The sequence below is a fragment of the Staurois parvus genome, unplaced genomic scaffold (genome assembly GCF_062004578.1).
Source record: "Staurois parvus isolate SC_StPar_1 unplaced genomic scaffold, SC_StPar_1.0 ptg002123l, whole genome shotgun sequence".
In the NCBI taxonomy this organism is placed as follows: Eukaryota; Metazoa; Chordata; class Amphibia; order Anura; family Ranidae; genus Staurois; species Staurois parvus.
This window is the reverse complement of record NW_028319919.1, coordinates 1-144,179: the sequence shown is the minus strand read 5'-3', so window position 1 is coordinate 144,179 and position 144,179 is coordinate 1. Positions and strand designations below refer to the sequence as shown.

Genomic DNA, 144,179 nt, shown 5'->3' with positions numbered 1-144,179 from the left:
CCCGCCGCCCGCCCTCTCCCAGTACATCCCGCCGCCCGCCCTCTCCCAGTACATCCCGCCGCCCGCCCTCTCCCAGTACATCCCATCGCCCGCCCTCTCCCAGTACATCCTGCCGCCCGCCCTCTCCCAGTACATCCTGCCGCCCGCCCTCTCCCAGTACATCCCATCGCCCGCCCTCTCCCAGTACATCCCATCGCCCGCCCTCTCCCAGTACATCCTGCCGCCCGCCCTGTCCCAGTACATCCTGCCGCCCGCCCTCTCCCAGTACATCCCGTCGCCCACCCGCTCCCAGTACATCCCGCCGCCCGCCCTCTCCCAGTACATCCCATCGCCCGCCCTCTCCCAGTACATCCCGCCGCCCACCCGCTCGCACTACATTTCCAGACAGCGGAAACCCCCCCCCCCCAAAGATGATATGTTTTCTGAAAGCAGAGGCCCTGGAGAATAATAGAATTAGAGTTTGGGTTGAGATTAACATTTTATTTATTATCTTATTATTTAATTATTTTTGTATTTATTTTTAATTATATTAAAAAATTTTTTGTAGGGTTAGGGTGTTGTTAATAATAATAATAATAATAATATATATATATATATATATACAGGAGATGGTCAGACACTGCAGACATGGTACAGGAGATGGTCAGAGACTGCGGATATACTACAGGAGATGGTCAGAGACTGCAGACATGGTACAGGAGATGGTCAGAGACTGCAGATATACTACAGGAGATGGTCAGAGACTGCGGACATGATACAGGAGATGGTCAGAGACTGCAGACATGATACAGGAGATGGTCAGAGACTGCAGACATGATACAGGAGATGGTCAGAGACTGCAGACATGATACAGGAGATGGTCAGAGACTGCAGACATGATACAGGAGATGGTCAGAGACTGCAGACATGATACAGGAGATGGTCAGAGACTGCAGACATGATACAGGAGATGGTCAGAGACTGCAGACCTAGTACAGGAGATGGTCAGAGACTGCAGACATGATACAGGAGATGGTCAGAGACTGCAGACATGATACAGGAGATGGTCAGAGACTGCAGACATGATACAGGAGATGGTCAGAGACTGCAGACATGATACAGGAGATGGTCAGAGACTGCAGACATGATACAGGAGATGGTCAGAGACTGCAGACATGATACAGGAGATGGTCAGAGACTGCAGTTATGATACATGAGATGATCAGAGACTGCAGACATGATACAGGAAGATGGTCAGAGACTGCAGACATGATACAGGAGATGGTCAGAGACTGCAGACATGATACAGGAAGATGGTCAGAGACTGCAGACATGATACAGGAAGATGGTCAGAGACTGCTAGCATGATACAGGAGATGGTCAGAGACTGCAGACATGGTACAGGAGATGGTCAGAGACTGCAGATATACTACAGGAGATGGTCAGAGATTGCGGACATGATACAGGAGATGGTCAGAGACTGCAGACATGATACAGGAGATGGTCAGAGACTGCAGACCTAGTACAGGAGATGGTCAGAGACTGCAGACATGATACAGGAGATGGTCAGAGACTGCAGACCTAGTACAGGAATTGGTCAGAGACTGCAGACATGATACAGGAGTTGGTCAAAGACTGCAGACATGATACAGGAGATGGTCAGAGACTGCAGACATGATACAGGAGATGGTCAGAGACTGCAGACATGATACAGGAGATGGTCAGAGACTGCAGACATGATACAGGAGATGGTCAGAGACTGCAGACATGATACAGGAGATGGTCAGAGACTGCAGACATGATACAGGAGATGGTCAGAGACTGCAGACATGATACAGGAGATGGTCAGAGACACCCCATTGTCGCCCTCTATATATATATATATATATATATATATACACAGCGATGGAGGATGATACAGATTCATGATTTTGTTCTTTGTTTCGGGTTGCGGGGTCACTATTAAGCCTTCGTTTTTCTTCTCTCAGCCTCAAGATGGCGTCAGACCTGGGCAGTAGCCTGACCTCCATAGACTGGCTCCCGCAGCTGACCATCCAGGCCGCCATGAAGGGGTCCCAGCAAGGCACCGGAGGGCGGAAAGGACCCGGGTCCCCCACCGACTCCAACGCCATGCTGACCAAGGAGGAAGCAGCCGCCCACCGCGACGGAAAACCGCCTTATAGTTACGCCAATCTCATCCAGTATGCCATAAACTCCGCCCCCGCCAGGCGAATGACCCTCAGCGAGATCTACCGCTGGATTTGTGACAACTTCCCGTATTACCGCAACGCCGGGGTGGGATGGAAGGTAAGTCTGCCATGAATAGACCACTGACCCCCAATGTAAGGGACATTCTTCCCACTGACCCCCAATGTAAGGGGCATTCTTCCCACTGACCCCCAATGTAAGGGACATTCTTCCCACTGACCACCAATGTAAGAGACATTCTTCCCACTGATCACCAATGTAAGGGACATTCTTCCCACTGACCCCCAATGTAAGGGACATTCTTCCCACTGACCACCAATGTAAGGGACATTCTTCCCACTGATGACCAATGTAAGGGACATTCTTCCCACTGATCACCAATGTAAGGGACATTCTTCCCACTGATCACCAATGTAAGGGACATTCTTCCCACTGATCACCAATGTAAGGGACATTCTTCTCACTGATCACCAATGTAAGGGACATTCTTCCCACTGACCTCCAATGTAAGGGACATTCTTCCCACTGACCACCAATGTAAGGGACATTCTTCCCACTGACCCCCAATGTAAGGGACATTCTTCCCACTGATCACCAATGTAAGGGACATTCTTCCCACTGATCACCAATGTAAGGGACATTCTTCCCACTGATCACCAATGTAAGGGACATTCTTCTCACTGATCACCAATGTAAGGGACATTCTTCCCACTGACCTCCAATGTAAGGGACATTCTTCCCACTGATCACCAATGTAAGGGACATTCTTCCCACTGATCACCAATGTAAGGGACATTCTTCCCACTGATCACCAATGTAAGGAACATTCTTCTCACTGATCACCAATGTAAGGGACATTCTTCCCACTGACCTCCAATGTAAGGGACATTCTTCCCACTGACCACCAATGTAAGGGACATTCTTCCCACTGACCCCCAATGTAAGGGACATTCTTCCCACTGATCACCAATGTAAGGGACATTCTTCCCACTGATCACCAATGTAAGGGACATTCTTCCCACTGATCACCAATGTAAGGGACATTCTTCTCACTGATCACCAATGTAAGGGACATTCTTCCCACTGACCTCCAATGTAAGGGACATTCTTCCCACTGATCACCAATGTAAGGGACATTCTTCCCACTGATCACCAATGTAAGGGACATTCTTCCCACTGATCACCAATGTAAGGGACATTCTTCTCACTGATCACCAATGTAAGGGACATTCTTCCCACTGACCTCCAATGTAAGGGACATTCTTCCCACTGATCACCAATGTAAGGGACATTCTTCCCACTGATCACCAATGTAAGGGACATTCTTCTCACTGATCACCAATGTAAGGGACATTCTTCCCACTGACCACCAATGTAAGGAACATTCTTCCCAATTTTTCTTTATTAAAAGTCTTGCAATCAATAAACATAAAATATTATACAGAATATAAAAAAATTATATATATTTACAGCAAAACGAAAATAAACATAGCAAAATCTGCTGTCAGACAAAAGCAAACGTCTCAGAAATGAACATGACATAATTGGGGAAATAAATCGTACTACCACTCACATCACTACACCAGACATCAAACCTGTGAGGTCAAGAAACCACCCCGCCCCCCTTATGCATGCAGCCCTTCTTCAAAAAAGATCTTAATCAACAAAAACTACGGGAGTGAAAAGAACAGTATAAGGAAAGAGCCCCTCACCCAGAGATGGACAGTTCACCAAAGGCAGGTCTGATATTCCTCCACGCCCTTATCCAGACTGCCCGAGGCTCCCTGCCCTTCTCAAGACCCCGAATCTTCCCAACCTCACCCAGAATATCGTGCACCACCACCTCTACAGGGAGGACTTTCTTCCGGATGGTAATCTGACACCGTGCGTTCCATGTGAAGTAACGGACAACTATACTAACTAGAAAAAGTGTATCCAAATCAAAGTCCCAGCGAGCTGGGAATGCCCCGTACACCCACTCTGCATAACTCATGTGATAGAGAAAGGGGATGCCCAGAACCCTCCCCACCCTTTTATACACCTCTATGTTAAAGGGACACAGGAGCAGAAAGTGGTCCATAGACTCCACTTTACCAACACACTCTGCTCTAGGACAATCCCGATCATCCACAGGGCGGTGCTTCAGGTTCCCTCTCACATAGAGCCTTCCATGGAAAGCGAGCCAGGCTTGATCCCTAAACTTCAAAGGGATTCTCTCCAAGTTAATTAAACGCAATCCCTCCCTCATTACGGAGCCTGGGCAATCCTTTAAGGCCAGTGACACACTGAAAGCAAAAGCCAAAATCCTCTCCCCCAGAAGCTTCCTGGGAAGGGACCTGATATCTTCCACTGTCACCTGCCACTGCCGAAGTATTTTCAGACACGGGGCAACATAAGCCGGGAGTTTGCCATGTCGGACTCTCAGACTTTTCACTGGGCCGCCATCTTCCCAGCAATGCAGAAAAGGCCTAAACCAAGACTGAAAAATACCCACCCATCCCGGCGGGGTCTGTGCTAACATATTACCAAGATTGTACTTTAAAAAGAGCAAAGAAAAGAAAACTATCGGGTTGACCATTCCTAGGCCACCCTCCCGCCTGGACAGGTAAGTTACATTGCGTTTGATCAGGTTCAGCCTATTTCCCCATAACAGTTGGAAAAAACAGCTGTAGACCCGTGCATAGAGAGATACCGGCAAGATACAGACGAAGCTGACATATAAAAAGATCGGGATCAGGTAAGTTTTGATCAAGTCAACCCTCTCTCTCAAGGAAAGCCTCCATCTCTTCCAGCTTGCTACTTTGGCATTGGCAACTACCAACCTGCTTTCCCAGTTTCGATGACCATAGTCACCAGGACCAAATTTGATGCCCAAAATTTTAATTTCCTGCTGGGGCTCTGGGAAGGCATCCGGAAGTTCGAAGCTTTCACCCTCCTCGCCCATCCAGAAAACTTCACTCTTTTCATGGTTGACTTTAGAGCCAGAAGCCTCCGTGTACTGCTCTATCACAGAGACCACCTCCTGCGCCTCCTCAGTCCCAGAGATAATAACAGACACATCATCAGCATAGGCGACGACCTTCAAAGGTGGCACACCAGCAATGCCCAGAGGCACCCCGCACAACGATGCGCCCTCTAGCCTTCTTACAAAGGGGTCGATTGCGAAAGCATATAGCAGGGGGCTCAAAGGACATCCCTGGCGCACACCAGAGCCGACCTCAAAAGGCCGCCCAACCCAACCATTAACAAGTGGGAAGCTCTCAGCCCCTTTATATAATGTCTTCAGCCAATCTATAAACCTCCCCTGCAGGCCGTATCTACCAAGCAGCAACCACAGATATTCATGATTCACTCGATCAAAAGCTTTCGCCTGATCCAATGCCAGCAAGTACTTTCTCCATCCAGCAGCCCTGCATCGTTCCAAAGCCTCCCGGATAGCCAAAACTGCTGAAAAGGTACTTCTACCTTGGACCGAACAGTGCTGATGGCTGGACAACAAATCGCCTGCTACTGACGACAAGCGCCAAAAAAGAATCTTTGCCAAGATCTTTCTATCAACATTGAGAAGACTGATGGGGCGCCAGTTCTCAATCATTGAGGGGTCTTTACCTTTTGACAGAAGAATCACAGCGGATTGCCTCATCGAGGGAGGGAGCGAACCCTCTTCTAGACAGCTATTAAAAACCTCCGCTAAAAAGGGAGCCAGAATGGACTTAAAACACTTGCAAAATTCAGCTGTCAATCCATCTGGCCCAGGCGATTTTTTGGTAGCCAGCTTGTCTATAGCCTGAACTACCTCATCCGCTGAAATTGGTTCTGTCAAATTCATCAAAAGCAATGCACCATTTCCCAATCCTGGAGTAGAATCCAGAAAGCTTTCCATCCTGTCCCGGCTAAGGTCCTTTCTTCCCAGGAGGTCTGCATAATACGACCCAAAGATCTCCAAGATCCCTGATCTGGACTTTATCAGGGAACCCGTACGGTCTTTCAGGCCAATGACCATCTTAACTGCTATGCCTTGCTTACAGTTCTGGTAAGGATCAGGTGAGTGATATTTCCCATAATCCCTCTCCAGAACCAAGGAGGCATGCCGGTCGTATTGACACTTCCTAAGAAGAAGCTTCACTTCAGAGATCTCCCCTGGATCTCCTCCATACGAGACAAGACGATCAAGCTTCCTCCGCAAATGCTGGTAGGCAATATACATACCAAGCTGCTTCTTCTTACTTATGGCCTTGAAAAGTCCAATCGCCCTTTGTTTCACAAGGTCCCACCACTCTGACTTACTGCTGCAAAAGTCCAGAATAGAAACCTGTGCCTGAAAAAAATCCTCAAAGGATTGTCTTACCTCTACATCTTCCAGGAGAGCCGAATTCAGTTTCCAGACACCCCTTCCCCTGGGTGGAGAGTCCGAGGCATTCAGAGTCACAGACAGCATACAGTGGTCAGAGAACTCCACCGCCTTCAACTCAGGAGCTGAGAAAGCAGAGTTCTCCTTTAAAAAAAACCTGTCTATCCTGCTCTGACTATTCCCTCTCTGAAATGTGAACCCCGTGCTGCCAGGGCAGTGCTTAATGTGCACATCTACCAGGCCTGCCTGTCTAACCAAATCTCTGAGAAAAACGCTATCATAACCCAGCCTGTCTATGGAGCCTCTCCTGTCTTCAGGCCTAATTATGGTGTTAAAGTCACCTCCAAAGACAACCTGCTGGGACGTAAAAAGGAAGGGCTTGATCTTTGTGAGGAGGCATTTCCTGCCCCATTTTGACTGGGGTCCATAGATATTGATCAGGCGCAGGTCCTGCCCCCTAACAGAGACGTCTAAGACCATGCATCTCCCCATTTCTACCTCAATCACCCGCCGGCACGTTACCATATCGGTTTTAAAAAGGACCGCAACTCCGCTGCAAGGTTCAGCCGCAAGAGACCAAAAGGAGGGACCACATCTCCACTCCCTTTTTGCTAGATAGACATCGGCCAATGTATTGAGCCAGGTCTCTTGCAAAAATAAAATCTCAGCATCAAACTCGCTGAGCAAAAATAAGGCCGTATCACGAGCTCTTGCAGATTTAATGCTGGCGACATTAATGGTCGCCACCTTTAACAGAGTGGGAACTGCCATCAGGATGATTGGGGTAGTCGTTTCTTAACCTCTACCACACTCTCATCACCCGAAACAGCTCTCTTCAGAGTACGTGACTCCCCCTCATAGATGATAAAGAAATGGATATATCCGATACCATCTCATCACCTGACAAAACTGAAAAAGTATTGCCAAGAGGGACCCCTCCTGGATCTGATTCTGAGGAAGAGAGGACAGCTCTTCTCATCCTCCTCTTCTTCTTCTTCCTCTTCTCCTTCACCCTCTCCCACCCCTCATCAGCCGAATCCCCCCCAGCAGGAGGTGAGACATGGGACATGGATACCCCTCCCTGAGCCCCATCGGCTCCACCCCCATCCGGCACCCCCACAACCTCCTGACCACGTTTGCGCTGTCGGGGGACAGGTACCGGAGGTGGAGTAGGCCGAGAGGGAAGATCAGCTAAACCCGCCCCCCCAGCAGCTTCCGCCAGTCTGGAGGATCTACGTACTGTAGGATTAGGGACAGGAGGGACAGACTCAGGGGTGACATTACTGGGGGAAACACAATCTGACACAACAGAGGACACAACAGACACAGGAGGTACAACTACAGTTTCCTCCCCGGCATCAGCTGCCTCATCCTCTTTATCCAGCCTCTGCAGCTCAGCCTCCAGTCCTGGCAGGTTGTGTAGTGCCTCTGGGCACAGACTGTATGGATGACCCATCTGCTGGCACAAATTACACCGAATCTCGGTGCATTCTTTGGCCAAATGGCCAAAATCCTGGCACAGTGAGCACTTCTTGATGGTGCAGGACGATGCAAAATGGCCTTTCTCTCCGCATTTGTTACAAACTTTAGGCTGACCTTGATAGAAAATGGTCAGCCTATCTCTCCCCAGAAAGGCTGAGCAGGGAAGATGCTGAACCACATTGCCCAGCACCCTCAATTGCACTGACACCGTCCAGGCCCCTGTCCATATCCTATGCTCATCCAGGACCTTCCGCAGTGGGGTGAGGACCTCACCATGTCGGCGTAGCCAAACTACCAAATCAGCCTCTGGTATGGATTCATTCCGGACCAGGATTGTCACCGATTTTATCAAAGGCTGTCTGGAAACCACCTTTGCCACCAAACCTCTCCACTGCTGAAGGCTCCTGCACCTCCAATATCTCTCCCAAAACAGGTCCAGGCCTTCAGGTTTTACAAATGACAAATCGTATTCATAGCTGCCTACTGGGCAGATCAATGCAAACACATCACAGGCTTTAAACCCCATCTCTAGAATCAACTCCGCCACCCTCCCCCTTACTGGTGGGTTCCCTTCCCCCTCCCACTTCAACTGTACCACATTCCTTCTCCTGACCCCACCAACCATCCCACCACCAAACCTCCCCAAATTGTGACCATTAGCATTCCCAACACTACCCCCACCCCCCTTGGTGCGACTCCCCAAAACAGAGGCATAGCTCCCCCCAATCCTCCCAGCAGCAGAAATATTTGTGTGTCTGGGAGCATCTGGTGCAACTCTGGCAGATACCGATTGCACAGATCCGGGATTGGATGGTGTATCCTCTTTCTGCTCAGCAGGCGAGAAATGTCATTTTTACCTCTGTCAGCAATGTTAACCCCTTCACCTCCACCCACCACCAACACCTCCATTGCTTTACCAGTCTCAACAGTCATAGACTTCACAGCAATGTCCACACTCACTGCTGCAACCATAGAAGCTCCATCAATCATCTCTCCTTCCAAGAAAGGACACTCAGCCCAGGACTGGATTGGATTCTCAGACACAGCAACAAGTGAGACATCCATACTTGCTGTTTTCTCTCCACATGGTGCAGTGTGCTGCTCCCCTCCCCCACCAGCATCAATCAGGTCTGGAGCACCTGGGAGCTCAGGTGAAACAGTCTCTCTGCAGGTGGCAGCCATCTTGCCTGTAGAGGGACTACTGGTCTCAGCAGGAACAGCAATTTCCATCTGTGAGGTGCTTGGTGCAGGTTCATCCACATTCCCCTGATGGTATGGAGACCTCTCTGACAGGGATTTTCCCTCCAGGTTGGATGAGGATTCCTCCACAGCAGGCTGCTTGCAGAGCTCCTCATCAGCAGTAGTCACCACAGCAGGTGGGGCAGACATGCTGGGAGCAGCCATCTTGGTGTATTGGGATCTCTCCACCAGTCTTGGCTTTGCTGCTCTGTATCTCCTCTGTCCATCTTCAGGGACTTCTGCAGGGTCATCAGTGAAGGCAAACTTGTCTGCTCTCAGGGGTGACTCCATGTGCTGAATGAACTTCAGGGTTCCATATTCACCCTCAACCCCCTGGCTGGTTGCCACTGGTGATTCCACAGCCTGACATGGGGGGAGAGACGCTGATGTAGATGGAACTGGGTCATCCATTACCTGAGGCTGCTGATCCACAGAGCTCACTGATGTCTGGCTGGCAAATCTCCTCTCATGTTCAAATTTTTCTTTAAATGCACCACTTCTGGCTTTCAACTTTTCTAATAATAAAGATTGTTTCTTTACTTTATCCTCCATGTGCTGGAGCGCTGGCTTCATACCCAATCTGTTCTTGCTCCAGGCCTGGCAGTATTTGGCTCTGAAGGTTTTGTGTTCAGATTTCAAAACATTGAGTTTCTCCTCAGCTCTTCCAATAGTCACAAATCTATCAACAATCTTCTGTCTGAAGACATCGACATCCTCACCAGGGCTGGGACCCACAGTCAGGTCCTCCACCTCCTCCTCTTCACTAGGCCCGGTCTCATCAGGGGAATCCCTCCCAGGGCCTCCCCCTGGATCAGGCATGGTTCCTGGGCCAAGCTAGCAGGCAAGGCCCAGGCTTGAAAATGCTGGTTCTCAGGGAGAGCTCCTTCAGTGTGTCCTCCTCCTTCTCCCACTGACCCCCAATGTAAGGGACATTCTTCCCACTGACCCCCAATGTAAGGGACATTCTTCCCACTGACCACCAATGTAAGAGATATTCTTCCCACTGACCCCCAATGTAAGGGACATTCTTCCCACTGACCACCAATGTAAGAGATATTCTTCCCACTGACCACCAATGTAAGGGACATTCTTCCCACTGACCACCAATGTAAGAGATATTCTTCCCACTGACCACCAATGTAAGGGACATTCTTCCCACTGACCACCAATGTAAGGGGCATTCTTCCCACTGACCACCAATGTAAGGGACATTCTTCCCACTGACCACCAATGTAAGGGGCATTCTTCCCACTGACCACCAATGTAAGGGACATTCTCCCCACTGACCACCAATGTAAGGGACATTCTTCCCACTGACCCCCAATGTAAGGGACATTCTTCCCACTGACCCCCAATGTAAGGGACATTCTTCCCCCTGACCCCCAATGTAAGGGACATTCTTCCCACTGACCACCAATGTTAGGGACATTCTTCTCACTGACCACCAATGTAAGGGACATTCTTCCCACTGATCACCAATGTAAGGGACATTCTTCCCACTGACCCCCGATGTAAGGGGCATTCTTCCCACTGACCACCAATGTAAGGGACATTCTTCCCACTGACCACCAATGTAAGGGACATTCTTCCCACTGACCCCCAATGTAAGGGACATTCTTCCCACTGATCACCAATGTAAGGGACATTCTTCCCACTGATCACCAATGTAAGGGACATTCTTCCCACTGACCACCAATGTAAGGGACATTCTTCCCACTGACCACCAATGTAAGGGACATTCTTCCCACTGATCACCAATAAGGCGATGAGAACTGAACAGAGATTCTACCTGTCTTATCAATTGACATAAAGATAAACAGTAGCTGTGTGGATCCTGACCGTATGGTGGAGATCTTTCCCCGGCTTGGACCAGCTCTTTGACGTCAGCCACCAGCGGACTTTAACCCACTGTGTGCTGTAAATGGGTCACAGGAGTGAAGAACGAAGTGCATCTGCAGGAGAAGTACAGCCAAAAAAGACTTTGACTGTACTTCTTCTTTAATAAAAAAAATAGATCTGTATCCTTCATCAGACCTTTATTCTCCATTCATATAAAAGACAACCTGAAAAAACTGCAACAAACCATGCAGTTGTATATCCACATACACTATATTGCCAAAAGTAGTGTCCCCGCCCTCCCAGTCATGTGATTCAGGTGTTCCAATCCCCTCCCAATCATGTGATTCAGGTGTTCCAATCCCCTCCATATCATGTGATTCAGGTGTTCCAATCCCCTCCCAATCATGTGATTCAGGTGTTCCAATCCCCTCCATATCATGTGATTCAGGTGTTCCAATCCCCTCCATGGACACAGGTGTATACAATCATCCCCTAGGCATGCAGACGGCTTCTACAAACATTGGTGAAAGAATGGGTCGCTCTCAGGAGCTCAGTGACTCCAAGCGTGGTCCCGTGATACAGTTGCAAGAAAAAGTATGTGAACCCCTTGGGATTACGTGGAGTTTTGCATGAATTGGGCATAAAATGTGCTCTGAACATCATCTAAGTCACAACAATAGAAGAACACAGTCTGCTGAACATAATACTACACAAACATTAGATGTTGCCATGGTTTAATTGCACATAACATGTAAACATTCACAGTGCAGGGAGGAAAAAGTATGTGAACCTTTGGACTTAATAACTGGTTGACCCTCCTTTGGCAACAATAACCTCAACCAAACGTTTCCTGTAGTTGCAGATCAGACCTGCACAACGATCTGGAGTCATTTTGGACCACTCCTCTTCACAAAACTGTTTCAGTGTAGCAATATTCTTGGGATGTCTGGTGTGAATCGCCCTCTTAAGGTCATGCCACAGCATTTCAATCGGGTTGAGGTCAGGACTCTGACTGGGCCACTCCAGAAGGCGTATTCTGTGCTGTTGCAGCCATTGTTTTGTTGAATGACTTGTATGCTTTGGGTCATTGTCCTGTTGCATCACCCATCCTCTGCGGAGCTTCAGTTGGCGGACAGATGGTTGTACGTTTTCCTGCAAAATGTCTTTATAAACTCTGGAATTCATTTTCCCATCAATGACAACAATCCGTCCAGGCCCTGAGGCAGCAAAGCAGCCCCAAACCATGATGCTCCCTCCGCCATGTTTCACAGTGGGGATGAGGTTTTGATGTTGGTGTGCTGTGCCTTTTTTTCTCCACACATAGTGTTGTGTGTTCTTCCCAAACAACTCAGTCTTGGTTTCATCTGTCCACAGTATATTTTGCCAGTAGTGCTGTGGAACATCCAGGGGCTCTTTTGCAAACTTCAAACGTGCTGCAATATTCTTTTTGGACAGCAATGGCTTCCTCCGTGGTGTCCTCCCATGTACTCCATTCTTGTTTCATGTTTTCCTTATTGTAGATGTGTCAACAAAAATGTTAGCATGTGTCAGAGATTTCTGTAGGTCTTTAGCTGACACTCTGGGATTCTTCTTTACCTCATGCAGCATTCTGCGCTGTGCTCTTGCAGTCATTTTTACAGGACGACCACGCCTAGGGAGAGTAGCAACATTCCTAAACTTTCTCCATTTGTAGACAGTCTGTCTTACCGTGGACACATGAACATCAAGGCTTTTGGAGATACTTTTGTAACCCTTTCCAGCTTCATGCAAGTCAACAATTCTTGATCATAGGTCTTCTGAGAGCTCTTTCCTGCGAGGCATGGTTCACATCAGACAGTGCTTCTTGAAACCAGTAAACCCAAAACAGGTGTGTGTTTTTTAAGGGCAGGACAGCTGTCAGCAACACATCCAATATCATCACACTGATTGGAGTCAAGGTTGGCTCACTCTTGGCTCCAATTAGCTCTGGGAGAAGTCATTAAGCTAGGGCCTCACATACTTTTTCCTCCCTGCACTGTGAATGTTTACGTTTTATGTGCAATTAAACCACGGCAACATCTAATGTTTGTGTAGTATTATGTTCAGTAGACTGTGTTCTTCTATTGTTGTGACTTAGATGACGTTCAGAGCACATTTTATGCCCAATTCATGCAAAACTCCACATAATCCCAAGGGGTTCACATACTTTTTCTTGCAACTGTAGGTGGTCACCTATGCAATAAGTCCATCCGTGACATTTCCTGGCTACTAAATATTCCACGCTCAACTGTTAGTGGGATTATAACAAAGTGGAAGCAACTGGGAGCAACAGCCACTCAGCCACCAAGTGGTAGGCCACGTCACATGACAGGGTGGGGTCAACGCATGCTGAAGCGCACAGTGCGCTTTTGTTCTCTCATTGTGTTACCTGTATAAAAGACACCTGTCCACAGGAGCAATCAAACCATCAGATTCCAAACTCTCCACCATGGCAAAGACCAAAGAGCTGTCCAAGGATGTCAGGGACAAGATGGCAGACCTACACAAGGCTGGACTGGGCTACCAAACTATGGCCAAGCAGCTTGGTGAGAAGGTGACAACAGTTGGTGCAATCATTCACAAATGGAAGAAACACAAAACAAGTGTCGGTCTCCCTAGCTCTGGTGCACCATGCAAGATCTCACCTCGTGGAGTGTCAATGATCATGAGAACAGTGAGGAATCATCCCAGAACTACACGTGAGGATCTTGTCAATGATCTCCAGACACCTGGGACCACAGTCACCAAGAAAACAATTGGTAACACACTACGCCGACAAGGAATGAAATCCTGCAGTGCCCACAAGGTCCCTCTGCTCAAGAAAGCCCATGTCCAGGCCCGTCTGAAGTCTGCTACTGAACATCTGAATGATGCAGAGGAGGACTGGTGGGAAGTGTTGTGGTCAGATGAGACCAAAATCCAGCTCTTTGGCATCAACTCAACTCGCTGTGTTTGGAGGAGGAGGAATGCTGCCTATGACCCCAAGAACACCATCCCAACTGTGAAACATGGTGGTGGAAACATTCTGCTTTGGGGGTGTTTTTCTGCTAAGGGGACAGGACAACTGCACCGCATCAAAGGGACGGTGGACGGGGCAATGTACCCTCAAATCTTGGGTGAGAACCTTCTTTTCTCAGCCAGGGCATTGACAATGGGTGGTGGATGGGTGTTCCAGCATGACAATGACCCAAAACACACGGCCAAGGCAACAAAGGAGCTGCTCAAGAAGAAGCACATTATGGTCCTGGAGTGGCCTAGCCAGTCTCCAGACCTTCATCCGACTGAAAATCTGTGGAGGGAGCTGAAAGTTCGAGTTGCCAAACGTCAGCCACCAAACCTTAATGACATGGAGAGGATCTGCCAAGAGGAGTGGGCCAAATTCCCTCCTGAGATGTGTGCGAACCTGGGGGCCAACTCCAGGAAACGTCTGACCTCTGTGATTCCCAACAAGGGATTTGCCACCAAGTACTAAGTCATGTTTTGTGAAGGAGACCAAAATTTTATTTCCTTCACTGTGTGTGTATATAGGGCCGTGGATAAGGGGGTAACATCAGTTCTCCTGTACGGGGCGCAAGCATACAGGGGGGCCCAGGCAGCTAGGTGAATCAGATGTGGGCCGGGAGGGTGATCGGCACTGTGGGGGGTAATTACTAGAAGCAATCCCCTGTATGTCTCTCTCTGCAGCAGATGAGAGCTGACTTTTTCTCCTCTCCCTCCCCCTGGCTTTCAGCTGATGCAGAAAGAGCCATACAGGGGATTGTTTCTAGTAATTGCTCCCCGCCTTACCCATCACCCTCCCGGTGCACCATGCATGTCCCCCTGCTGCCCAGCCCCCCCTGTGTGCCTCCACCCCCGCAGTGCTGCCGGCTTCCCTCCTCACATTTACCAGCCCCTTCCTTTCCTGAATGATCAGAATAAGTGATCGGTATGCATCACTCACTGTGTTCATTCATAACTGAAGCATAGTAAACTTTGTTTTCTTTGGGGGGCCCTGTCTGGTTGGCCGTATGGGGCCCCGTGGTTTCTAACAGCAGCCCTGTGTGTGTATATATATGTATGTGTGTATATATATATATATATACATACAGGTGAAACTCAAAAAATTAGAATATGGTGCATTCATTCATTTATTTCAGTGCAGCAACTTAAAAGGTGATACTAATATATGAGACTCATTACATGCAAAGCAAGATAGTTCCAGCCGTGATTTGTCATCATTGTGATGATTATGGCTTACAGCTCATGAAAACCCCAAATCCACAATCTCAGAAAATGAGAATATTGTGAAAAGGTGGAATAATCTCGGCTCAAAGTGTCCCACTCTAATCAGCTCATTCAGCCATAACACCTGCAAAAGGTTCCTGAGCCTTTAAATGGTCTCTCAGTCTGGTTCAGTAGGAATCACAATCATGGGAAAGACTGCTGACCTGACACCATCACTGACACCCTCCATAAGGAGGGAAAGCCTCAAAAGGGAATTGCAGAAGAAGTTGGATGTTCCCAAAGTGCTGTATCAAAGCACATTAATAGAAAGTTATGTGGAAGGGAAAAGTGTGGAAGAAAAAGGTGCACAAGCAGCAGGGATGACCGCAGCCTGGAGAGGATTGTCAGGAAAAGGCCATTCAAAAGTGTTGGGGACTTTCACAAGGAGTGGACTGAGGCTGGAGTCAGTGCATCAAGAGCCACCACACACAGACGGATCCTGGACATGGGCTTCAAATGTCGTATTCCTCTTGTCAAGCCGCTCCTGAACAACAAACAACATCAGAAGCGTCTTACCTGGGCTAAAGAAAAACAGACCTGGTCTGCTGCTCAGTGGTCCAAAGTCCTCTTTTCTGATGAGAGCAACTTTTGTATCTCATTTGGAAACCAAGGACTCCGAGTATGGAGGAAGAATGGAGAGGCACAAGGACCCCAAGTATGGAAGAAGAATGGAGAGGCCCAAGGACCCCGAGTATGGAGGAAGAATGGAGAGGCCCAAGGACCCCGAGTATGGAGGAAGAATGGAGAGGCCCAAGGACCCCGAGTATGGAAGAAGAATGGAGAGGCCCAAGGACCCCAAGTATGGAAGAAGAATGGAGAAGCCCAAGGACCCCGAGTATGGAGGAAGAATGGAGAGGCCCAAGGACCCCGAGTATGGAGGAAGAATGGAGAGGCACAAGGACCCCGAGTATGGAGGAAGAATGGAGAGGCCCAAGGACCCCAAGTATGCAGGAAGAATGGAGAGGCCCAAGGACCCAGAGTATGGAAGAAGAATGGAGAGGCCCAAGGACCCTGAGTATGCAGGAAGAATGAAGAGGCCCAAGGACCCCGAGTATGCAGGAAGAATGGAGAGGCCCAAGGACCCCGAGTATGGAGGAAGAATGGAGAGGCCCAAGGACCCCGAGTATGGAGGAAGAATGGAGAGGCCCAAGGACCCCGAGTATGGAGGAGGAATGGAGAGGCCCAAGGACCCCGAGTATGGAGGAAGAATGGAGAGGCACAAGGACCCCGAGTATGGAGGAAGAATGGAGAGGCCCAAGGACCCCGAGTATGGAGGAAGAATGGAGAGGCCCAAGGACCCCGAGTATGGAAGAAGAATGGAGAGGCCCAAGGACCCCGAGTATGGAAGAAGAATGGAGAGGCCCAAGGACCCCGAGTATGGAGGAAGAATGGAGAGGCACAAGGACCCCGAGTATGGAGGAAGAATGGAGAGGCCCAAGGACCCCGAGTATGCAGGAAGAATGGAGAGGCCCAAGGACCCCGAGTATGGAAGAAGAATGGAGAGGCCCAAGGACCCTGAGTATGCAGGAAGAATGGAGAGGCCCAAGGACCCCGAGTATGGAGGAAGAATGGAGAGGCACAAGAACCCCGAGTATGGAGGAAGAATGGAGAAGCACAAGAACCCCGAGTATGGAGGAAGAATGGAGAGGCACACACTGCAAGATGCTTGAAGTCCAGGGTGAAGTTTCCACAGTCTGTGTTGATTTGGGGAGCCATGTCATCTGCTGGTGTTGGTCCACTGTGCTTCATTAAGTCCAGGGTCACCGCAGCCGTCTACCAGGAGATTTTGGAGCACTTCATGTTTCCTTCCGCAGACGAGCTTTATGGGGATGCTGACATCATTTTCCAGCAGGACGTGGCTCCGCCCACACTGCCAAAAGCACCAAAACCTGGTTCAATGACCGTGGGATTACTGTGCTTGATTGGCCAGCAAACTCGCCTGACCTGAACCCCATAGAGAATCTATGGGGCATTGCCAAGAGAAAGATGAGAGACATGAGACCGAACAATGCAGAAGAGCTGAAGGCCGCTATTGAAGCATCCTGGTCTTCCATAACACCTCAGCAGTGCCACAGGCTGATAGCTTCCATGCCACGCCACATTGAGGCAGTAATTGCTGCAAAAGGGGCCCAAACCAAGTACTGAGTACATATGCAGCTTCTACTTTTCAGAGGTCCGATATTGTTCTATGTACAATCCGTGTTTTATTGATTGCATGGAATATTCTCATTTTCTGAGATTGTGGATTTGGGGTTTTCATGAGCTGTAAGCCATAATCATCACAATGATGACAAATCACGGCTGGAACTATCTTGCTTTGCATGGAATGAGTCTATCTCCCCTTCCCCCTCCTGTGTACTTACCTATGTTTAATCTGCTTTGGTTCGGTCACGTGATCCAACAGCTCTTCTGTGTCATTGAGCAGCTGCTGCAGGGGAGAGGAGGGAGCACCGACAACGGCTCGGCCTGGGAGCCTATGGGTGATGTCACACAGCCATTGTTGAGCGCTCCCTTACACAGAGCTGATCATGGGACTGGACTGGATTGAAAAGAGATAAGTACACGGATCTTTTGGTTTTTTTTTATCATGTTAGGGGGGGGATTTTTTTTTCTGTGGTCGTTCGGGTTTTCTTCCACTTTAAATACACTTTGCGTTATATTTTTTCTTGCTTTCATGAGTGGTATAAGAAACCGTCTGAGAATCCATTCAGGTACAGATCTGGGTGAAGATTTTAGGGCCCTTCCAATGAACTTAGTTGACTCATCCAATGTTCTGATGATTTTTTTTCTCTTCATATGAATGTTTGAATGGAAATCTACCCGCGTGTGACCAGCTCCGGTTATCGGCGAGCCTCTTCCTGCGCCACACGTGATCCCTTAGTGTAGCGATAGGCAACCTCGGCACTCCAGGTGAGGTGACACTACAAATCCCATCGGTCCTCCAGGACTCATACTTGTGGCTGTCAGCCCTGCAGTGCCTCCTGGGACTTGTAGTTCCACCCGGAGCTTTGAGGTTGCCTACCTCTACTGGGGATCAGTCTACGCCATGGTGGCCATTGTGAAAAGTGATACTGATTGTCAATATTTTGTGTCTTCCAGAACTCGATCCGCCACAACCTGTCTCTGAACAAGTGTTTCCGGAAAGTGCCGCGCCCCAGGGACGACCCAGGAAAGGTCAGCATGAATTCCAGACAGTGGGGGGATTGGAGGGCCAGCGTCCTGTCCATGGTACCTACCTGCCCATAGACCAGGAGGGTTCACTGGAAGGAAAGTATTCACATCAGAGGAGATTTTTTTTTCTGCACTATAGTAAAAAAAAGAAATCTTTGTCATTTCCATCCCCGCCCACCTTATGTTCCCCAGAGCACTGGCTCTCTCGATCCTCATTGGCTCAGAGACAGCAGTGGGAGTCATTGGCTCCTGCTGCTGTCAGTCACAGCCAGTGAGGAGGGGGCAGGGTGGAGCCAAGCTCTGTGTGTCTATGAACACGTAAAATCAGTTAGGGAGTGAACATGCGCTCAGCGGGGGGGAGCCAAGATCGCCAGCAAGGGACCCCTGAAAAGCAGGGGTGCAAATCCATTACAGAGCAGGTAAGTAGAACATGTTTGTAAAGCTATATTTTTAATTTTTAAATCACAATCACTTTAACATTGCATGCGCCCAGGAAACCGCGACAATCTTCGCGACAAATCATGGGCCTAGATCACGCCGGCGTGTGCAGCAATATGTAGCGTGCAGCACAACTGATAAATACACACGGAGGCAGGCATTTACTTTCATATGTTCATATCTGAGGGGGTGCTCAAAAAATAAAAACTTTTTTTTGGGGGGGGGGGGTTGGATGCTTGGGTCATTTTTTACACGTTAACATTTTTTTTGTAACTAAACCCTTTTTTTTTCTTCACGTAGGGGACAAAAAAAGGCCCGTTTGATGCATTTTTGGTGACAGGTTCCCTTCATCGAGACTTTAGGGGGTCTAAAGGACCGCTGATGTCTCTCCTACCCCCCAGTGGAACGCAGATCACACTATTAGTTTCTTCCCACCCAGTTAGTGACACCACGACCCAGAAGGGACTTTTTACATGTAGCTTCCAGGTCATTCGTGGCAAGGGGAGATCAGGGAACAGACGTTCACCGATCTTCCCTCCATCCATCCCCTGATGGGCATGCGGAGCCCAGGAAGCATGGTGGGGGGGCGTGCATGGGTGGGGGGGGGAAGTGGTCTGGCAGTTAGCTTGTCACATTTACACACACTCCTGGGGGCTGCAGCTGCCAGGAGCGTGTATACTCCCCCTCCCCCCACCCATATCTGTATTTATCCATTCCAGGTTCTCTAAAAGAGCCCTCCCCAGCAAATCACATTTGCTTTTCCTTCGCTCCTCCATATTCAGCATCAGGGGGGGACAATTAACTTTTTTATTTTGACATATGGAGTAGCATGTGACAGCAGTGGACCAATCAGCTCTGTTGCGAAGCTGTCCACAGGCCCCATGTAAGCTCACGTAGGGGGTCCTCCGGGTGGCTGATTTGATTGGGGTTGGGGGAGGGGGGGGAGGAAGGAGGGTAATGTGCTGCTGGGAGAGGGAATTAAAGTGGAATGTGAGTGCTCAAAGCACAGGTTCACTTCGCACCAGGGGCGGACTGACAACACATGGGGCCCCCGGGAAATAGGGGATCATGGGGCCCCTGTGTCCTTGCCCATATTCAAAAAAGCCTATGAAAAAGGTACCAGGGGTATCTCACGGGGGCCCCCTGCTGACCCCGGGCCCTCGGGCAGTGCCCGAGTTTCCAAATGCTCAGTCCGCCCCTGCTTCGCACTGTGTACATACTTCTCTAAACGGATCCACTTCAAATACCCTCTTCCCGCCGTAGAGGAGGTTCATAAAGGAGCTTTGAGGGATCCCAGAAATAGGAAGTAAATGGGAAAAGGAATCAGGAAAGTCTTAACTGATGCAAATTCTGCCCTGTGTCTCCCAGGGATCCTATTGGATGATTGACAGCTGTCCAAAAGAAGACGTAGCCCTGCCCCGGAGGAAGAGGCCACATCCCGATGACGAGGTGATTGCAGCTGTGTTACACCCCCATCATTTTAGCTCCACCCACCAGGGCCAGGAAAAGGTCATCCAGTGCCCAGAGCAAAGATGCCAAACTGAAACCCTCCTCTACTGATTCATGATGTGCAAGCTTAGGGGATCCTACACCCAGCAGTCACTCGCTTGTCAAAATAACTGCCACTGCTCCTAAGAGCCTTGTAAAGGAAGGAAGGCACCCCCATCCCTATAGCAAACCATGGCGCCCAGGGCAGCCGCCCCTCCCACCCACCCCTTGTTTGGGTCCTGCCACCCACACACATTTCTATAGGAAGAAAAAAAGGAATGGAGTGAATAATCTGGAAGCAGTCAGTCTCCTGATCTTGTAGAAGGCCTCTTAGCCAGGACCTCCCACCTTTAGGAGTGATGGTCCCTGTCACTCAAGTGGTGTTTCCAATAGGTATTTATGGAAGGAGTTGGAGGAGGTGTTGGCTGGTAGAGGGCAAGACGTACGGCACAGAGAATGTGAGCTCACTGTCCCCTTTGCAGGAAAGTTGGAATACTGCCGATCCCCTAGATCACAGGTGTCAAACTGGTGGCCCTCCAGCTGTTGCCAAACTACAAGTCCCATGAGGCATTGCAAGATTGACAGTTAGAAGCACGGTTCCCAAAGACAGAAGCATGATGGGACTTGGAGTTTTGCAACAGCTGGAGGGACCACCAGTTTGACACCCCTGCCCTAGACAGAGATGAGGCTGAGACGGAGACCATTGATTGAACTTGTGTTCTAGTTGGGGGCAAGCGGTGGACTAGTAGAGGAGGGATCCACTTGTTTGATGGGGGTAGGGACAGCCAATACTGGGGGGGAATTTATTTATTAACACCTGGTTTGGTTAGGAATGAGTGGTGCCCTAGTAGAGGGGGATCCATTTGTTTGATGGGGGTAGGGACAGCCAATACTGGGGGGTGTTTAGCCACTAACACTGGTTCTAGCTGGGAACGAGTGGTGGTCTAGTGGAGGAGGATCTACATGCTTGATGGGGGTAGGGAGAGCCAGCACTAGGGGGGAGTTTAGCCACTAACACTAGTTGGGAGTGAGTGAGGCTTACTGGAGCGGATCTACATGCTTGGGGGTGCTGGGGACAGCCAATAATAGGGGGCGTTTAATAATTAAAACCAGTTTTGGTTGTGAACGAGTGGTGGCCTAGTGGAGGAGGATCCAGTTGCTTGACAGGGTAGGGACAGGCAGTACTGTGGGTAGTTTAGCCGCGAACACAGGTTCTAGCTGGGAAAGAGTGGTGGCCTAGTGGAGGAGGATCTACATGTTTGGGTGTGATAATAAAATCCAATACAAGGAAGAACCATTAACATTGGTTTTGTCTGGGAATGATGGGTGGCCTAGTGGAGGAGGATCCAGTTGCTTGACAGGGGTAGGGACAGCCAGTACTGGGAGAAGTTTATCCACTTACAGTGGTTCTATCTGGGGATGGGAGGCCTAGTGGAGGAGGATCTACATGCTTTGGGGTGATAAGGGCAGCCAATACTGGGGGGGAGTTTATTAATTAACACTGTTTTGGTTGGGAACGAGTGGTGGTCTAGTGGAGGAGGATCCAGTTGCTTGATGGGGGCAGGGATAGCCAGTACTGGGTGGAATTCAGCCACCAACAGTGGTTCTAGCTGTGAATGAGTGGTGGCCTAGTGGAGGAAGATCTACATGTTTGGGTGTGATAATAAAAGCCAATACTAGGAAGAATTTATTCATTAATACCGGTTTTGGTTGGGAACGAGTGGTGGTCCAGTGGAGGAGGATCCAGTTGCTTGATGGGGGCAGGGACAGCCAGTACTGGGTGGAATTCAGCCACTAACACTGGTTCTAGCTGTGAATGAGTGGTGGCTTAGTGGAGGAGGACCTACATGTTTTGGGGTGATAAGGACAGCCAATATTAGGGGGAGTTTATTAGTTAACACCGGTTTTGGTTGGGAACAAGTGGTGGTCTAGTGGAGGAGGATCCAGTTGCTTGATGGGGGTAGGGACAGCCAGTACTGGGGGGAGTTCAGCCACAAACACAGGTTCTAGCTGGGAAAGAGTAGTGGCCTAGTGGAGGAGGATCTACATGTTTGGGTGTGATAATAAAAGCCAATACAAGGAAGAACCATTAACATTGGTTTTGGCTGGGAATGAGTGGTGGCCTAGTGGAGGAGGATCCAGTTGCTTGACAGGGGTGGGAACAGCCAGTACTGGGAGAAGTTTAGCCACTTACAGTTGTTCTAGCTGGGAATGGGTGGCCTAGTGGAGGAGGATCTACATGCTTTGGGGTGATAAGGACAGCCAATACTGGGGGGGGGGAGTTTATTAATTAACACTGGTTTTGGTTGGCAGTGGTGGTCAAGTGGAGGAGGATCCAGTTTCTTGATGGGGGCAGGGATAGCCAGTACTGGGTGGAATTCAGCCACCAACAGTGGTTCTAGCTGTGAATGAGTGGTGGCCTAGTGGAGGAGGATCTACATGTTTGGGTGTGATAATAAAAGGCAATACAAGGAAGAATTTATTCATTAACACCGGGTTTGGTTGGGAACGAGTGGTGGTCTAGTGGAGGAGGATCCATTTGCTTGAAAGGGGTAGGAACAGCCAGTACTGGGAGAAGTTTAGCCACTAACAGTGGTTCTATCTGGGAATGGGTGGCCTAGTGGAGGAGGACCTACATGCTTGGTGATAAGGACAGCCAATACTGGGGGGGGGGAGTTTATTAATTAACACTGGTTTTGGTTGGCAGTGGTGGTCAAGTGGAGGAGGATCCAGTTGCTTGATGGGGGCAGGGATAGCCAGTACTGGGTGGAATTCAGCCACCAACAGTGGTTCTATCTGGGAATGGGTGGCCTAGTGGAGGAGGATCTACATGCTTTGGGGTGATAAGGGCAGCCAATACTGGGGGGGGGGGGAGTTTATTAATTAACGCCGGTTTTGGTTGGGAACGAGTGGTGGTCTAGTGGAGGAGGATCCAGTTGCTTGATGGGGGTAGGGACAGCCAGTACTGGGGGGAGTTCAGCCACTAACACTGGTTCTAGCTGGGAATGAGTGGCCTAGTGGAGGAGGATCCTACATGCTTGGTGATAAGGACAGCCAATACTGGGGGGGGGGGTTTATTCACTAACACCGGGTTTGGTTGTGAATGAGTGGTGGCCTAGTGGAGGAGGATCCATTTGCTTGAAAGGGGTAGGAACAGCCAGTACTGGGAGAAGTTTAGCCACTAACAGTGGTTCTATCTGGGAATGGGTGGCCTAGTGGAGGAGGATCTACATGCTTGGTGATAAGGACAGCCAATACTGGGGGGGGGGGAGTTTATTAATTAACACTGGTTTTGGTTGGCAGTGGTGGTCAAGTGGAGGAGGATCCAGTTTCTTGATGGGGGCAGGGATAGCCAGTACTGGGTGGAATTCAGCCACCAACAGTGGTTCTATCTGGGAATGGGTGGCCTAGTGGAGGAGGATCTACATGTTTGGGTGTGATAATAAAAACCAATACTAGGAAGAATTTATTCATTAACAAAAAAATCGCATTGAAATCGCAGGGAGTCATGTGATCTGGTACGGGTGTCATCGATAAACTAATGGCACCCCGAAACAGGTTGCAAAACGCAGTGTGTTTGCCAGAATCGGATGCGATGCGATTCAGGTGTTGCAGAAAAAAAGGGTCCGGCGCCATTTTGGGTGCGTTGCGATTTGAGACATACATAACGATTGGCTCATCGCACCTCGCAGACACTGCGTGCGATCTGCACAGGAATGCGGTGCGATTCACATGTGATGTCCCACACGTGTGAGCCCAGGACTATGAGGTCAGGGACTGCTGGCGGGCATTGTGTGGACCGAGGTCGCCCCCATATTGCTCTCCTGTCATAGAAGATCATAGTGTCCGGTTGTAATGGAGATCTCTGTGTGTCATCTGCAGCTCTCCCAGGATTCCACCGAACAGGAAGTCAATAAGAGCCCCCTGAGCAACACCAGCGACGTGTCTGTGTCCACCGAGAACGCACAGGGACACCACATGGAGAACAATTCCCCCCTCCCCAGCTACAGCCAGGTGAGTGAACGCGAGAACAGGTGAGAAAGTAACACTAATGCGGTCACCACTTCTAATGCGGGCCATAGACGGTTCGTTTATCGGCCGATATTTGCACCGTTAGTGGGGCAATGGCATCGGCCGATTTTCGAGGTTCCTCCTCATTTCTTTTATCGGTAATGCTGGAAAATTTGTGAAAAACGCCCGATTTTCGCAATCGTCGGCAGCAGAATGACCGATGTTTCGTTTTTCGGACGAAAAATCAGCCGATAAACGAACCGTCTGTGTCCTGCGTTAGCGCTGAAAATCTGCGACACGTATTTTTGTTTTCCGGTTTTGGGAAGCCTTAGGCACCGCTCCCACTTGTGCGCCTCCAGAGTCGCAGGATTTGGAGTGCGACTTTGATGCGACTCGGGACGCATCAAAGTAGGGCCGGAAAGTCACATACAGAAAAAACAAGACCAAAAAGTTAGAGAACCCCATGGGACTTTGAAGGCAGGGAGGTATCAAACATACAATATGTTAACCCCTCCCCCTCCAGAGGATTTTCCCATCCCCCCTCCCCCTCCAGAGGATTTCCCCCCTTCCTGACCAAGCCATTTTTTTGCGTTATGGCGTTTTTGTTTTTACACTTCTTCAGTTACTTCCTGGTTTCTATGCCTAGGCAAATTATGTCATACATCCCAGGAGTCTTTGGGGGAGGGGGGGGGGTTCTCAGCTAAGCACACCCTTCTGCCTGCATGCTTGAGCTAAGGGAAGATGGATTCCAAGAAGTAAACGCTACATGAATCATCTGCCCTTACATAACCACTTTCCCTCCAGAGGATTCCCCCCATCCCCTCCCCCTGCAAAGGATTCCCCCCCTCCTCCTTTGGTGGATTCCGCCCCCCCTCAGGCCATTTTTTGTGTTATGGCGATTTTGTTTTAACATTTCTTCAGTTACTTCCTGGTTTCTATGCCTAGGCAAATGATGTTATACATCCCAGGAGTCTAAATGCTACATGAGTCATCTGCCCTTACATAACCACTTTCCCTCCAGAGGATTCCCCCCCCCCCTCCCCCTGCAGAGGAAACCTCCACCCCCCTCCTCCCCCTGCAGAGTATTCCCCCCCCCCTTCCTGACCAGGCCAGTTTTTGCGATACAGCGCTGCGTTACTTTAACTGACAATTGCGCGGTCATGCAACGCTGCACCCGAATGAAATTTACATCCTTTTATTTCCACAAATTGAGCTTTCTATCGGTGGCATTTGATCACCTGTGCGTTTTTATTTTTTGCGCTAAAAAAACAAAGAAAAAACTAAAATTTTGAGAAAAAAAAAACAATATTTCAGACTTTTTGCTATTAAACACATCCAGTAAAAAAATGTCAAAAATCAAATTTCGTCATTTTAGGCCAAAATGTTTTCTGCTCCACGTCTTTGCTAAAAAACAAATCCCAAAACATGTAAATTAATTGGTTTTACGTGAAAGTTATGGCATTTACAAATGGCGGTATAGATACTGGGATTTTTCTTTTTACTAGTAATGGCGGCGATCAGCAACTTATAGAGGGACTGCGGCGGGCATTCTGACACGGGGGGGGGGGGGGGGGGAACTGACTTGCTGTCACTGACATCCCCAGTGACACCAATACAGTGATCAGTGCTAATAAAAAGCAGTGACACTGTACTAATGGCACTGGGCAAGAAGGGGTTAACATCCGGGGCGATCAAAGGGTTAACTGTGTGCTGTTTTACTATGAGGCTGTGTGTGTGTGCTTTACTGTAACCATGCTGCTTTGTATGGCTGTGCTATGCAGAGCTATACAAAGCAGTGTGCAGGAGCTGACGGGAGAGATCTGTATTGTTTACAAACAGTTCTCCCTGTCGGAGATGCTCGGCAATCACTGGGCGCCAGCGAGTATTCACCGGCCGGAACCCAGTGATTGACAGCTGTGGCCAAGAATGGCGGCGCGGGCAGTGCTCACGCACGCCCTATAAATATGTATATTATATATATATATATATATATATATATAAATTATTATTATATATATGTGATTTTGCGCACCCCTGCCACCCTGTAGCAGTATTACCGCTATGGGGCGGAGACAGGGGCTGACTGACCATTTGGAAACTCGGGCACTGCCCGAGGGCCCGGGGTCAATAGGGGGCCCCATGAGATGCCCCTGGTACCTTTTTCATAGGCTTTTTGGAGTTTGGGCAAGGACACAGGGGCCCCATGATCCCCTATTGCCTGGGGGCCCCATGAGTTGTCAGTCTGCCTCTGGGCGGAGCTAAAGCTGTTAAAAGACCAATTGTCAGTCTTTATAACAACAACAGCCACATGGCCGGTATAAAATGATAAAACAAAGGTGTGGTCCTCTAACTGGATTGACCAACATCTACCCGAATGGATTAGATACACCAATGTAGATACGTCGTGATTGGCCGCGGTGTATTCTTCCCATAACTCCCAACATGTTTCGGAACGAAGTTCCTTCCTCGGGGGAGCAAATCGGTATAGTGGAGGATCACGGCGTGGATCAATAAAACACGTTTCAGTGCAGATGTCCAAGAAGGGAAACCGGTAAAACCACCATCTGCCGGGGTCATCGAATTGATGGTATCCACACCTCCAGAATCCGTAGGATCCCAAGAAGACACCACCCATAGAGAAGGCCAGTCTAGCCATATGGGAATATTGACCGCCATGAAAGTCTGCCCAGCAGGGAAGTAAAGGCTTCCCATATGACTGGACTGGCCTTCTCTATGGGTGGTGTCTTCTTGGGATCCTTGTAGCGGCCCTATGGATTTTGGAGGTGTGGATACCATCAATGTGATGACCTCTGGACAACACTGGTTCTAGGTGGGAATGAGTGGTGGCCTAGTGGAGGAGGTATCTTCAATTGTTTTCAGGCATTTTATTGTGGCCCTGGGCTCCCCAGAGGAATGGGGAGGAAAACTCAGGAATCGCCATGACCGGGGGGGGGGGGGGAAAGTGACTGGGGCGGTTCACGAGCCCCCTGGATCACTTTTACATGAAAAGACGACACGCGTTCGTGGCTGCAACCCTTTGAGGTTAGCTCAGTATAAGCCATGACTGCAGATACAATGTACTTTCCTAACCCCCAACTAACTGACCCCCTAACCCTGTGACGTCTCTGTTCTCGCCCACAGGCCGCCCCGGCTCACATGCCGCCGGACTCCAGGGCCCCGTCCTTCAACAACAACGACTGCTACAAATTTTCCTTCTCGGAAATCCCCGACCTCAGCTGTTCCTTCCGCAGCCTGTACCGTACATTGCAGGGTAAACAGGGTGAGAATGGAGGAGGGTAGTGCAGGAAGGTGACCGGCCAGGTAGTGCAGCATATACCCAAGACTGAGCTGACTCGAAGAACATTTCAGTATCCTTTCGCACTTCGACATTGGTGTCAGTGGGAGAAATAGTGCCCCATCATTGGTATCAGTGGGAGGAATAGTGCCCCATCATTGGTGTCAGTGGGAGGAATAGTGCCCCATCATTGGTGTCAGTGGGAGGAATAGTGTCCCATCATTGGTGTCAGTGGGAGGAATAGTGCCCCATCATTGGTGTCAGTGGGAGGAATAGTGCCCCATCATTGGTGTCAGTGGGAGGAATAGTGCCCCATCATTGGTGTCAGTGGGAGGAATAGTGCCCCATCATTGGTGTCAGTGGGAGGAATAGTGCTCCGTCATTGGTGTCAGTGGGAGGAATAGTGCTCCGTCATTGGTGTCAGTTGGAGGAATAGTGCCCCGTCATTGGTGTCACTGGGAGGAATAGTGCCCCGTCATTGGTGTCAGTGGGAGGAATAGTGCCCCGTCATTGGTGTAAGTGGGAGGAATAGTGCCCCGTCATTGGTGTCAGTGGGAAGAATAGTGCCCCATCATTGGTGTCAGTGGGAGGAATAGTGCCCCATCATTGGTGTCAGTGGGAGGAATAGTGCCCCATCATTGGTGTCAGTGGGAGGAATAGTGCCCCATCATTGGTGTCAGTGGGAGGAATAGTGCCCCATCATTGGTATCAGTGGGAGGAATAGTGCCCCATCATTGGTGTCAGTGGGAGGAATAGTGCCCCATCATTGGTGTCAGTGGGAGGAATAGTGCCCCATCATTGGTGTCAGTGGGAGGAATAGTGCCCCATCATTGGTGTCAGTGGGAGGAATAGTGCCCCATCATTGGTGTCAGTGGGAGGAATAGCGCCCCATCATTGGTATCAGTGGGAGGAATAGCGCCCCATCATTGGTATCAGTGGGAGGAATAGTGCCCCATCATTGGTGTCAGTGGGAGGAATAGCGTTCCATCATTGGTATCAGTGGGAGGAATAGTGCCCCATCATTGGTGTCAGTGGGAGGAATAGTGCCCCATCATTGGTATCAGTGGGAGGAATAGTGCCCCATCATTGGTGTCAGTGGGAGGAATAGTGCTCCATCATTGGTGTCAGTGGGAGGAATAGTGCCCCATCATTGGTGTCAGTGGGAGGAATAGCGTTCCATCATTGGTATCAGTGGGAGGAATAGTGCCCCATCATTGGTGTCAGTGGGAGGAATAGTGCCCCATCATTGGTGTCAGTGGGAGGAATAGTGCTCCATCATTGGTGTCAGTGGGAGGAATAGTGCCCCATCATTGGTGTCAGTGGGAGGAATAGCGTTCCATCATTGGTATCAGTGGGAGGAATAGTGCCCCATCATTGGTGTCAGTGGGAGGAATAGTGCCCCATCATTGGTGTCAGTGGGAGGAATAGTGCCCCATCATTGGTGTCAGTGGGAGGAATAGTGCCCCATCATTGGTGTCAGTGGGAGGAATAGTGCCCCATCATTGGTGTCAGTGGGAGGAATAGTGCCCCATCATTGGTATCAGTGGGAGGAATAGTGCCCCATCATTGGTATCAGTGGGAGGAATAGTGCCCCATCATTGGTGTCAGTGGGAGGAATAGTGCCCCATCATTGGTGTCAGTGGGAGGAATAGTGCCCCATCATTGGTGTCAGTGGGAGGAATAGTGCCCCATCATTGGTGTCAGTGGGAGGAATAGTGCCCCATCATTGGTGTCAGTGGGAGGAATAGTGTTCCATCATTGGTGTCAGTGGGAGGAATAGCGCCCCATCATTGGTATCAGTGGGAGGAATAGCGCCCCATCATTGGTGTCAGTGGGAGGAATAGTGCCCCATCATTGGTGTCAGTGGGAGGAATAGTGCCCCATCATTGGTATCAGTGGGAGGAATAGTGCTCCATCATTAGTGTCAGTGGGAGGAATAGTGCCCAGTCATTGGTATCAGTGGGAGGAATAGTTCCCCGTCATTGGTGTAAGTGGGAGGAATAGTGCCCCATCATTGGTGTCAGTGGGAGGAATAGTGCCCCATCATTGGTGTCAGTGGGAGGAATAGTGCCCAGTCATTGGTATCAGTGGGAGGAATAGTTCCCCGTCATTGGTGTAAGTGGGAGGAATAGTGCCCCATCATTGGTGTCAGTGGGAGGAATAGTGCCCCATCATTGGTGTCAGTGGGAGGAATAGCGCCCCATCATTGGTGTCAGTGGGAGGAATAGCGCCCCATCATTGGTATCAGTGGGAGGAATAGCGTCCCATCATTGCTGTCAGTGGGAGGAATAGCGCCCCATCATTGGTGTCAGTGGGAGGAATAGTGCCCCATCATTGGTGTCAGTGGGAGGAATAGCGTTCCATCGTTGGTGTCAGTGGGAGGAATAGCGTCCCATCGTTGGTATCAGTGGGAGGAATAGCGCCCCATCGTTGGTGTCAGTGGGAGGAATAGCAGGGTTTGCATTATTAGCTCTGCGGCTCCCCATTGACTGTAGATTGGCCATACACGTTCAGATTTCTCAAATTCAGCCCGAACAAGAGGAACCACTTGATTCCCCCATACACACTAAAACAGCATGGATACTCAGATCTGCAGTGCTGGTACCCGGAACCCACGGCTGTCAGAATACCTGAACAGTGGCTGCATCTGAGCGGACTGGCTGACAATTTTTCACCCAACAAAAGTCGATTGAAAAATCGTCCGTGTGTTGGTGATGGGGCCACCCATGGAATGAGCCAGTTCAGCACGATCTGACCTTCCCTCTAGTATCCAAAGCTAAAAATACAATGAATCGGTCTTTCCATACAATATTAGAATTGGGGTCCTGCGTGTTCCCCAGATGAGGGGATTCCCGTGAGCAGAACTTCCACTGGCCGGTAGCGGTAGGTTAGGTTACACCGGGTCAGCTAGTGACAGGTTCCCCCATAGATCAGAGTGAGCTGTTCCCCCCATAGATCAGCACCTAGTGAGCTGTAGGTGATCGGTGTTTCTTCTCCAGTATGTGACTCTCCTCATCTCTATCCTCAGGACTCTCTCCTCTCCCCACTGATGTCCAACAACCACCACCACCCCCTCCCCCACCTTCCGCCAGCTGCTGCATGTACCAGCAGAATTCAGGGGAGTCCTCGTCGCTGCACCCCCACAATGTCCCCAGCATCAGCAACCCCCAATCTTCTCACCACCAAGCCCAGCACCAGCAGCCGCCCTACCTACCCTCCCAGCAGATGTCCCGGCCAGCTGCCCCCAGCATGCCTCTGGGTAAGTCTCTCGTATCCCGCCGTGTATGGATCGGTGTTCAGTTCGCTTTGTTCCAAATTGAAATTCGGACAAATTTTCTGTTATATCTGAGTAACAAACTAAAATTATTCTGAAATAACAAAAGAAATTCGGCCGAAATTCGAATCAGTTTGTATTCCAAAACACATTTGAAAAACGTATTAGAATTTGAAAACAAGAATAGAATAAAATAGAACAGAAAATAAAGAAATTGAATAGAAAATAAAAGAATAGAAAAGAATAGAGTCCATTAGAATAGAAAATCAAAGAATAGAATAGAGTAAAACAGAACAAAATAGAATAGAAGATACAGGAATAGAATCAATTACAATAGAAAAGAATAGAATAGAAAATCAAAGAATAGAAAAGATTACAATAGAAAAATAAGAGAATCAATTAGAATAGAAAAGATTAGGATAGGAAATCAAAGAATAGAATAGAGTAAAACAGAATACAATAGAATAGAAATTATGGGAATAGAAAAGAATAGAATCCATTAGAATAGAAAATCAAAGAATAGAATAAAGTAAAACAGAACAAAACAGACTAGAAGATAAAGGAATAGAATCAATTTGAATAAAAAAGAATAGAATAGAAGCAGATGGAAAAGATTAGAATAGAAAAAGAATAGAATAGAAAAAAATAAAATAAATATAAAAGATTAGGCAAGAAATTCAAAGAATAGAATAGAGTAAAACAGAATACAATAGAATAGAAATTATGGGAATAGAAAAGAATAGAATCCATTAGAATAGAAAATCAAAGAATAGAATAAAGTAAAACAGAACAAAACAGACTAGAAGATAAAGGAATAGAATCAATTTGAATAAAAAAGAATAGAATAGAAGCAGATGGAAAAGATTAGAATAGAAATAGAATAGAAAAAAAATAAAATAAATATAAAAGATTAGGATAGAAATTCAAATAATAGAATAGAGTAAAACAGAACAAAACAGAATAGAAAATAAAAGGCATAGAATAGAATCATATAATTGAGAATAGGAAATAAAATCAAAGAGAAGAATAGAAAAATTAGAATAAAAATATAAAATAATAGAATAGAAAATAAAGGCATAGAATAGAATCAGTTATATTAGAATAGGATATAAAATCAAAGAATAGAATAGAAAATAAAGGCATAGAATAGAATCGGTTATATTAGAATAGGATATAAAATCAAAGAATAGAATAGAAAATAAAGGCATAGAATAGAATCGGTTATATTAGAATAAGATATATAATAAAAGAATAGAATAGAAAAACAATAAAATAGAATAAAACAAATATGTCTTCCAAAATTTGAATGTTGAATAGCATGAAAATAGAAAATTATTATAATAGAGTAGAATAGAAAAGACTAATATACTTTACAAAACAAAAATTGTGAGCTGCTCTGTGGTGATGTGAGTAGTGATCAACAACGGTGAAAATTTTTGCTGAAAAGAAAAATAAATTTACAATAAGGTCGCGCAACTCTCGCTATAACCCGGATACCATGAAAACCACACGTGGCCAGTGAACGATGTTTCGTAACTGAAAGGGAGTTGTGCTTCTAATGACCACTGGTAGGTTCCGGTCTCCCATTGGGCCCAAGAGACTGTGTTCTGGAAGGAAGAAATTAACATGCAGACACAGAGGTTTCCAGAAGACAATCTGAATCTTTATTCGTAGATTCTTCTTCTTATATTGTAACAAAGAAAACCATAGAATAGGATTTCGCTGGATACTTGTCAAGGCTGTGAACGTGAGACTTCTCAGGCCTTGAAATCAGTTACAAGTAACCAACAGTTATTTCCCGTGGAACAGAAGTATTTGACTTTTACTATATCATAGCAGAAACAGATGCTGTTAATACAAAGGAATAACTGGATCCTTTCCCTGCCCCCACCAAGGCTAAGATCAGAAACACGAGAATATTGTGAGCTCAGTTCTGTAACATAACTGACAGCATATTTTCATGACCTCATTCTGGGTATAATATAAAACAATCAACATGGAGTACAAAGTATAGAATGGAGGGGAAAACAAAATGACAGACAAAAAAGACATACATTTCCCTTCAGTAACGGGAGAATTGTTTCCGAATCCATCAGAATGGTTTTCAATCCCTTAGAATTATTTTTGAATTCTGTCAAATTCAAATTTGAATCAATGAAACAAATTCCAAAAAAAATGAATTAAACGAATGAACCCATTGAAATGAGTCAAACAACAAAATGATTTTTTTTTCTCTTTGCATTTGTCTAACTCTCACTTTGCTCCGCTTCATCCATCCAGGTCTCCCCAGCGACTGGTGTTCCAACATCGACTCCCTAAAGGAGAGCTTCAAGATCGTCAGTAACCTGGACTGGTCCACCGTAGACCTTTCCCAGTTCTCAGGTGAGACACGCCAGAGATTCACATTACTGAGAGGAGGCAATGGGGGGGCGGTTATTTACTAAAACTGGAGGGTGCAAAATCTGGTGCAGCTCTGCATTGCATTAATCGCAGCTCATTAAAATCCATGGACTGCCAGAACACCAAAAGGTCTTAAAAATCTTTTTTTTTTTTCTTTTCTTTTTTTTAATTCTTTTTTTTAAACTTTTTTTATTTTATTTTTCTTTTTTTACATTTTTTTCTTTTAATTCTTTTTTTTATTTTTTCATTCATTCATTCATTCATTTATTTTTATTTTATTCTTTTTCTTCTTTTTATTTTATTTTTCTTTTTTTAAATTTTGTTCTTAATTCTTTTTTTTATTTTTTCATTCATTTATTTTTATTTTATTATTTTTCTTTTTATTTTATTTTTCTTTTTTTAAATTTTTTTCTTTTAATTCTTTTTTTTAATCTTTTTTCATTCATTTATTTATTTTTATTCTTTTAATTCTTTTTTTCTTTTAATTTTTTATTTTATTTTTCTTTTTTTAAATTCTTTTTTTTTCTTCTAATTTTGCAATATAAAGGTGGTACAAAACAGCCTCTGGGCATTCCCCAGCTCCCTTGGTATCAACAGAACATACCAATAGCCCACTCACTCCATCTAACCGCCAACCTGAGGTCAGTAATACATGTAGATGAATAAAGGTCTCAAGAACTGGACTTTAGGCTGCTCAAAAGTACGCAGTGCCAGGAATGTGCGTTGTTGGGGTGCCATTCAAAACGCACTGTATTGGAACGTATGTATTGGTGTTGCTCCACATGCCCTGCAATGCACAGATATACAGGGGGGATAAAATAAAAATCCCTCCCCCCGTTCAAATAATCACATCTCCTTGCTTTGCAGCCTGAAATGAAGACAGACACAGTTTTTGTTTTATTCAGTTTTGTTTACTCAGTGCAGCTTATAGCATCCAAGTGGAATATACACTATATTGCCCAAAGTATTGCCCCCCCAAATCATGTGATTCAGGTGTTCCAATCCCCTCCATATCATATGATTCAGGTGTTCCAATCCCCTCCATATCATGTGATTCAGGTGTTCCAATCCCCTCCATATCATGTGATTCAGGTGTTCCAAGCCCCTCCATATCATGTGATTCAGGTGTTCCAATCCCCTCCCAATCATGTGATTCAGGTGTTCCAATCCCCTCCCAATCATGTGATTCAGGTGTTCCAATCCCCTCCATATCATGTGATTCAGGTGTTCCAATCCCCTCCCAATCATGTGATTCAGGTGTTCCAATCCCCTCCATATCATGTGATTCAGGTGTTCCAATCCCCTCCATATCATGTGATTCAGGTGTTCCAAGCCCCTCCATATCATGTGATTCAGGTGTTCCAATCACCTCCATATCATGTGATTCGGGTGTTCCAATCCCCTCCATGGACACAGGTGTATACAATCAAGCCCCTAGGCATGCAGACGGCTTCTACAAACATTTGTGAAAGAATGGGTCGCTCTCAGGAGCTCAGTGACTCCAAGCGTGGTCCCGTGATAGGTGGTCACCTGGGCAATAAGTCCATCCGTGACATTTCCTGGCTACTAAATATTCCACGCTCAACTGTTAGTGGGATTATAACAAAGTGGAAGCAACTGGGAACAACAGTCACTTGGCCACCAAGTGGTAGGCCACGTCACATGACAGGGCGGGGTCAGCGCATGCTGAAGCGCACAGTGCGCAGAAGTCGCCAACTGTCTGCAGAGTCAATAGCTAAAGACCTCCAAACTTGGTGTGGCCTTCAGATGAGCCCAACAACAGTGCGTAGAGAGCTTCATGGAATGGGTTTCCATGGCCGAGCAGCTGCATCCAAGCCTTCCATCACCAAGTGTAATGCAAAGCGACGGATACCGTGGTGTAAAGCACGCCGCCACTGGACTCTAGAGCAGTGGAGGCGTGTTCTCTGAAGTGATCAAGCACGCTTCTCTGTCTGGCAATCCGATGGGTGTGTCTGGGTTTGGTGGTGGCCAGGAGAGTGGTATTTGTCTGACTGCATTGTGCCAAGTGTAAAGTTTGGTGGAGGGGGATTATGGTGTGGGGTTGTTTTTCAGGGGTTGGGGTTGGCCCCCTAGTTCCAGTGAAGGGAACTCTAAAGGCGTCATTTTGGACAATTTCATGCTCCCAACTTTGTGGGAAGTGTTTGGGGATGGCCCCTTCCTGTTCCAACATGACTGCCCACCAGTGCACAAAGCAAGGTCCATAAAGACATGGAGAAACCAGTTTGGGGTGGAGGAACTTGACTGTCCTGCACAGAGTCCTGACCTCAACCCCATAGAACACCTTTGGGATGAATTAGAGTGGAGACTGCGAGCCAGGCCTCCTCCCCCGACATCAGTGCCTGACCTCACAAATGTGCTTCTGGAAGAATGGTCCAACCTTCCCATAGACACCCTCCTAAACCTTGTGGACGGCCTTCCCAGAAGAGTTGAAGCTGTTATAGCTGCAAAGGGCGGGGCCAACTCAATATTGAACCCTACAGACTAAGACTAGGGGGCCATGACAGTCCATGTGTGTGGAAAGGGTGGGGCCAACTCAATATTGAACCCTACGGACTAAGACAGGGAGGCCATTAAAGGTCATGTGTGTGGAAAGGGCGGGACCAACTCAATATTGAAGCCTACGGACTGAGACTGGGGGGCCATTAAAGGTCATGTGCGTGGAAAGGCCGACAGCCCAATACTTGGGGCAATATCGTGTATGACACAGACATGTCCATATATGATTGTACACAAGGAGTACGTCATGGGGAGGCCAGGATCTCCATTTGACTGTTGAAGAACATCCACAGACCAAACCAGTAACCTTCAGAGGACAGGCAGAGCTGGGCTGATCCTGTAGGGCCATCACCTAGAGACTTATGAAGAAGGCCTTAACCCAGAAGTCATTGCTTCTTTTCCAGAGATATATCTGCATACGTTTAAAGGAAGCACCACATGGTCACCATCCACGTACTTAGTGCTCACTTTATCATCCAGGAGGTTCCAACCCCCAGCCAGTGGACTGTCCCCGATCTCCCTTGCTTGAGTGTGTCTCATGTGGTGTTCCAGTTGTCACCCATTTCTGCCCGGTGACATCATGGAACATCTCTGGGCCCTGACAACTGATTAAATATATGAAGAACTGTAAACATCATTTTTTATTTCTTTGTTCCCCAGACCTCATGGAGAGCCTGCGCCAGGCTGAGCTCAAGAACTGGAGCTTGGACCAGCACCACATCGCCAGCCTGTGCGACTCATTAACCCATCTGCTAAGCCACACAGGTCTCCTGCCACCCACACATGGCCAGACCTCATCCTGCCAATCTCCCTGCATGCCCCCCACCACCAGCAGTTCCTGTGCACTTCAAGGAGCCAAGCCTGGGCACACCATGGCAGGTAGGAGGGGCAGGGGGAGGGGCTAGATCAGGCACACTGATTGGTGCCGCATTAATTGTATAATTACATTTTAATGTGTGTGGTCAGTTTTAGGCTGTTGATTGGCAGTCAGTCTTTCCCCGAGGACAATGGGCTACCCGTCCCGGTTACATAGCCAACGGGTATGACGTTGGACTGCATGGTGGAATTATCAGCTAAATGTTGCCTATTCTGTTGGCAGATTTTCACATGATGTTGGATAAGCTACAGTGAAGGAAATGCGTATTTGCTCCCCGGCTGATGTTGAATGTTTGCCCCTCACACAGAAATGATCGGTCTAAAAATCGAATGTTCGGTGTAACACTGAGAGACAGAATACAACAACAAATTCAGCAGAAATGCGTCTAACAAATGATGACTGATCTGCATGTTCATGAGGGAAAGAAGGATTGGATCCCCTTCACAAAACATGACTTAGTACTTGGTGGTCAATCCCTTGTTGGCAATCACAGAGGTCGGACGTTTCCTGGAGTTGGCCCCCAGGTTCGCACACATCTCAGGAGGGATTTTGGCCCACTCCTCTTGGCAGATCCTCTCCAAGTCATTAAGGTTTGGTGGCTGACGTTTAGCAACTCGAACTTTCAGCTCCCTCCACAGATTTTCATTCGGATGAAGGTCTGGAGACTGGCTAGGCCACTCCAGGACCTTAATGTGCTTCTTCTTGAGCCACTCCTTTGTTGCCTTGGCCGTGTGTTTTGGGTCATTGTTATGCTGGAACACCCATCCACAAGCCATTTTCAATGCCCTGGCTGAGGGAAGAAGGTTCTCACCCAAGATTTGAGGGTACATTGCCCCGTCCATTGTCCCTTTGAGGCGGTGCAGTTGTCCTGTCCCCTTAGCAGAAAAACACCCCCAAAGCAGAATGTTTCCACCACCATGTTTCACAGTTGGGATGGTGTTCTTGGGGTCATAGGCAGCATTCCTCCTCCTCCAAACACGGCGAGTTGAATTGATGCCAAAGAGCTGGATTTTGGTCTCATCTGACCACAACACTTCCCACCAGTCCTCCTCTGCATCATTCAGATGTTCAGTGGCAGACTTCAGACGGGCCTGGACATGGGCTTTCTTGAGCAGAGGGACCTTGCGGGCACTGCAGGATTTCAGTCCTTGTCGGCGGAGTGTGTTACCAATTGTTTTCTTGGTGACTGTGGTCCCAGCTGCCTGGAGATCATTGACAAGATCCTCACGTGTCGTTCTGGGATGATACTCACTGTTCTCATGATCATTGACACTCCACGAGGGGAGATCTTGCATGGTGCACCAGACCTAGGGAGACTGACACTTGTTTTGTGTTTCTTCCATTTGTGAATGATTGCACCGACTGTTGTCACCTTCTCACCAAGCTGCTTGGCCATAGTTTGGTAGCCCAGTCCAGCCTTGTGTAGGTCTACCATCTTGTCCCTGACATCCTTGGACAGCTCTTTGGTCTTTGCCATGGTGGAGAGTTTGGAATCTGATGGTTTGATTGCTCCTGTGGACAGGTGTCTTTTATACAGGTAACACAATGAGATTAGCAGCACTCCCTTTAAGAGACTGCTTCTAATCTCAGCTTGATACCTGTATGAGAGACACCTGGGAGCCAGAAATCCTGCTGAATAATAGGGGATCAAATCCTTCTTTCCCTCATGAACATGCAGATCAGTCATCATTTGTTAGACGCATTTCTGCTGAATTTGTTGTTGTATTCTGTCTCTCAGTGTTACACCGAACATTCCATTGTTAGACCGATCGTTTCTGTGTGAGGGGCGAACATTCCATTGTTAGACCGATCATTTCTGTGTGAGGGGCGAACATTCCATTGTTAGACCGATCATTTCTGTGTGAGGGGCGAACATTCCATTGTTAGACCGATCATTTCTGTGTGAGGGGCGAACATTCCATTGTTAGACCGATCATTTCTGTGTGAGGGGCGAACATTCCATTGTTAGACCGATCATTTCTTTGTGAGGGGCGAACATTCAACATCAGCCGGGGAGCAAATACGCATTTCCTTCACTGTATGTCTGACATTTACCGTCCTTTATAATTCTGGATGATGATACATCTGTTCCCCCCCCCCCTCCCCCTCCAGGAAATATGCAATTTATATGAGCAATTAGTATCCTGCTGAAAATTGTCTTCTCTCTCCAGTGGCCTCCTACGGGCAAAACCAGCCAACGCCAGTGTCTTGCGGTCATAATTTCACTGCACCCCCTGGATATCCAATCCACACCCAAGCACCGCCAACATACAGCCAGCAAGGTGAGAGCTCATACTTGTGTTCGCTCTGCTAAAGGGGTGCCAGCGTGACCAGTGTTCATACAGTCACGGCCAAAAATATTGCCCCTCCCCCTGAATTTCTGTCCGATAACGCACTACTTCACCCAGAAAATTGCTGCAACGACCAATGTTTTGGCATTCTCGTGTTTGTTTGTATTGATATGACATAAAAAAGTGGAGAAACAAAAAGACAAATCTGACACATTCCAGGTAAAACCCCAAAAATGGACTGGACAGAATTATTGGCACCCTCCATGTAATATTTGGTGGCACATCCCTTGGAAAAAATACCTGAAATCAATGGCTTCCTGGAACCATCAATGCGTTTCTTCCACCTCTCACTGGAATTTTGGAGCGCTTTTCTGTCACCAACTGCTCCAGGTCTCTCAGATTGGAAGGGTTCTTTTCCCAAACTGATGTTCTGAGATCTCTCCACAGGAGCTCTATGGGATGGAGATCTGGACTCATTGCTGGCCAGTTCAGTCTTCTCCAGCGCTTTGTCTGAAACCATTTCTGGGGGCTTTTTGATATGTGCTTTGGGTCATTGTCCTGCTGGTAGACCCATATCCTCTGATGGAGACCCAACTTTCTGACACAAAATTGTAAGAAATAATTGCATTCCACGTTTGTGACGCTCCTCTAATTTGTAATCTCCCCGTATCCATGACCAGGTGCTGACATTATAGAAATCACACCGGCAACCAGGTAAAATGGTGGAAAATGGCCTCCACCTTTCTGTTGCATGTCTCTGTGTGCCACATGGAAGAGAGAAAGCAGCAAAGAATTATTTGAGAACAAAAATGGTGGCAAAGCATGGACCATCTCAAGGTGACAAGTCCATCTCCAGAGATCTCAATGTTCCTGTGTCCACTGTGTGCAGCATTGTCAGGAAGTTTCCAGGACATGGCACTGTATCTAATCTCCCTGGACGTGGACGAAAGAGAAAAATTTATCAAAGATTGTAACAAAGGATTGTTGGAATGGTGGCTAAAGAACCTCCACCAACTTCCAGACAAATCCAAGCTGACCTTCAGGCACCGGGTACAACGATGTCAACTCCCACTATCTGTTGCCATCTGAATGAAAAGGGATCCTATGGTAGGAGACCCAGGAGGACCCCACTGCTGACACAAATATGGGAGGAGACCCAGGAGGACCCCACCGCCGACACAGAAATATGGTCGGAGACCCAGGAGGACCCCACCGCCGACACAGTAATATGGTGGGAGACCCAGGAGGACCCCACCGCTGACACAGAAACAAAAAAAAGCCAGATTGGAGTTTGCCAAAACTTACCTGAGGAAGCCAGAATCCTTCTGGGAGAATATTCTTTGGACAGACGGAACACAATGGCAGCTTTTTGGTGAAGCCCATCTTCTACTGGTTTCAGAAAAAGAAATGAGGCCTTCAAAGAAAAGAATCCAGTCACACATGGTGGGAGTCACAATCACACATGGTGGGAGGTCACAGTCCCTCCAGTCACACATGGCGGGGGGGTCACAGTCCCTCCAGTCACACATGGTGGGGGGGAGGGGGGGGGGGTCACAGTCCCTCCAGTCACACGTGGGGGGGGTCACAGTCCCTCCAGTCACACATGGTGGGGGAGAGGGGGGGGGGTCACAGTCCCTCCAGTCACACGTGGGGGGGTCACAGTCCCTCCAGTCACACATGGTGGGGGGTCACTGATGTTTTGGGGTTGCTTTGCTGCCTCAGGCACTGGATGTCTTGACTGTGTGCATGGCATTAGGAAATCTGAGGACTACCAAAGAATTCAGTAGGCCAATGTAGGGCCCGGCGTCAGAAAGTTGGGTCTCCATCAGAGTCCATGGGTCCTACAGCAAGACAATGACCCAAAGCACACGTCAAAAAGCCCCCAGAAATGGCTTCAGACAAAGCGCTGGAGAGGACTGAACTGGTCAGCAATGAGTTCAGATCTCCATCCCATAGAGCTCCTGTGGAGAGATCTCAGAACAGCAGTTGGGGAAAGGAACCCTTCCAATCTGAGAGACCCGGAGCCATTGGAGGAAGAAGAACGCTCCAAAATTGCAGTAGAGAGGTGGAAGGAACTCATTGATGGAAAAAGTAACTGAACTCAATGGCTTCCTCTACCCAAGGGGTGTGCCACCAAATATTACATGGAGCTTGCCAAAAATTTTGTCCAGTCCATTTTTGGGGTTTGGTGTGGAATGTGTCAGATTTGGCTTTTTGTGTCACCAACACAAACAAAAGAAATAAACATGAGAATGCCGAAACATTTGTCATTGCAGCAATTTTCTGGGTGAAGTGGTGCGTTATCTGACAAATGACGGAGGGGGGGGGGTCAAGACTTTTGGCCATGACTGTAGCAATTAAAATCTACATCCAGATGATTTCATAAAGCTTTCAAAAATTCTGAGTCTGTCGGTACAATAAACCATATAGAAGAACACAACGTGAGACCTGTATGGAGGACCACCATGGACTGTACACTGCATTGTGCCTACTAATAGAAATGAATAAAACGTAAACAAAAAATAGATCTGTATCCTTCATCAGACCTTTATTCTCCATTCATATAAAAGACACGAAAAAAAAACTGCACCCCACCTCTGCATAATTTATAATATATACATATATAAATATACAGGGTTGTGTGTATATAAAGTGGGGATCAAAAGTTTGGGCACCCCAGCTAAAAATTTGTATTAATGTGCATAAAGAAGCCAAGGAAAGATGGAAAAATCTCCAAAAGGCATCAAATTACAGATTAGACATTCTTATAATATGTCAACAAAAGTTAGATTTTATTTCCATCATTTACACTTTCAAAATAACAGAAAACAAAAAAATGGCGTCTGCAAAAGTTTGGGCACCCTGCAGAATTTATAGCATGCACTGCCCCCTTTGCCAAGCTGAGACCTGCCAGTGTCATGGATTGTTCTCAATCATCGTCTGGGAAGACCAGATGATGTCAATCTCAAAGGTTTTAAATGCCCCGACTCATCTGACCTTGCCCCAACAATCAGCACCATGGGTTCTTCTAAGCAGTTGTCTAGAAAACTGAAACTGAAAATAGTTGACGCTCACAAAGCTGGAGAAGGCTATAAGAAGATAGCAAAGCGTTTTCAGATGTCAATATCCTCTGTTCGGAATGTAATTAAGAAATGGCAGTCATCAGGAACAGTGGAAGTTAAAGCAAGATCTGGAAGACCAAGAAAAATATCAGACAGAACAGCTCGCAGGATTGTGAGAAAAACAATTCAAAACCCACGTTTGACTGCACGATCCCTCCAGAAAGATCTGGCAGACACTGGAGTTGTGGTCACTATTCCACTATAAAGAGATACTTGTACAAATATGGTCTTCATGGAAGAGTCATCAGAAGAAAACCTCTTCTACGTCCTCACCACAAAAATCATTGTTTGAACTTTGCAAATGAACATATAGACAAGCCTGATGCATTTTGGAAACAAGTTCTGTGGACCGATGAGGTTAAAATTGAACTTTTTGGCCGGAATGAGCAAAGGTACGTTTGGAGAAGAAGGGGCACAGAATTTAATGAAAAGAACCTCTGTCCAACTGTTAAGCATGGGGTTGGATCAATCATGCTTTGGGGTTGTGTTGCAGCCAGTGGCACAGGGAACATCTCACGAGTAGAAGGAAAAATGGATTCAATAAAATTTCAGCAAATTTTGGATGGTAACTTGATGCCATCTGTGAAAAAGCTGAAGTTAAAGAGAGGATGGCTTCTACAAATGGATAATGATCCTAAACACACCTCGAAATCCACGGGGGATTACATCAAGAGGCGTAAACTGAAGGTTTTGCCATGGCCTTCACAATCTCCTGACCTCAACATCATTGAAAATCTATGGATAGACCTTAAAAGAGCCGTGCGTGACAGACAGCCCAGAAATCTCAAAGAACTGGAAGACTTTTGTAAGGAAGAATGGGCAAAGATACCTCAAACAAGAATTGAAAGACTCTTGGCTGGCTACAAAAAGCGTTTACAAGCTGTGATACTTGCCAAAGGGGGCAGTACAAGATATTAACTCTGCAGGGGGCCCAAACTTTTGCAGACGCCATTTTGTTGTTTTCTGTTATTTTGAAAGTGTAAATGATGGAAATCAAATCTAACTTTTGTTGACATATTATAAGAATGTCTAATCTGTAATTTGGTGCCTTTTGGAGATTTTTCCATCTTTCCTTGGCTTCTTTATGCACATTAATACACATTTGTAGCTGGGGTGCCCAAACTTTCCATCCCCACTGTATATATAAAATAATGTACTGTATATTATTTGAAACGTATTCTATATTAAAATGACGAAAGATACAAAACATTCACAAAGTATTCACACCCCCTTCACCTTTTTATGTTATGTTGCGGCCTGATATTAGTTTTTTTTAAATTTTTCTCATTAACCCCTCGCCCTCCTGAGGATTTCCCCCCTTCCTGACCGGGCCATTTTCTGTGTTACTTTAACTGACAATTGCGCGGTCATGCAACGCTGCACCCAAATTAAATTTACGTCTTTTCTTTCCCACAAACAGAGCTTTCTTTCGGTGGTATTTGATCGCCTGTGCAGTTTTTATTTTTTGCGCTATAAACAAAGACCGACAATTTTCCCAATGCATTTGTGTGGATGGAAATAAAAGCGATTAGAAGGATTTTGAGTTTTATTCACTTTTTTCAACACACTGCTATTATTTTGAACACAACTGTATATAGATATACATTCACATACACAATGAAGCATTTTTCTTGAGCTTTTCAAGTGCTTTTTTTACACTTTTTTTTTTATTTTTTATTATGCAAAAACACTTCAAAAGTCACCTTCCTCAGCTGTCTGTCTTGCGCTTTTTTCTGTGCCAGTCTCTCTCCCTCCCCCCTCTCTCTCCCTCCCCCCTCTCTCCCCTCCCTCTCTCTCCCCTCCCTCTCTCTCAATGGGCCGGCTGTAACTTGTGTTAATTGCTTTTGTCTACGCAGGTCGCCACCCCCAGCGAACTCTGTACCCGCCCCCCCGTCCAGCGCTGCGCCATCCGCACAACGATGAAATTGAAGATACCTTTGACTGGGACTCGATCGCTTAGGACCTCGGCCCTCCCGCTTCCCCCAGGAGGTCGCGGCGAGCCCTCCGCCTGTATAGACATCTATATATAATTCTATAAATAAATATATATGAATATATATCTTTGCCCGACAATCAGGGACAAAATGCCCCTCTCTATGGACGAGGAGGGAAGAATGAATGAAGAGAAGTACCCCCCGCCCCCCGTACCCACTCCCCCCCCCCATGCACAGTCAATTCAACCTCCCCCACTGTGAGGACAGTGATTTGAGAGCCACAAGAATCCCGGGCCTCCTAGGGGCCGGCCAGTGCCAAGAACTGTGGCGTTCTAGTGGGTGAGGTGCTTGCGGGGTGGGGGAGGGGGGGTCGAGGAAGGTCTGGATGAATTATTTATAAAGCGTACACCTATTGCACAGCACAAAGTGTTATTGGATGATAACAACCACCTTGGATCTCTGATGCTGGTGGACGTCGTACAGCCCCTCCCCCCACCGGCTGCTGAATGGACCTGCAAACCCGCCCAGGAACAGCACTTACCAGACCAGCTGGATCGTCCGTCGTCTTTTCACCATTTTTTTTTTTGGGTTTCACCGTTGGATGTCTATTAGGAGTACCGATCTTGTTGTGAAATACATTATTGTACTATCTGGCACTTGTATTGGCAATGCTATTACATAAATGCTCTCTTGTTATATCCCATAAACTCCAACAACTTTCATGGTGTCAAGTCGTGGTGAGAAGTTGGTGTTTTCGGGGCCAGGCCTTCAAAAAAAATCCACATGCTGGAGGGTGCAAACACCTAGTGCATGACCACCATCCAACTGTATTTGATACTAAAAGACAATGGCCTACCCATGAGTCTCAACAGGGAAGTCACCTGGCCATGTAGCGCACAGTTGGAAGATTGACGCGTTTCGGGGGACATGCCCCAAGATGCCTTCAGAGCTAAGCTGCCCCAGATGCCCTCAGAGCTAAGATGCCCCAGATGCCCTCAGAGCTAAGGTGCCCCAGATGCCCTCAGAGCTAAGATGACCTCAGAGCTAAGGTCCCCAGATGCCCTCAGAGCTAAGGTTCCCCAGATGCCCTCAGAGCTAAGCTGCCCCCAGATGCCCTCAGAGCTAAGGTCCCCAGATGCCCTCAGAGCTAAGGTGCCCCAGATGCCCTCAGAGCTAAGGTTCCCCAGATGCCCTCAGAGCTAAGCTGCCCCCAGATGCCCTCAGAGCTAAGCTGCCCTCAGAGCTAAGCTGCCCCAGATGCCCTCAGAGCTAAGCTGCCCCAGATGCCCTCAGAGCTAAGCTGCCCCAGATGCCTAGTTGTCTAGTGTTAGTAAATCTATGGGCAGCACAATGGATAGCATTTCCACCTGGCAGTACTCGGGTCGTTGGTTCGAATCCCAACCACTGCACCACCTGGCTGGAGTTTGCATGTTCTCCCTGTGCCTGCGTGGGTTTCCTCTGTTTTCCTGCTACACTCCAAAGAGTTTCAGAGGACATGCCCTCTTCTTCAGAGCTAAGCTGCCCCAGATGCCTAGTTCTCTAGTGTTAGTAAAGCTATGGTCAGCACTTCTGCCTGGCAGTATTAGGGTCGTTGGTTCGAATCCCAACCACAGCCCCACCTACCTGGAGTTTGCATGTTCTCCCTGTGCCTGCGTGGGTTTCCTCCCACGCTCCAAAGAGTTTCAGGGGACATGCCCTCTTCTTCAGAGCTAAGCTGCCCCAGATGCCTAATTCTCCAGTGTTAGTAAATCTATGGGTAGCACAATGGTTAGCACTTCCGCCTGGCAGTACTCGGGTCGTCAGTGTGAATCCCAACCATGGCAGCACCTACCTAGAATTTGCATGTTCTCCCTGGGCCTGCGTGGGTTTCCTCCAGGTACTCCTGTTTCCTCCCACACTCCAAAGACATGCTGGTAGGTGAATTGGCTCCTGTCTAAATTGTCCCTAGTATGTGTATGTATGAATGTGAGTTAGGGACCTTAGATTGTACGCTCCTCGGGGTTAGGGACTGATGTGAATGTACAATATATGTAAAGTGCTGTGTAAATTGATGGCGCTATATAAGTACCTGAAATACAGTGAAGGAAATGTGTATTTGCTCCCCTGCTGCTGTTGAATGTTCGCCCCTCACACAGAAATGATCGGTCTAACAATGGAATGTTCGGTGTAACACTGAGAGACAGAATACAACAACAAATTCAGCAGAAATGCGTCTAACAAATGATGACTGATCTGCATGTTCATGAGGGAAAGAAGGATTTGATCCCCTATCATTCAGCAGGATTTCTGGCTCCCAGGTGTCTCTCATACAGGTAACAAGCTGAGATTAGAAGCAGTCTCTTAAAGGGAGTGCTGCTAATCTCATTGTGTTACCTGTATAAAAGACACCTGTCCACAGGAGCCATCAGATTCCAAACTCTCCACCATGGCAAAGACCAAAGAGCTGTCCAAGGATGTCAGGGACAAGATTGTAGACCTACACAAGGCTGGACTGGGCTACCAAACTATGGCCAAGCAGCTTGGTGAGAAGGTGACAACAGTTGGTGCAATCATTCACAAATGGAAGAAACACAAAACAAGTGTCAGTCTCCCTCGGTCTGGTGCACCATGCAAGATCTCACCTCGTGGGGTGTCAATGATCATGAGAACAGTGAGGAATCATCCCAGATTCGTGAGGATCTTGTCAATGATCTCCAGGCAGCTGGGACCACAGTCACCAAGAAAACAATTGGTAACACACTACGCCGACAAGGACTGAAATCCTGCAGTGCCCGCAAGGTCCCTCTGCTCAAGAAAGCCCATGTCCAGGCCCGTCTGAAGTCTGCCACTGAACATCTGAATGATGCAGAGGAGGACTGGTGGGAAGTGTTGTGGTCAGATGAGACCAAAATCCAGCTCTTTGGCATCAACTCAACTCGCCGTGTTTGGAGGAGGAGGAATGCTGCCTATGACCCCAAGAACACCATCCCAACTGTGAAACATGGTGGTGGAAACATTCTGCTTTGGGGGTGTTTTTCTGCTAAGGGGACAGGACAACTGCACTGCATCAAAGGGACGATGGACGGGGCAATGTACCATCAAATCTTGGGTGAGGACCTTCTTCCCTCAGCCAGGGCATTGAAAATGGGTCGTGGATGGGTGTTCCAGCATGACAATGACCCAAAACACACGGCCAAGGCAACAAAGGAGCGGCTCAAGAAGAAGCACATTAAGGTCCTGGAGTGGCCTAGCCAGTCTCCAGACCTTCATCCGATTGAAAATCTGTGGAGGGAGCTGAAAGTTCGAGTTGCCAAACGTCAGCCACCAAACCTTGACTTGGAGAGGATCTGCCAAGAGGAGTGGGCCAAAATCCCTCCTGAGATGTGTGCAAACCTGGGGGCCAACTCCAGGAAACCTCTGTGATTGCCAACAAGGGATTGGCCACCAAGTACTAAGTCATGTTTTGTGAAGGGGATCAAATCCTTCTTTCCCTCATGAACATGCAGATCAGTCATCATTTGTTAGACGCATTTCTGCTAAATTTGTTGTTGTATTCTGTCTCTCAGTGTTACACCGAACATTCGATTCTTAGACCGATCATTTCTGTGTGAGGGGCAAACATTTACCATCAGCCGGGGAACAAATACACATTTCCTTCACTGTAAATAATATCTGAGCAGAGCTAAGCTCTGGGGAAGGGGGACATGTCCCCCGAAACGCGTCAACCTTCCACCTGTGGGCTCCATAGCTCTGTGATATCACCTAGGCTGCAGTTTCTATTTGACATGCCTGTTGACACTTTTGTAAGTATGAAATTGTCTTTTAGTATTAAAAGGATAAGTCCACCTTTTAGAAAAAAAAAAATAATAATTGCCCCTTTTTTTTTTTGCAGGTTTAAAAAAAAAAAAGTGCATTTATTATTTTTTGTCTGCAGGAACCTGTAAAGCATTGCACTGCGATCAGCAGATGGCTGGTGCCATGCAGGTCTCCTGCAGACCTGTCAGTATATCTGCTTGCTGTAGGGGATGCACCGCCAAGCAGATAGTGTGACAGGAAGAATGAATGAACTACCAAGGGGCTTCACAACGCCGTGGTAGGTCATTGAGGACTACAAACTGACAGCTGCTGAGGCTGTTGGGACTTGTAGTCTCTCATTCACAAATGACTGTGAATGAGTGACGCAGCTATGTGGGCGGAGCCCCAGGCGGCCATGGTTTTTAAAAATTTGACAGCAACAGGGGGAGAAGATCCTTCGCTAGCTGTCAAGGTGGGATGGGAGGGGTGGTCTGATCGTAACATGTGACAACCTGAACATGGGTGTGACATGACACAAAATGTGAACTTGTCCTTTAATCCCTTGACGCCGATCGCACGCAAATATGCGGCCTCTTGGTGTCTGGGCCTTGAGGCCGAGCGGTCGCATATTTGCGTGCGATTAGAAAATACATATGTGCTGAGAGCGTTCCCAGCACATGTCCGCGACTCCCGGAAAGGTCTCAATCTTTCGATCGGGACCTTTTCCGATCATGTGACGGAAAATCAAGGCGGTCACATGACCCTAAAACCCCGCCCCCCTCCTGGCTTCTGAAACCTTTAGAGGGCCGGGAGGCGCCGGCGCCAAATAAAGTTGGATGGTGGTAATGCGCGAGGCTTTGTGCAGTTGCGTGAAGATTTCCCGGTCAGAGGAGGGCTGCATCGCGTTCAGCATTACGTATGAACACCATTAGGCTCCACCCACACGGGGCGTTTTGATGACGCTGGTAATGATAGCTGTGTAAAGTCACGTTAAAAACTTGCATTTTTCAGCTTTTTTTGGCGTTTTTTTCCACGTTTGCAAGGCAAAGGTATTGAGACTTCCCTGGTTTGTAGTGGAACCGTGCCACCGTAGGCCAACAGTGATCTCACCAAGATGATGGCAGACCCCCCCCCCCCAACAGTACAATCAGTCTGTAGATGCAGTAAAGCGTGCTTGTTATACTCACTGTGAAACCTAAGGGGTTAATCCTCCACACTGTGTAAAAATGCTGTTTGATCCTGTCTTCTCTGATCCCCCCCTTCTTCCTGATAAGACATTGTGTGGAGCCACTGTGCACATGCTCAGTTTGGTGCGTAGTGCTAGAGGGTTTTTTTTTTTTCTTGGGAGAGTGCATGTGATCAGCACAGGGCCAATCAGCGCAGTCCAGACAGAGGGTCAGGGGTTCTGCATCCTCCCAGAGCAGAAAGAAAACTCCTCCTACATGCTTGAACCAGTGCTCTGCTGGACACTGATAGAATTCAAAAGACTGCTATATACTGCTGATGAGAAAAGGGATTTAGCAGTTTATATAGTGAAAGCAGGGTCCGGGGAGAGCGGATACAGTGAATGCGGAGTCCGGGGAGAGCGGATACAGTGAAAGCGGGGTCCGAAGAGAGCGGATACAGTGGATGCGGGGTCTGGGGAGAGCGGATACAGTGAATGCGGAGTCCGGGGAGAGCGGATACAGTGAAAGCGGGGTCCGAAGAGAGCGGATACAGTGGATGCGGGGTCCGGGGAGAGCGGATACAGTGAATGCGGGGTCCGGGGAGAGCGGATACAGTGAATGCGGGGTCCGGGGAGAGCGGATACAGTGAATGCGGGGTCCGGGGAGAGCGGATACAGTGAATGCGGGGTCCGGGGAGAGCGGATACAGTGAATGCGGGGTCCGGGGAGAGCGGATACAGTGAATGCGGGGTCCGGGGAGAGCGGATACAGTGAATGCGAGGTCCGGGGAGAGCGGATACAGTGAATGCGAGGTCCGGGGAGAGCGGATACAGTGAATGCGGGGTCCGGGGAGAGCGGATACAGTGAATGCGGGGTCCGGGGAGAGCGGATACAGTGAATGCGGGGTCCGGGGAGAGCGGATACAGTGAATGCGGGGTCCGGGGAGAGCGGATACAGTGAATGCGGGGTCCGGGGAGAGCGGATACAGTGAATGCGGGGTCCGGGGAGAGCGGATACAGTGAATGCGGGGTCCGGGGAGAGCGGATACAGTGAATGCGGGGTCCGGGGAGACCGGATATAGTGAATGCGGGGTCCGGGGAGAGCGGATATACTGAATGCGGGGTCCGGGGAGACGATATAGTGAATGCGGGGTCCGGGGAGAGCGGATATAGTGAATGCGGGGTCCGGGGAGAGCGGATATAGTGAATGCGGGGTCCGCGGAGACCGGATATAGTGAATGCGGGGTCCGGGGAGAGCGGATATAGTGAATGCGGGGTCCGCGGAGACCGGATATAGTGAATGCGGGGTCCGGGGAGAGCGGATATAGTGAATGCGGGGTCCGGGGAGAGCGGATATAGTGAATGCGGGGTCCGGGGAGAGCGGATATAGTGAATGCGGGGTCCGGGGAGAGCGGATATAGTGAATGCGGGGTCCGGGGAGAGCGGATATAGTGAATGCGGGGTCCGGGGAGAGCGGATATAGTGAATGCGGGGTCCGGGGTTTAGTAACACAGCACGGTAAAATGAATATGCATTGACTAATATGAAGGGGCCCTTGTACCCCGTGGGGCGGATGGAGACTCCTCTGTGCTGTGAGCACCTGGTTATGACTGATCACCCAAATCTGAGCTCTCATTCAGCATGCTCAGGAATAGGCACAGCTCCACAAATGCTATCTGGGTTAACATCAAAGAACAAACAAAAAACTCAACACATATAAATTAATATATTCTGTAATATAAAACATTACATACAAAAAAAACAGATTAGGCAAGAAGATGCAAATAACACATCTGTGATAAGATGTCACCTTGCTGCCTCTGCTGTTGGTTTAAATACAGTAGAGAACTATGTACAGAATACCGATTTTATAAAAATAGATAAATATATATAAATATAAAACGCCTAAATAAAATAAAATGACTGGTATTGGTATGACCTGACCCGCCACTCGCCTCTCTCACCCGGCACTCGCCTCTCTCACCCGCCACTCGCCTCTCTCACCCGCCACTCGCCTCTCTCACCCGGCACTCCACACTCGCTCTTCTGTCACCATCACAGGTTAGCTCACAGATGCAATACATTTTCTCAGAGTGCATTCATAAAATCAGCCAGAGATGCTCTTCGTCATGTACTGTGTGCGTTTCCACAAAGGGAACCCAAACGGGGCCACATGTTGAAGGTACAATAAAGGAATTCGAATTGCAAAGGTTTTAGGGCCCCATTTGCACCAGCTTAGAATTGTGTCGTGGTAAAACAAATTATATCCACAAAAAAAAAGAAGAAATTTAGTGCCCGGACATTGCTTACCTTCAATATAACGTGTCCCTTGTGCTTCTGTCTTCTAGTTCAGTAGAAATCTGTCCTCTGATGCCCCTCCCACCATAACCAGCAGGGGTTAATAGAACCGAGGAACTGTTGCAGACTCATCAAGCGTGTCAGAGTACGCTGGCCTGCAGTTGCAATACAGTTTCTGTAAATGAAACAGTCTCTATGAATGGAGGACGGATGGATGATTGCAAGGTTCACCTCTTCCATTCATAAGATCGTGTTTCCATTCATGGAAGCTGTAGCATGATATTTATGAATGGTGGAGCTGGATGGAAAGACTCTATGGTAGTAACAGGCTTCTCCTTGGAGCATAGACTCTATGGTAGTAACAGGCCTCTTGGAGCATAGACTCTATGGCAGTAACAGGCCTCTTGGAGCATAGACTCTATGGCAGTAACAGGCTTCTTGGAGCATAGACTCTATGGTAGTAACAGGCTTCTCCTTGGAGCATAGACTCTATGGTAGTAACAAGCCTCTTGGAGCATAGACTCTATGGTAGTAACAGGCTTCTTGGAGCATAGACTCTATGGCAGTAACAGGCCTCTTGGAGCATAGACTCTATGGCAGTAACAGGCTTCTTGGAGCATAGACTCTATGGTAGTAACAGGCTTCTCCTTGGAGCATAGACTCTATGGTAGTAACAGGCCTCTTGGAGCATAGACTCTATGGTAGTAACAGGCCTCTTGGAGCATAGACTCTATGGTAGTAACAGGCTTCTTGGAGCATAGACTCTATGGTAGTAACAGGCTTCTTGGAGCATAGACTCTATGGTAGTAACAGGCCTCTTGGAGCATAGACTCTATGGTAGTAACAGGCTTCTTGGAGCATAGACTCTATGGTAGTAACAGGCTTCTCCTTGGAGCATAGACTCTATGGTAGTAACAGGCCTCTTGGAGCATAGACTCTATGGTAGTAACAGGCTTCTTGGAGCATAGACTCTATGGTAGTAACAGGCTTCTTGGAGCATAGACTCTATGGTAGTAACAGGCCTCTTGGAGCATAGACTCTATGGTAGTAACAGGCTTCTTGGAGCATAGACTCTATGGTAGTAACAGGCTTCTCCTTGGAGCATAGACTCTATGGTAGTAACAGGCCTCTTGGAGCATAGACTCTATGGTAGTAACAGGCCTCTTGGAGCATAGACTCTATGGTAGTAACAGGCCTCTTGGAGCATAGACTCTATGGTAGTAACAGGCTTCTTGGAGCATAGACTCTATGGTAGTAACAGGCTTCTTGGAGCATAGACTCTATGGTAGTAACAGGCCTCTTGGAGCATAGACTCTATGGCAGTAACAGGCCTCTTGGAGCATAGACTCTATGGTAGTAACAGGCTTCTCCTTGGAGGATAGACTCTATGGTAGTAACAGGCTTCTCCTTGTAACATAGCTTCCACGACAATGTGGTCACCTTCTGGTCACCATATATACAAGTAACTTTACCCTCTTATGACCCTGTACTAAACATACCCTGATCTGACACCAGAAGGGCACCCAGAACTCCAAACACCCGGATCTATTCCAGGCACTAAAGTATATATACTACATATACATATATACCTGCTTCCACACATACCCTGGTTGGGAACCTATTGCCAAACATACCCTGATCCGGAACCTATTGCCAAACATACCCTGATCCGGAAGCTATTGCCAAACATACCCTGATCCGGAAGCTATTGCCAAACATACCCTGATCCGGAACCTATTGCCAAACATACCCTGATCCGGAACCTATTGCCAAACATACCCTGATCCGGAACCTATTGCCAAACATACCCTGATCCGGAACCTATTGCCAAACATACCCTGATCCGGAACCTATTGCCAAACATACCCTGATCCGGAACCTATTGCCAAACATACCCCGATCCGGAAGCTATTGCCAAACATACCCTGACTGGGCACCAATTTCTAAACTTACCCTTATCGGGGACCTATTTCAAAACATGCCCCGTTCGGTTATGTATTTTCCAAATAAACCCTTACTGATACCTACTTCCAAACACATCCCGATTGGGCATCTATTTCCTAACTTACCCTGACCGGGCACCTATTGTCAAACACACCCAACACTGGGCACCTATTTCAAAATATAACCTGACCGGTCACCTACCTGCAAACATACTCTAACCGACACCTACTTCCAAATACACCCTGATTGGGCACCTATTTCCAAAAATACCCTGACCCCAAGACATGACCCTGTGCCACTTACTCCCTGAATTGCCTACACCCTACGACCCGCACTGTCTGCTCTCATGCAGTGTAACACTTAGAAAGCGCAGCGGAATTCCAGGAATGGATAATTTATACAGTCACTTTGGTCTCACTTGGACCACTGAACTATGTATATGCTGTACCATACCTGGGAGATCCCTCTAGAAGCTGGAAATCACTGTATAGACCCCGCTACTACACTGCTACTACAGTGATCTTCACTTGCTTCTGGGTCCAGTGCTGAGCGGCTGCCTGTTTGCATGAGCATGAGCACAGGAGGTTGGCTGCTGCTGTGAACAAATCCTAAAACAGAGGTGACCCCCTGCTAGTAAGTACCTATATAAAGTGGATCCAATCTACTGCATCAGGACTATGGGTGCTCCCTGTCACTGTGCGAGTCATGTAACTGCAGATCTCTGAACTGTCCCCACCAATCCTTATTTTTCAAAAATGGGACCGGTACTTTCATCTTCATTCAGTTAGGAAGAAGCCTAAAGAAGGCTTTGTATGGAGTGTTAACTTACTAAAATGTTAGCATGGGAGTGTGGCCCCCCCATTCTTCTTTATGTGACTTTTAGGGGTGGGATGAGCTTACGGTAGAGCCAGCACCTGGGTCCTGAGGTTCCATATACTGCTGGAACCCAGTGCAAAACACCACATTCAATATTCTGATATTGCTGTGTGACAGAGGTAGGCAAACTGCAGCCTTTCAGCTGTTGTGAAACTACAAGTCCCATCATGCCTCTGCCTTTGGGAGTCATGCTCATGGCTGTTGGCCTTGCAATGCCTCATGGAAATCATGTCTCTACCTCTAAGAGTCATGCTTGTAGTTGTTTGCCTTGCAATGCCTCATGGGAATCATGCCTCTGGGAGTCATGCTCATGGCTATCGGTCTTGCAGTGCCTCATGGGAATCATGCCTCTGGGAGATATGATTGTAGTTGTTGGCCTTGCAATGCCTTATGGGAATCATGCCTCTGGGAGTCATGCTCAGGACTATCGGTCTTCCAATACCTCATGGAAATCATGTCTCTACCTCTAAGAGTCATGCTTGTGGTTGTAGTCCTTGCAATGCCTCATGGGAATCTTGCCTCTGAGAGCCATGCTCATGACTACCGGTCTTGCAATGCCTCATGGGAATCATGCCTCTAAGAGTGATCTTTGTGGTTGTTGGCCTTGCAATGCCTCATGGGAATCTTGCCTCTGAGAGCCATGCTCATGACTATCGGTCTTGCAATGCCTTATGGGAATCATGCCTCTAAGAGTGATCTTTGTGGTTGTTGGCCTTGCAATGCCTCATGGGAATCTTGCCTCTGGGAGTCATGCTCATGGCTATGGGCCTTGCAATGCCTTATGGGAATCATGCCTCTAAGAGTGATCTTTGTGGTTGTTGGCCTTGCAGTGCCTCATGGGAATCTTGCCCCTGGGAGCCATGCTCATGACTACCGGTCTTGCAATGCCTCATGGGAATCATGCCTCTAAGAGTGATCTTTGTGGTTGTTGGCCTTGCAATGCCTCATGGGAATCTTGCCTCTGAGAGCCATGCTCATGACTATCGGTCTTGCAATGCCTTATGGGAATCATGCCTCTAAGAGTGATCTTTGTGGTTGTTGGCCTTGCAATGCCTCATGGGAATCTTGCCTCTGGGAGTCATGCTCATGGCTATGGGCCTTGCAATGCCTTATGGGAATCATGCCTCTAAGAGTGATCTTTGTGGTTGTTGGCCTTGCAGTGCCTCATGGGAATCTTGCCCCTGGGAGCCATGCTCATGACTATCGGTCTTGCAATGCCTTATGGGAATCAGACCTCTACCTCTGGGAGTCATGCTCATAGCTGTCAGGCTTGCAATGCCTCATGGGAATCTTGCCTCTACCTCTAAGAGTCATGCTTGGGGTTGTTGGCCTTGCAGTGCCTCATGGGAATCTTGCCTCTAGGAGTCATGCTCATGGCTATGGGCCTTGCAATGCCTTATGGGAATCATGCCTCTACCTCTGGGAGTCATGCTCATAGCGGTCAGGCTTGCAATGCCTCATGGGATTTGTAGTTCTACAACAGCTGGAGGGCTGATGCTTGCCTACCCCTGCTCTTTGCCGAGCACAATGCTCTGCACCAGACGTTATCGAGGTACGCTGTATTAGGTAGTCTAATTGGATCGGGCGCCACACACACACAGATCTATACAACACACACTGCCATGGCATTCAACCGGAACCTCAACCACACACACTCCTATAACTACATCATAAACACCAACGACTGAGCTCACTGTATAAATGGCTCATAAACACCAGACCTCCATATCAATGGACCCTGTAATATACACGTTGATTTGTCTTCGCAACCGATCTGTCCTTACAAACAGTCCGGAGTAAACATTCATCCATGGGCAGCCTCGGAAAAGTTCCAGGATCCATGGAACTCTCCTGCTGACCAGTGGCAGAGACTCCTACGTATAATTACTGCTCCGGTCAGGGAGTGGGGAGGCCGAGGCTGCGGCTCAGAGTGTCATCCAGTCGAATAGTCTCTCTCTCTAATACCTGAGGTCGGGTGTCAGAGGTCACCGCAGCCAGGGAACGACTCAGATCATGTCGGAGGTTCAGCAGGTCATCCGTAGTGCGTGAACAGCGCTCAATGTAGCGGGAACGGTGACTGCGCTCGGCATCGAGCTGAGATTTCAGTAGAGAGACCTGTGGATGGAGACAACAAACATTCATAGGAATGGAGGACCCCAGTATGGTAAGGGTCCCTTTACACTTGCTTTCATTTTAAGACACATTAAAGCACCTACCACTTCAATACACATACCCTCAGCTCAGTAATACGCCCGCTCAGCAGATCCCCAGCTCATTAGTACCTTCGTTTAGCAGATTCCCCATTCGGTTATAACTCTCAACTCTGCTGATCCTCAATTCGGTAGTAACCCCCAGCTCTGGTGATCCCCCACTCAGTAGTAGCCCGCAGCTCTGGTGATCCCCCGCTCAGTAGTAACCCCCAGCTCTGGTGATCCCCCGCTCAGTAGTAACCCACAGTTCTGCTAATCCTCTGGTTTGCTGAACCTTCTCTCCAGTCCCCGCTCACCTCCTGCTATGTTGTTCCCATGCTGATCACCACATCTGATATCTGCTAGTAACCCCCCCAGCTCTAGTGATCCCTCGCTCAGTAGTAACCCCCCAGCCCTGCTGATCCCCCACTCAGTAGTAACCCCCAAGCTCTGCTGATCCCCCTCTCAGTAGTAACCCCCAAGCTCTGCCGATCTCCTGCTCAGTAGTAACCCCCCAAGCTCTGCCGATCCCCCACTCAGTAGTAACCCCCCAACCCTGCCGATCCCCCGCTCAGTAGTAACCCCCCAGGTCTGCCGATCCCCCACTCAGTAGTAACCCCCCAACCCTGCCGATCCCCTGCTCAGTAGTAACCCCCCAACCCTGCCGATCCGCCGCTCAGTAGTAACCCACAGCTCTGCTGATCCCCCGCTCAGTAGTAACCCCCAGCTCTGGTGATCCCCCACTCAGTAGTAACCCCCAGCTCTGCTGATCCCCCACTCAGTAGTAACCCTCAGCTCTGGTGATCCCCCACTCAGTAGTAACCCCCAGCTCTGCTGATCCCCCACTCAGTAGTAATCCCCAAGCTTTGCTGATTCCCCGCTCAGTACTAACCCCCCAGCTCTGCTGATCCCCCGCTCAGCAGTAACCCCCAGCACTGCTGATCCTCGCTCAGTAGTAACCCTCAGCTCTGCTAATCCCCTGGTTTGCTGATCCTCTCTCCAGTCCACGCTCACCTCACCTCCTGCTAATGTTGTTCCAATGCCGCTCACCACGTCTGATATCTGCTAGTTTCTCCTGCTCCGGTCCCCCAGCTCTACTGATCCTTTTGCTGTTTAGTCCTCGCTCACCTTTCGCTATAGCATGCCCATGTTACACACCATGTGTGCTGTCTGCTAGTTGCTCCGCTCTAGTCCGGACCCCGCTCACCTTTCTGCTACTCGACACTGCACACCATATGCGACATCTGCACCAGACACTCCCAGAATATATTCATATGAACCAGTTCACCTGGGATATCTCATACCTGCAATACCTCCAAACCAAAGCAAAGCTAACTCTGAAGAAAAGTCTCTTAAATGCTGCAGGTATTATTAGTGAGCGTTGTCATAAGACTTCTATGGAGGCTTTGGAGACACTTTGAAGCACCAAGAAAGCAACATGGGGGTATCATTTTTGAAGGGAAGTGAAGCAAACACAACAGTGTGAACAGGACTGTAAGGTAACCATTTTATTTAGTGAGACGAACTTTGATTGGCATTCAGAGTGTTTTAAAACTCCACTGCGTGGATCGGCTGCTCATTTTTTTCTGGTGGTGAGGACTAAGTTCATACTCACCTGACCCGGCAATCCTACGGAAAACCACGCTCCCCCACGGTCCGTTGGTGGAGCGTGTATTGAGCGTGCTGCCATTAGGAACAGTATATTTACATGTTTTCTGGACTGCGTGGGGGGGGGGGAACCCGTGCAGTTTCGGCAGACCCACTGCATGGGCCAAAAAAAAGACGTTTTCCCGGATTTCTGATTTAACCACTTCCAGTCCGGACACTTTCACCCCCCTTCCAGTCCGGACACTTTCCCCTCTTCCAGTCCGGACACTTTCACCCCTTTCCAGTCCGGACACTTTCCCCCCCTTCCAGTCCGGACGCTTTCACCCCCCTTCCAGTCCGGACGCTTTCACCCCCCTTCCAGTCCGGACACTTTCCCCTCTTCCAGTCCGGACACTTTCACCCCTTTCCAGTCCGGACACTTTCCCCCCCTTCCAGTCCGGACGCTTTCCCCCCCTTCCAGTCCGGACGCTTTCACCCCCTTCCAGTCCGGACGCTTTCCCCCCCTTCCAGTCCGGACACTTTCACCCCCTTCCAGTCCGGACGCTTTCCCCCCCTTCCAGTCCGGACACTTTCCCCCCCTTCCAGTCCGGACACTTTTACCCCCTTCCAGTCCGGACACTTTCACCCCCTTCCAGTCCGGACGCTTTCCCCCCCTTCCAGTCCGGACGCTTTCCCCCCCTTCCTGTCCAGGCCAATTTTCAGCTTTCAGCGCTATCACACTTTGAATGACAATCGCGCGGTCATGCAACACTGTACCCAGATGAATTTTTTAGCATTTTTTTGGAGACAGATAAAGCTTTATTTTGGTGGTATTTATTCACCGCTGGGATTTTTATTTATTTTTCTTTATGAATGGAAAAGTCCAAAAATTTTGAAAAAAAGTGTTTTTCTTATAAAATTTTGCAAATAAATAATCTTTCTTTATAAATCTTGGCCAAAGTTTACTCGGTTATCTTTTTAGTAAAAACAAAAGTAACCCAATATAGTTTATAACCAAAAATTATAATTTTTCAAAACTTTTTTACATTTTTATTTTATTTTTTTATATTATTTATGTTTTTTTTTTTAACATACCATCACCCTAGTAGTACAGTGTCACCATAGTGACACTGTACTACTTGTGGGGGGTGATGAAGATTTTTTTTTTTTCTTCCTTACACCGATTGCTTTTACACCCATAAAGGCTGTAAAAGCAATCATTTCTCCTTCTCTCTGGCTGCAATCTTGCAGCCATTGAGAAATACTGTGAGAGCTGTGATTGGTCACAGCTTGTCACATGGTACAAGGCTGTTGTGAATGGCCCTGTACCATGTGATCTCTGTGATCATTCACAGATTTCACTAGTAGTAAGCAATGATGTCAGGAAGTGACATCTTGCTTACTACTATTCATATGATCACTGATTGGCCAATCACTGATCACATGATTGGGACCTCACACAGAGGTCCGGACACAGCGATCGAACACAGAGGTCCGGACACATCGATCGAACACAGAGGTCGGACACAGCGATCGAACACAGAGGTCCGGACACAGCGATCGAACACAGAGGTCCGGACACAGCGATCGGACACAGAGGTCCAGACACAGCGATCGAACACAGAGGTCCGGACACATCGATCGAACACAGAGGTCCGGACACATCGATCGAACACAGAGGTCCGGACACATCGATCGAACACAGAGGTCCGGACACAGCGATCGGACACAGAGGTCCGGACACAGCGATCGGACACAGAGGTCCGGACACAGCGATCGGACACAGAGGTCCGGACACAGCGATCGGACACAGAGGTCCGGACACAGCGATCGGACACAGAGGTCCGGACACAGCGATCGGACACAGAGGTCCGGACACAGCGATCGGACACAGAGGTCCGGACACAGCGATCGGACACAGAGGTCCGGACACAGCGATCGGACACAGAGGTCCGGACACAGCGATCGGACACAGAGGTCCGGACACAGCGATCGGACACAGAGGTCCGGACACAGCGATCGAACACAGAGGTCCGGACACAGCGATCGAACACAGAGGTCCGGACACAGCGATCGAACACAGAGGTCCGGACACAGCGATCGAACACAGAGGTCCGGACACAGCGATCGGACACAGCGATCGGACACAGAGGTCCGGACACAGCGATTGAACACAGAGGTCCCATACAGTGATCGGACACAGAGGTCCCACACAGCGATTGAACACAACACAGAGGTCCCATACAGTGATCGGACACAGAGGTCCCATACAGTGATCGGACACAGTGGGCATGGGATCGCAGTGTCGCGCGCTCCTTGGGAATGCCTGAAAATACGGGCGCCGTTTATGAAGGGCAACCCGCTCCTGCACTGCTCCCGTCCGGCCGTTTATGTACATGGGCCGGACGGGAAGCGGACGGGAAGTGGTTAAGTTCAAGTGTTGGGGAGAAAGCGCTGAACTAACCGCTCAGATTCTGTGCTAATCATTTGTGAACACAGTTAAGAATGGCACAGGCACCAGGATTGGTTGTGTCATCTGAACTGCCACCTCAGTCCAGGAAGTAGTTGGTGACCCTGGGTGATGCCTGTACAAAGATGGCTCCATCCTATTGGAGGGAAAAGTAGGTGAAGGCATTGTCAGGGGGGTATTGTGATCTCTGTGAGAGGCAATAAGTACCTGGAAGTGTTACGTTGGACCATCCAATGCTGTTGTTACAAAGGCCAGCTCAGAGCATCTGCATAGGACACATTCTTATCCAGAGGTTCCACACTGTGCTCAGCAAAGCGGCCATGTCTATGTGTGCACAGAGGAAACGCGGATCACTGGGGTGTATTTTTATATCAGCAATGGGAAGGGGATGCTCAGGCTAGGTCGGGGGGGGGGGTGCCTGCCACAGAGCTCCATGGATCTCATAAATGCTATCCATCCAATATAACAGTGGTTCTCAACCTGGGGGTCGCGACCCCTTTGGGGGTCGAATGACCCTTTCACAGGGGTCGCCTAAGACCATCAGAAAAACATATTTCTGATGTGTAAAGAGCAGCTACTGTGTAGAAAGCAGCTGCTGTGTTGAAAGCAGCTACTCTGTTAAAAGCAGCTACTGTGCTGAAAGCAGCTACTCTGTTAAAAGCAGCTACTGTGCTGAAAGCAGCTACTCTGTTAAAAGCAGCTACTGTGTTGAAAGCACCTACTGTGCTGAAAGCAGCTACTGTGTTGAAAGCAGCTACTGTGCTGAAAGCAGCTACTGTGCTGAAAGCAGCTACTGTGCTGAAAGCAGCTACTGTGCTGAAAGCAGCTACTGTGTTGAAAGCAGCTACTGTGCTGAAAGCAGCTACTGTGTTGAAAGCAGCTACTGTGCTGAAAGCAGCTACTGTGCTGAAAGCAGCTACTGTGTTGAAAGCAGCTACTGTGCTGAAAGCAGCTACTGTGCTGAAAGCAGCTACTGTGTTGAAAGCAGCTACTGTGCTGAAAGCAGCTACTGTGTTGAAAGCAGCTACTGTGCTGAAAGCAGCTACTGTGCTGAAAGCAGCAGTATTGGAGGTAAAACGACACTTCATGAATTATAATTACTGGGTAAATAATTTTATGGTTGGGGGTCACCACAACATGAGGAACTGTATTAAAGGGTCACGGCATTAGGAAGCTTGAGAACCACTGCAATATAACCTCCCTCAGGAAGAGGCAGAAGGTAGGTACACGTAGTAGGTACACGTAGTAGGTACACGTAGCAGGTCTGCTTTTCATGTTAGGGACTCCAGGACAAGCAAGTAGCATACTGACCCCGGCATATTGTAGTCCTGTAGCCCACCTCGTGTTCCAGGTAACTCACCTCCCTCTCCAGCTCTGACACCCTCCGCTGGTATGTGGGGGAAACGCTGATGTCCTGGAGCTGACAGAAACAGATTATTACATACATTGTACAACTCAGACATTTGTTTGCAGAGGAAACACTTCAGGTATCTGGGAAAGCCGCACATTAGTATCAAGGTGTCTCTGCAAAGTCCTCTCTACACATGCTCATTATAAATTCACTGCACTGGGTGTGCACACAGAAGGCCTCGTTCACATGGGGCCTGCATACCCGTACACCAATGAAGGACCATGTTGACCCGCATGGGGATGGTGATGTTCCATGTATCCCCGTGCAGGCAGACCCATTGCTGTCAATTGGGATGCAGCAGCTGCACAGACACAGCTGGTGCTCACCCATGTGAGTGCATGGCCCCCCAATGGGACTGTCTGCAGAACACCATGAGAATGAGGCCTAAAGGTCTGCACAAGACTCGTACTCCATGCTTTCTTATAAGTTATTTATACCTATATATTTATTTTATTTCAGGTACTTATATAGCGCCGTCAATTTACGCAGCACTTTACATATATATTGTACATTCGCATCAGGCCCCGCCCCCGAGGAGCGTACAATCTAAGGTTCCTAACTCACATTCATACATACACATACTAGGGACAATTTAGACAGGAGCCAATTCACCTACCAGCATATCTATGGAGTGTGGGAGGAAACCGGAAACCTGGAGGAAACCCACACAGTCACAGGGAAAACATGCAAACTGTGCCGTGGCTGGGATTCGAACCAATGACCCTAGTGCTGCTAGGCGGAAGAGCTAACCACTGTGCTGCCCGAATACTGTCACCGAATACTGTGAATATATTGCATTGGATTCAGGTGTTCCAATCCCCTCCAGATAATGTGATTCAGGTGTTTCAATCCCCTCCAGATAATGTGATTCAGGTGTTTCAATCCCCTCCAGATAATGTGATTCAGGTGTTTCAATCCCCTCCAGATCATGTGATTCAGGTGTTCCAATCCCCTCCCAATCATGTGATTCGGGTGTTCCAATCCCCTCCATGGACACAGGTGTATACAATCAAGCCCCTAGGCATGCAGACGGCTTCTACAAACATTGGTGAAAGAATGGGTCGCTCTCAGGAGCTCAGTGACTCCAAGCGTGGTCCCGTGATAGGTGGTCACCTGGGCAATAAGTCCATCCGTGACATTTCCTGGCTACTAAATATTCCACGCTCAACTGTTAGTGGGATTATAACAAAGTGGAAGCAACTGGGAGCAACAGCCACTCAACCAAGGGGTAGGCCACGTCACATGACAGGGCGGGGTCAGCGCATGCTGAAGCGCACAGTGCGCAGAAGTCACCAACTGTCTGCAGAGTCAATAGCTAAAGACCTCCAAACTTGGTGTGGCCTTCAGATGAGCCCAACAACAGTGCGTAGAGAGCTTCATGGAATGGGTTTCCATGGCCGAGCAGCTGCATCCAAGCCTTCCATCACCAAGTGCAATGCAAAGCGTCGGATGCCGTGGTGTAAAGCACGCCGCCACTGGACTCTAGAGCAGGGGAGACGTGTTCTCTGGAGTGACCAATCATGCTTCTCTGTCTGGCAATCTGATGGACGTGTCTTTTTTCACACTACACTTTTTGTTTTTTGTGTGTGAGTATGGGGTACCATGTACCCTATACTCATTCACATGGGGGGGGGGGTGGGCCGGGATCTGTGGGTACTCTTGTTAAAGGGGGTTTCCAGATTCCAATAAGCCCCTTGCCCGAAGACCCCCCACAACCACCGGCCAGGGGTTGTGGGGAAGAGGCCCTTGTCCCCATCAACATGGGGACAAGGTGCTTTCCTGTCCTGCCAGGCTGCATGCTCGGATAAGGGTCTGGTATGGATTTTGGGTGGGGGGGGAACCCCCGCACCATTTTTTTTTTTTGTTTTTACATTTTGGCGTGGGAGTTTCCCTCAAAATCCATACCAGACCCAAAGGGCTTTAGTATGTGTGGGATGGGGAACCCCACGCCACTTTTTAAATTATTTTTTTAATTGCTGTCAACTCTTTTACATTCAGCTGTCAGTGGGGAACCATGCCGACAGCTGAAACATTAACACATGGCTGTCACTACTAAAATACCGCATGACTTGATAAAATATTTCATGCGGTATTTTAGTAGCGTTTACAGTTTTTCTGACCTCCGGAACGGATTAATTGATTTTCAATGCACCCCTTTGGGAAACGAAAAGTCTCCAGAACGAATTAAATTTGTAAACATATATACATACACACACACATGTATACACACACACACATATACACACGCACACATACATACATACATATATATACCCATACATGCACACATATAAATATATATACACACACACACATATATATACCCATACATGCACACATATATGTACACACACACACACATGTATACACACATATAAATATATACACACACACACATACATATATACACACACACACACACACATATATATACACACACACACACACACATATATATACACACACACACACATATATATACACACACACACACATATATATACACACACACACATATATATATATACACACACACATACATACACATACACACACACACACACACATATATATATATACACACACACACACACATATATATATACACACACACACACATATATATACACACACACACACATACATACACACACACACACACACATATATATACACACACACACACACACACACACACACACATACACTTTGATGGGTCACCTCTACAAAGCACTATTGATGGCTAAACTTGCTGCAAATCATGACCTCTGTGCCAAGTCGGAAAAGAAAGTCAATCACTCTCTATAGGGTCCCCAAGGATTACATGTCACACAATATATACTTTGAAAAAGTGGAAAAATCACTTAAATTGGTTATATTTAGGGATTCTAATAACTATTCTACAGGAACCAGAACATCTTTGTGAAGCCGATGTGCTATTTAGGAACAAAGGCATTATGTCCTTCTCTTAAAAACATGTTTTTTTGGGTTTTTTTTATACTTCAGGTTTTCCTGGACATTGTCCCAACCAATAGGCTGCCTTCTCTTTGTATATATAGGGCTGATATACTTCTATCGGATTCATGGAAAGCTCAGACTCCCTTTCACATACAAATGGTTTGTCTTCTATGGGGCAGTCTGCTCACTTTACAAGAACCGCTTGGTAATCAGTAGTGAGTCATGTGACCGAACGCCAACCAAAGACTGACCTCCATCGTCTTGTCTTTAGAGCGGGGAGATGGTTGGCCGCTCATCTTGTTTAACTCCCTCCGAAGACTCCTCCGCTCGCGCTCCACCTGTGTGAGACCACAAATGTTACAGGAGGCAACCTCCAGACCCCCCTCCCCTTCAAAACACAAATTCTAACAAGAGTCTACAGGACATAGCAGGAGTTGTTGGTGGGATTTCATTGTGAACATTTGTTTGCCGGACCTCATCCTGCCCTGCAGCCCATCAGCAACATCTGCTTCCTCCATCAGAGATCAGTGGCCATGTTGAAGATGAATTCCAGGTATGGATATTTCCTGCATAGTCACAATGACCCAGTTGGGACCAACTATGTCTATACCATTCCATGGATGATGCTCCTGGAGCTGGAAATCGCAGTATAGACACCGCTACTCCAGTGATCTCCACGTGCTTTCGGGATCCTTTGCTGAGCGACTGGCCAGATGCATTTTGAACACAGAAGGTTGGATGCCCATCATAGGTGACATTCAGAGAAGGCTTTGAATGGTGAGCGACTGATCGGATACATTTTGAAAGCAGGAGGTTGGATGCTCATTATGGGTGTCATTCAGAGAAGGCGTTGAATGGTGAGCGACTGGCCGGATTCATTTTGAATACAGGAGGTTGGATGCCCATCATGGGTGTCATTCAGAGAAGGCTTTGAATGGTGAGTGACTGGCCTGAGGCATCTGGAATACAGGAGGTTGGATGCCCATCATAGGTGACATTCAGAGAAGGCTTTGAATGGTGAGCGACTGGCCGGATACATTTTGAACACAGGAGGTTGGATGCCCATCATGGGTGTCATTCAGAAAAGGCTTTGAATGGTGAGCGACTGACCAGATACATTTTGAATACAGGAGGTTGGATGCCCATCATGGGTGTCATTCAGAGAAGCTTTGAATGGTGAGTGACTGGCCTGAGGCATTTGGAATACAGGAGGTTGGATGCCCATCATAGGTGACATTCAGAGAAGGCTTTGAATGGTGAGCGACTGGCCGGATACATTTTGAACACAGGAGGTTGGATGCTCATCATGGGTGTCATTCAGAGAAGGCTTTGCATGGTGAGCGACTGGCCGGATACATTTTGAACACAGGAGGTTGGATGCCCATCATGGGTGACATTCAGAGAAGGCTTTGAATGGTGAGCGACTGACCAGATACATTTTGAACACAGGAGGTTGGATGCCCATCATGGGTGACATTCAGAGAAGGCTTTGAATGGTGAGCGACTGACCAGATACATTTTGAATACAGGAGGTTGGATGCCCATCATGGGTGACATTCAGAGAAGGCTTTGAATGGTAAGTGACTGGCCGGATACATTTTGAATACAGGAGGTTGGATGCCCATCATGGGTGTCATTCAGAAAAGGCTTTGAATGGTGAGCGACTGGCCGGATACATTTTGAATACAGGAGGTTGGATGCCCATCATGGGTGTCATTCAGAGAAGCTTTGAATGGTGAGTGACTGGCCTGAGGCATTTGGAATACAGGAGGTTGGATGCCCATCATAGGTGACATTCAGAGAAGGCTTTGAATGGTGAGCGACTGGCCGGATACATTTTGAACACAGGAGGTTGGATGCTCATCATGGGTGTCATTCAGAGAAGGCTTAGAATGGTGAGCGACTGGCCGGATACATTTTGAACACAGGAGGTTGGATGCCCATCATAGGTGTCATTCAGAGAAGGCTTTGAATGGTGAGCGACTGGCCGGATACATTTTGAACACAAGAGGTTGGATGCCCATCATAGGTGACATTCAGAGAAGGCTTTGAATGGTGAGCGACTGGCCTGAGGCATTTTGAACACAGGAGGTTGGATGCCCATCATGGGTGTCATTTAGAGAAGCTTTGAATGGTGAGTGACTGGCCTGAGGCATTTGGAATACAGGAGGTTGGATGCCCATCATAGGTGACATTCAGAGAAGGCTTTGAATGGTGAGCGACTGGCCGGATACATTTTGAACACAGGAGGTTGGATGCTCATCATGGGTGTCATTCAGAGAAGGCTTTGAATGGTGAGCGACTGGCTGGATGCATTTTGAACACAGGAGGTTGGATGCTCATCATAGGTGACATTCAGAGAAGGCTTTGAATGGTGAGCGACTGGCCGGATACATTTTGAACACAGGAGGTTGGATGCCCATCATGGGTGTCATTCAGAGAAGGCTTTGAATGGTGAGCGACTGGCTGGATGCATTTTGAATACAGGAGGTTGGATGCTCATCATAGGTGACATTCAGAGAAGGCTTTGAATGGTGAGCGACTGGCCGGATACATTTTGAACACAGGAGGTTGGATGCTCATCATGGGTGTCATTCAGAGAAGGCTTAGAATGGTGAGCGACTGGCCGGATACATTTTGAACACAGGAGGTTGGATGCCCATCATAGGTGTCATTCAGAGAAGGCTTTGAATGGTGAGCGACTGGCCGGATACATTTTGAACACAAGAGGTTGGATGCCCATCATAGGTGACATTCAGAGAAGGCTTTGAATGGTGAGCGACTGGCCTGAGGCATTTTGAACACAGGAGGTTGGATGCCCATCATGGGTGTCATTTAGAGAAGCTTTGAATGGTGAGTGACTGGCCTGAGGCATTTGGAATACAGGAGGTTGGATGCCCATCATAGGTGACATTCAGAGAAGGCTTTGAATGGTGAGCGACTGGCCGGATACATTTTGAACACAGGAGGTTGGATGCTCATCATGGGTGTCATTCAGAGAAGGCTTTGAATGGTGAGCGACTGGCTGGATGCATTTTGAACACAGGAGGTTGGATGCTCATCATAGGTGACATTCAGAGAAGGCTTTGAATGGTGAGCGACTGGCCGGATACATTTTGAACACAGGAGGTTGGATGCCCATCATGGGTGTCATTCAGAGAAGGCTTTGAATGGTGAGCGACTGGCTGGATGCATTTTGAATACAGGAGGTTGGATGCCCATCATAGGTGACATTCAGAGAAGGCTTTGAATTTTCACAGCATTCAAAACATTGGATGAGGTGGAGAGCGTGACGTCACCACTCTGTCTCTCCACCTTGTCCAATCTGACACTTTGCATTCATTCAGAAAATGCAAAGTTTTCTCTGAAAGGTGCCTGTGCTGAGCGTCGGACCTCTTGTGTTCAAAATGCATCAGGCCAGCTGCTCAGGACAGGACCTGGAAAATAGTAGTAGCGGGGCCTACGTCAGTGATTTCCAGCTTCCAGGGCATCAGCCAGGTATGATCCTGTATATACATAGTTACACTGCTTCAATCTAAATCAATGTATCACTGGATGCAGAAAATATCCTCACCTGGAACCCCACTTTAAAGAGATAACTTCACCTTTTAACAAAAAATATTAAATGCACATTTTTTTGGCAGGTAAATAAAAAATGTGCATTTATTATATTTTGTTTCTGAAGCCTTTAAACCAGGGTGTCAAACTGGTGGCCCTCCAGCTGTTGCGAAACTACAAGTCCCATCATGCCTCTGCCTTTGGGAGTCCTGCTTGTAACTGTCGGTGGCTTGCAATGCCTCATGGGACTTGTAGTTCTGTGACAGCTGGAGGCCTACAGGTTGAGCACTCATGGCTTAAACAGTGTCTCCACACAAAACATGTTTTTTAAAGTTTTGGACAGAATAGGGAATGGTTAGAACCACGGACGAGGTTCAAAGGGTCCCCCGCTTCATCGGAGATTTGCATCATTGAACAAGGTGTTTACTGGACTGACAAAACCTGGAGGATCCTGAACCAGCTTTACCGGCATCTGGAGCGATCAGACCAAATCATCCTTCAGGATCCCACCAATTACATCAGTCCAGTACACACTTTTTTCAATCGTATGAAGTTCTGTTGAAGGGGGAACCTTTGAACCCCCGAAACACATTGGCTTTTTATGATGTGAGAGTCTGAATAAAATGAAATGTGGACTTTATACATTCGGATTGTTTGCATGCCCAGTGCCTGCGTGATGGAAGAGATGACCTTTAGCCACCACTCCTGGGAGGGATGCCTAGAGCGGAACGTTACCCATAACAACTACAAGTCCCATCATGCCTCTGGCTTTGGGAGTCATGCTTGTAACTGTCAATCCTGCAATGCCTCATGGGACTTGTAGTTTAGCAACAGCTGGAGGGCCGCCAGTTTGGCACCCCTGCTCTAAAGCATTGCACCAGCGATCAGCGGGAATTACAGCAGATGGGGGGGAATTACAGAAGATGGGGGGGGGGAATTACAGCAGATGGGGGGATGGGGGGGAATTACAGCAGATGGGGGGCATTACAGAAGATGGGGGGGTGGAATTACAGCAGATGGGGGGCATTACAGAAGATGGGGGGAATTACAGCAGATGGGGGGGCATTACAGCAGATGAGGGGAATTACAGCAGATGAGGGGAATTACAGATGGGGAGGGAATTACAGCAGATGGGGGGGAATTACAGCAGATGGGGAGGGGATTACAGCAGATGGGGAGGGGATTACAGCAGATAGGGGGGGGGAATTACAGCAGATGGGGGGGGAATTACAGCAGATAGGGGGGGGGAATTACAGCAGATGGGGGGGGAATTACAGCAGATGGGGAGGGAATTACAGCAGATGGGGAGGGAATTACAGCAGATGGGGGGGAATTACAGCAGATGGGGAGGGGGTTACAGCAGATGGGGGGGGAATTACAGCAGATAGGGGGGGGAATTACAGCAGATGGGGGGGGAATTACAGCAGATGGGGAGGGAATTACAGCAGATGGGGAGGGAATTACAGCAGATGGGGGGAAATTACAGCAGATGGGGGGAAATTACAGCAGATGGGGGGAAATTACAGCAGATGGGGGGGGGGGGAATTACAGCAGATGGGGGGAATTACAGCAGATGGGGGGAATTACAGCAGATGGGGGGGATTTACAGCAGATGGGGGGAATTACAGCAGATGGGGGGGAATTACAGCAGATGGGGGGAATTACAGAAGATGGGGGGGTGAATTACAGAAGATGGGGTGAATTACAGAAAATGGGGGGGGGATTACAGCAGATGGGGGGGAATGCCAGCAGATGGGGGGGGAATGCCAGCAGATGGGGGGGGGGGAATTCCAGCAGATGGGGGGGAACTACAGCAGATGGGGGGGAATTACAGCAGATGGGGGGGAATTACAGCAGATGGAGGGGGGCATTACAGAAGATGGGGGCATTACAGAAGATGGGGGCATTACAGCAGATGGGGGAGCATTACAGCAGATGGGGGGGCATTACAGCTGATGGGGGGAATTACAGCAGATGAGGGGAAATTACAGCAAATGGGGAATTACAGCAGATGGGGGGGGGGGGAATTACAGCAGACGGGGGGCATTACAGAAGATGGGGGGGAATTACAGCAGATGAGGGGAATTACAGCAGATGGGGAGGGAATTACAGCAGATGGGGAGGGAATTACAGCAGATGGGGGGGGGGAATTACAGCAGATGGGGGGGGGGGGAATTACAGCAGATAGGGGGTGGGAATTACAGCATATGGGGGGGGGAATTACAGCAGACGGGGGGGGAATTACAGCAGATGGGGGGGAATTACAGCAGATGGGGGGGAATTACAGCAGATGGGGGGGAATTACAGCAGATGGGGGGGGGAATACAGCAGATGGGGGGGGGGAATACAGCAGATGGGGGAGGGGAATACAGCAGATGGGGGGCATTACAGCAGATGGAGGGGAATTAAGCAGATGGAGGGGAATTAAGCAGATGGGGGGGGGGGAATTACAGCAGATGGGGGGGGGGGGGAATTACAGCAGGTGGGGGGGATTACAGCAGATGGGGGGGGAATTACTTTTTTTTTTAATGTATCTTTTCCTGTATAAGCCGTCCTGGCCTCAGAATATCACATTTTATACCGGGTCAGTGAACTGACAGATGAAGTTTATGCTCACTTCCTGCAGAGTGTCGCTCAGCTTGAGATTACGATCCTCCAGGGAGGTTTTCTCGTTCTCCAATCGGGCCACGGTCTCATGCAGGACCTCCAGCCTCTTCTGCAGACTATCACTACTTGCTGGAGGCTGTGTGTCGGCAGTTGTCACATTCTGCAGGAAAAAGGTAACGCATTCAGAACAAACGAGGTGGTATCAAAAAACTTAGATTCTAGTTTTGTAATGCGCCAACAGATGGCAGCACAAGGCTGCACTCACAGTCCCGGGGAGCACCGACCTTCGTAAGTCAGTGTGCAAAACGCATCATCCTGTGTACATGGGGAGTAACTGGTGCTATTATGACCACGTCTGCTATTTCATCATGGACAGCAAGTGAGAACTCCCGCTGATTGAGGAAAATTCTCCAACAAGCCTGTTCAGCACAAGCGGATTAACTTCTGTCGAGTGGCCACAAAGTTCGTCTGGTCCCAGTTGAACCGGTAAATATCGATCCATATAATTTTTTTTTGTTGTTCTTAAAGCAGAGATCCTAGATAATAAAATCGTGGATGTTGCATATTTTTATGCCACAACATTTTTTCGCAGTGTTTTTTCTTTTAAACACATTTTGTTTGGAAAAATATGTTTTAATGCGCAAAAACACAATATAATACCCAATTGTTTGGTAAAACATAAAAGATGATGTTATGCCGAGGAAATAGATATCTAACACGTCACGCTTTAAAATAGTGTTCGCCTGTGGAACGGCGCCAAACTACAGTACCTAAAAATCTCCACAGGCGACACTTTTAAAAGCTTATATACGTGATTTTGCGCAGCGCTGCCTCCCTGTAGCAGTATTTCTACTATAGGGCGGTCGACAAGCGGCTAATTGAAAATATCACCATGGGGGGTTCTCTTTCCAGAGATGTCACCTTGAAATGTACATGTTCAAGATAACAGTGTCTGCTTAACCTCCCTGGCGGTCTGATTATTTCCGATTTTTGGTGCTGAAAGCGGTACATTTTTTTGCATGGAAATATGTCGTTTTTTTATTGTAGGCCTGTAATTTTTAGGAATAACTCACTGAAATCTGTCCGAACAAGAGTCTAGTAATCACCCCGGGGAGGATAAAACTTGAAACACGAAATCATAAATAATAATTTAATTAATAAATCATAAAAAATAATAATAATATAATAATAAATTTAATTCAATAATACAATCAAACCAAAAACACTGAAATGTGAAATATAGCTCCAAGTTCGCACATCGCTGAGCAAAGTCGCATCAGTGTCTGATGAGGAATTTCCCCCCACCAATCATTATCACTCAATTCTGCAAGTGGTTCTGATTTACTATCGCTGTTCTCTAGCCGGTCTAACACCGCGTCTGACCTAAAGGGACGCTTTTTGGACGCCATGGACGTTTCTCAGTTTCCAGGCAGAAAGAACAGTAAAAATGCAGGCAGGGCGCCGGACAAAGCACTCGGGACAAAATGTATGTGAAATGGTTTGTTACAGTAATGGAATATTATGTGATTTTAGTGAATGTCACTTTTACAACTTTCAAATTTCCCGCCAGTTCCGTCCCCCGTACGTCCCGACGTCACAGGGAACGGAACCCAGAAGACAGATGCCGGCATCCACCAGAAGACATTGCCGGGGGCGCTGCAGGGGGGACATCGCGGGAGCGCAGGACAAGGTAAGTGCAGAACAGATCCCGGAGCAACACTGCAGAGTATTCCCGAGTGTAGCTCGGGGGGGTTACCACTTGTGGTGCTGAAACTTTACCCCGAGCTACACTCGGGAATACCGCCAGGGGGGTTAATATCTCTTTAAATATATGTACCAAATGGCAGTCACCTTACCTTTATTTTTTGCTGAAGCAGTGGACAGCACCAGTGGGGACTCCAGAAAAAGTAAGAGGCTGCTCTGTGCAATATCCTTACACAGAGCAGGTAAGTATATACCTCTTTTTTCATTTTATTTTTTTTTTTAATTAATATCTCTTTAAATATATGTACCAAATGGCAGTCACCTTACCTTTATGTTTTGCTTTCCAGCTTCCAGTTCCTGAGAGCTCTTTCTCCTCGAGATTTCATCAGCCTCCATCTTTCTTAGAGCAGTTTCTGTTTTTTCAAGCCTCTGTCTGAGCATCATCTCTCTCTTGCTAGATTCTTCTCTTTCATGATAAAGAGCTTTAATGTCTTCTTCCATCTCATATATTCCTATATCCTCTTTTGTGTATTGAATATCCATTCCTTGTTCTTTGATTTCCTCTTGCTGGTTGTCCAGGTCTTCTCTGTTCCCATCCAGAAACTGCATTCCTTTGGCAGTCTCTGCCTGTTCTTTTCTATCTTTTGGCTCCATTTCTTGATCTTTGTCCATTAGAACTTGTTGAAATTCTCCTCTTTTCACTTTCAGGGACATCATGTCCGCAACAGTCACTTCTACCTGCCTCTCTTTTTCTGATCTTACCTGAGAAAGTTCTACCACTTTCCGTCTCAGGTACAGTCTTTCTATCTCTTTCATGCTCATTTCCTGCTCTTTATCTAACAGGACTTGTCCAAGAGCTTCAATTTTCTCACCCCTAAGTCTTAATTCCTGTTCCATTACCTCTGCATGTTTCTCCTTTTCCACAAGAGCATAGGAAAGTTCTGCTATTTCACGTCTCAGTTCTGACTTTTCCACCTCACCTAACCTTTCTTTGTCTTTGAGTTCCCGTTCCCTATCTTTCAGGATCCGTCCAATTTTTTCATCGGCTTCTTTCATGGATTTTATTTCATTCTTTGCCTTCTGAGAGTCTCTCTCTTTGTCTGTTAGACTTTGAGAAAGTTCTGTGACTTTTTCCCTAAGTGAATTACTCTCTTGTTCACTCCTTATTGACAACTCTTTAATCTCTTTCTCTTTATTTGTTAGAGCTTTTCTCAGGTCCTCTATTTTATCTCTTAAAGACTTCATTTCCTTAGTAGCATCGTCGGTTTCTCCATCTTTCTCCAGTAAGGCCCGTGAGAGTTCCATCAACCTCTGACTCCAGGCTCTCCTTTCTTCTTCACTATCCCCTTCCTTTGCAAAGTCCTCCCTTTCTTTATTTAACAGGACTAGTTTAAGCTCTGCCACTTTATCTTGAAGGACTTTTATCTCACTTTTTGCATCCTCAGCTACTTGCTCTCTCTCAATACCAGCCTGAGAAAGGTCATTTAGTTGCTGCTGTAGAGACCACTTGTCTTCTTCATTCTGTCTCATTCCCTGTTCTAATGCTCGCTCCTTCTGTGCTATGACATGTTTGAGTTCTCCAACCTTTTCTCTAAGAGATTTCACATCTTGTGCATGCTGATTGGCTCCTCTTTCCTTCTCAAGTAGAGTTTGGGTTACATCTTTTGCTTTCTGCTGCAGAGACCTCTTTTCTTCTTGGTGCTGTCTCCTCTCTGCGTCTACATCTTTCTCCTTAGCAATAAGAGTTAGCCTAAGTTCTCCAATCTTCTCTCTGAGAGTTGTTAGCTCTAGTTTTGCTTGGTCAGCTTCCTGCTCTTTCTCCAGGAGGGCTTCCGAAGCATCTCTCACCCGTTGCTTTAAGGACTTCTTTTCCTGCTCGCTCTGACTCCTGTTTTCCACCAACTCTTGCTCTTTATCTACTAAGACTTGTCTAAGTTCTCCAACCTTCTCTCTCAAAGATTTCACCTCAAGTTTTGTTTCTGCTGTGTCTTGCTCCTTAGCGTTAAGAGATAGCCTAAGTTCTCCAATCTTCTCTCTGAGAGTTGTTAGCTCTAGTTTTGCTTGGTCAGCTTCTTGTTCTTTCTCCAGGAGGGCTTCTGAAGCATCTCTCACCCGTTGCTTTAGGGACTTCTTTTCCTCCTCACGCTGCTTCCTCTTTCCCTCCATTTCTTGCTCTTTGTCTACCAGGACTTGCCTAAGTTCTCCAACCTTCTCTCTCAAAGATTTCACCTCAAGTTTTGTTTCTGTTCTGTCTTGCTCCTTTTCTGAGAAAGCCTGAGAAATGTCTCTTATCCTTTGTTTTAGGGTTCTCTTTTCTTCCTCCTCTTTCTTTATATTTTGCTCTTTTTCTTCTAAGGCTAATCTGAGTTCTTCCAGCTTGTCTCTTAGGGACATCATTTCAAACTTTACTTCATCTACTTCACTCTCCTTCTGCGTTAGAGACCTGGAAAGTTCTGCTATTTTCTTGTGCAGTGTGTTCTTTTCTACCTCACTTTGACTCTCTTTTTCCTTAGCTTCCTCTTCCTTGTCAAGTAAAGCTTGCCTCAGTTCTTCTAGTTGTCCTTTCAAAGTTTTCATCCTCAACTCTTTCTCTGTCTCGTCTATTTTCTGTTGAATTAAAGATTGGTTAAGTTCTGTAAATCTCTGTCTGTGATATTTTTGATCTTCCACCATTTTGGTTTCCCTCTCTGACAGTTCCTTTTCTTTGTCTAGGACATTTTCTTCAAGCTCTTCTACTTTCTCTCTTAGTAATTTCATCTCATCCTTCTTCATCTCCGCTTCTTGCTTCATATCTGCTATAGATTGTGAAAGGTCTGTAATTCTCTGCTTTAAGAATGCTTTTTCTTGTTCATTTTCTCCTGTCTTCTCTTGTATGACTTGCTCTTTGTTTAGCAACTCTTGTCCAAGTTCTTTTATCTTCGATTTAAAAATGCGTGTCTCAAGTTCCTTGTCTTCTATTTCTTTTTCCCTTTTCCTTAAAGCTTGAGACAGTTCCAATATTTTTTGACTCAGGGCTGTTTTGTCTTCCTCCATATGTTTTTCCTTCTCACTCAAGTCCACATCCCTGCCCATCAGAGTATGTCTAAGTTCTTCCACCTGTTCTCTCAGATATTTCTGATCAAGTTCTCTCTCTTGCGTCTCCTTCTTCTTATCTGTTAATTCCTGGGAAAGCCGAGCCACTGTTTGCTTCAAAGATAACTTCTCTTGCTCGTTCTGCTGTTCCCTTTTTTCTAGTTCTTCCTTTAATACAAGTCTTTCCATAGTTTCTTTCAAGGCTCTCATGTTGTCCTCTGCCTTGTCTAGCTCTTGTTTCTTGTCTTTGAAAGCCTGAGACAAATGTGAAAGTCTTTCTATCAATCTGCCTCTCTCCCTCTTCTCTTCTTCTTTTTGCCATTCCATTTCTTTCATTGCTTTCTGAAGTAATTCTAACTTCTTTGTTAGGGGTTGGCTTCCATCCTGTTTTTCCGACATCTCCCCAATAAAGGACATAGAAAGCTCACTGATCCATTCCTCCACTGCTCTCTTGTCCTCTTCTGCTTTTGTTGCAACACTGTTCTTATTGGCTGTATCCTGGATAAGTTTCTCTATTTGTTTTTTCAGAGAGTTTATGTGTTGTTCTTTCTCTTCATTTTGGATATCCCGCTCAGTCATTTCTTGTGAAAGTTCCGTTATTCTTTGTTTTAGTGTCATGACATCTCTACTGTTCTGGATCTTTTCATTTTGTATCTCTCTCTCCTTCTCTTGTAGGACATGCTGAACTTTTTTAATTTTGTTCTTTAGTTCTACTATACATTCCTCACTCTGATGTTCTTGAATGTCTTTTAGGAGTTGCAAAAGTTCTTTGATGTTCTCTGTCAAGGCACTGCTTTCTCTTTCAAATTGTAATCTCTTTTCCTCCGATTCAACATCCTTTTCCAGAAGTGACTGTGAAAGTTCTTGCTCCCTCTCTCTCAAAGAGTTGATGTCTTGCTCCATTCGTTCTTCCAACTTTTCTCTCTCTTCCAGAGCTTTAGAAAAATTGATTTTCAACTCATTGTTTTCTCTCTGAAGAAGTAGTATTTCCTGTGAGAGTCTCTCCTTCTCTTTGATAGTTTGAGAAAGCTCTTCCAGCTTCTCATATTGACCTCTGCTTTCTCTTTTGGCTTGTTCCTCCAATGCTTCAAGTTCCTCCTCTTTTTGTATGAGGGTCTGAACATGTTCCATATTTTTCTCTTTCAAATACTTGATGTTGTTTTCCATCTCTTCTTCCAATTTTTCTCTCTCTTGCAGAGCTTCAGAAAGCTTGCGTTGCAACTCTTCATTTTCTCTCTGCATATTTTGAATTACCTTTGAGAGTTTCTCCTTCTCTTTTATAGTTTGAGAAAACTCTTCCAGTTTCTCATTTTGACCTCTGCGCATTCTTTGGGCTTGTTCCTCCAATGCTTCAAGTTCTTCCTCTTTCTTCTTCAGGGTCTGAACATGTTCTGTATTTTTCGCTTTCAAATACGTGAAGTCTCTTTCCATCTGTTCTTCCAATTTTTCTCTCTCTTGGAGAGCTTTAGAAAGTTTGCTTTGCAACTCTTCGTTTTCTCTCTGAATATTTTGTATTTCCATTGACAGCTTCTCTTTCTCTTTGACAGTTTTAGAAAGCTCTTCCAGGTTTTCGTTTTGACCTCTGCGTATTCTTTGGGCTTGTTCCTCCAACGCTTCAAGTTCCTCCTCTTTCTCCTTCAGGGTCTGAACATGTTTCAGATTTTTCTCTCTCAAATACTGAATGTCTTTTTCCATCTGTTCTTCCAATGTTTCTCTCTCTTGTCTCTCTTGGACAGCTTTAGAAAGTTTACTTTGCAACTCTTCATTCTCTCTCATAAGGTTTTGCAATACCTTCTCCTTTTCTCTGACAGATTGTGAAAGTTCCGCCAGCTTTTCATTTTGACCCATTTGATCTCTCTGGGCTTGTTTCTCCAACAAGTCAATTTCCTGCTCTTTCTTTTTCATGGTCTGAACGTGTTCTATTATTTTTTCTCTCAGACGTTCTTCTTCCATCCTGGTTTGTCTTTGTATGGAAGCTATCTGAGATTCCAAACTTACGATTGTGGTTTGTGCATTGGACTTCTCTTTCTGGTGTCCCTCTAAGTTCCCCTTCAAGGACAGAATATCTTTTTTTTGCTGTTCAATAATCAGCACCTGGTTTTTCCTTGCCTCCTGGCTCTCCAGCAGTGTCTCCTGCAGGGATGCATAAGTTGCATCTCTTTCTTTCAAAGAGATCTTTTGCGACTCCAGATCATGTAGAAGAGCTTCTTTTTCCTTTTGAGTGGACAAAACATTCTCTTCAAGCATCTCTATTTCCTTGTTTCTTTCTTGAACCTTTGCATTCTGAGACTGCAGTAAATTGAAGTATCTATCCTTGTCCTCAAAGCACTCTTGAAGGGTCTTCTTTAAGGATTCCAAATTCTGTGCACACTGATTGTTTGAAAGCACTAGATCATCTTTCTCAGATTCACACTCCACAAGTCTTAATCGTAAAGACTCAATCAGAGAGTCCCTTTCTTCTAAAGACAGAGTTTGCTGAACTAATTCCTCCGTTAGGTTCTCGGTTTCAATTTTTTGCTCTTTTATGCGGTCTCCTAATTCCTTGATTTGTTTATCCCGCTCTCCTAAAGTTTGCTCTAGAGCTCTAACCATGGCTTCTCGTTCGACTTGGCATTGCTGGAGACTTTCTAATAGAGATGACTGCTGCTGAGATGACTCTAAAGTCGCAACAGAAAGTTGCTCCAAAAGTCTCTCCCTTTCTACGTCAGAGAGTCTGAGACTCTCGTTCAAAGTGTTTATTTGTTGGTCTCTCTCTGCGACAAGCTGACGACATCTTTCTTCTGCTCTAAGAGAACTCTCTTTTAGACTTTCACATTCTTCCAGGCTTTTAGCTTGAGCAGACAGTCGCTCTTCGGTCTTCTTAGTACTTTGGATTTGTTCCTGTAAGGCACTGGAAGCTGTTTCCTTCTCTTGCTGGATCAGTAGCACATTCTCTTTTAGTGTCCTAATTTCACGTTCTCTTTCTTGCACAGTAACACGGAGCTCTGCTACTGAAGTCAAAGCGTTCTGCTTTTCATCGCTGCACTCTTGAATATTTTCTCTAAGCTCACTCATCTGCTTGTCTTTGTCTTCTAATGTGACAGTATAATCTGACAATGCTGTGAGAGCGCTCTCTTTTTCTTCCCGACACTGTGCTAAAGTCTCTTTCAAAATTTCCATTTCATGGTCCTGTTCATTCTTCTGAAGTTGTTGGCGCTCCAAGGCTTCCAAGGCATTTTCTTTATCACACTGCGTCTCTTTAAGAGTCTCTCGGAGCCCGGAAGCTTCATTCTCCAGCTGTCTCAGGGAGTCATTGACTCTTTCAAGCTTAGCCTGGCCCTCTTCTTCCAGTTTCTCAGTTCGCTCTTCAGCAGCTTGCAGTCTGGACCGTTCTTCTAGTAGAAGCCCTTTCGCTGTGTCCAATTCTTTCTGAAAGACAGAGAACAACGTAAAAAACACAGCTACCGTATTTTTCGCCGTATAAGACGCACCTGACCATAAGACGCACCTAGGTTTTAGAGGCAGAAAACAGGAAAAAAAAATTCTGAACTAATGGACTGCAGACACAGTACAGGAGATGACCAGAGACTGCGGACAGCACAGGGATGACCAGAGACTGCGGACAGCACAGGGATGACCAGAGACTGCGGACAGCACAGGGATGACCAGAGACTGCGGACAGTAAAGATGACTGCTGACCTTTGGGGAGGTGGGGAGCGGGTACCTGAATTTGACAGGTACCCGCTCTTACTTCCGCAGAGTTTTTGTTTGATCTTACCTGTTCCTCGATCCAGCCGCACGCTGTCTTCCCGGCTTCTGTAATGGCGCTCGGCATGACAGCCGGGTGCCCAGTGCGCATGAGCGAGAAGCACTTGCGCTTTGTGATTGGTCCGGCGGCTTCTGGGATCTGTCATGTGTCCCAGGTACCGCCTTACCATTCACAAAAAGCACCGCTTCTTGCGCATGCGCACTTGGCACCCGGCTGTCATGCCCAGCGCCCACACTACAGAAGCCGGGAAGACAGCACGCCGCTGGATAGAGGAACAGGTAAGGTCCCGCTGCATGCCGGCCCGGTATTCTGACACGGCCGCGGTGGAAATACCTGACCGGCCGCTCCATATTCGCTCCATAAGACGCACTGACATTCCCCCCAGTTTTGGGGAAGAAAAAGTGCGTCTTATATGGCGAAAAATACGGTAAATTGTATTGAACACCAAGAAATATTTTTTAACAGTGATATGTGCAATGCTAAACAAAATTATATAACTGTGCCACCAACATCAATATATAAAAACAGTCAATGAAAAGTGTCCACGTAAAAAGTCATCTTAAGCCACAGTTGCTAACTGTGTGGCTACAATAAAGTGTCAATGTCACGTACCTGATGAGAGACTGAAATGACGAGGTCGGCCTCACTTGTGTCACCAGCCCTGACCCCACTGGAGTTGGAACAGAGGGAGTCTAGGACCCAGGGGAACAAGAGCGCCAGTAGTTGTTGTTTGCAGCTCTTGCAGAGGATGACTCTGGAAGACTGATGATCTTCTGATTCAGGCACAGTAGTAACAAGCAGAGCAGGTCTTGTAGATTGCCAGGCGTGCAGCAGAGCAAGGCAGGTAGTGAGGGTAAGAGACAGGAGCAGTGTCATGGAATAGCCGGGGTCATCAACAGTCGGGCAGCATGGTACAGAATCAGAAGGAAAAGCCAAGGTCAGGAGCAGAGCCGAAGTCAGGAACCAGAATCAATCAGGAGAGCAATCAGAGTCAGGTGAGGAACAAGCCGGGTCAGCAACAAAGGAATCACACAGGAACAAGCAGGACACGGGGGAGCTGAAGACCAGTCAGCACTGAACATGAGCAGAGATGCTCCTTAAATAGGCCGTCTGGCGCCAATCTTTGCCGTGCGTGTGAGCAATCGTGCATTTCCGATCACAATTCGTCTTGCCGGAAATCCCTTACAGTCCATGCAATTATTTTCATGCAAGTGCATCTGTGCAGCCTTCAAAGACACAACTGTGTGTTTCTGTGCTATACTCCAATCCAGCCTTTCTCAACCAGAGTGCCCAGGCACCCTGGGGTGCCTTGAGGTTTCTTCAGGGGTGCCTTGAGGTTTCTTCAGGGGTGCCTTGGCAAAATGTCTACAAATTGCCCAAAACCTATATACAAGCCAGCAGGTGGAACAAGCCTGCCTTTTAGTTACACAAAGCCACAGGATTTCATTGTGCACCATTATATCCTTCTAGCCGCCAGCATCCTGACAACCAATGACATCATCAGTTGATAAGGAGGATGTGAGCTGCCTGCATAGCATCCTAGTTTGACCCTCCCCCACCCCTCTCCATCAGTGCTGGGATCACATTAGCTCAGTGATGGAGAAAAACGGAGGCAGAAACACTGGAATACTAGTCCTACTAGTTTTAGAATGGGGTGCCTCGGGACTGTCCATCATTTTAAAGGGTGCCTCGGGACTGTCCATCATTTTAAAGGGTGCCTCGGGACTGTCCATCATTTTAAAGGGTGCCTCGGGACCGTCCATCATTTTAAAGGGTGCCTCGGGACCGTCCATCATTTTAAAGGGTGCCTCGGGACTGTCCATCATTTTAAAGGGTGCCTCGGGACTGTCCATCATTTTAAAGGGTGCCTCGGGACTGTCCATCATTTTAAAGGGTGCCTCGGGACTGTCCATCATTTTAAAGGGTGCCTCATGAATGTCCATTATTTTAAAGGGTGCCTCGGGACTGTGCATCATTTTAAAGGGTGCCTCGAGACTGTCCATCATTTTAAAGGGTGCCTCATGAATGTCCATTATTTTAAAGGGTGCCTCGGGACTGTCCATTTTAAAGGGTGCCTCGGGACTTTCCATCATTTTAAAGGGTGTCTTGACAGAGAAAAGGTTGAGAAACACTGCTCCGTGATCCTCCTCCACCAACAGAGAGAACTCACCAGATGGATATAACCACCACCTATAGGTAAGTCATAATACGCTTGGTATACTAAATCTTCTATGGCAACATCCATTGCACACCAGAGTTAGATGTCCCAACTTACTTTTCATACCACAAAAGTATTATATAAGCTGTGGTTAGTGTTTAGAATTTTATACGTTGGGTTAGTGGAAGCCAGTGAAGGGATTGGCAGAGAGGGGCAGCAGTCACTGATCGGTTGGTAAGGTGTATGAGTCTAGCAGCAGTCACTGATTGGTTGGTAAGGTGTATGAGACTAGCAGCAGCATTCATAATAGACTGAAGGGGGATAGCCTGTGTAACGGTAGACCAGTGAGGAGGGAGTTGCAGTAATGGAGGCGGGATATAACCAAGGCTTGGATAAGTTGTTTTGTGGTGTCATTGGTCAGGAAGGGGTGGATTTTGAAATGTTCCGGAGGTTGAGGTGGCAGGATTTAGCCAGTGATTGCATGTGGGGCCCATGTCGACAAAATGCAGTTTCCACCCCTTGAAAGTTGTTCTTTTATTACATAATTCTGTAGGAAAGTCCTGGATTCTTTCTTGGATACACAGAATATAACTGGATATAACATTTATTGGGAAAGTTGATCCAGGGAATATCCGATTATTATTATTATACAGGATTTATATAGCGCCGACAGTTTGCTCAGCGCTTTACATTATGGTGGGAGACAGTACAGTAGCAATACGATTCAATACACGAGGGTTTCGAGTCCCTGCCCCTTGGAGCTTACAATCTAGGATTGCCTCTCGGGGGATCAGGAAGGATTTTTTTCCCCTGCAGGAGCAAATTGGATCGTGCTTTGCTGGGTTTTTTCCTTCCTCTGGACCAACTGTGGGTGGAGGATTATAACTTTATTTTTTTATTTTTTAATGGTTGAACTAGAAGGACTTTTGTCTTTTTTCAGCCAGACTAACTATGTAACTTCTATTGTGTCTATGGAACAGAAAGTGGAGGGGAAAAGAGAGGAGTCCTAAAAAAAAGGTTTTTTTAGGATATATCACTAAGAAAAAAACCCCCCAAAAAATGTCAGGGGTCTTAACCATTCCCTCCTCTTTCCAAAGATAAACAATGCTCCAGATTGATATGCACTTTAAATGATGGGCAAGGTCCTATGAGTACAGGCTCCAGATACACTGTATAAAGGCCTATGTTGATGGGCTTTGGTTTTGTGTCCATGGCATTGTTTGACAGGTGCACTGGACCTGCAGTTCACCTCCTTCTAACCTGCATTTGCCCTGCTTCAAGCAGCATCTCTGCAGAAATTGCAAAACCTGTTTGAAGTGAACAAAAGCCAACCAACACAGCCCTAAATGAGGCTCTCAACTGTTAGTGGGATTATAACAAAGTGGAAGCAACTGGGAACAACAGCCACTCAGCCACCAAGTGATAGGCCACGTCACATGACAGGGCGGGGTCAGCGCATGCTGAAGCGCACAGTGCGCAGAAGTCGCCAACTGTCTGCAGAGTCAATAGCTAAAGATCTCCAAACTTGGTGTGGCCTTCAGATGAGCCCAACAACAGTGCGTAGAGAGCTTCATGGAATGGGTTTCCATGGCCGAGCAGCTGCATCCAAGCCTTCCATCACCAAGTGCAATGCAAAGCGTTGGATGCCGTGGTGTAAAGCACGCCGCCACTGGACTCTAGAGCAGTGGAGACGTGTTCTCTGGAGTGACCAATCACGCTTCTCTGTCTGGCAATCCGATGGAGTCCCTACAGAGTCTGCAAAGGGTCCAGTAAACAGAAGACATCAACGCGTTTCGGCTTGCAAAGCTGTTAAGCTTTCTACTACATACTGGACCACTTGATTTTCGACAAACTCTGCTGACTATGTATGGACTCCTGAGTTGACTTTTTGGGGCGGATGGGGCTGACAGGAGTCCAACTGGGAGACTGACACCTGCTGCAAAATGATAACAACTAAGGGGGTAGAGCTGAGCACATTTGTTGGGTGAGCTTCAAATGTGGCTGATTTTTACTCACCTGGATGTATTCCAGTTGCTCTCCTCTAGCCCTTTCTATCTGGTACTCCTCTTCCAGGTCAGACAGTCTTTGGGAAAGTTCAAATATCCTCTTCTGGGAGGTCTCCTGTTCGGCATGTAGCAGAGTAACTTCATCTGGAAGCAGAAGAACCCCAATGAGAATCAACCTAAACGGCCATAAAGTAAAGTTTCTGTTGTGTTTCAAATTTCGAAGCCCATCAGAACAATCTATTTACTATAGACAGGATTTATCTTCACATCAGCCAACGTTTACTGACCGTTTCATCTCTTCTGTATGTTGGCAGCTCTCCTTCCAGTATTATACCCAAGAAAGGAATTCGGCTTCCCACAATGGCGACACGTAAATAACCCGATACCCTTCCCTTCTCCCAGCTGTGTGTGTACTTAAACTCAAAGTCAGCCACAGGCCACAATCTCAGTCAGCTATTAACCACTTCCAGTGCAAGACACTTTCACCCCTTCCAGTCCGGACACTTTCACCCCCTTCCAGTCCCGACCCTTTCCCCCCCTTCCAGTCCGATACACTTTCCCCCCCTTCCAGTCCGATACACTTTCACCCCCTTCCAGTCCGAGACACTTTCACCCCCTTCCAGTCCCGACCCTTTCCCCCCCTTCCAGTCCGATACACTTTCACCCCCTTCCAGTCCGGACGCTCTCACCCCCTTCCAGTCCGGACGCTCTCATCCCCTTCCAGTCAGGACGCTCTCACCCCCTTCCAGTCAGGACGCTCTCACCCCCTTCCAGTCAGGACGCTCTCACCCCCTTCCAGTCCGGACGCTCTCACCCCCTTCCAGTCCGGACGCTTTCCCCCCCTTCCAGTCCGGACGCTTTCCCCCCCTTCCAGTCCGGACGCTCTCCCCCCCTTCCAGTCCGGACGCTTTCACCCCCTTCCAGTCCGGACGCTTTCACCCCCTTCCAGTCCGGACGCTTTCACCCCCTTCCAGTCCGGACGCTTTCACCCCCTTCCAGTCCGGACGCTTTCACCCCCTTCCAGTCCGGACGCTTTCACCCCCTTCCAGTCCGGACGCTTTCCCCCCCTTCCAGTCCGGACACTTTCACCCCCTTCCATTCCGGACACTTTCACCCCCTTCCAGTCCGGACACTTTCACCCCCTTCCAGTCCGGACACTTTCACCCCCTTCCAGTCCGGACACTTTCACCCCCTTCCAGTCCGGACGCTTTCACCCCCTTCCAGTCCGGACACTTTTACCCCCTTCCAGTCCAGGCCAATTTTCAGCTTTCAGTGATATCACACTTTGAATGACAATTGTGCGGTCATGCAACACTGTACCCATGTGAATTTTTTAGCATTTTTTTAAGACAGATAAAACATTATTTTAGTGGTAATTATTCACCGCTGGGATTTTTATTTTCTTGCTATATAAATGAAAAATCCACAAATTTAAAAAAAAAATGTTTTTCTTATAAAATTTTGCAAATAAATAATCTTTCTTCATAAATCTTGGCCAAAATATATTCAGCTATCTTTTTAGAAAAAAAAAAAATGTTTGTATTTTTTTATATTATTATTTAGGGTTTTTTTTTTAACATACTGTCACCCTAGCAGTACAGTGTCACCATAGTAAAACTGTACTACTTGTAGGGGGTGATGAAGATTTTTTTTTTTTACACTGAATGCTTTTACACCCATAAAGGCTGTAAAAGCAATCATTTCTCCTTTTCTCTGGCTGCATTCTTGCAGCCGTTGAGAAATACTGTGAGAGCTCTGATTGGTCACAGCTTGTCACATGGTACAAGACTGTTGTGAATGACCCTGTACCATGTGACCTCTGTGATCATTCACAGATTTCCCATGTAGTAAGCAATGATGTCAGGAAGTGAAATCTGACGTCATCGGGATGCGACGCGTTTCTGAGCATGCGCGGGACCAGCGTCGGCCGGCGCGCTCTTTCATAAGGCTCTTTCATCAGTCCTTGCCTTATGAAAGAGCGCGCCGGCCGACGCTGGTCCTGCACATGCTCAGAAACACGTTGACGTCAGACGCCCAACGTGACTAACTCCAGACATATTGGAGACCCAGCCAGGCTTCACCATCCATGCCATACTTGATGCAGCACCACCTGATGGCCGACCAGGGTTCACTCCTCTCCTGATCAGTCATTTACATCTGGAGACAGACGTTTTGCACCACTTCCCTATGAGCCTGTTTTTACGATCCAAGATGTGAGTTGTTATACTTACCTTCTTATTAAATATTGTTACACAGTTTACACTTAGAGGCGCTGTTTCATTTTGTTTCTATCAGGCTATTCACAACCCAGCAATAAATGAACTTGGTGAAAAGGTAGAGCAGTAGTATAGAGTCTACATATCTGCAACTAGTAGACATGTAACATTCATATCACCAAAAAAATATGTGTAACCACTTTACTCCATTTAAAGTGTTACTGAACATACTGTATATATTTTGTAATTAAAATAATACACATGTTCTACTCACCCCACCTTGGCCAGTGATGCATATGTGCGGCATGTGGTTTTTTTTAAGGTGATACTTAAGGCGTATTTAAAAAAAAAAAAACAACAAAAACCCAAACATATCATATTTACCTGCTCTGTGCAATGGTATTACACAGAGCAGCCCCAAACCTCCTCTTCCGGGGCTCCCGGCAGCGATCTTGGCTCCTCCTCTCCTTCGTTTGCCCCCATAGCAAGCCGCTTGCTATGGGGGCACACAGTGCATGTTCACTTCTGAGCTGTGCATGTATATGGAGCAGCTCCCAATAGACCTACACAGTGTGGGTTAGCCCCGCCCCCTCTTAACAGCATTTGATTGACAGCAGCAAGAGCCAATGGCTGATGCTGCCCGGGTCCCTGTGTGAAGAGAAAGAGAGGGGAGAAGAGAAAGAAGAGGGACAGCTGTGCACAACACTGAATCTCTTCTCCCCTCTCATCCTCTTCACACAGGGAAGGGGGAGGACAGAAAGCTAGAAGGCTCATGTACACTGCAGCTGATAAACTCACGTTTAGGAGCGTTTCTGTGTGTTTTTTTTTTTAGCAGCCCCTGAACTCTCCCTAATGTTTCCCTATGTGTCCGTGTACACATCGTCGTTTACAGGCAGTTGAGTTTACAGTCGTTTTTTTGAACGCACCAAACTTGCGTTCAGGAGTAGATTTTTATCGCTTCTCTGCCTTTTGGCTAAGATGAAGTGTAGTATCTGTTCTTATCAGTGTCCAGTGAGGGTGCTCCCGGCCATTCTAGCTTTGCGGGGATGGCTGTTGTATAGTACCCTCACTGGTATGATGAGGGTCTGGAAGGCTAGTACCGGGGGGACAGAAACCGGGACGCCCACATGTAGCTGGGGCCTGGAAGTAATTCCCCCGAGAAGACCGGAAGGACCCAGTTCCTCCTGATTTGGACGGATCTACCTTGTCTGGCCAGGGGTCGGGAAGGCAGAGAGTCCGCAAAGCAGTGCCCCCTGAGTAGTCGCCTCAGGGGTGCCACTAGTAACACCTGGGTGTGGGACCCCACAGTGTGAAGATGGCACATGGTCCACTTTTCCTGCACAGCGCCCTCAGGACCAGGCCTTTTGGCTAGGACCAGGGCAATTTTTGCTACAGGCCTCAGGGCCTGGTCTGTGCACAATTTGGCACGACCACTTTTTTATTTTCTATTTATTTAATTTATTTCACTCCCACGTATTGTCACTTTTTCTTACTTATGTGTGTTTTTCTCACGGATTGTAGGGTGTGGGTCCTCGGGCCTGCCCTGAAGTCTAGGGGGAGGATGTGTGGCCTTTTGGTTCCTTCCTCCCCTGTCCCTAGGGGGTTTTCTCTTCGTGAGAGCCCCCTGACCAAATACTTGGTGTCTGGCTTCGGCTGGACACAAGGAACGGTGGTCCGCCAGCCCTTTTGGCCAGGAGGACCAAATGGGAACCTTGTCCCTGTCAGGAGCTTCATGCCCCGGGGGATCAGGGTAGAGGTCCATCCCCTTCGGGGGTAGGACAAAGCACACCCCTAAGTGCACTTTTTCGTGTGGTGTTTTGCACTTGCACGTTTTTTGTGAACACTTACGGGTTTTTGTTATAGTTGCACGTTTGCGGACTTTAAAAAAAAAAAAAAAAAAAAGATTTTTATCAACGTTTCAAACACCAAACGCTTGTAAATGTCGCCAAACGCGGCTAATCGCGTTTATAAGCGTTTGGAAATAGAAGAGTTAAAAAAAGATTTCCAGATGCTGTCCAGAGCCTTTTTTTCATCCTGAAAAGCCCACGTACACATCGTTGTTTACAGGCAGTTGAGTTTACAGTCCTTTTTTTGAACGAAGAAAACTTGCATACAGCAGTAGATTTTATCAGCGGTTCAAACACCAAACGCTTGTAAACGCGGCTAACCGCACTTATAAGCGTTTGGAAATTTTTTTTTTAACTCTTCCATTTCCACATGCTGTCCAGAGCCTTTTTTCATCATGAAAAATGCATGCAAAGCGTTTTCCCGGTACTCAAATGGACCCGGTACACCGTACTTTGAGGTTTTGCGTGAAAGAAAACATGTTAGACACCGCTGCAATAATTTCTGCACAGAAATGAGCCGGAACACATCCAAACACCACAAAAAAAAAAAAAAAAAGACAGCTAATCTCACTAAATACTGCTTTCTCTGCTTCTGCTCTCTCTATTTCTCTCAAAATGTCTGAAATAGTTAATTTTTTACTTGTTTTTTTTCTGTGCATTCTGGGCATTTTGGAAGGTCTCCTGAGGTTATCTTTAAAAAAACGCACATAAACGCGGTATGCAAATGCGGCTAAACTGTTTTTTTTAACCTACGTTTTCCAGCAGTCAGTTTCCATTGTTCAGAAGTGTCGTGTGTACATGGAGCCCAACACGTGTTTTATCTTAATGCAGGGAATACATTAAAGGTAAAAAAAAAGTTTTGTCTTTAGGACCACTTTCAGCCGTGTTCACATATATGTGGTGCGGTATATCGCGTGTGATTCGTACAGGAACTGCATCGCATTCCTGCGTGAATCACATCTGATTTTGGTGCGGTGCGATCGGAGCCGTGCATTTTGTATGGCTCTAATCGAAGTCGCACCAAAAACACGCAGGACCCTTTTTTGGGTCCGCACTAGAATTGGATCACATGGGTATTCACACCTATGCGACCCGATTCTGCACATCGCACCGCGTTTTGCGGACCGCTTTCAGGGGTGTTGTTAACTTAACATACACACCCACAGCATTTCGCATGAACGGGGTGCGATTTTGATGCGGTGTGGAATTCGCACTGAAAACGCTGTGAATTGCAGACCGCATCAGTGTGAACCCGGGCTCAAGGATATGTTGTAAACAACAGACTCTTACCATAGTGAATGCACAATGTACTGCTCTCACCTTGCACCGTGTCCTTGGCCTGAATGACCATTGCGACCTCCATCTCCAGCTGGCTGCACCTAATCTCCAACTGAGAGTTGAGTTCCTGAGCAGGAAAGAGGGCGCTCTCCAGAGACTCCTTCATTGACCTAATGGAAGTGAGATCAAACACAAACAGGTTTCAGGGGGACCTCTAGTAGCGGTCTTCTGTACACGCAAGGACAAAACCTCGACTGATGGTGTGGAGAACCCAGTGCCTGGCAGTTATCGGCACGCAAAAGTAATAAAGTAAAATGAATCCTCACACCCCCAATTCCTTAACCTGGCCCCTTAGGGTGACCCTAACACTTAGGCCAACCATACAGGCAGGGGTGTATTTACCACAAGGCAAACAAGGCAGTTGCCTAGGGCGGCACTTTTCGGGGGGCAGCACTACCCCTTGAAAGAAGGGGTGGAAGAAGGGACGGGAGACAGGACGGGATGGGAGAAGGGACGGAACAATGGACGGGAGAAGGGACAGAACAAGGGACACGCGCAGCATGGGGACCTGGTGGGTTCCGAGAGAGGCTGCGGGTTTCATGACGATGTATGCACAGCCCGACTCTCGTTCCCGGGGATGTCGAGAGCTGTGAAGGCGAGTGTCTCTCTCTCGCCATAGGGGATGGTGGATGGTTTATGGGGGGGCAGTGGTAGTGGAAGGCTCTCTCAGCTGGGGGGCAGGCGTGTTGTTGGTCAATGTCAGGCTCTCTCTGCGTGGGGGAGGGGCCTCAATTTTTGTGTTGCCTAGGGCAGCACAAAACCTAAATACACCACTACATACATGGGTCGAAATTCGACCGATTTTTCATCCGAAAATCGGACCCAAGAATAATCGGCCGATATTTGCTCTGTTAGTGGATCAATGGCACCGTCCGATTTTCGTGGTTCCTCCCCTGTGGAGGAGAGGAAGTATATCGGCGCTGGTTGACCCTTCATCCCACCTCCCACCGAGAGAGAATCATTGAGCTATTTTTGGCAATCATGAGAGGGGGCTGGGGGGTGCAACATTTGCTGGTGAGTGTACACCTGATAGGGGGAACACCATTTTCTTTTCTCACGTGGTGGTTATTTTGAAGAGTTTGAAGAATTGTTTGGTGTTTGGTGGATAAGGATTGTTCTTTGGACTTTGTTGGGACTATACACTTATTTTTATTTTCTATTCTTCACACAAATACTTTCACTTATATATTTGTGCGCTACTGGATCACTTTAGAGTCTTCATTTATGTGTTACAATATACAGAGATATATATATATATATATATATATATATATATATATATCTATATCTATCTTTATATATCCATCTCTATATCTATCTATCTTTATATATATCTCTATATCTATCTATCTTTATATATATCTCTATATCTATCTATCTTTATATATATCTCTATATCTATCTATCTATCTTTATATATATATATATCTCTCTCTCTATATATATATATATATATATATATATATATATATCTAATTACAAGACAGCATAATGTACAAAATATTAGTCATCAGTTACAAAATTAACCAGTGTGCATTGTGGAATGATGAACTCCCCCGGGCGCGCAGTGCAGGTTCCCTCAGGATTTTTGGTTGACCTTTCTGGAGTACACAGGGCATCTTCATAGTCATGGTTCATTGGGTTATGCTGCCACCTCAGGTGAATGGAAACCGGCAAAAAAAAAAAAAAAAAGCAGGCTTCTCCGGCCAGACACAAGCCCCACTCCATCATAGTTCAGCATCAGTTTTTTAGCAAGCCTTGAGGAACACAAAGTAAGAAGAGATCCCTCTGTTCTTTGATGTACTTCAAGAAAGGGCTTTTACAGTTACACCAAAAATCACACTTTCCTATTTGCAAATTACAGGACAGAGGGCATCGTCATAGTTATGGATGTCCCAAAGCAATGAACATGGGGGGGGGGCAACACCGCAACGAGGCCAAAACCCAAAACAGAACAGGGCAAAAACCCTACTAAGAAGCCACCAGCAGGATCTTTCACCTGAAAATGGAAAGGAATCTGGAGCTTGAACAGGGAAGACTAATAGTCCACAATGGTGTAGGATAATAAGAGTCTCTATATGGGTATTCCAAAGCGGAGATCCAGAAGAAGCTGCTGTATAGAGTTAGAAGAGACCCTGCGAGTGAGCATAAGGAGAGTAGCATCGCCGATCTCAATGTAGCAAAAATTGTTTGTTTGTTGCTACAAGCATCAAATTGTGCACTTACAAGACAAGAGATAAACACAAACGCCTGATGAAGGAGCACGCATGCTCTGAACATGTGCCACGCCCACCACAACGTACCCAACATGCTGACGTCACGTCTGGTGCCTGCAGAGACTCTCCAGGAAGTGCTGATTCCCCCACCAGTGGGACTCTGAGCGTCCAGTGGCCGTACCAGTGGTACCATGAGCGAGCAGTGGCTCTCTCTGATGAGAGTTTGTTTTTATCTTATGCAATTTGATGCTTGTCATAATAAATCCATTGTTGCTACACTCAGATCTTCTGCTGCTTCTCTCCTTATAAATGTTCAAACAGACAACCAGGTAGCAGGTTACGTAATTGAACCACTGAAGCTTGATGCTGAATTGCTCATGAATCCCTGACACTTCTGGTGGAATGGACTTTCACCGCAAATTTGACACTTCTGGTGGTGTCAGGAATTGACTTGCCAGTAATGGTGGGACTCACCTGCCTTGTGGGCTGCAGTACCAGGGCTGGCCAGTGGGTGCTCTCAGCAATCAGAGACTCAACCCTGTAGTCAGCCAAACACCTGAAGCTGATTACGGAGGTGTATTTAAGGGATGGCCAGACCTGCAGTCTGGGCCTTGGTGTGTGTTTTTCTATGGGCCCCTGTATCTTGTTACCTGCATCCCTGTCCCTGTTCCTGCCTGACTGACTCGTTGCTGACCCTGCCTGATCCTGACCTCTGCTGACTTCTCCTGTTTGATCCCTGGCTTGTGACCCCGACCATTCTCTGCCTGACCCCCTGTACCTACCTGCCCGTTAGTTGCTGTACCCGGCTCGTGACCGGACTACTCTCTGCCTGCTCCTCCTGTTCCTACCTGCCTGATTGTTATTGACCCGGCCTGCCTGACGACGCTTGCATTGTATGTATTGTTATCTGTGGGTGGTTTGGTTCGTTTGCACTGTGTTTTATGTTTTAGTATTGCACTGCATTTTGTATTGTTAGTATTAATAAATTATATTGTTTATAACATATCTGAAGCCTGCGTTTCCCTGCGTCAGTCACATACCTCTGGTCATACCCTGGAGCCCTGACAGGTGGAATGGACTTTCATCGCAAATTAGAGGAACCTTGTCTGGAAAAAGAGGAACCTTGCTGTAATACAATAGACCTGAGAAATGAGCTGACAGATCCACCTAAAATTGTGGATTGGGATGACTTTACGAGGACAGGACAAAAAGAGTCAAACTTTCAAAAGGAAGTGGTAGACCACTGGTAAACCGACACAACACAGACCATTTTCCAAGGAGTGAAGGACATTCTCCTTCGGGTGATTAGGATAGAGGGATGGTGATAGAAGGTCCTAGTTCAGGTGGCATGAAGAAACCACCTTAGGCAAAAAGGGGACCCAAGGCCTCAACACAACCTTCAACAATCAAAGTTCCTTGCAGGAGAATGTAGCCAGCTCAGAAACTATATAACAGACGTAATGGCAACCAAAAATACCAGTTGAAGGGAAGAAGCCACAAAGGAATATCCCTGAAGGTTTCAAAGGGAGCAGTCTGCCACAAGACCAATTGGTGCACCTTTCTGGAGACAATCCCAGAGAGAGCAATCTTTTCAGTGCTGCAAAGAAAATCACTCTTTTTTGAGGCTACAAAGAGTCATTTGAGGACAAAAAGTATGGAGGAGAAAAGTTCCAGCTTGTATCCTCTGGACATCACACTGCGGACCCATCTGTCTGTGATGTCAGGAGTCCATACAGTGGCAGCCACCAATAAGCGCCCTTCCCACATGCAGGAATGTGGTTCCTCTTTGTTGGGAAGAAGACTTCTCTCAGGAATTGAAGGTTTCAGGAATTAGGTTCCAGTTCTTCTTGTGGAAACAGGTGGCAGACTTCAGCTGAGAACCATAGGCCTTTGGTTAATGAATGGAAGCTGAAGAAGGCCCCAGATTTTGACATGTCGGTTTTGCCTTCTTCTTCAGGGACACAAGAGTGCTCTTACCCACAAGTCACCTTTTGGATGAAAGGATGGCCCAAACACTCGCATAGCACAGCAATACAAAGCAATGTGCTTACATAATAAAAGACACACAGCACACAGTCAACCCTTTGATCGCCCCTCACATTAATCCCTTCCTGCCCAGTGCCATTAGTACAGTGTCAGTGCTTTTTATTAGCACTGATCACTGTATTGGTGTCACTGGAGATGTCAGTGACACCAAGTCAGTTGCCCCCAGTGTCAGAATGCCCGCCGCAGTCCCTTTATTAGTCGCTGATCGCCGCCATTACTAATAAAAAAAAAACAATCCCAGCATCTATCCCGCCATTTGTAAACGCTATAACTTTCACGTAAAGCAACTAATTTACATATATTGGGATTTTTTTTCAGCAAAGACACGGAGCAGAATACATTTTGGCCCAAATTTATGCAGAAATTTGATTTTTTAAATTTTTTTACTGGACATGTTTTATAGCAAAAAGTCAAAAATATTATTTTTTTTTTTCAAAATTTTCTGTGTTTTTTTGTTTATAGCGCAGAGGTGATCAATTACCACCAAAATAAAGCTCTATTCATAGGAAAAAAAGGAACGTAAATTTAATTTGGGTGCAGCGTTGCATGACCTCGCAATTGTCAGTTATAGTAACGCAGCACCGTAACGCAAAAAATGGCCTGGTCAGGAAGGGGGGGGGTCCTCTGGCGGGCAAGTGGTTAATCAGCGTTTCATGGCAGGGGCATTTCTGGCTGGAAAGAACCCCCCCCCCCCCTCAGAACTAGTGGTAAATCCTCTGGAGGGCGAGGGGTAAATGAGGGCAGAGAAGACTTGTCACCCACTGGACATCGCCGAGCTTCTCCTTCAGGTCCCGGCACTCTCTGGCTGTAACCTCCAGCTGCAGGCTGAGTGTAGACTTCTCCCGATTTAGAGTCTCGGCATCCTGTTGCAATGAGCCTCGCTCCATCTCCAAGTTGTCTCTCTCCTATGGGGATAAGATCAGAACCGGTATCAGTACATGACACACAGATAGAATTAGTGCCGGATACATCGGCCTCCCGAAATGTCTTGCACAGCAGCACTCAGACTGGGAGAGGGCAGGGGATCACTTTGCACGGTGTGGTCAGCCGAACACGCTTAACCGCTTCCTGTCCGGCCATTGTATATAAACGGCCGGACGGTGGCAGTGCAGGGTTGGGTGCTCATTTATAAACGGCTTTCCCGGCTCTCTGAGAGCGCGCAGCACTGAGACCCGATGCCTGCTGTGTCCTCCGGACACAGTGGAACACCAATCATAGTATGGGAACTCTGTACGAGGTCCCGATCATGTGATCATTGATTGGCCAATCAGTGATCACATGCAGAGTAGTAAGCAAGATGTCACTTCTGACATCATTGCTTACTACGTGTGAAATCTGTGAATGATCACAGAGGTCACATGGTACAGGGCCATTCACAACAGCCTTGTACCATGTGACAAGCTGTGACCAATCACAGCTCACACAGTATTTCTTAATGGCTGCAAGAGAGAATGAGAAATGATTGCTTTTCAGTCTTTATGGGTGTAAAAGCAATCAGTGTAAAAAAAAACAAAAAAAAAACAAAACTTCATAACCCCCACAAGTAGTACAGTGTCACTATGGTGACACTGTACTGCTAGTATGTAAAAAAAACAAAACAAAAAAACAAAGAATATAAAAAAATTAAATAAAAATGTAAAAAAAATGTTTAAAAATTATAATTTTTTGGTATAAACTAATTTGGGTTATTTTTTTTTTACTAAAAAGATAACTGAAATATGATATGATGATGAAATATTATTTATTTGCAAAATTTTATAAGAAAAACACTTTTTTCAAAAATTTTGGACAATTTCATTTACATAGCAAAAAAATAAAAATCCCAGCGGTGAATAAATACCACCAAAATAAAGTTTTATCTGTCTCAAAAAAATGCTAAAAAATTCATATGGGTACAGTGTTGCATGACCGCGCAATTCAAAGTGTGATAGCACTGAAAGCTGAAAATTGGCCTGGACCGGAAGGGGGGGAAAGCGTCCGGACCGGAAGGCGGGGGAAAGCGTCCGGACCGGAAGGCGGGGGAAAGCGTCCGGACCGGAAGGGGGGGGAAAGCGTCCGGACCGGAAGGGGGGGGAAAGCGTCCGGACCGGAAGGCGGGGGAAAGCGTCCAGACCGGAAGGCGGGGGAAAGCGTCCAGACCGGAAGGCGGGGGAAAGCGTCCAGACCGGAAGGCGGGGGAAAGCGTCCAGACCGGAAGGCGGGGGAAAGCGTCCAGACCGGAAGGCGGGGGAAAGCGTCCAGACCGGAAGGCGGGGGAAAGCGTCCAGACCGGAAGGCGGGGGAAAGCGTCCAGACCGGAAGGCGGGGGAAAGCGTCCAGACCGGAAGGCGGGGGAAAGCGTCCGGACCGGAAGGCGGGGGAAAGCGTCCGGACCGGAAGGCGGGGGAAAGCGTCCGGACCGGAAGGGGGGGAAAGCGTCCGGACCGGAAGGGGGGGGAAAGCGTCCGGACCGGAAGGGGGGGGAAAGCGTCCGGACCGGAAGGGGGGGGAAAGCGTCCGGACCGGAAGGGGGGGGAAAGCGTCCGGACCGGAAGGGGGGGAAAGCGTCCGGACCGGAAGGGGGGGAAAGCGTCCGGACCGGAAGGGGGGGAAAGCGTCCGGACCGGAAGGGGGGGAAAGCGTCCGGACCGGAAGGGGGGGAAAGCGTCCGGACCGGAAGGGGGGGAAAGCGTCCGGACCGGAAGGGGGGGAAAGCGTCCGGACCGGAAGGGGGGGAAAGCGTCCGGACCGGAAGGGGGGGAAAGCGTCCGGACCGGAAGGGGGGGAAAGCGTCCGGACCGGAAGGGGGGGAAAGCGTCCGGACCGGAAGGGGGGGAAAGCGTCCGGACCGGAAGGGGGGGAAAGCGTCCGGACCGGAAGGGGGGGAAAGCGTCTGGACCGGAAGGGGGGGAAAGCGTCTGGACCGGAAGGGGGGGAAAGCGTCCGGACCGGAAGGGGGGGAAAGCGTCCGGACCGGAAGGGGGGGAAAGCGTCCGGACCGGAAGGGGGGGAAAGCGTCCGGACCGGAAGGGGGGGAAAGCGTCCGGACTGGAAGGGGGTGAAAGGAGGGGGCAGCATAGCACAGGGATGACCTCATTAGTGTCCTGCTGCTCCTCTGTTGTCCAATCACAGGCTAGGCCAGGTCCTGCTAGGCTGCAATGCTTGTCTAACTATTCCTAAAAATATTCCCTCCCCCTTCTATCGATCTTGCCCACCCTGCATAAAAAAAGATCCGTGTACTTACCTATTTTTAATCCACTCTGGTCTGGTCACATGATCCTGCAGCCTCGGCTCCCCTCTGTCAGTGAGCAGCTATTGCATAGAAGAGGAGAGAGCACAAGTAACAGCTAGGCCATGGGAGCATATGGGTGATGTCATGGCTCCCAGAATTCCCAGTCATTGTGGAGCGCTTCCTGAGCTGGAGGATCACATAACCAGACCAGAGGGGATTACAAACAGGTAATGCCGGCCATACACGGGTCCAAATTCAACCAATTTTTTGTCTAACAATCGGACCCAAGAATAATCGGACGATTTTTGTTCTGTTAGTGGGGTCAATGGCACCGGACGATTTTCGTGGTTCCTCCCCTTTTCGGTGATCGGGCATGTTGGAAAATTCGTGAAAAAAACACGATTTTCGACTGATGGTCAAATCGTACGATCGTTTTTCCAAAAAGAATATGCGCGTGAGCCGTGACCTGGAAGGAACAAAAGTTTCGCCTGTTATATGGGGTGAACTTTATGACTCAGTCGGCCGATTTTCCAAATCATTGATGGCGCCATCAGATTACCGAGCAAACAACGTTTTCGATTCCCAGACGAAAAATCATCTAGAATTCGACCCATGTATGGCCTGCATTAGTACACATTTTTTTTTATACAGGATAGGCGGGATAGGTAGTGGAGCAAAATTTACTTTTGTGTGTAAAACCGAAAGAGCCGCTGGTCCTATCTCCTCCCCCCCTCTTAACCACTACGCGCCGGCGCCTCCCGGCCCTTTAAGGCGTTTCAGATGTCGGGAGGCGGGGTGGGGTTTTAGGGTCATGTGACCGCCGTGATTCGCTGTCACGGCGGTCACATGATTGGAAAAGGTCCCAATCGCAAGGGGAGATCAGGACCTTTCCATGAGACACCGACATATGTGCTGGGAGTGCGCGCTCTCACACCTATGTATTTTCAATAGTACGCAAATATGTGGCCGCTTGGCGTCAAGGGGTTAAAGCACACAGCCAGGCACACAGGCATTTTCAGCACTCTTCCACTGGCTCTAAAGAACAGTTTAAAGGTTTTTTGTCTTTGGGTTTTTATTGAGAACGATGAACTTGGATGGGAGTAGGGTGCATGGGATCCCCCGATACCCTGCAGAACTGAACAACCCGAGGACTCCAACTCCTGGCTGCACCGCCCACAACTCCTGGCTGCACCGCCCACAACGCCTGGCTGCACCGCGCACAACGCCTGGCTGCACCGCCCACAACGCCTGGCTGCACCGCCCACAACGCCTGGCTGCACCGCCCACAACGCCTGGCTGCACCGCCCACAACGCCTGGCTGCAACGCCCAGAACTCCTGGCTGCACCGCCCACAACGCCTGGCTGCAATGCCCACAACTCCTGGCTGCACCGCGCACAACTCCTGGCTGCACCGCCCACAACGCCTGGCTGCAACGCCCACAACTCCTGGCTGCAACGCCCACAACTCCTGGCTGCAACGCCCACAACTCCTGGCTGCAACGCCCACAACTCCTAGCTGCAACGCCCACAACTCCTGGCTGCAACGCCCACAACGCCTGGCTGCAACGCCCACAACGCCTGGCTGCACCGCGCACAACTCCTGGCTGCACCGCGCACAACTCCTGACTGCACCGCGCACAACGCCTGGCTGCAACGCCCACAACTCCTGGCTGCAACGCCCACAACTCCTGGCTGCAACGCCCACAACTCCTGGCTGCAACGCCCACAACTCCTGGCTGCAACGCCCACAACTCCTGGCTGCAACGCCCACAACTCCTGGCTGCAACGCCCACAACTCCTGGCTGCAACGCCCACAACTCCTGGCTGCAACGCCCACAACGCCTGGCTGCAACGCCCACAACTCCTGGCTGCACCGCGCACAACTCCTGGCTGCACCGCGCACAACTCCTGGCTGCACCGCGCACAACTCCTGGCGGCACCGCGCACAACTCCTGGCGGCACCGCGCACAACTCCTGGCTGCAACGCGCACAACTCCTGGCTGCAACGCGCACAACTCCTGGCTGCAACGCGCACAACTCCTGGCTGCAACGCCCACAACGCCTGGCTGCAACGCCCACAACGCCTGGCTGCAACGCCCACAACGCCTGGCTGCAACGCCCACAACGCCTGGCTGCAACGCCCACAACTCCTGGCTGCAACGCCCACAACGCCTGGCTGCAACGCCCACAACGCCTGGCTGCAACGCCCACAACGCCTGGCTGCAACGCCCAAAACTCCTGACTGCACCGCGCACAACTCCTGGCTGCAACGCCCACAACTCCTGGCTGCAACGCCCACAACTCCTGGCTGCAACGCCCACAACTCCTGGCTGCAACGCCCACAACTCCTGGCTGCAACGCCCACAACTCCTGGCTGCACCGCGCACAACTCCTGGCTGCACCGCGCACAACGCCTGGCTGCAACGCCCACAACGCCTGGCTGCAACGCCCACAACTCCTGGCTGCACCGCGCACAACTCCTGGCTGCACCGCGCACAACTCCTGGCTGCACCGCGCACAACTCCTGGCTGCACCGCGCACAACTCCTGGCTGCACCGCGCACAACTCCTGGCTGCACCGCGCACAAGTCCTGGCTGCACCGCGCACAACTCCTGGCTGCACCGCGCACAACTCCTGGCTGCACCGCCAACTCCTGGCTGCACCGCCCACAACTCCTGGCTGCACCGCCCACAACTCCTGGCTGCACCGCCCACAACTCCTGGCTGCACCGCCCACAACTCCTGGCTGCACCGCCCACAACTCCTGGCTGCACCGCCCACAACTCCTGGCTGCAGAATCTCTATGCTGACGGTGACCGGTGCTCCTTCCAGAGTTTAACCCCCTCGCCTACCTGGCACTTTTACCCCCTTCCTGCCCAGGTCAATTTTCAGCTTTTGAATGTCGCACTTTGAATGACGATTGCGCGGTCATGCCACACTGTACCCATATGAAATTTGTATAATTTTTTTCACACAAATAGAGCTTTCTTCTGGTGGTATTTAATCACCGCTGGGGTTTTTTTTATTTATTGAACTATAAACTGAAAAAGAGCTGACATTTTGAAAAAAAAAATGTTTTTCTTTGTTTCTATTATAAAAGTTTGCAAACAGGTAATTTTTCTCCTTCACTGATGTGCATTGATGAGGCTACACTAATAGGCAGCACTGATGGGCACTGATAGGTGGCACTGATGAGGCATTACTGATGGGCACTGATGGGCAGCATTGATGGGCACTAATAGGCAGCATTGATGGGCACTAATAGGCAGCACTGAAGGGCACTAATAGGCAGCACTGATGGGCACTAATAGGCAGCACTGATGGGCACTAATAGGCAGCACTGAAGGGCACTGACTAGCGCCACTTACTGGCAGCACTGAAGGGCACAGATTGGAAGGACTGTCATGCACTGATGGGCAGCATTCTTGGGGCGGCACGGATTATCAGTGTAGATGTCTCCTTTCACAGCATAAGGAAAGTACTTCTGATAACCGGCAAGTGTATTTACATAGTGACCAGCTGTGACTGGACACAGCTGATCACGTGGAAAAATGCCGCTGTGATTGGCCTTTTAATGTGTCATGTGATCCGCTGTTTTCCAAAGGACACAGCGATCACAGAGAGCACCGGTTGCTGGCTGCTGGGGGTGCGCATTTTGGGAGGACGTCATAGCGTAGTCAAGAAGTGGTTAAAAGCTACACACAGTCGCTACTCTTCAGCATTGGGGCCATTTGCTCACACAGCTACTGGATCAATGGTTGCCTCCTGCTGATAGCCACCAGGCTCCTCCTAGGGAGAGAGATATAGACTCACACCAACATAGGAGAGCTGGGCTCTCGCCCACAACGTCCTCCAGGCTCCATCCAGGGAGCTTCTTCAGCCCCAACCTGATCTCCAGACTTGTGCTTGCGAATAAGCCCCCCAGCTAAGCTTAGCTGGGACCTCAGTGTCTTCCTCACAGCTTCCTCCCAGACTTCTGCCCGGGGGGGGGGGGGGGGTAGAGGCGTCTCCTCCTGCAGGACTGGACCCAGAAACATTGCATCCATTGCCCAGGCCTCAGACTATCCACGGGCTCTCCCACCACCCACTGGGTACACCTCCACCCACGCTGCACGTCCTCTCCTTCCCCCCCACCATACCCCCTGAATCCTCCAGAAGACAGGGGGCAGCAGCCTGTAAAACACTGAGCAGTCCCACCAACACCCATGCTGCATGTCCTGTCCCCCCCCCCACCATACCCTGGACCTGGTGATTAACACCCGCGGCTGCCAATGGTGGCGCGGGTAGGGAGCTCGCTCGTGCCCCCTACCTGGAAATGCAAAATTACATTTATAAACGTGATTTTGCACACAGGGACCACCCTGTAGCAGTACATCTGCTATAGGGCGGTCCTTAAGCGGTTAAAATAGGGTGCAGCCAGGATATTGGACTCCCAGAGCACTATGGGTATTCTAAACAGAGCGCACAGAAGATGTTGCCATTTAGAATTTTGCTTCAATCTGAATGGAAGGAAGTGGTGATGGTGGGAGAAGTCACTCATCTCAGTAATTTAACCACTTCCAGGCCGGACACTTTCACCCCCTTCCAGTCCGGACACTTTCCCCCCCTTCCAGGCCGGACACTTTCACCCCCTTCCAGGCCGGACACTTTCCCCCCCTTCCAGTCCGGACACTTTCCACCCCCTTCCAGGCTGGACACTTTCACCCCCTTCCAGGCCGGACACTTTCCCCCCCTTCCAGGCCGGACACTTTCACCCCCTTCCAGTCCGGACACTTTCCCCCCCTTCCAGGCCGGACACTTTCACCCCCTTCCAGTCCGGACACTTTCCCCCCCTTCCAGTTCGGACACTTTCCACCCCCTTCCAGTCCGGACACTTTCACCCCCTTCCAGTCCGGACACTTTCCCCCCCTTCCAGTCCGGACGCTTTCACCCCCCTTCCAGTCCGGACGCTTTCACCCCCCTTCCAGTCCGGACGCTTTCACCCCCCTTCCAGTCCGGACGCTTTCCCCCCCCCTTCCAGTCCGGACGCTTTCCCCCCCCTTCCAGTCCGGACGCTTTCCCCCCCCTTCCAGTCCGGACGCTTTCCCCCCCCTTCCTGTCCGGACGCTTTCCCCCCCTTCCTGTCCGGACGCTTTCCCCCCCTTCCTGTCCGGACACTTTCCCCCCCCCTTCCTGTCCGGACACTTTCCCCCCCCCTTCCTGTCCGGACACTTTCCCCCCCTTCCAGTCCGGACACTTTCCCCCCCTTCCAGTCCGGACACTTTCACCCCCCTTCCTGTCCGGACACTTTCACCCCCTTCCAGTCCGGACACTTTCCCCCCCTTCCTGTCCGGACACTTTCCCCCCCCCTTCCTGTCCGGACACTTTCCCCCCCTTCCAGTCCGGACACTTTCACCCCCCTTCCTGTCCGGACACTTTCACCCCCTTCCAGTCCGGACACTTTCCCCCCCTTCCTGTCCAGGCCAATTTTCAGCTTTCAGCACTATCACACTTTGAATGACAGACAATTGCGCGGTCATGCAACATTGTACCCATATGAATTTTTTAGCATTGTTTTGAGACAGATAAAACTTTATTTTGGTGGTATTTATTCACCGCTGGGATTTTTATTTTTTTTTGCTATATAAATGAAAAAGTCCAAAAATTTTGAAAAAAAAGTGTTTTTCTTATACAATTTTGCAAATAAATAATATTTCATCATAAATCTTGGCCAAAATTTATTCCGTTATCTTTTTAGTAAAAAAAATAAAATAAAAAAATAACCCATATTAGTTTATAGCCAAAATTATAATTTTTAAACATTTTTTTTTACATTTTTATTTTATTTTCTTATATTTATGTTAATTTTTTTTAAACATACTGTCACCCTAGCAGCACCATGGTGACACTGTACTACTTGTGGGGGGGGTGAAGATTTTTTTTTTTTTTTAAAGGCTGTAAAAGCAATCATTTCTCCTCTCTGGCTACATTCTTGCAGCCATAGAGAACTACTGTGTGAGCTGTGATTGGCCACAGCTTGTCACATGGTACAAGGCTGTTGTGAATAGCCCTGTACCATGTGATCTCTGTGATCATTCACAGATTTCACAAGTAGTAAGCAATGATATCAGAAGTGACATCTTGCTTACTACTCTGCATGTGATCACAGAAAGGCCAATCAGTGATCACATGATCGGGACCTCGCACAGAGGTCCCGTACAGCGCTCTGTGTTCCACTGTGTCTGGAGGACACAGCGGGCACCGCATCGCGGTCCCAGGGAGCGCACACAAGCAGGGGACGGGGAGGCCCTTTATAAAACGGCCACCCGACCCTGCACTGCCACTGTCCGGCCGTTCATATACAACGGCAGGACAGGAGGTGGTTAAAACAAAGCTTGAGCTACTGATCTCCCTAAACAGCATTTTTTTTTTTTTTGCAAAGCAGACAGGACTAAAAATGTTTAAAAATTCGATTTTTTTTTTTTAGTCTTGACTCTAATAGAGAAACATTTATATAAAGCCACTGTGCGGTATATTACCATTGAGCCAATCAGATTTCCTGGCACCCGATAATGGCAATCTCATCAATCACCTGTCTGAGCTGAGCCTGAAGCCTGTCCCTCTCTGCCTGCACGTGTCTCAGCTCGGTCTCCAGGCTCTCTCTGGCCACCTCGGTGTCTTGCAGTAGTTGTTGTCTCTTGGCGATCTCAGATCTCTGTTGCTCGTGTTCTATCTCACACACCTGCAGGTGCTGGCGGGCCGTCATGATCTCTCTCTCCAAATCCTGCACCATATCCCTCATAGACTCCGCCTCCTTCTCCTTCTGTGCAAGAAAACAAAACATAATGAACCCTGCAGCAAAAATCAATTCAGGTATCAATACTGTCTCTCGGTAATCAATAATCAATACATCATTGAATGTATTTTTTATATGTAAAGCAGGCCATACATGGGTCGAATTCCAAACGAATTGTCGATCGAAAATTGAAAACATCGTTCCTTCTGTAATCCGATGGTGCCACCAATGATTTTGAAAATTGGTCGTTTTTCACGAATTTTCCAGCATGACAGATAAACGAAATGGGGAGGAACCACGAAAATGGGCCGGTGCCATTACCCCACTAACAGAGCGAAAATCAGCCGATTATTCTTAGGTCCAATTTTTGAACGAAAAAGCATTTGAAAATCGACCCATGTATGGCCGGCGTAAGTATCTGAATTGGACTTGATAGCAGTGCCTGCAGTCCCTGTATAACAGAGCTCAGACTGGAATAGGGAGAAGCAGCAAAGGAACCAATCAGTAGTGCTGCAGTCCTCGTGTGCTAAAAGGGAAGGTGGGAATATAGACCGCTGCATACTGGATGTCTGCTTTATAGTGTTACTGAACCCACAACAGTCCAATCAGTCTGTAGATGCAGTAAAGCATGCTGGTTATACTCACTGTGGAGCCTAAGGGGTTAATCCTCCGCATTGTGTAAAAAGGCTGTTGGATCCTGTCTTCTCTGATCCTCCCCTTCTTCTACTGTCCCCAATCCATCTGCTGACAGAACAGAGCCTTGGAGGCAAGCTGCACATACTCACTCTGGTGTGTATTTCCAGAGCTTTTTTTTTTTTTTTTTTCTTGGGAGGGTGCATGTGATCGGCACAGGGTCAATCAGCACTGTCCAGAGGGTCAAGGGTCATGCAGCCTCATAGGACAATCAGCTGAGAATGAAAACTCCTCCTACAAGCTTTAACCAAAGCTCTGCTGGACACTGATAAAAGTCACAAGACAGCTATATACTGCTGATGAGAAAAGGTATGTAGCAGTCTATATTTATTAAAATAATTCCATTTCCATGTTTTGTGGGAGACCAGATATAGTGAATGCGGGGTTCGGGGAGAGCGGATATAGTGAATGCGGGGTCCGGGGAGAGCGGAAATAGTGAATGCGGGGTCGGGGGAGAGCGGATATAGTGAATGCGGGGTCCGGGGAGAGCGGATATAGTGAATGCAGGGTCCGGGGAGAGCGGATATAGTGAATGCGGGGTCCGGGGAGAGCGGATATAGTGAATGCGGGGTCCGGGGAGAGCGGATATAGTGAATGCGGGGTCCTGGGAGAGCGGATATAGTGAATGTGGGGTCGGGGGAGAGCGGATATAGTGAACGCGGGGTCCGGGGAGAGTGGATATAGTGAACGCGGGGTCCGGGGAGAGTGGATATAGTGAACGCGGGGTCCGGGGAGAGTGGATATAGTGAACGCGGGGTCCGGGGAGAGCGGATATAGTGAACGCGGGGTCCGGGGAGAGCGGACATAGTGAATGCGGGGTCCGGGGAGAGCGGACATAGTGAATGCGGGGTCCGGGGAGAGCGGATATAGTGAATGCGGGGTCCGGGGAGAGCGGATATAGTGAACGCGGGGTCCGGGGAGAGCGGATATAGTGAACGCGGGGTCCGGGGAGAGCGGATATAGTGAACGCGGGGTCCTGGGAGAGCGGATATAGTGAATGCGGGGTCCTGGGAGAGCGGATATAGTGAACGTGGGGTCGGGGGAGAGCGGATATAGTGAACGCGGGGTCCGGGGAGAGTGGATATAGTGAACGCGGGGTCCGGGGAGAGCGGATATAGTGAACGCGGGGTCCGGGGAGAGTGGATATAGTGAACGCGGGGTCCGGGGAGAGTGGATATAGTGAATGCGGGGTCCGGGGAGACTGGATATAGTGAACGCGGGGTCCGGGGAGAGCGGATATAGTGAATGCGGAGTCCGGGGAGAGCGGATATAGTGAATGCGGGGTCCGGGGAGAGCGGATATAGTGAATGTCGGGTCCTGGGTTTAGTAACACTTTAACTGCAGTGAAGATCGGATGTCCTTCCCTGCCAGAAAAGACTGTGCTATGTGGCGGAGCTGCGAAACTCTCATTACTGGATGGCAAGAAATATAAATCCTTTAGAAGTGTAAGTATTTCACGTATTGCCTGAAGTTAAGCTTTGAGCTATTTCTGTAACTTTAACTGGAATACTATTTATTGTCACTTTTATGTCTGATATGTTGGAATACATAATTGATGACTTTGGTTCATATCCATAACAAGCAGAAATAAAGTTTTCTATCACACATGTACCTAAAAAATATAAAAACAAAGTCTATAGATTCTTTTTTGGCTGTGTTTTGACTGAAAATGAGGATTTACATGCATTTTCTTTTAATATGGTTAGGATAAAAATAAAGATTTTTTTTTAAGTTAGGTAAATGCACGGCACACATTTTTTGTCTTTTCATTTTAAGCCAGAAGGTGGTGCTCTGACCTGCTTTTCACATGTTTTCCAGGTAATCCTTATGGCTCGGTTTGCACCCGTTTAGTCTCTGAAAATCAATCTTCTGTGTGCATTATGGGGCATTGGCAGCTCACTCGAAATGCAACAGTACAATGAATATGTGAATAAGCCTTTAAGCCGGCTATAGGAGGTTCAAATCTCAGCCAGTTTAGCAGGGACCGGCCGAGATTCTAACCACCTATGGGCAGGCTGAATGTATCAATCAACTTGGGTACAACCAGCCTGTCGGATTTTACATATGATTACTGCTAGTGACTATTATGGCTGCTAGCGGTAATCGCTGTGGTCTCCCGGCAGGGACGGCTCCGCAGGAGGGATTCCCCCATCGACACTGACTGTGTTGGTGGTGGAATTGAGCGATTTTCTTTCCTGCAACCCGTGGTTGTCAGAAAGAAAAATCGCTCTATGACTGGCTTTAAGTGTTTAACATTTTATTGCATTGAATTGATGGCTTGGAATGATGTACTTGTTGCAGCAGGCTGTTCAATTCCACTTTATCCAATGACAACGCTTGATTTAGGTCAGCCATCTTGGTCACGGCATCTTGAAGGTCTTCTACATCTTTCTTCTGACGGTTTTGCTCCACAAGTAGATCAGCCATCCTCTTTTCTGCCTGAAGAACACAAAAGGGTCACCTTAGTGCTAGACATTTAAAGCTGAAATCCAGCCAGAGATTAAAAAAAAAAAAAAAACAGCTATTGTTTACCTCTTTAGTTGCTTCCCTCTAGGGCAGCGTTTCTCAACCTTTTCTAAGTCAAGGCACCCTTTAAAATGATGGACAGTCCCGAGGCACCCTTTAAAATGATGGACAGTCCCAAGGCACCCTTTAAAATGATGGACGGTCCCGAGGCACCCTTTAAAATGATGGACAGTCCCAAGGCACCCTTTAAAATGATGGACGGTCCAGAGGTACCCTTTAAAATGATGGACGGTCCCGAGGCACCCTTTAAAATGATGGACGGTCCCGAGGCACCCTTTAAAATGATGGACGGTCCCGAGGCACCCTTTAAAATGATGGACGGTCCCGAGGCACCCTTTAAAATGATGGACGGTCCCGAGGCACCCTTTAAAATGATGGACAGTCCCGAGGCACCCTTTAAAATGATGGACGGTCCAGAGGTACCCTTTAAAATGATGGACGGTCCCGAGGCACCCTTTAAAATGATGGACGGTCCAGAGGTACCCTTTAAAATGATGGACGGTCCCGAGGCACCCTTTAAAATGATGGACGGTCCCGAGGCACCCTTTAAAATGATGGACGGTCCAGAGGCACCCTTTAAAATGATGGACAGTCCCAAGGCACCCTTTAAAATGATGGACGGTCCAGAGGTACCCTTTAAAATGATGGACGGTCCAGAGGCACCCTTTAAAATGATGGACGGTCCAGAGGCACCCTTTAAAATGATGGACGGTCCAGAGGCACCCTTTAAAATGATGGACGGTCCAGAGGCACCCTTTAAATTGATGAACGGTCCCTAAACAGCCTGCATCCCAGTCCTTTTGATCTTCAGAGCTGCAAAGTGGGAGTTTAGCTCTGGTAACACCCACTGCCCAATGCTGTAAAGCCAAACAAAAAGCGCACCAACCTTGCGCATTACCTCAGTAAAATGTGATTTTATTGAATTTAAAATATACTCCAAAACAGAGAAGTATAACAAGCGTATAAAATCCTTAGCGAGACTCAAGGCGTAGGAGACCAGCGCGAGTCTCAACACGAGGGAAAATTCTCAAAGTCAGGCTGATGAAGAAGGGACTCCCTTCGAAACATTGCCTCCAGCATTGCTCCTGTTTCTTCTTGCTGGAGGCGGCCATTTTTCAGAAGCCCAGAGCCCCTGAGCAGCAGTAAATCTTTACACCGTCAGCAGATTGACCTCTAGACCCTTTAAAATGATGGACGGTCCCGAGGCACCCTTTAAAATGATGGACAGTCCCGAGGCACCCTTTAAAATGATGGACAGTCCCGAGGCACCTTTTAAAATGATGGACAGTCCCGAGGCACCCTTTAAAATGATGGACAGTCCCGAGGCACCCTTTAAAATGATGGGCAATTTTGAGGCACCCCATTCCAAAATGTAAAAACAATTCTAATAGTTCTATATAACGCAGCAACATCCACACATGGAGGACACCCAACATTAGAGGTGATTTATTCTTCCAAAGCAAATACACTTTTGCACACTGGTACTGACTAGTATTCCCATGTTTCTCTTCTTCCTTGGTTTTCTCCATCACTGAGATAATGTGACCCCAGCACTGGTGGAGAGGGGCGGGGGAGGGGCAAATTAGGATGTTGTGCAGGCAGCTGACATCATCCTTACCAACGGATGTCATTGGTTGCCAGGATGCTGTCGGCTAGAAGGTCGTAATGGTGCGCAATGAAAACCTGTGGCTCGTGTGACTAAAAGGCAGGCTTGTTCCACCTGCTGGCTTGTATACAAGTTTTGGGCAATTTTTAGACATTTCGCCAAGGCACCCCTGAAGAAACCTCAAGGCACCCCTGAAGAAACCTCAAGGCACCCCTGAAGAAACCCCAAGGCACCCCGGGGGGCCTCGGCACCCTGGTTGAGAAAGGCTGCTCTAGTCTAAAGTTGAGGAAATAAAAAATAATACTGTGCAGAAAATAAAAAAAATAAAAATATTTTCTCATCTTCATTCTGCCCGCATATGAAACAGGGTTTTTGTGTTTTAGCAGCTACTTATATAGTTTGGGGGGTGGTAATGTATACACTTTAGTTGCACTTTTAATTTAACCCATAGTAGTGTGTAATGTTTTTTCACTACATTTAATCATCTCTAGTCTAAAGTGGTTCTAACGCCTAAAAGTTTTTTTTTTTTTACTTTAAAGCAGAACTTTAGTCAGAAAATGAAGTCCTGCTAGGTCGCTTCAGGTTGGCCCCTTTTGCAGGTATAGCTATGTAAAACATTAAACATAAGCACCCTATACTGTTTAAAATCCAGTAATCTCACCTTGCTCTGCACATGCTCAGTTGCTCTCTATTTTTCAGCGCTGTGCCAAAAATCTAGAGGTCAATCTGCTGACGGTGTAAAGATTTACTGCTGCTCAGGGGCTCTGGGCTTCTGAAAAATGGCCGCCTCCAGCAAGAAGAAACAGGAGCAATGCTGGAGGCAATGTTTCGAAGGGAGTCCCTTCTTCATCAGCCTGACTTTGAGAATTTTCCCTCGTGATGAGACTCGCGCTGGTCTCCTACGCCTTGAGTCTCGCTAAGGATTTTAAACGCTTGTTATACTTCTCTGTTTTGGAGTATATTTTAAATTCAATAAAATCACATTTTACTGAGGTAATGCGCAAGGTTGGTGCGCTTTTTGTTTGGCTTTACAGCATTGGGCAGTGGGTGTTACCAGAGCTAAACTGCCACTTTGCAGCTCTGAAGATCAAAAGGACTGGAATGCAGGATGTTTAGGGACCTTGGAATAAGTAAAGTATATATATATGGGCCGTACAAAGGTCTACCTATTTTACATATAATCAATATATTCCTGAACAGCAGGTTGAGGGGTTAAACAATAATGTTTTTTCCTGGCCGGAGTTCCTCTTTAACCACTTCAAGTCCGGGCGCTTTCCCCCCCTTCCAGTCCGGACGCTTTCCCCCCCTTCCAGTCCGGACGCTTTCCCCCCTTCCAGTCCGGACGCTTTCCCCCCCTTCCAGTCCGGACGCTTTCCCCCCTTCCAGTCCGGACGCTTTCCCCCCCTTCCAGTCCGGACGCTTTCCCCCCCTTCCAGTCCGGACACTTTCCCCCCCTTCCAGTCCGGACGCTTTCCCCCCCTTCCAGTCCGGACGCTTTCCCCCCTTCCAGTCCGGACGCTCCCCCCCCTTCCAGTCCGGGCGCTTTCACCCCCTTCCAGTCCGGGAGCTTTCCCCCCCTTCCAGTCCGGACACTTTCCCCCCCTTCCAGTCCGGACGCTTTCCCCCCCTTCCAGTCCGGACGCTTTCCCCCCCTTCCAGTCCGGACGCTTTCCCCCCCTTCCAGTCCGGGCGCTTTCACCCCCTTCCAGTCCGGGAGCTTTCCCCCCCTTCCAGTCCGGGCGCTTTCCCCCCCTTCCAGTCCGGGCGCTTTCCCCCCCTTCCAGTCCGGACGCTTTCCCCCCCTTCCAGTCCGGACGCTTTCCCCCCCTTCCAGTCCGGACGCTTTCCCCCCCTTCCAGTCCGGACGCTTTCCCCCCCTTCCAGTCCGGACGCTTTCCCCCCCTTCCAGTCCGGACGCTTTCCCCCCCTTCCAGTCCGGACGCTTTCCCCCCCTTCCAGTCCGGACACTTTCACCCCCTTCCAGTCCGGACACTTTCACCCCCTTCCAGTCCGGACACTTTCCCCCCTTCCTGTCCAGGCCAATTTTCAGCTTTCAGCGCTATCACACTTTGAATGACAATTGCGCGGTCATGCAACACTGTACCCATATGAATCTTTTAGCATTTTTTTGAGACAGATAAAGCTTTATTTTGGTGGTATTTATTCACCGCTGGGATTTTTTTTTGCTATGTAAATGAAAAAGTCCAAACATTTTGAAAAAAGTGTTTTTCTTATAAAATTTTGCAAATAAATAATATTTCATCATAAATCTTGGCCAAAATGTATTCCATTATCTTTTTAGTAAAAAAAAAAAAAAATAACCCAAATTCATTTAGAACAAAAAATTATAATTTTTTAACTTTTTTTTTTTACATTTTTATTTTTTTTTTTAGATTATTATTTATGGGTTTTTTTTTTGGTTTTTTTTACATACTGTCACCCTAGCAGTACAGTGTCACCATGGTGGCACTGTACTACTTGTGGGGGGTGCTGAAGATTTTTTTTTTTTTACACCCATAAAGGCTGTAAAAGCGATCATTTCTCCTTCTCTCTGGCTGCATTCTTGCAATCATTGAGAAATACTGTGAGCAGTGATTGGTCACAGCTTGTCACATGGTACAAGGCTGTTGTGAATAGCCCTGTACCATGTGATTTCTGTGATCATTCATAGATTTCACATGCAGTAAGCAATGATGTCAGAAGTGACATCTTGCTTACTACTCTGCATGTGATCACTGATTGGCTAATCAGTGATCACATGATCGGGACCTCGCACAGAGGTCCCGTATGCCGATCAGTGTTCAACTGTGTCCGGAGGACACAGCGGACACTGGATTGCGGTGCTGTGCGCTCCCATGTAGCGCGCACAATCAGGGGGCGGGGGGGCCATTTATAAACATCCACCCGACCCTGCACTGCCACCGTCTGGCTGTTTATATACAATGGCGGGAAAGGAGGTTAAAAATAATCTATACATTTCTGAACAGCAGGTGGAGGGGGTTAAACAATTTTTTTTCCTGGCTGGTTCACATCTGTGCAGGTGGTGCCGCTGTGGATCCGCACGAAAATCCGTGCAGCCGCACCACCCGCACAGAGGAATGCGGTGCCGCGGGCGGGTGCCATTTGTTCTAATGGCACGCCGCCCACACTGGAAAACGCAACCGTACTGGGAACCTCAGCTGCGTTTTCCAAAGAAGTTCTGGGACTTCTTTCCCTGCGTGTCATTTGAATGGACTCCCATGCCCGAGCAAAACGCGGCCCTCAAGGCCACACAGATGTGAATCGGGGGTTTGGGTGGCAATACACTGAGGCATTCAGTCACCAATGATGAAGGACTTGGAGGACCCACCCTTCTATTGATATGCACATCTAATAATCAAGAGAGTCTGAGCGATCTTAGAATCAGTGATCAAGTGCTCGGCCACGGCTCGTCCTCTGTGCTCATCAACAGGTAATGCACTTTGAACAAAAATTTCCAACCCACCAACAGTCCCCAAGGTCTTCCAAACCCACAGTGAGCAAAGTTAGCAAGAATACCCCAAAACCATGTTGTGTGATGGTCACCACCTCCTCAAATGAAATCTTTCTAAAACTGAGCTGGTAATACCCCCCCCCCCCCCCATCACTTTTCCATCAAGATCAATATTACAACTATCAGTCCATCCCCTCATGCCAGGGTACTTGCTGTAATCCAAGACTCTGGACTGTCCTTTTAGCCCCAAATCCAATCGCTGACAAAAGCTTGTAGACTTCACCTTTGTAACATCTCTAACATTTGCTGCTTTTTAGCGAATTAAACCACCAAGAACCTCATTCACTCCCTTGTTATCTCTCACCTTGACTATTGCAGCTCCCTCCTCTAAGGCCTACCTCTACACAGGCTATCCTCCCTTCAGTCTATGCTGCTTCCAGACTCAACCACCTTACCGACCACTCATGTCCTCCACCCCTCTCAGGCCTACCTCTACACAGGCTATCCTCTCTTCAGTCTATGCTGCTTCCAGACTCATCCACCTTACCGACCACTCATGTCCTCCACCCCTCTTAGGCCTACCTCTACACAGGCTATCCTCCCTTCAGTCTATGCTGCTTCCAGACTCAACCACCTTACCGACCACTCATGTCCTCCACCCCTCTCAGGCCTATCTCTACACAGGCTATCCTCTCTTCAGTCTATGCTGCCGCCAGACTCATCCACCTTACCGACCACTCATGTCCTCCACCCCTCTCAGACCTACCTCTACACAGGCTATCCTCTCTTCAGTCTATGCTGCTGCCAGACTCCTGCACCTTACCGACCACTCATGTCCTCCACCCCTCTCAGGCCTACCTCTACACAGGCTATACTCTCTTCAGTCTATGCTGCCGCCAGACTCCTGCACCTTACCGACCACTCATGTCCTCCACCCCTCTCAGGCCTACCTCTACACAGGCTATACTCTCTTCAGTCTATGCTGCCGCCAGACTCCTGCACCTTATCGACCACTCATGTCCTCCACCTCTCTCTGCCAATCCCTCCTATTAGGCCTACTTCTACAAGGCTATCCTCCCTTCAGTCTATGCTGCCGCCAGACTTATGCACCTTACAGACCACTCATGTCCTCCACCCCTCTTAGGCCTACCTCTACACAGGCTATACTCCCTTCAGTCTATGCTGCTGCCAGACTCCTGCACCTTACTGACCACTCATGTCCTCCACCCCTCTCAGGCCTACCTCTACGCAGGCTATCCTCTCCTCAGTCTATGGTGCCGCCAGACTCCTGCACCTTACCGACCACTCATGTCCTCCACCCCTCTTTCCCAATCCCTCCTCTCAGGCCTACCTCTACACAGGCTATCCTCTCTTCAGTCTATGCTGCCACCAGACTCATGCACCTTACCGACCACTCATGTCCTCCACCCCTCTCTGCCAATCCCTCCGCTAGCTTCCGATTTCACAGCGAATTAAATAAAAAATACTAGCAATATACAAAGCCATACACAACTTTGCTCCAAGCAACATCACCAATATTGTCTCCAAATATAACCCAAACCGTCCTCTCCATTCCTCTCAAGAGTTCCTGTTCTCTAGCTCTCATCTCCTCCTCCCATGCTCGTCTCCGGGACTTCTCCATAGCCGCTCCCATCCAATGGAACTCTCTACCCCAATCTGTCTGGCTATCTCCTATTCTAATGGCCTTTAGGAAATCCATGAAAAGTAATCTCTTCTGGAAAGCCAACCATACCTCCACCTAACAACTGAACTTTTAACTCCTCCATCAGGTCATCCCCCACAGTTATTACCTTTTGTACCACTTGCCCTACCCTATTAGATTGCAAGCTCTTATGAGCAGGACCCTCCTAATCCTCTCGTATTTTTTTGTATAGTAACTGTACTCTCTCCCTTTAGATTGTAAAGAGCTGCGCAAACTGTTGGTGCTTTATAAATCCTGTATAAGAATAATAATAATGGTCTCCATGCATGCACAGTCAGACTTGGTGATCTGAAGATACTCTTTCTGGGTTAGGCTACCTTGTGCAGGGCCTTCTGTAGACCAGCGTTTTCATCACGAGACAGATCAAACTCCAGACGAGTACGCAGTAGTTCTTCACGTAAAAACACAACATCGTGGAGAAGATCTGAGCGTTCTGACACAACAGCATCAAGTGACTGTTGGCTGTAAAGATGGGGTAGAAAAGAAAGAAGCGTTACAAACATGAAGACACGTTACGCAGCGCTTTACATATATATTGTACATTCACATCAGTCCCTAACCCTCAAGGGGCGTACAATCTAAGGTCCCTAACCCTCAAGGGGTGTACAATCTAAGGTCGCTAACCCTCAAGGGGTGTACAATCTAAGGTCGCTAACCCTCAAGGGGTGTACAATCTAAGGTCCCTAACTCACATTCATACATACACGTACTAGGGACAATTTAGACAGGAGCCAATTCACCTACCGGCATGTCTTTGGAGATTTACAGACAAACCGCAAACCTGTGGGACTAGAGGCCAACATGGCCAACAACCACTGAGATCCAACTTGCTTCAAAATACCTGTATGGGGTTGTCTACACCAGCCTTTTTTAACCAGGGTGCCTTCAGGTATCTTCAGGGGTGCCTTGGCAAAATGTCTAAAAATTGCCCAAAAATTGTATACAAGCCAGCAGGTGGATCAAAAATTCCATTGTGCGCCATAACTTTGTAGCCAATGAAAAAAAATAAAATAAAACAATGTCGTCATCAGTTGACATGAAGGACATTGGGCACCTTCACAACATCTTCAGAGAGAGAAACTGAGGGAGAAGAGAAACAATGGAATACTAGCCAGTACCAGTGTGCAAGGCTGTATTTGCTGTGGAAGACTAAATCACCTCTGACATTGGGTGTCCTACATGTGCAGATGTTGCTGCGTTCTGTAAAACTATTCATTTACGTTTCCAAAATTTTGTAATGGTTGCCTCAAGATTATGCAGAAGTTTAAAAGGGTGCCTCGAAATTGTGCAGCATTTTAAAGGGTGCCTCGAAAATTGTGCAGAATTTTAAAGGGTGCCTCGAAAATTGTGCAGAATTTTAAAGGGTGCCTCGAAAATTGTGCAGAATTTTAAAGGGTGCCTCGAAATTGTGCAGAATTTTAAAGGGTGCCTCGAAAATTGTGCAGAATTTTAAAGGGTGCCTCGAAAATTGTGCAGAATTTTAAAGGGTGCCTCGAAATTGAGCAGAATTTTAAAGGGTGCCTCGAAAATTGTGCAGAATTTTAAAGGGTGCCTCGAAAATTGTGCAGAATTTTAAAGGGTGCCTCGAAAATTGTGCAGAATTTTAAAGGGTGCCTCGAAATTTGTGCAGAATTTTAAAGGGTGCCTCGAAAATTGTGCAGAATTTTAAAGGGTGCCTTGGAAATTGAGCAGCATTTTAAAGGGTGCCTCAAAAGTGTGCAGAATTTTAAAGGGTGCCTCGAAATTGTGCAGAATTTTAAAGGGTGCCTCGAAATTTGTGCAGAATTTTAAAGGGTGCCTCGAAATTGTGCAGAATTTTAAAGGGTGCCTTGAAATTTGTGCAGAATTTTAAAGGGTGCCTCGAAATTTGTGCAGAATTTTAAAGGGTGCCTTGAAATTGAGCAGCATTTTAAAGGGTGCCTCGAAAGTGTGCAGAATTTTAAAGGGTACCTCAAAAATTGTGCAGAATTTTAAAGGGTGCCTCGAAAATTGTGCAGAATTTTAAAGGGTGCCTCGAAATTGAGCAGAATTTTAAAGGGTGCCTTGACTGAAAAAAGATTGAGAAACTCTGGTCTACACTACACATACTATAAGAGCAAATGTTTGCAGACACCTGGCCATCACAATGATATGAGCTTGTTGGACATCCCATTCCAAAACCATGGGCATTAGAATGAAGTTGGTCCCTCTTTATAGCTACAACAGTTTCCCCTCTCCTGGAAGACTTTCTACAAGATTTTGTAGGGTATCTGTGGGAATTTGCGCCCGTTTGTGAGGTCAGGATGGGAAGACCTGACTCACAATCAGTATTGCTATTCATTCCTAGGAGATAATACAATTTTATTTGCAGAGGTCTACCAGGAGGTGAAGTCACAGTTTGTAAGGCTGAGGTCAGGCCTCAATGGAGACCACTTGAGTTCCTCCACACCAAGTTTCCCCTGTCCTGGTAGACTTTCTACAAGATTTTGGAGGCAGTCTGCTGGAATTTGCGCCTGTTTGTGAGGTCAGGTAGAAGTTGGATGGGAAGACCTGGCTCACAATCAGTATTGCTATTCATTCATAGGAGATAATACAATTTTATTTGCAGAGGTCACCCAGGAGGTGAAGTCACAGTTTGTAAGGCTGAGGTCAGGCCTCAATGGAGGCCACTTGAGTTCCTCCACACCAAGCTGGTCAAACCATGTCTTTATGGAGCTGGTTTTGTGCACAGGGGCATTATTACGGAGCTGCCCAGCACCCACCAGTTTGTGGCTATAACATCCTCCATTCTTTTGGGAAGTCTTCCCACAAAACCTTGGATTGTGTTTGAGAATTTGTACCCAGTTATTCATTACAGCATTTGTGAGGTTAGGTGGTGATGTTGCATGAGGAGACCTGATTCAGCATTGGCATCCCAATTCATCCCAAACAAGTTCAGTTGGGTTGAGGTCAGAGTTTTGTGCAGGATATTTCCTTTACACCAAACTGGTCAAACGAAGTTGGTCCAAGCATGTCTTTATGGAGCTGGTTTTGTGCACAGGGGCATTATTATGGAGTTGCCCCGCACCCACCAGTTTGTGGCTATAACATCCTCCATTCTTCTGTGAAGTCTTCCCACAAAACCTTGGATTATGTTTGAGAATTTGCACCAACTTATTCATTACAGCATTTGTGAGGTTAGGTGCTGATAAAAGATGAGAAGACCTGGCTCAGCATTGGCATCCCAATCCATCCCAGAGACGATCAGTAGGGTTGAGGTCAGTTTTGTGCAGGACATTTCCTCCACACCAAACTGGTCAAATCATATCCTCATGGAGCTGACTTTGTACAAAGGAGCACAGTCATGCTGGAACAGAAAAGGGCCGTCACCAAACTGTTACCACGAGGTTGGAAGAGCAAAATTGTCTTCGTATACTGTGGTGTCCTAAAAGTGTCCTTCACTGGAGACACCTGAACTCAAAAATGTCCACATACTTTTGGCCATAAAACGTAGGTTTGATGGCCAGGCCCCTACATACTTTTTGGCCTATTTAGTGTATATACAGTATGTTCACAGTTTTGCCTGGAAAGAATTTGTAATTCTATACTCCCTGAAATTTGAACATATTTACCATGTAGGTCCGGAATAGGCAAATCATCTTCCTGTTTCAGCAGTTCACCATCCAATATTATCTATCTACCTTTTGCACTGGATGGTGTTTAGCCAATTTCCTTGAGTTCCACTTAAAGGAGAAGTTCACCTTTTGACCAAACATAATAAATGCACATTCTACCAAAGCGCCATGGTAGTTCATTGACAACTACAAGCCGACAGCTGCTATGGCTGTTGGGACTTGTAGTTCATTCATTCACAGAACTCTGATAAGAAAAATCAATGGACCAGAGCACCGTGGTAGTTCATCGTTAAATACAAGCCGACAGCTGCTATGGCTGTTGGGACTTGTAGTTCATTGATTCTTCTTGTCAGAGTTCTCTGAATGAATGAACTACAAGTCCCAACAGCCATAGCAGCTGTTGGCTTGTAATTCTCGAACTACCATGGCACTGTGGAGCGCCGTGGTAGTTCATTGGTTCTTCTTGTCAGAGTTCTGTGAATGAATGAACTACCACAGCGCCATGGCAGTTCATCGAGAACTACAAGCCGACAGCTGCTATGGCTGTTGGGACTTGTAGTTCATTCGTTCACAGAACTCTGACAAGAAGAATCAATGGACTACAAGTGGTAGTTCATCGTTAAATACAAGCCGACAGCTGCTATGGCTGTTGGGACTTGTAGTTCATTGATTCTTCTTGTCAGAGTTCTGTGAATGAATGAACTACAAGTCCCAACAGCCATAGCAGCTGTCGGCTTGTAGTTATCGAACTACCATGGCACTGTGGAGCGCGACGTGGTAGTTCATTGGTTCTTCTTGTCAGAGTTCTGTGAATGAATGAACTACCACAGCGCCATGGCAGTTCATCGAGAACTACAAGTCGACAGCTGCTATGGCTGTTGGGACTTGTAGTTCATTCATTCACAGAACTCTGAAAAGAAGAATCAATGGACTACCATGGCACTCCACAGCACTATGGTAGTTCATTGAGAACTACAAGTCGACAGCTGCTATGGCTGTTGGTACTTGTAGTTCATTCATTCACAGAACTCTGACAAGAAGAATCAATGGACTACCACGGCACTCCAGAGCACCGTAGTAGTTCATCGTTAAATACAAGCCGACAGTTGCTATGGCTGTTGGGACTTGTAGTTCATTGATTCTTCTTGTCAGAGTTCTGGCCATAGCAGCTGTCGGCTTGTAGTTCTCGAACTACCATGGCACTGTGGAGCGCTGTGGTAGTTCATTGGTTCTTCTTGTCAGAGTTCTGTGAATGAATGAACTACCACAGCGCCATGGCAGTTCATCGAGAACTACAAGTCGACAGCTGCTATGTCTGTTGGGACTTGTAGTTCATTCGTTCGCAGAACTCTGACAAGAAGAATCAATGAACTACCACGGCACTCCAGAGCACCGTGGCAGTTCATTGAGAACTACAAGCCGACAGCTGCTATGGCTGTTGGGACTTGTAGTTCATTCATTCACAGAACTCTGAAAAGAAGAATCAATGGACTACCATGGCACTCCACAGCACTATGGTAGTTCATTGAGAACTACAAGTCGACAGCTGCTATGTCTGTTGGGACTTGTAGTTCATTCGTTCACAGAACTCTGACAAGAAGAATCAATGAACTACCACAGCGCTCCACAGCACCATGGTAGTTCATTGAGAACTACAAGCCGACAGCTGCTATGGCTGTTGGGAGTTACAGTTCATTCATTCACAGAACTCTGACAAGATCAATGAACTACCACGGCGCTCCACAGCACCATGGTAGTTCATTGAGAACTACAAGCTGACACTTCTGGGCAAACTGATGTATTATCTGACAGAAATGCAGGGGTGCCAGGATTTCTGGCCATGACTGTATAATGGTTTGGGGGTTTTATGTAATTTTCAGGCCTAAATTGATCTTTTAAACGCGTGTGCAAAATATGTAAAAACCGCTCTGGCAGCAAATGGGTTAAATCTCTCAAGTCATTTTATACAATGCTAAATGTAAACCCAGAAGTTTGATCCTCCTTTCCAGGATCAAATAATTGATTTTACACACGTAATGCAGAACAACCAGGCAAAAGTCGCTTTGGAAGAGAGTGGCAGGTAAAGATAAACAGTGAATGCAGCTGAATGGTAAGAATGAACTATAGTTCATTGCAGTACTTACTGGCTTTCTTGCAGCTCTTGCTTCATGTGATGTAAGCGAGACGTCTCCTCCGCGTCACACTCCTTCAGACGTGACCTTAGAGACTCCACCTCCAGAGAGCAACCGTCCAACTGCGATCTGACGGAAAGCAACTCTTGCTGTAGCTCATCAGTATGGGCCTTGCTTGACTCCGATTTATGGAAAGACGATTCCAGTTTTAACTTCAGCAAATTTGCTTCCTGCTCCGACACCTCCAACCGGGACCTCACCGAAATCACTTCCTGTTCCGATGCTTCAGCTAGGGATGTCAGGGATTTAACTTCCAGTTTTGATAGCTCCAACTGTGACTTCAAGGAATCGAACTCTTCTTTTTCAACAGGTAGCTGTAATACTTTCTTCTCTTTGGGTGAATGATCACTAGGTGGCCTGACCAAGCTCCCATCCTGTGCCACTGCTGAGCTCATTCTGTGAGATCGAGCTTCTAGTTCTTGTTCTTTTTCCAGCTCCAACCTCAATGAGCTTGCTTCCTGCTTTGCTTCTTCGAGGTTTGACCTCATCAAGCTTGTTTCATGTTCAGTTGTCCGAAGCTGGGACTTCATCGTGTTTATTTCCTGCTCTGCTTCTTCAAGTTGTGCCCTCATAAAGCTAGCTTCTTCATTAACGTTTTCTAATTGCGACCTCATCAAGCTTGAATTCTGTTCTGAGGCCCCTAGTTGTGTCTTAAGCAAGGACACTTCCTGTCCTGATGCCTCCAGTTGTGATCTCAACAAGTCCACTTCCTGTCCTGATGCCTCCAGTTGTGATCTCAACAAGTCCACTTCCTGTCCTGATGCCTCCAGTTGTGATCTCAACAAGTCCACTTCCTCTCCTGAGGTCTCCAAGTTTGACCTCAGCAAGCTCGCTTCCTGTTCTGCAGTCCTGAGTCGAGATCTAAGTGCTGTAAGCTCAATTCCCAAGGTCTCCACGTGTGACCTGTCCATCTCATGTTCGGATGACTCCATTTCTAATCTGGTGGATTTCTCTTTGGGTCTAGAAGTCTCAAATGACGACTCAACGACATTGGTTGCCATCTCCGTATCTGTGGTATACTCCTGCTCTGCTTCCTCCACTGACTTCACCCCATGGTCCCATCTCACTAGGATATAGTTTGGAGGTTCTGGCGCTCTGTGTGGCTCCTGCAGCCTCCATGAGATGAAGGAGGAACACGAGGTTTGGAGGAGGCAAGAACATCTTGTCCAATCAGCTCGCAGGGCAGATAAATCTCTGTCAGGATTAAAAATCACAGTTACCTTCTAAAATTAAGTAACAGCATCCGAAAAAAAAAAAAAAGTCTAAACGCAATGGTTGCTGATGTGTAGGCCTTGTGGTATGTGTCCTCACTGTGAGCGATTGTTAGGAAGCTATTGAGAAGCTAAGGAAAGTACTGGAGAAAACATGACTAAAAAAAGGGATACTGATTAGGGGTCCAGCAGACATTCTACAAAAAAATATTTTATAAAAAAATAAATGCAACAATATGGCTGATGTCTTGTAATTTACACTATAAATTCGGTAAGTTTGGAGCAAAACTTTTTTAACAAAGATATTTAGACAATAAAAAGTATCATTTTATTGTTAGTTTTGCTCCAAGTTTGGCAGCCAAATAGTCCAAATATATATTTACAGGCGTACCTCGGTTTACGAATTTAATGCGTTCTCCGAGACGTTCTGTATTGCCTAAAATTTGTAAACCGAAACGTGGTTTTCCATAGGAATGCATTGAAAACCAATTAATCCGTTCCGGACGTCAGAAAAAAGAATCTTTTATTTGTTCAATACTCTTTATAAAGTGCACTTTTTAGGCATAAATACTGTACAGGGACATGATTAAAAATTAATTTGTAAATGCATTGAAAACCAATTAATCAGTTCCGGAAGTGAGAAAAAAGTTAAATTAAAAATGTTATCTGTTCAAAACTCTTTATAAAGTGCACTTTAAAAGGCATAAAGGGACATAATTAAAAGGGTCTGAAAAAAGTAGGAAAAGGAATGCATTGAAAACCAATTAATCCGTTCTGGAGGTCAGAAAAAAGTGAAGAAAAAAAAAAAAGTCTTTTATCTGTTCAAAACTCTTTATAAAGTGCACTTTAAAGGCATAAATACTGTGCAGGGACACAATTAAAAATTAATTTGTAAATGCATTGAAAACCAATTAATCTGTTCCGGAGGTCAGAAAAAAGTCAAAGTTTTATCTGTATAAAGTGCACTTTAAAAGGCATAAATACTATTCAGGGACATGATTATGCTTCGTATTGCGAAAAAAATTAGTAAATACATTGAAAACCAATTAAGTCCGTTCTGAAGGTCAGAAAAAAGTCAAAAAAAGTCTTTTATCTGTTCAAAACTCTGTATAAAGCGCACTTTAAAGGCATAAATACTGTACAGGGACACAATTAAAAATTTATTTGTAAATGCATTGAAAACCAATTAATCTGTTCCGGAGGTCAGAAAAAAGTAAAACAAATTTTTTATCTGTTCAAAAGTCTTTATAAAGTACACTTAAAGGCATAAATACTGTACAGAGACACCATTAAAAATGTATCGTAAATGCATTGCAAACCAATTAATCCGTTCTGGAGGTCAGAAAAAAGTCAAAGTTTTATCTGGATAAAGTGCACTTTAAAGGCATAAATACTGTACAGGGACATAATTAAAAATTTCCAGAATGGCTCCAAAACTCGATGCAAAAACCGCTCTAACACCTCCACACTCGACGCCATGTGCTACCCACAGGCTCCAGCATGCACGGGGTCGGTGCTATAAACCTCCCAGGCGCAATTCGTCAAGTTTCGTCGGGGAAACTTGCTTCGTATTGTGAAAAAAATTTAGTAAATGCATTGAAAACCAATTAAACCGTTCCGGAGGTCAGAAAAAATGTTTTAAAAAGTCTTATCTGTTCAAAACTCTTTATAAAGTGCACTTTAAAAGGCATAAAAGGACATAAAAAAAAAAATGTGTAAATGCATTGAAAACCAACTGATCCGTTCTGGAGGTCAGAAAAAAGTAAAAGGCACTTTAAAAAGGCATAAATACTGTACAGGGACATGATTAAAAAAAAAATTGTAAATGTAATGAACACCACAATTAATCCGTTTGTATTGTGAAAAAAATTAGTAAACCAAGCCATTATTTTCAATGGATTTTCATTCGTAAACTGAAAATGACGGTAACCGAGGCGTTCGTAAACCGCGGTGCGCCTGTGTATGTTTCGTCTGAATGAGTTGGCTTCTGATCTCCCATCAATCCATCAGGTATTACTTATCTCAGTATGTTTTCACTAGAGGATTACGGGTCCTTTCACACGGGCGTTCCGTTTTTTTTCATCCGTTCAGTCACGTTTTTTCCATGAAAAAACAGATCGGTTCACATCAGTTTTTCCTCAGTTCGCATTCGGTTTTCTACATCCTTTACCAATGTAAAAACAGACCTTATGTCCGTTTACATCCGTTTTTTTTTTCATGGAAGAAAAAGTTTTCTTCCGTTCAAAAAAACGGATGTTAACAGATGTGGACATGAACAGATGATCATCCGTTTACATCCGCTAGTCCATAGTTGCTGACAGTGGGGCATAGTTCCCCCCAGTGGAGGAATAGTTCCCCATCATTGGTGTCAGTGGGAGGAATAGTGCCCCATCATTGGTATCAGTGGGAGGAATAGTGCCCCATCATTGGTGTCAGTGGGAGGAATAGTGCCCTATTATTGGTGTCAGTGGGAGGAATAGTGCCCCATCATTGGTGTCAGTGGGAGGAATAGTGCCCCATCATTGGTGTCAGTGGGAGGAATAGTGCCCTATTATTGGTGTCAGTGGGAGGAATAGTGCCCCATCATTGGTATCAGTGGGAGGAATAGTGTCCCATCATTGGTGTCAGTGGGAGGAATAGCGCCCCATCATTGGTGTCAGTGGGAGGAATAGTGCCCCATCATTGGTGTCAGTGGGAGGAATAGTGCCCCATCATTGGTGTCAGTGGGAGGAATAGTGCCCCATCATTGGTGTCAGTGGGAGGAATAGTGCCCCATCATTGGTGTCAGTGGGAGGAATAGTGTCCCATCATTGGTGTCAGTGGGAGGAATAGTGCCCCATCATTGGTATCAGTGGGAGGAATAGTGCCCCATCATTGGTGTCAGTGGGAGGAATAGTGCCCCATCATTGGTGTCAGTGGGAGGAATAGTGCCCCGTCATTGGTATCAGTGGGAGGAATAGTGCCCCGTCATTGGTGTCAGTGGGAGGAATAGTGCCACTTCATTGGTGTCAGTGGGAGGAATAGTGCCCCGTCATTGGTGTCAGTGGGAGGAATAGTGCCCCGTCATTGGTGTCAGTGGGAAGAATAGTGCCCCATCATTGGTGTCAGTGGGAGGAATAGTGCCCCATCATTGGTGTCAGTGGGGGGAATAGTGCCCCATCATTGGTGTCAGTGGGGGGAATAGTGCCCCATCATTGGTGTCAGTGGGGGGAATAGTGCCCCATCATTGGTGTCAGTGGGGGGAATAGTGCCCCATCATTGGTGTCAGTGGGAGGAATAGTGCCCCATCATTGGTATCAGTGGGAGGAATAGTGCCCCATCATTGGTGTCAGTGGGAGGAATAGTGCCCCATCATTGGTGTCAGTGGGAGGAATAGTGTCCCATCATTGGTGTCAGTGGGAGGAATAGTGTCCCATCATTGGTGTCAGTGGAAGGAATAGTGCCCCATCATTGGTATCAGTGGGAAGAATAGTGCCCCATCATTGGTGTCAGTGGGAAGAATAGTGCCCCATCATTGATATCAGTGGGAGGAATAGTGTTCCATCATTGGTATCAGTGGGAGGAATAGTGCCCGATCATTGGTGTCAGTGGGAAGAATAGTGCCCCATCATTGGTATCAGTGGGAAGAATAGTGCCCCATCATTGGTGTCAGTGGGAAGAATAGTGCCCCATCATTGGTGTCAGTGGGAGGAATAGTGCCCCATCATTGGTGTCAGTGGGAGGAATAGTGCCCCATCATTGGTGTCAGTGGGAGGAATAGTGCCCCATCATTGGTATCAGTGGGAGGAATAGTGCCCCATCATTGGTGTCAGTGGGAGGAATAGTGCCCCATCATTGGTGTCAGTGGGAGGAATAGTGCCCCATCATTGGTGTCAGTGGGAGGAATAGTGCCCCATTGTTGGTGTCAGTAACTATGCCCCACTATTGCTGACAGTGAGGGATTAATGCCTCAAGTGCCGGATAAAATGAATCAAAGGGCCACATCTGACCCTCGGGTCGCAGTTTGGAGACCACTGACCTATATGGTGTGTTTGGACCTGACACCTCTGATTTCCCTGATTGCACCAATCTTTATTACCTTTTACAGCCTTGCATTGAGAAGCACAAAGCCCCAGCGATTACATCACTATGTCCCAAATACGGAAGGTGATGACATCAGAAAGGGATTATTTAATCCGTTCATTAGATGTTAAAGGGGAATGAATGAGGAAAAACAAACATAAAGCAGATTAAACTTCAGCTTTTAAAATCTGCTAAAAAGGAAGTTGAAAAATAGATCTGCTTAATAAGCAATGCGTGCCGCAAATGTCCTGAAATATCATTCTGAAACTTCCAAAAATCTTGCAGAGAAAAAACAAATTCACACTTCTGCGCGGTTCGGTGATTTTTGCCCCTTTACCTCTCTGTTGCGGTTTTCAGTTCCCGAAAAAGGCGATGAAATGAGACGACCTCGGTCCACAGATGCAGGAGGCGGGAGTGCTCCCCTTGTATCCGGCTCGTGTACGCCTGTACCAAATACATAAAAGGGTCAAAAAAAAGACCCGCAGAAATATTATGGACAACAAAAACAACAGAAATGATCCTGTTTTACGATTTATCGCGTGTCATGGGTGCGGTTTATTTTTTAGATGTTTTCCTCAATATTCATGTTTGTTCTTAAAGTGATTGTAAAGCTTGCTTTTTGTTTTTTAACCACTTCCAGTCCGGACACTTTCCCCCCCTTCCAGTCTGGACACTTTCCCCCCCCCTTCCAGTCCGGACACTTTCCCCCCCCTTCCAGTCTGGACACTTTCCCCCCCCCTTCCAGTCCGGACACTTTCCCCCCCTTCCAGTCTGGACACTTTCCCCCCCCCCTTCCAGTCCGGACACTTTCCCCCCCTTCCAGTCCGGACACTTTCACCCCCTTCCAGTCCGGACACTTTCCCCCCCCCTTCCAGTCCGGACGCTTTCCCCCCCTTTCCAGTCCGGACACTTTCACCCCCCTTCCAGTCCGGACACTTTCCCCCCCTTCCAGTCCGGACACTTTCCCCCCCTTCCAGTCCGGACACTTTCACCCCCCTTCCAGTCCGGACACTTTCACCCCCCTTCCAGTCCGGACACTTTCCCCCCCTTCCAGTCCGGACACTTTCCCCCCCTTCCAGTCCGGACACTTTCACCCCCCTTCCAGTCCGGACACTTTCACCCCCTTCCAGTCCGGACACTTTCACCCCCCTTCCAGTCCGGACACTTTCACCCCCCTTCCAGTCCGGACACTTTCACCCCCCTTCCAGTCCGGACACTTTCCCCCCCTTCCAGTCCGGACACTTTCCCCCCCTTCCAGTCCGGACACTTTCACCCCCTTCCAGTCCTGACACTTCCCCCCCTTCCAGTCCGGACACTTTCACCCCCTTCCAGTCCTGACACTTCCCCCCCTTCCAGTCCAGGACAACTTTCAGCGCTATTACACTTTGAAAGACAATTGCACAGTCGTGCAACAAATGGCGCATGAGGTGATCAGAACGCGGGTGTGAGGTATAGCAGTGATCAGGACGCTAGAATTGGGTATTGAAGTGATCAGGACACTGATAGGACGGTGATCAGGTGTCAGCAGAGAGAGGGGAAAGAGCTGCTGCAGAAGGGCACAGCGCTGGATCAACATACAATATATTGCCAAAAGTATTGGCCCCACCCTCCCAATCATGTGATTCAGGTGTTCCAATCCCCTCCATATCATGTGATTCAGGTGTTCCAATCCCCTCCATATCATGTGATTCAGGTGTTCCAATCCCCTCCATGGACACAGATGTATACAATCCAGCCCCTAGGCATGCAGACGCTTCTACAAACATTGGTGAAAGAATGGGTCGCTCTCAGGAGCTCAGTGACTCCAAGCGTGGTCCCGTGATAGGTGGCCACCTGGGCAATAAGTCCATCCGTGACATTTCCTGGCTACTAAATATTCCACGCTCAACTGTTAGTGGGATTATAACAAAGTGGAAGCAACTGGGAACAACAGCCACTCAGCCACCAAGTGGTAGGCCACGTCACATGACAGGGTGGGGTCAGCGCATGCTGAAGCGCACAGTGCGCAGAAGTCGCCAACTGTCTGCAGAGTCAATAGCTAAAGACCTCCAAACTTGGTGTGGCCTTCAGATGAGCCCAACAACAGTGCGTAGAGAGCCTCATGGAATGGGTTTCCATGGCCGAGCAGCTGCATCCAAGCCTTCCATCGCCAAGTGCAATGCAAAGCGTTGGATGCTGTGGTGTAAAGCACGCCGCCACTGGACTCTAGAGCAGTAGAGGCGTGTTCTCTGGAGGGGCCAATCACGCTTCTCTGTCTGGCAATCTGATGGACGTGTCTGGGTTTGGTGGTGGCCAGGACAACAGTACTTGCCTGACTGCATTGTGCCAAGTGTAAAGTTTGGTGGAGGGGGGATTATGGTGTGGGACTGTTTTTCAGGGGTTGGGCTTGGCCCCCTAGTTCCAGTGAAGGGAACTCTTAAGGCGACATTTTGGACAATTTCATGCTCCCAACTTTGTGGGAAGAGTTTGGGGATGGCCCCTTCCTGTTCCAACATGACTGCGCACCAGTGCACAAAGCAAGGTCCATAAAGACATAGAGGAGCCAGTTTTGGGTGGAGGAACTTGACTGGCCTGCACAGAGTCCTGACCTCAACCCCATAGAACACCTTTGGGATGAATTAAAGCGGAGACTGTGAGCCAGGCCTCCTCCCCCGACATCAGTGCCTGACCTGACAAATGTGCTTCTGGAAGAATGGTCCAACCTTCCCATAGACACCCCCCTAAACCTTGTGGACGGCCTTCCCAGAAGAGTTGAGGCTGTTATAGCTGCAAAGGGCGGGGCCAACTCAATATTGAACCCTACGGACTAAGACTGGGGGGCCATTAAAGGTCATGTCTGTGGAAAGGGCGGGGCCAACTCAATATTGAACCCTACAGACTAAGACTGGGGGGCCATTAAAGGTCATGTGTGTGGGAAGGGCGGGGCCAACTCAATACTGAACCCTACGGACTAAGACTGGGGGGCCATTAAAGGTCATGTGTGTGGAAAGGGCGGGGTCAACTCAATATTGAACCCTACGGACTAAGACTGGGGGGCCATTAAAGGTCACGTGCGTGGAAAGGCTGGGGGCCCAATACTTTTGGCAATATAGTGTATGTAAAGTATACATGGGGTTGTTAGATTAGAAAAAAAGAACAAGCCTTTCCAACCAATTATACTGCCCCTAAATCACATCTATATTCATCTCAGCCTTACTATCAAGTTTGCATGTTCTCCCTGTGCCTGCGTGGGTTTCCGCCGGGTACTCCAGTTTCCTCCCACACTCCAAAGACATGCTGGTAGGTTAATTAGCTCCTGTCTAAATTGTCCCTAGTATGTGTATGTATGAATGTGAGTTAGGGACCTTAGACTGTACGCTCCTCGGGGGCGGGGACTGATGTGAATGTACAATATATATGTAAAGCGCTGCATAAATTGACGGAGCTATATAAGTACCTGAAATAAATAAATAAATACAAAATACTATCCCTCTTCTCTGCCCCGTGTACATGGAGTCCTTACTCTTCTCTGCCCCGTGTACATGGAGTCCTTACTCTTCTCTGCCCCGTGTGCATGGAGTCCTTACTCTTCTCTGCCCCGTGTGCATGGAGTCCTTACTCTTCTCTGCCCCGTGTACATGGAGTCCTTACTCTTCTCTGCCCCGTGTACATGGAGTCCTTACTCTTCTCTGCCCCGTGTACACGGAGTCCTTACTCTTCTCTGCCCCGTGTACACGGAGTCCTTACTCTTCTCTGCCCCGTGTACACGGAGTCCTTACTCTTCTCTGCCCCGTGTACACGAAGTCCTTACTCTTCTCTGCCCCGTGTACACGGAGTCCTTACTCTTCTCCGCCCCGTGTACACGGAGTCCTTACTCTTCTCCGCCCCGTGTACACGGAGTCCTTACTCTTCTCTGCCCCGTGTACACGGAGTCCTTACTCTTCTCTGCCCCGTGTACACGGAGTCCTTACTCTTCTCTGCCCCGTGTACACGGAGTCCTTACTCTTCTCTGCCCCGTGTACATGGAGTCCTTACTCTTCTCCGCCCCGTGTACACGGAGTCCTTACTCTTCTCTGCCCCGTGTACACGGAGTCCTTACTCTTCTCTGCCCCGTGTACATGGAGTCCTTACTCTTCTCTGCCCCGTGTACATGGAGTCCTTACTCTTCTCTGCCCCGTGTACATGGAGTCCTTACTCTTCTCTGCCCCGTGTACATGGAGTCCTTACTCTTCTCTTCCCCGTGTACACGGAGTCCTTACTCTTCTCTGCCCCGTGTACATGGAGTCCTTACTCTTCTCTGCCCCGTGTACATGGAGTCCTTACTCTTCTGTGTCCCGTGTACATGGAGTCCTTACTCTTCTCTGCCCCTTTCACATGGAGTCCTTACTCTTCTCTGCCCCTTTCACATGGAGTCCTTACTCTTCTCTGCCCCGTGTACATGGAGTCCTTACTCTTCTCTGCCCCGTGTACATGGAGTCCTTACTCTTCTCTGCCCCGTGTACATGGAGTCCTTACTCTTCTCTGCCCTGTGTACATGGAGTCCTTACTCTTCTCCGCCCCGTGTACACGGAGTCCTTACTCTTCTCTGCCCCGTGTACATGGAGTCCTTACTCTTCTCTGCCCCGTGTACATGGAGTCCTTACTCTTCTCTGCCCCGTGTACACGGAGTCCTTACTCTTCTCTGCCCCGTGTACATGGAGTCCTTACTCTTCTCCGCCCCGTGTACATGGAGTCCTTACTCTTCTCCGCCCCGTGTACATGGAGTCCTTACTCTTCTCTGCCCCGTGTACACGGAGTCCTTACTCTTCTCTGCCCCGTACCCGGCCTCTTACCCCCTTCTCCAACTCCCATTCTTGTTCCTTTCTCTCCAGTTCCTGTATGGCTCCTGACCAATCAGCTGTCAGCTTCTGCAGATCTTCTCCCAGCAATCTGCTGGCTTCCTGTGTGTGTTCCAGGTTCTCTCTGAGCTGCACATTTGTGGCGGCAAAACTCTCACATCTGTACACAGAAAAAGAAGAATCGCCGACTGTGACCGATTGCCGAATTCATGATACAGGATCGATGCGTCTCCCATTTTTCTCACCTTTGCTGCTCCTCCTCCAGTCTCAGCAGAGCTTTGTCCAACTCCAACTCTCCTCGGCTCTGTGCGACAAATCGCTCGATTATTTCTGGCGCTACAACACATCGGACAATGCTTTAACGCACACAGCTGGTAGTAGGTGACCTCCCTAGCGGTCTGATTATGTCAGGATTTCTGTGCTCAAAGCGGTACATTTTTTTGCATGGAAATATGTATTTTTTTTATTGTAGGCCTGTAATTTTTAGGAATAACTCACTGAAATCTGTCCGAACAAGAGTCTAGTAAACATCCCGGGGAGGATAAAATTTGAAACACGAAATCATAAATTATAATTATAAATCTGGTCCTCCCTGTCACTAATACGGCCCATGCTGGGACTTCTAGTGCTCCCTGTCACTAATACGGTCCATGCTGGTGTCACGATCGCGGTGTCAGACCCCGCCCTTCTCACCAACTCGTGACTGAAGGACCGGCCAATCTGAACCCGCGATGTCACATATGCAACAATGCCCCGCCCAGCCGCGCCCTGCACACCGATGTTCCAGCTAAAGGATCGCAATCTGTGTGCCGGCAGTCAGAGCGCTTGTTACTGGGTCAGGATAATTCTGCAATGAACCCTTCACACTGCCACCACCTCCTTCTATACAGAGAAAGAGGAAACTCGACGATATCAGCTAATGGCTGGATAATCGTCTGTATACCACGGTCACCGCAGGCTGATTATACAGAGGCTTAGCCTCTCTAGCGGTCTGATGACGTCAGTATTTCTGTGCTCAAAGCGGTACATTTTTTTGCATGGAAATATGTATTTTTTTATTATAGGCTTGTAATTTTTTGGAATAACTCACTGAAATCTGTCCGAACAAGAGTCTAGTAAACATCCCGGGGAGGATAAAACTTGAAAACACGAAATCATAAATTATAATTTAATAAATAATCATAAAAAATAATAATAAATGTAATTCAATAATATAATCAAACCAAAAACACTGAAATGTGAAATAGAGCGACAAGTTCGCACATCGCTGAGCTCAGTCGCAGAATCGTTTTCAGTGTCTGATGAGGAATTTCCCCCACCAATCATTATCACTCAATTCTGCAAGTGGTTCTGATTTACTATCGCTGTTCTCTAGCCGGTCTAAAGCCGCTTTTGACCTAAAGGGACGCTTTTTGGACGCCATGGACGTTTCTCAGTTTCCAGGCAGAAAGAACAGTAAAAATGCAGGCAGGGCGCCGGACAAAGCACTCGGGACACAATGTATGTGAAATGGTTTGATACAGGAATGTTATACTATGTGATTTTAGTGGATTTAGTGAATGTCACTTTTTGACATTTTCAAATTTCCCACCAGTTCCGTCCCCCGTACGTCCCGACGTCGCAGGGAATGGAACCCGGAAGACAGATGCCGGCATCGGCCGGAGGACATTACAGGGGACACTGCATGGGGGACATCGCGGGAGCAAAGGACAAGGTAAGTGCTGGAGGGATCCCGGAGCAACGCTGCAGTGTATTCCCGAGTGTAGCTCGGGGGGGTTACCGCTTGTGGTGCTGAAACTTTACCCCGAGCTACACTCGGGAATACCGCCAGGGGGGTTAAAATGGTTATAAGCCCCCACATGTACCCAGTGCAGTGACTGGCCTCAGGTTATACACAGAAATAAAACAAATCCTCCTACGTAGGTTGTACCTGTTTATCTGCAGCCGTCTTTCCCCTACACCCATTCAAAGTGCAGAATTTACACAGGATCTCTCAGCTCTGAAAAGCAGGGAGCGGGGAGCTGAGGTTGCATGAGTGAGGAGAGCTCTGAGAGCTGATTGGAGAGAAGAGACACACCCCTCTCCACACAGCTCACAGGAACTGAGCTGAGGCTGTCAATCTGCTGGAGCTCCTCCCCGTCACCATTTTTCTCTTGGTGTCAGGAAAACTTGTCAGATGCTTATAAGTAGAGGACGGAGGCAGCAGACAGAAATGACACTTAGTGCTCTGGATTGAGACAAGCACACACTATAGAGGGATACGCTTTGTTCAGATTTCATGTCTGAGGTTTATAACCACTTTAAAGCAGAGCTTCGACTTTCAGTGAAATTTAAATAGCTGGTCTGTGCAGTCAGACAGACCAGACATTCATATTTATGGGCCTTCTGACCAGGGGCGGACTGACCATTTGGAAACTTGGGCACTGCCCAAGGGCCTGGGTTCAGTAGGGGGCCCCATGAGATGCCCCTGGTACCTTTTTCATAGGCTTTTTGAGTTTGGGCAAGGACACAGGGGCCCCATGATCCCCTATTGCCCGGGGGCCCCATGAGTTGTCAGTCCGCCCCTGCTTCTGACCCAGAGACAACCTTGTGGGAGATTGGATCATGCTGACACCTTCTGTGGCTCTCTGCTGTCTAGAGCCAAGCTTTAGGGCCAGTTCACACTCCATGCGTTTCAGTCGCTTTTTTTCTGCATCCAAAATGCACAGAAAGCAGGTGATATGGTTGTCAATGGCAGAGTTCACATCAGCGCTTGCAGTTCCAGTGCGTTCCAGATGCAGAAAAAAAAAAGTAGACGCATCGGAATGCACTGGAACACACATGTCCCTGTTTAAACTGAAGAGAAAGAGAGAGGAATGCGTCAAAAACTCATAAAAAAACGCACCAGTATGCATCAAAAATGCTCATGCGAAAACGCATCCGGAACGCATCTAGACTGTGTTTCAGTTGCTTTTTTTCTGCATTCACAGCGCACAAAGTAGGTGATATGGTGGTCAATGTCATAGTTCACATCAGTGCTTGCAGTTCCGGTTTGCAGAAAAAAAAATGAAAAAAAAAGAGAGGGGAAAAAAAACATGAAGCAGAAGGCATAAAAAATGCATCAGAACGTGTCAATAATGACCTGAAACGTGCATCAAAGTCGCGCATGCGGAAACGCATCCAGAACGCATCTAGACTGCATTTCTATATGCGTGTTTTTGACGCGTTTCAGTTCATTTTACCCCTTTCTTCAACTTAAAGCGGAGCTCCACTCAAAAGGGGAAGTGCCGCTTTAAGGACTGCTGCCCAGCTTCCCATTAAGGATTGACACCTTTGGGGGGTGGGGGGGGGAGCGGGTACCTGAATTTGACAGGTACCCGCTCCCATTTCCCGGTCCCATCAACTAGGCCAAGGGGTAGGCAACCTGAGAGCCGCAGGACTACAAGTTCCATCATGCCTCTGCAAGTCATAGCTGTAACTGTCAGTTTTGTCATCTTTGCAATGTCTCATGGGAAATGTAGTTCCACAACAGCTAGAGAGCCGCAGGTTGCCTACCCCTGACCTAGGCGATCAGAAGCGGAAGTTGTCCTCCCTCCCTGTAGTCTTTTAGGACACGTGACAGGTCCCAGAAGACTACAGGAGCACTCAGGAATTGCAGCCCCACTCACGCATGCGCAGTGGGCACCCAGCTGTGAAGCCGCAAGCTATCACAGCCGGGTGTCCACACTGAAGATGCCGGCCTCCTGGAATCCAGGACGTCCAGTGAAACGGGCTGCGGGGGACACACCACGGGACCGAGGGACAGGTAAGTGGCTGTTTTTTTTTTAAGTCAGCAGCTACAGTTTTTGTAGCTGCTGACTTATTTTTTGACAGGATGAGCGGAACTCCACTTTAAGGGGCTCCTTCAGAGGTCGCCTTTTCAAGCTTTCTTACAAATCTGCTTCTATCCGCTGCTTCTCACCTGGCTGAGTTCCTGGCTCTGCTGCAGGTCCTGGTAACGATTCCTGTACTGGAGGACCTGAGAGAAGGGGACACCATCATGGAATTATTTGGAATGGATACAGACACAATATTTTACAGAATACAAAAAAGGAGATTTACTAAAACCCGAGAGTGAGAAATCTGGAGCAGCTGTGCATGGGGGCCAATCAGCTTCTTCAATGAAGCTTTGACCGTAAAACCCAGAAAGCTGATTGGTTGCTATGCGGAGCTGCACCAGATTTTGCACCCCCCCATGTGGATCTCACAGAAATGGTTCAAGCGGGTAGACTCCCAATTTAGGAATCTTATAATAGGAACAAAAAAAAACTTTTCTTTTTTTTAATGTTGTGCTTTTTTTTGTTTATAGCACAAAAAACAACCCCCCCCCCTCCCCCAGTGAAAGAGGACGCTCTGACGCTGGGACTCTTGCCAAGGCTATATGGGATCAATCGATTGATCATGTTTATGGCTTCTCCGCGACCCCCTGTGCATTATGGTTCCGATGGGGTCTGTTCCTTCCTGTCTTCCCGTAGCTTTGGTAATGTATTCATACACACAAATCTATCTCTCAACCCCCCACCTCACCCCCTCGGTCTCCACCCCCCACCTCACCACCTCAGTCTCCGCCCGAATCACACACCTCCTGAGCGACATATCAGACTGGATGTCACTCCACTTCCTTAAACTGAACCTCTCCAAAACCGAGCTCCTTGTCTTCCCCCCAGCCCGGGCCCCACCCCACATTGACTTCTCCATCACGTCCAACAATGCCACCATCAAACCCGCCCCGCAGGCCAGAGTACTTGGTGTAATTCTGGACTCCAACCTATCCTTCCAGCCCCAAGTCCAATCTTTAACAGACTCGTGCAGGCTCCACCTCCGCAACATGCAGGCTCCGCCTCCGCAACATCCAGGCTCCGCCTCCGCAACATTGCCAAAATCCGCACGTTCCCCAGAAATCCGCACGTTTTCCCCAGAAACCACTAAACAGCTCATCCACTCCCTCATCATATCACGACTCGACTACTGCAACTCCCTCCTCACTGGCCTGCCTCGCCGCTGGCTATCCCCGCTTCAGTCCATCCTGAATACGGCTGCCAGACTCATTCACCTTTCCAACCGCTCCGTCTCCGCCACCCCCCTCTGCCAATACCTCCACCGGCCTCCACTCAGTGTCCTCCACCCCCCTCTGCCAATCCCTCCACTGGCCTCCACTCAGTGTCCTCCATCCCTCTCTGCCAATCCCTCCACTGGCCTCCACTCAGTGTCCTCCATCCCTCTATGCCAATCCCTCCACTGGCCTCCACTCAGTGTCCTCCACCCCTCTCTGCCAATCCCTCCACTGACCTCCACTCAGTGTCCTCCACCCCTCTCTGCCAATCCCTCCACTGGCCTCCACTCAGTGTCCTCCACCCCTCTCTGCCAATCCCTCCACTGGCCTCCACTCAGTGTCCTCCACCCCTCTCTGCCAATCCCTCCACTGGCCTCCACTCAGTGTCCTCCATCCCTCTCTGCCAATCCCTCCACTGGCCTCCATTCAGTGTCCTCCACCCCCCTCTGCCAATCCCTCCACTGGCCTCCACTCAGTGTCCTCCACCCCAAGATTGGACTTGGGGCTGGAAGGATAGGTTGGAGTCCAGAATGACACCAAGTACTCTGGCCTGCGGGGCGGGTTTGATGGTGGCGTTGTTGGATGTGATGGAGAAGTCAATGGGGGGTGGTGTCCGGGCTGGGGGGGGGGAAGACAAGAAACTCGGTTTTGGAGAGGTTCAGTTTAAGGAAGTGGACTGACATCCAGTCTGATATGTCGCTCAGTAGGTGTGTGATTTGGGCGGAGACCGAGGGGGTGAGGTGGGGGGTTGAGAGATAGATTTGTGTGTCATCGGCATAGAGGTGGTATATGACTTGCTTTTGGTTATTGTGTCCAGCATTACATTACACCCGGCTACGTATATAACGGTTACTCGTCTTTTGTATCGAATAGCTAGATATTGGCTGTCTAGTACAACGCCTACTAAGAAACAATGGGTGGAATATGTTCATCCTCTCCTCTTGCAGGAACAACTTACCTACCGTCACACTTTGCGCACATTTCAGCGTATTTGGTAGAATTGGTTAGATACGCCCGGACTGGCCCCTCCAAGGTTGATAATGGATAGACTTTTGCAAATGTGAGACAGGACGGCTAACGCAGGCCATACACAGTTCGAATTCCGAACAATTTTTCATCCAAAAATCGGAAACGTTGTTCGCTCGGTAATCCAACGACGCCATCAATGATTTCAAAAATCGGCCGACCGAGTCATACAGTTCACCCCATATAACAGGCAAAACTTCTGTTCCTTCCAGGTCACGGCTCACGCGCATATTCTTTTTGGAAAACCGATCGTACGATTTGACCATCGTTAAGCCAAAAATCGGTCGTTTTTCACGAATATTCCAACTAACCCGATCACCAAAAAGGGGAGGAACCACGGAAATCGGCCGGTGCCATTGACCCGACTAACAGAGCGAAAATCAGCTGATTATTCTTAGGTCCGATTTTCGGGCAAAAAAAACGGTCTAATTTCGACCCGTGTATGTCCGGCATAACTCATCGCTGGGACAAGGTTTAGGTTCCCACCTGCAGTTGTTTCTGTTGTTTTTTTCCTTTCTATTTTTATGTTTTCATTTTACTTTGTAAGATGTCAATTGTTACGGCATTGGTTATCCCCAGCAATGGGCTCTCATATGTTTCATCTGACTGGTTTTTTTTATATGAGATGTATGACACTACATGTATTCCTTGGAATGATTGTCGTTCATTGCTCTTTCTTTTCTTTCAATAAAAAAAAAAGTTTGGATTAAAAAAAAAAATTAAATTAAAAAAAAAAAAAAAAAGGATTTCTCACACTCCAGTTTTATGAAACCAACCCCAACGTGTCTTATGAAGGCTACAGCCAATTTACGCCATTATGGAATGATACATATTTTAAGGAATTGCATGAACTATAATGTTTTAAATCCTGGCATTTAAAGTGATTCTCAACCTTGTTTTTTTTTTTTTTTTTAAACAAACATGTCATACGTACCAGCTCTGTGTAATAGTTGTGCACAGAGCAGCCCCAATCCTCCTGAAAAAACATGAAAGGGGATGATATAAAGGAGGGCAAAGGACAGGATAGTGAAGGGGTTTGATATGAAGGGGTGCTAAGGACAGGAATGTGAAGGGGGGGTGATATGAAGGGGTGCTAAGGACAGGAATGTGAAGGGGGGGGTGATATGAAGGGGTGCTAAGGACAGGAATGTGAAGGGGGGGGGGTAATATGAAGGGGAGCCAAGGACAGGAATGTGAAGGGGGGGTGATATGTAGGGGACCAAAGATAGGAATGTGAAAGGGGATGATATAAAGGGGAGCCAAGGACAGGAAAGTGAAGGGGGTGATATGAAGGAGGGGCCAAGGACAGGAATATGAAGGGGGGAGTGATATGAAGGGGTGCCAAGGACGGGAATGTCAAGGGGGTGATATGAAGGAGGGGCCAAGGACAGTAATGTGATGGGGGTTGAGGGCTGTGAAGGGGGACTGTGATGTAAACGGGGGTTGTGATGTGAAGCAGAAGGGGGTTGTGATGTGAAGGAGGGGGGGGGTTGTGATGTGAAGGAGGGGGGGGGTTGTGATGTGAAGCAGAGGGGGGTTGTGATGTGAAGGAGAGGGGGGTTGTGATATGAAGCAGAGGGGGGGTTGTGATGTGAAGAAGAGGGGGGGTTGTGATGTGAAGAAGAGGGGGGGTTGTGATGTGAAGGGGGTGGGTTGTGATGTGAAGCAGAGGGGGGTTGTGATGTGAAGGAGGGGGGGGGGGTTGTGATGTGAAGGAGAGGGGAGTTGTGATGTGAAGGGGGGGGGGTTGTGATGTGAAGCAGAGGGGGGTTGTGATGTGAAGGAGAGGGGGGGTTGTGATGTGAAGCAGAGGGGGGTTGTGATGTGAAGCAGAGGGGGGGTTGTGATGTGAAGCAGAGGGGGGTTGTGATGTGAAGGGGGGGGGTTGTGATGTGAAGCAGAGGGGGGTTGTGATGTGAAGGAGGGGGGGGGGGGGTTGTGATGTGAAGCAGAGGGGGGTTGTGATGTGAAGGAGAGGGGGGTTGTAATGTGAAGCAGAGGGGGGTTGTGATGTGAAGGAGGGGGGGGGGGGTGTGATGTGAAGGAGGGGGGGGGTTGTGATGTGAAGCAGAGGGGGGTTGTGATGTGAAGAAGGGGGGGGGGTTGTAATGTGAAGCAGAGGGGGGTTGTGATGTGAAGGAGAGGGGGGTTGTAATGTGAAGCAGAGGGGGGTTGTGATGTGAAGCAGAGGGGGGTTGTGATGTGAAGCAGAGGGGGGTTGTGATGTGAAGCAGAGGGGGGTTGTGATGTGAAGCAGAGGGGGGTTGTGATGTGAAGCAGAGGGGGGTTGTGATGTGAAGCAGAGGGGGGTTGTGATGTGAAGCAGAGGGGGGTTTGTGATGTGAAGCAGAGGGGGGTTGTGATGTGAAGCAGAGGGGGGTTGTGATGTGAAGCAGAGGGGGGCGGGCCCTCGGGTGTCAAGGCAGCAGCATTTTGTGTGACTTTTGGAAGTTAAAGTGGAACTTTACCTAAAATGTGAAGCTGTAGCGATCCTCCCCACCCCCCAGTTTCGGAAACTTTTTTCCCCCTGGGAGTGGCCTCCGAGTCCACCCGCAACCTCCTGGGGACACGTTACACTTCCCGGGAGACTGTGGGACCATTCATACATTGCAGCACGGCTTGTGCATGCGCAGTGGAGAGCCGGCTCTGAAACAGCAGGAAGTCACAGCCCGGCTTCCCACATCCAACATGGTGGCACTGGGGACCTGAAGGCCGTCAAAGAACTAGCCTGGGTGGAGACGGCGCTTGATCCCCGAGTTGGTAACTGTCCTGAACAGGTATTTGTATACGATTAAAAAAACGGATGTAAACGGATGAAAAACTGATCTAAATGGATGAGAAAAGGAATGTAAACGGATGGAAACGGATGGAAAACAGATGTAATTGGTTAAAAAAAAACAGATAAAAACAGATGTAAAAGGATAAAAAAAACGGATGTAAGCGGATGAAAACTGGATGAAAATGGATGAAAACTGATCTAAATGGTTGAAAATTTGATGAAAAACTGATCTAAAGTGATGAAAAATGGATGAAAAACTGATCTAAATGAATGAAAAATGGATGAAAAACTGATCTAAAGGGATGAAAACTGATCTAAAGGGATGAAAACTGATCTAAAAGGGATGAAAAACTGATCTAAAGGGATGAAAAACTGATCTAAAGGGATGAAAAACTGATCTAAAGGGATGAAAAACTGATCTAAAGGGATGAAAAACTGATCTAAAGACATGAAGAATGGATGAAAAACTGATCTAAATGAATGAAAAATGGATGAAAAACTGATCTAAAGGGATGAAAACGGATGAAAAACTGATCTAAATGGATGAAAACTGACCTAAAGGGATGAAAACTGGATGAAAACAAATGAAAAATTGATCAAAATGGATGAAAATGGAGGAAAAAGAGGAAAAACTGATCTAAATGGATGAAAAACTGATCTAAAGGGATGAAAAACTGATCTAAAGGGATGAAAAATGGATGAAAAATTGATCTAAATGGATGAAAAAAATGGATGAAAACGATGAAAAACTTATCTAAATGGTTGAAAATTTGATGAAAAACTGATCTAAAGTGATGAAAAATGGATGAAAACAAATGAAAAATTGATCTAAATGGATGAAAACGGAGGAAAAACTGATCTAAAAAAGATGAAAAAACTGATCTAAAGGGATGAAAAATGGATGAAAAATGGATGAAAAACTGATCTACATGAATGAAAAACTGATCTACATTAATGAAAAATGGATGAAAAATGGATGAAAAAATGATCTAAACGAATGAAAAATGGATGAAAACAAATGAAAAACTGATCTAAATGGATGTAAATGGATGAACTCATCTGCTTTTTCTTTGAAAAAACATGACTGAACTGATGAAAAAAAAAAAACAGAACGCCCGTGTGAAAGGACCCTAAATGCTCCTAACAGCTTTTTTCTCTCCTCTACATGTACCGTAAAAATGCTAATAAAACGCTGACGCCTCTAAATACTACTAAAATACGTTATTACCAGCATTTGTTATCCAGCTTTTTTCAAGATTTTAAAAAAAGAAAAAAAAATTTTTTCAGGAGAAAAAAAAAAAAGAAAAAACTAAAACGCTGCTAAACTGCTCCTGACACCTCACCCGGCAGCTCACCCGGCACCTCTACTAAACCACAAGACTCAGGTCCCTGATCACACCGGATGTTGTCTGCAGATACCAGAAGGACCAAAATAACTGCAGAAGTCGCTGAACTTCCTCCTCATCAAAGCAGAAACTACACAAGTCTGCCGGTGACACCGAACTCCAGGAACGTCCGCAGAGCTAACAGAGCCGCATTATCCCCAAACCAAACACTTCTTATACTGCAGAATACCAATTCTTACATGTGACGGCTGCATTAGTTTTCTTCTCTAGGCTTTCTTTCCCTTTATTTTCATCTGTTGATCTGGCTACTAAGTCTGCTGTTTTTCAAAAGAACAAGCTCTCCAGCAAATGTATCAGTTAAAGTTTGACTAAACCCCGGACCCTGCATTCACTATATCCGCTCTCCCCGGACCCCGCATTCACTATATCCGCTCTCCCCGGACCCCGCATTCACTATATCCGCTCTCCCCCTATACACGTACTGGGACCTCCGGCACACTCTCGCTCGCTTACCTTTGCCTGCAGCTTTTCCACCAGCACCGCCTGCCTCTTCTGGGCTTCCAGAGAGTTCTGCAGCTCCCTCTGCAGAGCCAGCCAATCCCGTCCCAAGCTCCACCCCCTGCGTCATTGTCATGTCCGTGTCAGTTCCATCTCCCTGTACCGAAGAAGGAGGCATGGAAGGAAAATAAAAGATAACCAATGAAGTGCGGCATGACCTACAATCCATCAACATTTCATCACTTCCATTATCACCCCCCCAGACCTTTTGGATGGGGGAGGGGCAACTAATGCTCTCTGGCGCCCTCCATTGCTGCATTGTAAAAGGAGCCAAGAAACTACACTATATTGCCCCAAGTATTGGGCCCCACCCTTTCCACACACATGACCTTTAATGGCCCCCCAGTCTTAGCCTGTAGGGTTCAATATTGAGTTGGCCCCGCCCTTTCCACGCACATGACCTTTAATGGCCCCCCAGTCTTAGCCTGTAGGGTTCAATATTGAGTTGGCCCCGCCCTTTCCACACACATGACCTTTAATGGCCCCCCAGTCTTAGTCCGTAGGGTTCAATATTGAGTTGGCCCCGCCCTTTCCACGCACATGACCTTTAATGGCCCCCCAGTCTTAGCCTGTAGGGTTCAATATTGAGTTGGCCCCGCCCTTTCCACACACATGACCTTTAATGGCCCCCCAGTCTTAGTCCCTAGGGTTCAATATTGAGTTGGCCCCGCCCTTTCCACGCACATGACCTTTAATGGCCCCCCAGTCTTAGCCTGTAGGGTTCAATATTGAGTTGGCCCCGCCCTTTCCACGCACATGACCTTTAATGGCCCCCCAGTCTTAGCCTGTAGGGTTCAATATTGAGTTGGCCCCGCCCTTTCCACACACATGACCTTTAATGGCCCCCCAGTCTTAGTCCACAGGGTTCAATATTGAGTTGGCCCCGCCCTTTCCACGCACATGACCTTTAATGGCCCCCCAGTCTTAGCCTGTAGGGTTCAATATTGAGTTGGCCCCGCCCTTTCCACACACATGACCTTTAATGGCCCCCCAGTCTTAGCCTGTAGGGTTCAATATTGAGTTGGCCCCGCCCTTTCCACGCACATGACCTTTAATGGCCCCCCAGTCTTAGCCTGTAGGGTTCAATATTGAGTTGGCCCCGCCCTTTCCACACACATGACCTTTAATGGCCCCCCAGTCTTAGTCCCTAGGGTTCAATATTGAGTTGGCCCCGCCCTTTCCACGCACATGACCTTTAATGGCCCCCCAGTCTTAGTCCGTAGGGTTCAATATTGAGTTGGCCCCGCCCTTTGCAGCTATAACAGCTTCAACTCCTCTGGGAAGGCCATCCACAAGGTTTAGGAGGGTGTCTATGGGAAGGTTGGACCATTCTTCCAGAAGCACATTTGTCAGGTCAGGCACTGATGTCGGGGGAGGAGGCCTGGCTCGCAGTCTCCACTCTAATTCATCCCAAAGGTGTTCTATGGGGTTGAGGTCAGGACTCTGTGCAGGACAGTCAAGTTCCTCCACCCCAAACTGGCTCCTCCATGTCTTTATGGACCTTGCTTTGTGCACTGGTGGGCAGTCATGTTGGAACAGGAAGGGGCCATCCCCCAAACTCCTCCACAAAGTTGTCCAAAATGTCGCCTTAAGAGTTCCCTTCACTGGAACTAGGGGGCCAAGCCCAACACCTGAAAAACACCCCCACACCATAGTCCCCCCTCCACCAAACTTTACACTTGGCACAATGCAGTCAGGCAAGTACCATTCTCCTGGCCACCGCCAAACCCAGACACGTCCATTGGATTGCCAGACAGAGAAGCGTAATTGGTCACTCCAGAGAACACGTCTCCTCTGCTCTAGAGTCCAGTGGCAGCATGCTTTACACCACGGCATCCGACGCTTTGCATTGCACTTGGTGATGTAAGGCTTGGATGCAGCTGCTCGGCCATGGAAACCCATTCCATGAAGCTCTCTACGCACTGTTTTTGGGCTCATCTGAAGGCCACACCAAGTTTGGAGGTCTTTAGCTATTGACTCTGCAGACAGCTGGCGACTTCTGCGCACTGTGCACTTCAGCATGCGCTGACCCCGCTCTGTCATGTGACGTGGCCTACCACTTGGTGGCTGAGTGGCTGTTGTTCCCAGTTGCTTCCACTTTGTTATAATCCCACTAACAGTTGAACGTGGAATATTTAGTAGCCAGGAAATGTCACGGATGGACTTATTGCCCAGGTGGCCACCTATCACGGGACCACGCTTGGAGTCACTGAGCTCCTGAGAGCGACCCATTCTTTCACCAATGTTTGTAGAAGCCGTCTGCGACGGGTTTCCTCCATTATTTATCTGTACATCGAATTCCTATTTTGCTCAAAGTATCAAATGTAACAAATCATTTCCTGCTGTGGAAGCAAAACTCACATCACAGAACCCGGTGCTATGATTGGACGGTCATGTGACCTCCCCTGACCTGCTGATCATGTGACCTCCCCTGACCTGCTGATCATGTGACTTCTGTTATGTAAACAATGAGGTGTGACGTCATGGGAAGGATTTCCCTCCCACATTGTGAGGAATACAGAGACAGGTGAGGACAATGATGTCACCTTCCCATCCCAGGGTCTCCTCTCCAGAACTGATCCCCCCCCCAGGGTCTTCTCTCCGCGTCTCTTCTCTCCGCGTCTCATCTCTCCCCCCCCAGGGTCTTCTCTCCGCGTCTCATCTCTCCCCCCCAGGGTCTTCTCTCCGCGTCTCATCTTCCCCCCCCCAGGGTCTTCTCTCCGTGTCTCATCTCCCCCCCCCCAGGGTCTTCTCTCCGCGTCTCATCTTCCCCCCCCCCCAGGGTCTTCTCTCCGCGTCTCATCTTCCCCCCCCCCCAGGGTCTTCTCTCCGCGTCTCATCTTCCCCCCCCCCCCAGGGTCTTCTCTCCGCGTCTCATCTTCCCCCCCCCCAGGGTCTTCTCTCCGCGTCTCATCTCCCCCCCCCCCCAGGGTCTTCTCTCCGCGTCTCATCTCCCCCCCTCCAGGGTCTTCTCTCCGCGTCTCATCTCCCCCCCCCCCCCCCAGGGTCTTCTCTCCGCGTCTCATCTCCCCCCCCCCCCAGGGTCTTCTCTCCGCGTCTCATCTCCCCCCCCCCCCCCAGGGTCTTCTCTCAGCGTCTCATCTCCCCCCCCAGGGTCTTCTCTCAGCGTCTCATCTCCCCCCCCCCCCCCCAGGGTCTCATCTCCGGGTCTCATCTCCCCCTCGGGCTCTCTTCTCTCTCACCTCATCTTGAATCTCCCGGTTCGGATCTCCGTCACCTCTCACCTCTGCGGACCAACCACTTCCTGCCCCGCCGTCACGTGACCTCCGCATCCCCCCGACAAACCCATGTCCCCGCCCCCTAACAACCACAGCGGTCACCAGGGGGTGGAGCTGAAGGAGGGGATCGTCTCCGGGACCGCTATCTGTCCTCTGTCCGTCTCCGTGCAGTCCATGCTGGGACTTCTAGTCCTCCCTGTCACTAATATGGTCCATGCTGGGACTTCAAGTTCTCATTAATACGGTCCATGCTGGGACTTCTATTCCTTCCTGTTACTAATACGGTCCATGCTGGGACTTCTAGTCCTCCCTGTCACTAATACGGTCCATGCTGGGACTTCTAGTCCTCCCTGTCACTAATACAGTCCATGCTGGGACTTCTATTCCTTCCTGTCACTAATACGGTCCATGCTGGGACTTCTAGTCCTCCCTGTCACTAATACGGTCCATGCTGGGACTTCTGGTCCTCCCTGTCACTAATACGGTCCATGCTGGGACTTCTAGTCCTCCCTGTCACTAATAGGGTCCATGCTGGGACTTCTGGTCCTCCCTGTCACTAATACGGTCCATGCTGGGACTTCTAGTTCTCATTCTCACTAATACGGTCCATGCTGGGACTTCTAGTCCTCCCTGTCACTAATAGGGTCCATGCTGGGACTTCTAGTTCTCATTCTCACTAATACGGTCCATGCTGAGACTTCTGGTCCTCCCTGTCACTAATACGGTCCATGCTGGGACTTCTAGTCCTCATTGTCACTAATACGGTCCGTGCTGGGACTTGTAGTCCTCCCTGACACTATTACGGTCCATGCTGGGACTTCTGGTCCTCATTCTCACTAATACGGTCCATGCTGGGACTTCTAGTCCTCCCTGACACTAATATGGTCCATGCTGGG

At 47.9% G+C, this 144,179-nt stretch overlaps 2 protein-coding genes and 1 pseudogene across 3 annotated transcripts in view; 2 read left to right on the top strand and 1 right to left on the bottom strand.

The window, feature by feature from the left end:
• FOXJ2 (forkhead box J2) overlaps positions 1-44,924 on the top strand; it is a 51,947-nt gene extending 7,023 nt beyond the window's left edge. The window contains exons 2-11 of one of the 2 annotated variants that reach the window (XM_089665091.1): positions 1,968-2,286; positions 18,479-18,553; positions 20,357-20,437; positions 24,359-24,490; positions 27,629-27,767; positions 30,811-31,041; positions 33,337-33,438; positions 36,634-36,852; positions 39,022-39,132; positions 44,120-44,924. In XM_089665091.1, coding sequence (XP_089521217.1) covers positions 1,975-2,286; positions 18,479-18,553; positions 20,357-20,437; positions 24,359-24,490; positions 27,629-27,767; positions 30,811-31,041; positions 33,337-33,438; positions 36,634-36,852; positions 39,022-39,132; positions 44,120-44,223 — 1,506 coding nt within the window. In that variant the 5' untranslated portion in view covers positions 1,968-1,974 and the 3' untranslated portion in view covers positions 44,224-44,924. The remainder of the gene's footprint in view (positions 1-1,967; positions 2,287-18,478; positions 18,554-20,356; positions 20,438-24,358; positions 24,491-27,628; positions 27,768-30,810; positions 31,042-33,336; positions 33,439-36,633; positions 36,853-39,021; positions 39,133-44,119) is intronic. The other variant, XM_089665092.1, reaches the window with a different exon arrangement.
• A 5,928-nt stretch (positions 44,925-50,852) lies between these two features.
• On the bottom strand, positions 50,853-140,114 carry LOC149432650 (uncharacterized). The gene is given in 18 exon segments (XM_089665090.1): positions 50,853-56,368; positions 61,860-61,919; positions 65,120-65,206; positions 71,044-71,193; positions 73,065-79,217; positions 83,732-83,865; positions 89,105-89,232; positions 94,147-94,289; positions 103,166-103,396; positions 106,355-106,501; positions 113,707-113,851; positions 119,127-120,368; positions 124,785-124,891; positions 129,259-129,424; positions 129,510-129,568; positions 133,205-133,261; positions 140,000-140,095; positions 140,097-140,114. Coding segments are annotated over 18 exon segments (9,342 nt in total). The 3' UTR covers positions 50,853-56,149.
• Positions 86,891-87,063, top strand: LOC149432651 (U2 spliceosomal RNA; annotated as a pseudogene).
• Positions 140,115-144,179: the final 4,065 nt, after the last annotated feature.